Source organism: Loxodonta africana, chromosome 9, assembly GCF_030014295.1.
Source record: "Loxodonta africana isolate mLoxAfr1 chromosome 9, mLoxAfr1.hap2, whole genome shotgun sequence".
Lineage (NCBI taxonomy): Eukaryota > Metazoa > Chordata > Mammalia > Proboscidea > Elephantidae > Loxodonta > Loxodonta africana.
Genome location: NC_087350.1, coordinates 95,868,441 through 96,005,939, shown reverse-complemented (window position 1 = coordinate 96,005,939; position 137,499 = coordinate 95,868,441). Strand labels below are relative to the sequence as shown.

Here is a 137,499-nt window from a genome sequence, read left to right as displayed (position 1 = left end):
AACTTCCTTGCTTTTGGTTTAGTCCAGTTGTACTGACCTCCCCTGTATTGTGTGTTGTCTTCCCTTCACCTAAAGTAGTTCTTATCTACTATCTAATTAGTGAATACCCTTCTCCTCCCTGCCTCCCTCCCCGCTCTTGTAACCACAAAAGAATGTTTTCTTCTCAGTTTAAACTATTTCTCAAGAACTTATAATAGTGGTCTTATACAATATTTGTCCTTTGGCAACTGACTAATTTCACTCAGCATAATGCCTTCCAGGTTCCTCCATGTTATGAAATGTTTCACAGATTCGTCACTGTTCTTTATCGATGCGTAGTATTCCATTGTGTGACTATACCATAATTTATTTATCCACTGATCCGTTGATGGGCACCTTGGTTGCTTCCAGCTTTTTGCTATTGTAAACAGTGCTGCAGTAAACATGGGTGTACATATAACTGTTCATGTAAAGGCTCCTTTTTCTCTAGGATATATTCCAAGGAGTGGGATTGCTGGATTGTATGCTAGTTCTACTTCTAGATTTTCAAGGAAGCGCCAAATCAATTTCCAAAGTGGTTGTAACATTTTACATTCCCACCAGCAGTATATAAGTGTTCCAATCTCTCCACAGCCTCTCCAACTTATATTATTTTGTGTTTTTTGGATTAATGCCAGCCTTGTTGGAGTGAGATGAAATCTCATTGTAGTTTTGATCTGCATTTCTCTAATGGCTAATGATCTTGAGCATTTCCTCATGTATCTGTTAGCTACCTGAATGCCTTCTTTAGTGAAGCATCTATTCATATCTTTTGCCCATTTTTTAATTGGGTTATTTGTCTTTTTGCAGTTGAGTTTTTGCAGTATCATGTAGATTTTAGAGATCAGGCGCTGATCAGAAATGTCATAGCTAAAAACCTTTTCCAAGTCTGTAGGTAGCCTTTTTACACTTCTGGTGAAGTCTTCGGGTGAGCATTGGTGTTTGATTTTTAGGAGCTCCCAGTTACTAGTTTTTCCCAGTTATCTAGTTTTTCTTCTGCATTCTTAATAATGTTTTGTATACTGTTTATGCCATGTATTAGGGCTCTTAACGTTGTCCCTATTTTTTTCTTCCAGGATCTTTATCTTTTTAGATTTTATATTTAGGTCTTTGATCCATTTTGAGCTCGTTTTTGTGCATGGAATGAGCTATGGGCCTTGTTTCATTTTTTTTGCAGATGGATATCCAGTTATGCCAGTACCATTTGTTAAGAAGACTGTCTTTTCCCCATTTAACTGTTTTGGGGCCTTTTTCAAATATCAACTGCTCATATGTGGATGGATTTATGTCTGGATTCTCAATTCTGTTCCATTGATCTATGTATCTGTTGTTGTACCAGTACCAGACTGTTTTGACTACTGTGGTGGTATAATAGGTTCTAAAATCAGGTAAAGTAAACCGTCCCACTTCATTCTTCTTTTTCAGTAATGCCTTATTTATCCGGGACCTCTTTCCCTTCCATACGAAGTTGGCGATTTCTTTCTCCATCTCATTAAAGAATGTCGTTGAGATTAGGATCAGAATTGCATTAAATGTATAGATCGCTTTTGGTAGAGTAGCTATTGTTATAATGTTAAGTCTTCCTATCCATGAACAAGGTATGTTTTTCCACTTACTTAGGTGTCTTTTGGTTTCTTGCAGAAGTGTACTGTAGTTTTCTTTGTATAAGTCTTTTACATCTCTGGTAAGACTTATTCCTAAGTATTTTATCTTCTTGGGGGCTAGTGTAAATGGCATTGATTTGGTGATTTCCTCTTCAATGTTCTTTTTGTTGGTGTAGAGGAATCCAACTGATTTTTGTATGTTTATCTTGTATCCTGATACTCTGCTGAACTCTTCTATTAGTTTCAGTAGTTTTCTGGGGCATTCCTAAGGGTTTTCTGTGTATAAGATCATGTCATCTGCAAATAGAGACACTTTTACTTCTTCCTTGCCAATCTGGATGCTCTTTATTTCTTTATCTAGCCCAGTTGCTCTGGTTAGGACCTCCAACACAATGTTGAATAAGAGCAGTGATAAAGAGCATCCTTGTCTGGTTCCCGATCTCAATGGGAATGTTTTTAGGCTTTCTCCATTTAGGGTGATGTTGGCTGTTGGCTTTGTATAAATACCCTTTATTATGTTGATGAATTTTCCTTCTATTCCTATTTTGCTGAGAGTTTTTCTCATGAATGAGTGTTGAACTTTGTCAAATGTCTTTTCTGCATCAATTGATCAAATCATGTGATCCTTGTCTTTTGTTTTATTTATGTGGTGGATTACATTAATTGTTTTTCTAATGTTGAACCATGCCTGCATACCTGGTATGAATCCCACTTGGTCATGGTGAATTATTTTTTAGATATGTTGGTGAATTCTATTGGCTAGAATTTTGTCAAGGATTTTTGCATCTACGTCCATTAGGGATATAGGTCTATAATTTTCTTTTTTTGTGGTGTCTTTACCTGGTTTTGTTATCAGGGATATGGTGGCTTCATAGAATGAGTTTGGTAGTATTCTGTCCTTTTCTATGCTCTGAAATATCTTTAGTGGTAGTGGTGTTAACTATTCTCTGAAAGTTTGGTAGAACTCTGCAGTTAAGCCGTCCATACCGGGGCTTTTTGTTGTTGTTGTTGTTGTTGGGAGTTGTTTTTTTTATTACCTTTTCAATCTCTATTTTTGTTATGTGTCTATTTAGTGTTCTACCTCTGTTTGTGTTAGTTTAGGTAGGTAGTGTATTTCTACGAATTCATCCATTTCTTCTAGGTTTTCAAATTTGTTAGAGTACAATTTCTCATAGTAATCTGATATGATTCTTTTAATTTCAGTTGGTTCTGTTGTTATACCGCCAATCTCATTTCTTATTCAGGTTATTTGCTTCCTCTCCTGTTTTTCTTTTGTCAGTTTGTCCAGTGGTTTATGAATTTTGTTGATTTTTTCAAAAAAACAGCTTTTGGTCTTGTTAATTCTTTCAATTGTTTTTGTTTTCTATTTCATTTAGTTCAGCTCTAATTTTCATTATTTGTTTTCTTCTGGTGCCTGTGGTTTTCTTTTGTTGCTCTCTTTCTATTTGTTCAAGTTGTAGGGGTAATTCTTTGATTTTGGCCCTTTCTTCTTTTTGGATGAGTGCATTTATTGATATAAATTGACCTCTGAGCACTGCTTTTGCTGTGTCCCAAAGGTTCTGGTAGGAAACATTTTCATTCTCATTGGATTCTATGAATTTTTTTATTCCATCCTTAATGTCTTCTATAATCCAGGCTTTTTTGAGCAGTGTAGTGTTCAGTTTCCCAGTGTCTGATTTCTTTTCCCTGCTTTTCCTGTTATTGATTTCCACTTTTATGGCCTTATGGTCAGAGAAGATGCTTTGTAATATTTCAATGTTTTGGATTCTGCTAAGACTTGCTTTAGGACCTAATATGTGGTCTATTCTGGAAAATGTTCAGCGTGCACTAGAAAAGAAAGTATATTTGGTTGCTGTTGGGTGGAGTGTTCCGTATATGTCTATGAGGTCAATTTGGTTGATTGTGGCATTTAGATCTTCCGTGTCTTTATTGAGCTTCTTTCTGGATGTCCTGTCCTTCACCAAAAGTGGTGTGTTAAAGTCTCCTACTATTATTGTGGAGCTGTCTATCTCACTTTTCAATGCTGATAGAATTTGTTTTATGTATCTTGCAGCCCTGTCATTGGGTGCATAAATATTTAATATGGTTATATTTTCTTGGTGTATTGTCCCTTTAATCATTACATAGTGTTCTTCCTTATCCTTTCTGATGGATTTAACTTTAAAGTCTATTTTGTCAGAAATTAATATTGCCACTCTTGCTCTTTTTTGATTGTTTTTGCTTGATATAGATTTTTTGATCCTTTGAGTTTTAGTTTATGTCTCTAAGTCTAAGGTGTGTCTCTTGTAGGCAGCATATAGACGGATCTTGTTTTTTAATCCATTCTGCCACTCTCTGTCTCTTTATTGGTGCATTTAGTCCATTTACATTCAGGGTAATTACGGACAGGTATGAGTTTTGTGCCGTCATTTTGATGTCTGTTTGTTTGTGTGTTGTTTACAGTTTCTTTTTCCCCTGAATTTTATGTACTCAGTAGATTATCTTTATATATTGTCCTTTCCTCATATTTGTTGTTGTTGATTTTGTTTCCGCTGAGTCTCTATTCTTTCTTGTATTTTGATGAGTAGGATAGTTTGTCTCCTTTGAGGTTACCGCATTGTTTACCCCTATTTTTCTAAATTTAAACCTAACTTTTATTTCTTTGTATCGCCGTATCTTCCTTTCCATATGGAAGGTGTATGATTACATTTCTTAGTCCCTCTTTATTATTTTAATATTGTCTTCTTTTATATAATAACATCGATGTTACCCTGTTTTGAGCTTTTTTTTTATAGTCTTGCTTTGTTTTTTTGGATTTCCCTGTCTGGTTTGACTTCTGGTTGCTCTGTCCAGTGTTTTAGAGTTGGGTTGATACCTGATATTATTGACTTTCTAACCAAAGAACTTGCTTTAGTATTTCTTGTAGGTCTGGTTTGGTTTTTACGAATTCCCTAAACTTGTGTTTATCTGGAAATGTCTTAATTTCACCTTCATATTTAAAAGATAGTTTTGCTGGCAACTTTTTTCCTTCAATTTTTTAAATATGTCATCCCATTGCCTTCTTGCCTGCATGGCTTCTGCCGAGTATTCCGAGCTTATTCTTATTGGCTCTCCTTTGTAGGTGACTTTTTGTTTATCCCTCGTTGCTCTTATAATTCTCTCTTTATCTTTGGTTTTGGCAAGTTTGATTATAATATGTCTTGGTGACTTTCTTTTAAGACCTACCTTATGTGGAGTTCAATGAGCATCTTTGATAGATATGTTCTTATCTTTCACCACAATATCAGGGAAGTTTTCTTCCAACAAATCTCCAACAATTCTCTCTGTATTTTCTGTTATCCCTCCCTGTTCTGGTACTCCAATCACTCATAGGTTATTTCTCTTGATAGAGTCCCACATGACTCTTAAGGTTTCTTCATTTTTTAAAAAATTCTTTTATCTGATTTTTCTTCAAATATATTAGTGCCAAATGATTTACCTTCGAGTTTAGAAATTCTAACCTCTACGTGCTCAATTCTGCTCCTCTGACTTTCTATTGAGTTGTCTAATTCTGTAATTTTATTGTTAATGTTCTGAATTTCTGATTGTTGTCTGTCTACGGATTTTTCCAGCTTATTAAACTTTTCATTATGTTCCCGAATAATCTTTCTAATTTCTTTAGTTGCTTTATCTGTGTGTTCCTTGGCTCATTCTGTGTATTGCCTCATTTCCTTCCTGATGTCTTGAAGTGTTCTGTATATTAAACTTTTGTATTCTGGCTCTGGTAATTCCAGGAATGCACTTTCATCTTGAAGATCCCTGGATTCTTTGTTTTGAGAGGATGTTGAGGTGATCATGGTCTGTTTCTTTATGTGACTTGATATTGACTGTTGTCTCCGAGCCATCTATAATTTATTGTATTAGTTTATGCTTGCTTACTGTGTCATAGCTGCTTGCTTTGTTTTGTTTTGCTATACCCCTATGGGTTGTTTGAATGAGCTACCTTGATTATTTTTGTCTTTGGATCTCTGGTGTCCTGTCCCCAGCTGGCTAGAGCTGTTATCAAGTATATCAGGCTAGGAATCCATTCAATTTTCTTGTATGAGTTCAGCTCAGGTTTCCAGGTAGCTGATCATCAACTGTGTGGTACAGGCTCTGTCCTACAGTCTTAGAGGTGCAGGAGTGATTGGCATATATACCGGTATCTGATTGCAGCAGGGGGTCACACTCTGAACAAGGCAGGGGCCTGAGATCTGACCTCCAAGTGTCTCTGAAGAAAACACTTCTCTGTTCCCTAGAGTGTGCTGGTTGGTGGGTTCTGCAGAGGGACCATGGGCACCCAAAGTTTTTGGTTGTAAGGACTGGGAGGTACCAGTTATCTTTGGTCCCCTATTGCAGGTGGCTGGCTGTCCTGAGTGGAGCTACCAGTCCTTAGGTCCCTGATGTGGGTAGGTGAGGACCTTGTTTAATAGGCAAAGCAATGTCAAACATCAAACACCCACCTCTGCACCTCACAGCTGAAATGGTTGGAGTCTGCCAACAAGGGCCTATTCTCCTGAAATAGGCCCACACAGGTCCATGCAGAAGGGAAAGGTGCTCAAAGTCCACGAACCGTTTATGCCTGGAGCCGCTTTGGTCCTGAGCTTCCCCGGTTAGTGGAGCTAGCAAATTATCTTTTCTCCCAATTGCAAATTTTTTCCTTCGCCAAGGCTGGGAGCATGGCTCTAGGTGCTCAACAGTGCCTATCTCAGGCCCAGGGAATTCAGCCGCTGAAGTTGGCTAGGGGGTGGGTTGGCGCGGTAAAATATGCAAGTACTTAGCTTTTGTCGAGGGCGCCCTTCTTCTCAGATTCCCTGGTGCAAGTAGGCTGTGAGGCTGGCTGTTTCTCCCTGAGGAAACTGTGATGACCTAACGCTAGTACTAGCCTGCTGCCACCGCTCGGGGAATGGTGCCTGAGGGCTTCCCGCGATTCAGGTCCAGTAACTCCTCTCCACTTCTGCATGGTCTCTTCCTCCCCCTTCCCCTCAGTTCATTTTCTAAGCTTGCCTTTGAAGCTCAGGGCTCCCACCTTGTCACAAATATACTCATTTCACTTGTTTTTTCAGGTCTTTGTTGTAAAGAGGGCTCGCCAAAAGTGTCTGTCTATTCCACCATCTTGGCTCCGCCTCACTGACAGGAACACATTTTAAACTTCTCTTTCCACATAGCTGCCCATTGCCCAAAGAGGATATACGATGCCTGAAGCTGGAAATATTTTCCTTCTCTAAGACACACAAAAAAGGTAAACAAATGAGTTTATTCCAACACTGGGGTCAGTTCTTTCCAGAAAGGGCCTCTCTTAACTCTCGAAAAAAATTCCTGGTGGGGACAGAATTCTGGCTACACTTGCACTTCACAGACTTGGCCACTGTTTTAACCCGTGTGTGCCAGGAATTGGCCCTCTTTCTCTGTAAATGTTTAAAACTCCACATGTAAAAATGAATACATAGAGTCCGCAACTTACGATGGGGTTCTTTTCTGAGGTCTCTGTGTAAGTCAGTCCTGATGTAAGTTGAATACCTCTTTTTTTTTTTTTTAGTTTTCATTATTATTACCTTTTAATATCAGTATATTTATAAATCCAATCTTTGTCTTTAGGGGTTAAAAACATTACATATAATCTTACAGATACATTTTAATACATACAAATCATAAAAATTTACTCTGAGGATGAAGAAGAGTTGGAGAATGTTGGCATTTTGTCAGTTGCAGTAATAGTGCCACTAGTGGAAAGTTCTGGATCATCCAGATTATCCCTGGGAACAGGGGTGGGCTTTCTACTCAGAAAATCAGTGAGAGTTGTCTGTATGCTTCTTTTATTTTTTTCTTCGTATATTTTGTATCAACATCTCACAGCTTTGCAAATCTGCCTACCAACTTTAGCAAAGTGATCAGCATTTGGGTCCATGATTTCAAGCAACCGAATCCCCTGATTTCATTTAGAAAAAACTTCAGATAATCGTTTCATTGTAAAAATTTTTGACTACTTTTCTCCTTCCTCTTCCTCATTTTTTTCTTTCTTCTTGAGCATTTCTTTCCTCTTCAAAATACACTAAGTTTTGATCTGTCAATATCTTGCATTGTTTTGAACAGTAAATCATAACAGTGAACATCTTCGAGTGAACATCTGAGAATGATAACATCAGCAAATTGCACGCTACAACATTGTATGTAGTACATACTACTAATGATAAGATGTACCAAAAATCTATCAGATGTGCCGTTCATCATAACTCAAATATGACATAAGTTGAGGGCTGTCTGTACTGCTACTTCCTTTGAAGAAATACTGTTCTATCAGGGGAAGGAGCCCTGGTGGCCCAGCTGTTAAAAGCTCAACTGGTAACCAACAGGTCAGCAGCTCAAACCCACCAGCCCCTCCACGGGAGAAAGATGTGGTAGTCTGCTTCCATAAAGATTACAGCCTGGGAAACCCTATGGGGCAGTTCCCTCCAGGGTCGTTATAAGTTGAAATCAGGTCGGTGGCAATGGGGTTCTATCAGGGTGTCGTGGGTGTCATGGAGTTAAGCACTGGGCTACTAACTGAAAGGTACCCATTCAGAGGGGCCTTGGAAGAAAGGACTGATTGTTTGCTTCTGAGAGATCACGGCCTTGAAAACCCTGCTCTGCAACACTTGGGAACCCTACTCTGCAACATATTGGGTAGCTGTGCATTGAAATCCACTGGATGGCAACTGATAATTGTTACATCATTGTACCAGGGACATCCTCTCATCCGCAACTTTTGCTTTCGATTGGTGGCTTTGTACACGGAAGGGAAAATTGAAAACCAGAAACCACAAAGGACCAGGAAGCAGCTGCCTGAATGCACAGTCCAGGTTAATGAGGACTGAAGGAGGAAAGCACCCTGGGGTTTTCTCCATTGTAGAGGAAGGAAGGAAACTATTGTGATATGGGAGTGAAAGAAAGGGATCCAAAAAGCAGGGAAAGAAGGGGGGAGTGTGCCAGGTATCAGAATCAGCAAATAAATAATGCATACATAATGTATGATATAAGAAGCCCTGGTGTTGCAGTGGTTAAAGCACTCGGTTGCTAACCAAAAGGTTAGTGGTTCGAACCCACCAGTCAATCTATGGGAGAAAGATATAGAAGTCTGCTTCAGTAAAGATTTATAGCTTTGGAAGCCCTACGGGACAGGTCTACTCTGTCCTGTGGGATAAGTATGAGTCCAAATCAACTTAATGGCAAAAAATCAACTTGATTTTTTGTTTTGGTGGCACAATTGTTGAGCACTCAGTAGCTAACCAAAATGTTGGCAGTTCAGACCCACCAGACGTTCTGCAAGAGAAAGACCTGGCAATCTGCTCCCATAAAGATTACAGCCTAGGAAATCCTGTTGGGTTGGTTCTTCTGTGTCTTATAGGGTCACTGTGAGCCGAAATTGACTCAATAGCACACAACAACAACAACAACAACAAGAATGTATAATACAGTACATTTCAGAGAACTGGGGCTCAGAAAGCTTTAGTTAATTAACTAAAAAAAAAAAAAAAAAAAACTAGCATCACACAAATGTCCTGACAGAATCCAGATTCAGTGAGGAAATTTATATCACATGCATATGAAATTTCTTAAGTTTCATATTTTAGAACTCTAAAAAGCTTTAATGTGTGTTTTGCTCCCAAAATTATACACACTGTCTTGCTCCCTGGACTGTCTTTTATTAGTGGATACTCATATCCTTTCTGCTTACTTTCACTTAATTTTGCCCTTTACTTTAGACAATAAAAAAAAAAAATTTTTTTTTTTTTAGACATTGGGGGAGTGAAATTTTCTGATCCACTTTTACTTTTCCATCTTTTGACAAAACTAGTCCAGACTATTCTATTCACTGCATTTTGATTATCTGTGCATCCCTAGAGGCTCATTATGTTCCTGTGCCCCCAGTAAAGAATCACAAACTAATATCTCCAAGATGTAACATTGTTGGAGATTCCAGGTCCACATATGCATCAACCAACGAGGTGTCTGCCTTTAGAAGTTTCATGGGCACCTTCGAGTGAACATCTGTTTTCCCCTCTTGTTCAGCCTTCTGGTGAGAGAATCCCTTATCCTCCATGTCTCATCGTAACATGAAATATGACTGAAATTCATTAGCCATGATTACTGTTTCTATGTCTTTCTCTGGAAAATTGAAAGCTCTAAGACGTTAGGAATCATGTTTGGTTTATTTATCTCTGTATTCCAGAACAGTCACATACTCAGCCATAGAGACACACTGTTTTTAAATATCACTTGACTAGAATGAATGAATGAGTAAATTTGTCATCCATTTTTCACATAGAGTTGCAAATTCAGGTTATTTCCTTTTTTAAGAAGAAACAAAACAAGAAAGTCTTCTGTGAAAGAATTTAATAAGTCAAACAAAAAAAGTAATTTGACAAAATCTAAGGTTGAACATATTTTGTCATGCTTTAATATATGATGAGTGTGAACATGATGTTATGTGAAACAAAACTATTTTGAATACCCAACATATTATAACCTAGATAAAATAATGAATACATGAATATATAATGTCTTAGACTGGGTTCTCTAGAGAAGCAAAACCAGTGAAGCATATATATAAAAATATATATACAGAGATTTATCTCCAGAAAATGGATCACACGGTTGTAGAGGTCGGCAAATCCCAAGTCTCTGTGTCAGGCATCAGGCTGGAGGCTTCTCCTGACTTCCGTGGTTGCAGGGGCTGACGAACCCATAATCTGGAAGGTCAGATCGTAGACAATTGCCTCATGGGGCTGTGGAAGCTAATAAAGCCCAAAACTGGAGAGTCAGATGGCAGGCATCCGGCTCACAGGACTGCAGAAGTGGGAAAATTCCAGAATCGGCAGCTTGGATGACAGGTTGAAACTCCAAGAACCTGAAGTCAGATGATGACAAACCAGATGCAGGATCCAGAGCAAGAGTAATCTTTGCCATAGTGTCCATATGTATATTAGATGTAGGTCACGCCCTTAGGGAAACTCCCCTTAAGTGAGATTCTTGAGTAAGGTGGTGACTTGAGTAAGGGTATGACGTGAGTAAGGGAGTGACTTGAGTAAGGGTATGACTTGAATCATGCCCTTTAGTAATGGTGTGACTCAAGATACACCCCACACTTATCCAGCCTCATTAACATATACACCCCGCACTTATCCTGTCTCATTAACATATACAGACTTAGGATTCACAACACATAAATGGAGGATAATAACACAATACCATAAAATGAAGGACAATTACATCAGATCACAAAATAGAGGACAGTTACACAATACTGGGAATCATGGCCTTGCCAAGTTGACACATAACATTTACCATCACACATACATGACATCAGCATAGCCATCTCTTAAAAACTGATGCCCCTAGAGATAATCACACTAACAAGAGGAGCTTTTGAAGAATTTAGCTCTATCCATGATTAAAGCAGAAACAAGAGTCTTTAGAATGATTGAACATGTAAGAGTATGAATTAGTGTATTAGTCAATGAGAATCATTTCAGTAACTTTCCAGGTACCATTTCTTACTTCTTAATCTTTCTTGTGAGTTTGTTGAGGAAGAGAAGGATCTCCTGATTTCCACCCTGACAACTGCCCATGCACAGTCACTTCATTGCTTCTCTTTCACGTAGAATTGGATTCCTGGGAAGACCTCTTCACCTCCAGCATATGAATGGCCCTTGCTTCCCAGAGATGTCTCTTCCAGTCTCACTTTCTATGCCAAACAGATCTCCAAGTCTTTCAGCTACTGGTGAATTTTAGTGCCAAGTTTTCCAAGAAAGTTCATACTCCAAGCAGGACAGGAGCCATTTTGTGGGTTGAAGAGGTTGATGATTTGCTGGAGCTTTCTGTGGAGGACAGAGATGGTCCAGGCCTTTTGGAGCTGGCTGCTATCCACCATGTCCCAGGGGAGTCTGAACTCATTTCTGTATTTCAGGTGGGGTGTGATGGATTGAATTGTGTCCCCCTAAAATATGTGTCAACTCGATTAGGCCATGTGTGGTTGTTCTCCGTTTTGTTATTTTCCCATGTGTTACAAATCATAATATCTGCCTGTGGTTAAAAGGATTAGGGTGGGGTGTAACACTCTTGCTCAGGTCACCTCCCTGATCCAATGTAAAGGGAGTTTTCCTGGGGTGTGGCCTGCATCACCTTTTCTCTCTCAGGAGATAAAAAAGAAGGGGAATTGAGCAGAGAGGAGGACCTCATACCACCAAGAAAGCAGCACCGGGAGCAAAGTACATCCTTTGGACCAGGGGTCCCTGTGCCTGAGAAGATCCTCCATCAGGGGAAGATTGATGGCAAGGAATCTTCCTCCAGAGCGGACAGAGAGAAAAAGCCATCCCCTGGAGCTGACACCCTCAATTTGGACTTGTAACCTACTAGACTGTGAGAGAATAAATTTCCCTTTGTTGGAGCCATCCCCTTGTGGTATTTCTGTTAGAGCAGCACTAGATGACCAAGACATGGGGAAAGGAGGGATTTTCTTTTTTAGCCCAGAAGCATCAAGGCCCTCTTGTTAATCAGTCCATGATTCTGAGGCAGCTCACAACCCAGAGATCAGATGCTGCTCTAACTATCCACCACTAGGGCCAACGTGTGTGTATGTGGTGGGAGCGGAGGGCAACAATTGGGAATCTTGGAGACTTTGTGGCCTGGATACTAAAAACTCTTCAGGTAGTTTTGTTAAGTGCCTGAAATTACTGGGTAGTATCCCAATTTTTTTAGTTGGTCATGGGTGTGTCAGTTCTAATTCTAAGACCCACAACGTTTTTATCCTTTCTCCAGTCCCACTTCACCTCACATGTCAACTATCACTTCTTTAGATTACGCTCTGGCTCAGTTTGCACACAGCCACACATCTTTAACTTAAAGTGAAGAAGGAAAGTAACTGTCAATAAACTCACTCTTCAGTGGACTAGTGTGAGTAATCTCATCACAACTTTGAACTTACAGCATACTTTTATTGGTGGGTGACTGCTTTTGTCCCCAAACATCAACTGCAAAAACCCTGGCATTTTTTTCTGAATAACATAGCTTGTCAATTTTGACTCTCTCTTGTTTTGATCAGTGACTCATGTATCAAATATTTCCATAGCTTCCGGATAACGTGAGAAAAAAGTTATGCTGAATATGTGTGGGCAGGGAGACAGAGTAGGAGTAAGGAAACTACCCATTTTTTCATTCTTTGTTTTTCCACTTTAACCTTAAATAGAAAAAAAGACTTTTATTTTGCCAAATGTTGATTTCTGTGTTGAGTTCAATTCATTAAACTGTTGAACACTTATGCTCTAATTTCCCGAGTTGGCCACAGGAGATTCTGTGATGACTTACTTTTTGTCAGAAACTTCTGTTGAAGAAACTAATAACCTTCCAAAGACTGTTCAGTCCAGGCATTTCCATTCAGCCTCTTGGTTCATTGTTCTCTGTCTCACAGCAAACATATAAAGCATAGAGTTCCAGCATATGATGCCAGTTAAAATGAGCCTTCCTCTCTTTACTGACTTGAGATTCTTTAAAATTTTATACCTTCTCTTTAATTTACTATTTTTCTAGACAAGGTTTCTCTTGCTGGATCTGAATTGTTTTCTATTTCATCTTCAGCTTAGCACCAAAATTCTTGTTGTTAGGTGCCCACAAGTTGGTTCTGACTCATAGAGACCCAGTTGTACAACAGAAAGAAACACCGCCCAGTCCTGTGCCATCCTCACAATCATTGTTGTGCTTGAGCTCTTCGTTGCAGCCACTGTGTTGATCCATCCCATTGAAGGTCTTCCTCTGTTTCGATGACCTTCTACTTTACTAAGCATGATGTCTTTCTCCAGAGACTGGTCCCTCTTGAAAACATGCTCGAAGCATGTGTGACATAGTCCTTCCAAGACAAATTTATTCATTCTTTTGGCAGTCCATGGTATATTCAGTATTCTTTACCAATACCACAATTCAAAGGTATCAATTCTTCTTCAGTCTTCTTCATTCATCGTCGAGCTTTCACATTCATATGAGGCAATTGAAAACACCAATGACTTGGGCCAGGTGCACCTTAGTCTTCAAGGTGACATCTTTGCTTTTTAACACTTTCAAGAGGTCTTTGCAGCAGATTTGCCCAATTCAATGCATCGTTTGATTTCTTGACTGCTGTTTCCATGCATGTTGATTGTGGATCTAAGCAAAATGAAATCCTTGACAATTTCAATCTTTTCTCTGTTTATGATGATGTTGCTTAATGGTCTAGTCATGAGGATTTTTGTTTCCTTGATGTTGAGGTGTAATCCCTACTGAAGGCTGTGGCCTTTGATCTTCATCAGAATATGCTTCAAATCCACTTTGATTTCAGCAAGCAAGGTTGTGTTATCTGCATGACCTGGGTTGCTAATGAGTCTTCCTCCAGTCCTGATGCCCTGTTCTTCATATAGGCCAATTTCTGAGATTCTTTGCTCAGCATGCAGAGTGAATAAGTATGATGAAAGGATACAACACTGACACACACCTTTTCTCACTTTAAACCACACAGGATCTCCTTGTTCTGTTCAAACAATTGCCTCTTGATCTATGTACAGGCTCTTCATGAGCACAATTAAATGTTCTGAAATTCTCATTCTTTGCAATGTTATCCATAATTTGTTATGACCCACACAGTCAAATGCCTTTGCATAGTCAATAAAACACACGTTAACCTCTTTCTGGTATTTTCTGCTCTCAGCCAGGATCCATCTGATGTCAGCAAAGATGTCCCTCATTCAATATCCTCTTCTGAATCCAGTTTGAATTTCTGGCAGTTTCCTGTTAATGTACTGTTGCAGCCGCTTTTGAAGGATCTTCAGCAAAATTTTACTTGCATGTGATATTAATGATATTGTTCAATAATTTCCACATTCAATTAGTTCAAATTTCCTTGAAATAGAATATGAAAACCTTATGAATAGCAGTGGAACAGTGTCTGGATTAGTGCCAGAAGATGAGTCCCTCAGGTTGGAAGGCATTCAAAATACAACTGGGGAAGTGCTGCCTCCTCAAGTAGAACCAAAAACAAACAAAAAAACCCATTACTGTCGAGTCAACTCTGACTCATAGCAACCCTATGGGACAGAGTAGAACTCCATAGGGTTTCCAAGGAGAGGCTGTTGGACTCAAACTGCCGACCTTTTCATTAGCAGCCAAACTCGTAACTACTATGCCATCAGGGTTTCCTTCTCAAAGTAGAGTCGACCTTAATGAGAGGACAGAGTCAAGCTTTCAGGACCTTCATTTGTTGATGTGGCATGACTCAAATTGAAAAGAAACAGTTGGAAACTTACATGAAAAATATGAACTTGGAATGTGTGAAGTATGAATCTAGGAAAACTGGAAATTATCAAAAATGAAATGGAACTCATAAACATCGATATCCTAGACATTAGTGAGCTTAAATGAACTGACATTGGCCATTCTGAATCAGACAATCATATGGTCTACTATGCTGGGAATGACAACTTGAAGGAGAATGGTGTATTTTTCATCCTCAAAAAAAAAAAAAAAACATTTCAAGTTCTATCCTAAAGTACTACACTGTCAGTGATAGGATAACATCCATACACCCACAAGGCAAACCAGTTAATACAACTATTATTCAAATATACATACTAACCACTAAGGCCAAAAACAAAGAAATTGAAGATTTTTACCAAATTCTGCAGTCTGAGATTGATCAAACATGCAAAAATCAGGATGTATTGATAATTACCGGTGATTAGAATGTGAAAGATGGAAACAAAAAAGAAGGATCAGTAGTTGGAAAATATGGCCTTGGGGATAGAAATGATGCCGGAGATCCTATGATAGAATTTCACAAGACTAACAACTTATTCACTGCAAATATCTTTTTTCTACTACATAGGTGGTGACTATACACATGGACCTCACCAGATGGAATACACAGGAATCAAATCAACTACATCTGTGGAAAGAAACAATGGAAAAGCTGCGTAGTGGTTGGAACTAGGCCAGGGGCCGACTTCAGAACAGATCATCAATTGCTCATATGCAAGTGCAAGTTGAAGCTGAAGGAAATTAGAACAAGTTCACAAGACCCAAAGTACAACATAGACTATAACCCATCTGAATTTAGAGACCATCTGAGGAATAGCTTTGATGCATTGGACACTAATGACCAAAGACTGGACGAGTTGTGAAGTGACATCAAGGACATCATATGTGAAGAAAGCAAAAGATCATTAAAAAGACAGGAAAGAAATATAAGAACAAAATAATGTCTGGAGAGAGTCTGAAACTTACTCTTGAAAATCAAGTAGTTAAAGCAAATGGAATAAATGTTGAAGTAAAAGAGCTGAACAGAAGATTCCAAAGGGCAGCTCGAGAAGCCAAGGCATTATAATGACATGTGCAAAGAACTGGAGTTAGAAGACCAATCTGGAAGAACAAGCTCAGCATTTCTCAAGCTGAAAGAACTGAAGAAAAAATTCAAGCCTTGAGTTGCAATATTGAAGGGTTCTATGGGGAAAATATTAAACAATGCAGGAAACATCAAAAACAGATGGAAGAATTACACAGAATCACTATTCCAAAAGAATTGGTCGACATTCAACCATTTCAGGAGGTAGTGCATGATCAGGAACAGATGGTACTGAAGGAAGAGGTCCAAACTGCATTGAAGGCACTGGTGAAAAACAAGGCTGGAAGAATTGACAGAATACCAATTGAGATGTTTCAACAAGAGGATACAGTGTTCGAGGTTCTCATGCATCTATGCCAGAAAATTCGGAAGACAGCTAGTGGGCCAACCAACTGAAAGAGATCCCTACTTATGCCTTTTGCAAAGAAAGTACCAAAATAGGGAAGTAAAAATGGAAACGAAAAGGACTGTATCATTATTTCTCATAGTTTTCAATACATCAGTTTTCCTATGTCCATTTAACATTCTTAGGCAACTGCATTTGGAGGCGTTGACGCAAAAGGAAGGCCAATGTGAATCTCAATATACTGAAAGTGGAAAAAGGAAAGTGACTTCCCAGGTGAAAAAAAAAAATGACACTGTGAGATTTTCTCCTCTTTTATTCATTCTTCCACCTACCCCAGTATGATTTCTGTGTATTAATTCTACTGAACAGCTCTTGTTAAGGTCCCTAATGCCCTCTATTTTCCTCATAGTGGCTAGTTTCAATCCACTGAGCAGACATTCAAGATTGTATTAATCAAAACAATGAGACATTTTCATTGTAAACAATTGAATATATCTGATTTAAAATAAATAAAATATTAAAATGACTTGCCAACACACCAATTTTATGAATCTAGCCAGAGACAAATCTATTCCAAAAAAGGGAAAACTACCCAGAGTACATATAATCCATAATCTTTTCCTTTATCCACCCTATTTCTATCATCTACTTCAGAAGGTAAACCGCTCAGGTTTTTTTCTATACATGTTGTCTCTAACTTCTCACCCCTTCCACTTACTCCAGTGTGGTTTCTTATTGGTACTTCTACCAATCCAGCTCTCACTAAGATCCTCAATGCCATCTATACTCAGTGTATAGTAGACAGTTCCAATCCACATCTTCTATGACTGCATTGATTCTTCTTCTAAGCCATTTTATTTCTTTACATGTGCTGTTATCACCATTCTCTCTCGTTGTCCTGCTAATGTGTGGCCATTTCACTTCTGTTTCCTTTGTGGTTTTTCCCTTCACCTTTTATGGCTGCAGGTCCTTGAAATCAAGTTTAAACCTTTCTCTCACTGTAGACTCTCTTATCATGTGACCACTTCCATTCTCAGTCTTTCTGTGAACAGATCTGAACCTCCAGCCAGGGCATTGTTTATAAATTGTAGACTCATAGCCAGTTGCCAAAGGGCAATTGACTAGATACCTACTAGCACACTTGTAAACACTATAGACTACTTTTATTTCCTTGTTGATATGTGTCACTCCAGCATCTGTTGAGAAATCCCTTTTTTTTTTCCCCTTCATCTCATTATAGCATTTAACTGAACTGATATTAGTTAAGCATGATTATCATTTTTAGATTTCTTTCCCTACAAAAACCAAAGATACAAGAGTGCAGGTACTATGTTTGTTGTAGTCACCACTAAATCTGGAGGGCAACATACAATTTGGACAGAGAAAATCCATTTTTACTTAAAATTGGTATATAATAATGATGGTTAAGTGAATTAGACCATCCATTCTATAATTGAACTATACAATCAGGTTTGTTGTTTCCTTTTTAAAGAATAAACAAATACAAAAAGTTCTTTATAATAAAAATTTAATGAATAAAGCAAAATAATAAATTAGCAAAACAAAAAGAATATAATTTTTATGCACAGTGTAAAGGTATACATGATATGAAGTGAACAAAAAATAAGTTAAATATGTAAATATTTAAATAGATAAATAAATAGATACATCAGCATGGTGACTTGTAAAGAACTAGTGTTCATGCAGTTGAATGCAATGTTTTCTTAATACTCCTGAAAACACATTTGCCAAAGTTGATTCAATCCCTGTTCTGAATATAGCAGAAATGAGTCTTCAAACTGGCTGAACTTTTGGAAGTAATGATAGAGTGTATACAGTCTATGAGAACTGTGTTTTATGGAACCAGGTCGCCTTCCTTACTTCTTAGCCTTTCTTGCCAATTTGTTGATGCAGAGAAGGAGCGCATGATTTCTGCTCTGACAATCTCCCAGGCACAGGGGCTGTATTTCTTCTCTGTCAGATAGACAGTGATTCTTTGGAAGTATTTCCTCACAGCCAGCATGGAGTCCTCATTTATCACAGGTACGGGAGTTTCTTCTACCCCCGTCTCCTGCATCAAACAGACTTCCAGGTCATTCAGCTGCTGATCAAGTGCAGCGAACAATTTGTCCAGGAGGGTCTGATCCCAGGCAGCAGATGAGGCCTGTAGGCTGAAGAGGTTGAAGATCTGCTGGATCATCTCATGGTGGACAGAGATGGCTTGAGCCTTCTGGAACTTGTTGCCCTCAAGCTCCTCCTGGGGAAATCCAAAGTCATTTCTGTCCTTCAAGCAGGAAGAAGGGGAGATTCTTCTCATTTGTTCCAGAAGAATCAAGGTTCTCCTGTTAGCCAGTCTATGGCTCTGAGGCAGGTCACAGCTCAGAGAGCAGATGGAGTTGCAGCTGAGCACCGCCAGGGCCATCAGTAAAAGGAAAGAGAAGGCCATTGGGGATCTCGCAGATGCTGCTGTCCTGGTTGATGCTGGTGAGTCTGTGAGCCTGGGCCTCCAGGTTCTCTGAAGACCTTGCTCTGGGCTTGTTTTTTAAATAGGAAACACACTAGTTTCCATTTTCTTGACGACCATCCCTTACTTCCTACTTCTGTTTTTTGCTTTCCTTTATGCACTCTCTACTTGGGTTTGTAGTGCAGTGTTTCTCAACCATTTTTTTCTCTTTATTGAGACCCCCTGGCAGTCTGTTGAGATTTTTTTTTCCTAAATGAATCCCCCCCATAAATTTTAATAGCACAGATATACTGTATTTTTGTTTATCTATTTATTATGTGTATATCTGTGTTTTATACATAAAATGAGGAAGTGTAAAAATTATTCTTTTTATTGAATGCAGGGCTAATAATGACTATATCAAAATTTTAGGATAACATTTAAATTAAAAAGCTATTAACCTTTATCTTTGTAACTAAATTTGCTGAGTAACTTTTAATGTACTTCATTTACTTACATAAATTGTCGTATATTAAATCACATAGGCAAATTAGGAACTTATAGAAATACGTAATACCAAAGTAATGAAATACTTAAAATTATCCATCAAGAATAAACAACTGATGATCCAAGATAAACATGCAAAAATCAGTTGGATTTCTCTACACCAACAAAAAGAATTTCGAAAAGGAAATCACCAAATCAATACTACTTACAATAGCCCCCAAGAAGATAAAGTATTTCAGAATACATCCAACCAGAGACATAAAAGACATATACAAAGAAAAATACAAAACACTACTGCAAGAAACCAAAAGAGACCTACATAACTGGTAAAACATACCACGCTCATGGATAGGAAAACTCAACATTGTGAAAATGTCAATTCTACACAAAGTGAGCTACAGATACAAAGCAATCTTATTCAAATTCCAGCGGTGTTTTTTAATGAGATGGAGAAACAAATCACCAACTTCCTATGGAAAGCGAAGAGGCCCTGGATAAGTAAAACATTACTGAAGAAGAAGAATAAAGTGGGAGGCCTCACACTACCTGATTTTAGAACCTATTATACTGCTACGGTGGGTTATACCACTACGGTAGTCAAAACAGCCTGGTACTGGTACAATAACAGATACATAAACCAGTGGAACTGAATTGAGAACCCAGACATAAATCCATCTGCCTATGAGCATCTGATACTTGACAAAGGTCCAAAGTCCATTAAATGGGAAAAAGACAGTGTCTTTAACAAGTGGTGCTGGCATTACTGGATATCCATCTAGCCAAAAAAATGAAATAGGACCCATACCTCACACCAGGCACAAAAACTAACACAAAATGGGTCAAAGACCTAGATACAAAATCTAAAACAATAAAGATCCTGGAAGAAAAAATAGGGACAATGCTAGGAGCCCTAATATATGGCATAAATATAATATAAATCACAGCTAACAATGCACAAACACCAGAAGAGAAACTAGACAACCGGGAGCTCCTAAAAATCAAACGCTTATGCTCATCCAAAGGCTTAACCAAAAGAGTAAAAAGAGAAACTTACAAACCGGGGGAAAAAATTTAACTATGACATATCAGATAAGGGCCTAATCTCTAAAAACACCTCAACAACAAAAAGAACACACAATTAAAAAATGGGCAAAGGATATGAACAGACACTTCAGCAAAGAAGACATTCAGGCAGCTAACAGACATATAAGGAAATGCTCATCATCATTACTCATTAGAGAAATGCAAATCAAAACTACAATGAGATGCCATCTCACCCCAACAAGGCTGGCACTAATCCAAAAAACACAAAATAATAAATGTTGGAGAAGTTGAGGAGAGGCTGTAACACTTATGCACTGCTGGTAGGAGTGTAACATGGTACAACCAACCACTTTGGAAAATAATTTGGCACTTCCTTAAAAAGCTAGAAATAGAAGTACCATATCATCCATCAATTCCACTCCTAGGAATACCTCCTAGAGAAATAAAAGCCCTCACAAGAATAGATATAGGCACACCCATGGTCATTGCAGCATTGTTCACAATGGCAAAAAGATGGAACCAGCCTAGGTACCCATCAACAGACAAATGGATAAATTATGGTACATACATACATACAATGGATTACTGTGCAATGATAAAGAACATTGATGAATCCGCGAAACACCTCACAACATGGCTGAATTTGGAGGGCATTATGCTGAATGAAATTAATCAGTCACAAAAGGACAAATATTGTGAGAGACCACTATTCTAAGAACTCAAGAAAAGGTTTAAACACAGAAGAAAACCTTCTTTGATGGTCAGTGGTCATGAGGGTGGGGAGGGAGAGGGAGGGGAATTCACTAACTAGATAGTAGACAAGAATCTACTTCTATGAAGGGAAGTACACTATAGGGGAAGTCAACACAACTGAATCGAAGCAAAAGCTGAGAAGTTTCCTGGACACTTCCAAACACTTTGAGGGACAGAGCAGCTGGGGCTAGGGCCTGGGGACCAGAGTTTTGGGGGACATCTAGGTCAAAAAAAAAATAAACAAAAATTATTAAGTTATTTTTAGCATACTTAACTTTAATTTTGATTGGTGTCATGGATTGAATTCCATCCCCCAAAAAATACGTATCAAATTTGGTAGGCCATGATTCTCAGTATTGTGTAGTCGTCCTCCATTTTGTGATTGTAATTTTATGTTGAGAGGATTAGGGTGGGATTATAACACCACCCTTATTCAGGTCACCTCCCTGATCCAAGTTAAAGGGAGTTTCCGTGACACGTGGCCTGTACTACCTTTTATCTCTTAAAATAAAAGCAAGCAGAGAGTTGGGGACCTCATACCACCGAGAGAGCAGCACCGGGAGCAAAGTGTGTCCTTTGGACCCAGGGTCCCTACACCTGAGAAAGTCCTCAACCAAGGGAAGTTTGAGGACAAGGAATCTTCCTCCAGAGCCCACAGAGAGAGAAAGCCTTCCCCTGGAGCTGACATACCGCATTTGGACTTGTAACCTACTAGACTGTGAAAGAATAAATTTCTCTTTGTTGAAACCATCCACTTATGGTATCTCTGTTATAGCAGCACAAGATAACGAAGACAAGTGGTATGAGAAAATAACTTTTCACTCAGATAGTTGGAAATATTCATCCAGATACTGTTGACATTTTTCTCTTCAGCACTTGACATTATTATTGATCCCACTCCCACTGCGGGATCAATAATAATGTCAAGTGCTGAAGAGAAAAAAATGTCAACAACATCTGGATGAATATCTCCAATTATTATTGATAGGTAAAAAAATTAGAATAATTAAATATTGAAATACAAACTACTAGTACCTACAGTTCCCATCCGAAGTTACACTCAAAAGCACTGAGGTTCAATGCTTATTATGGAACATTCCAAAGGCAGCCAATGGGAACCTTTAAATATGCGGAGGTGACCTCTCATGATGTGACTTCTAGATCAAGCAAAGGATAGAGAGAAAGTCCTCCATTAATCTTGCATAAATTTTGTGTACCTGCCATCAACTCAATGTCCATGCTTCTCCTGTGATACCAAAGGAACCTGGAGAGAAAATAAATATGAAGGAATAATATTTTGTTGGATAGGGCCAAGCTTTGGAGAAACTCAAACCATTGAAATATCTAAGATTTATTCACACTCCCAAGAAGCAGTTTTACACCTTAGGAGTAATAACACCCTCAGTGAGAACACATAATTTAGAAAGCATCATCACTTTTAAGTTTCCTTTGTATTTTTTTTTTCTTAAATTTGAAATTTCCCAAATAAGTTTCAGAGGTTCCTATCCAAGTCAATTCTTAGCAATTCAAAGAGAACCATCATTGTTCTAAATTCAAATCTGGATACATACGGAACTTTATTAAGTGAAGAATTAACTTTCACCTTCAGTCACGAACTCAGGTTTTATTCCTTTTAATTTATGAGAAGTTAGGCTGCCTCAGTTCTAAAGATTCCTACTCTTTCTATGGTAGGTACAAACCATCTTTGGTAGCCTGACGTTTTAAATCCCCACAAAGATGCACCTGAATTTCACATGTGGAAAATTGTGCTGAGTGAAAAAAAACTTAAACAAAACAGTAAATATTCTATGAATCCATGTATATGAATCAAAATCTATTATAAGTATATTATACACTCAAATAAAAGGCATTTGGATATGGGTTGTGCCCAAATGGATGAGCAGTGTTTGTGTAGAAACTGAAGGGAAGGGATTGGGGAAAAAGAATGAGGTGAGTAGTAAAGTAGTATAAATAGGCATAGAAATGGAGCCACCAGTGACTCTGACCTTCCATTTTTAGATAGATCTTCATCAAACACTAAGTGATGATTACCTACTTTTATCTTGCAATTCTTTAGAATTTCTCACAAAGAATGACTAATTATGCTTTGCTTCTTCTTATCTCCATCCATTTCCACCCATGTCCACAATGTGGGCTTCATTACAGTTGGACTTCCAAAATTATGACATTTCTTAATTAGAGTACTACTTCTGGTCGAAAACTGAAAGGTTGGATTCTGAGTTCTTGGTCAACTGTTTTTAACTGCTAACTTGGCCATTTTTCTTTATATACTCCCATACTGGTTGCCTACAAATCAATTGTGACTTTTTTAATATACTAAGTCTTCATACACTGAGCTTGACTATATTCTCACTTCTACCTGACAGGAACATAGCCTCTGATGACCAGACCTATTTTCCCTTTAGTATATTCCCCATGAGTCAAAGTCTGTGGGCAGAGAAATTATCTTACCTTACCTTACTTCCTAGAGTCCCTGGGTGGTGTGAACATTTAAAGAACTCGGCTGCTAACAAAAAGTTTGGCAGCTGGAGCTCACCTAGAGTCACCTTGGAAGATAGGCCTGGCTGACCTACTTTATGAAAAATGAGCCATTGAAAACCCTGTATAGCTCAGTGCTACTCTGGTACATGTGAGGTTGCCATGAGTCAGAATTGACTTGATGGCAACTGTGTTATTGTTTTGTTTTTGTTTTTCTCACCTTGTTTCCTAGGCATCTAGCCCAGTCTCTAGTATTTCAGGAGCTTAATTAATATTCATGAAAAGAATCATCATGATAATAATAATAGAAAGAATAATATCCACACATACTAGATACATGTGGTTTGAGAGGATAATGGATCTAAAGGCACTTCAAAAATTGCTTATGGCACTAAAAGAGAAGTTATTATTGGAAGTTGTGTGGAGTATTGAAAAAAAGAACAACCATTTCATTACAGGGATATTCAAGTTTGTATTGGCAACATTTAGAATATTCAAATGAGAAACAAGCACCTGGTGATGTATGGAAGACTCACTCTCCACTTTTGTGTCAGCCTTCTCAGTGATACTCAAATACCTTCAAGAAGCTGCCTGATCATACTTTCTTCATCTCCCTCAGGTAATAAGGAAACAACATAAACTTGACAATGTGTTCCAAGTCCTTGACCCATATCTTTGGCCAATTTCCAACTTAGCTGTGTCCTTTGAAATCAACCTGAATGATTCTTTCAAAGGGTCAATGATGCTGTGTACCCTAAGGAGTGACATCCATGTCCTCTTCCCTGGCTTTAAATTGTGGAATCACACTTTGGGTCAGGATTTTTTTTTGTTGGTTTTGTGCAGTCAAAAATATGATTGTATTTTTTCCCCTTAAAAGCAGTACTGGTACACATAGTGCAAAAACGACCAGCGGTCTTACTCACTGAACTTGTCTCCTCTTCACACCAGTCACTCAATTAGACTCCTTTTTCCACGTTTCTTACACTTAGGTATCTCATGAGAACAAATCCATGTCAACTAGTTGTGAGTGCAAGAGATATTGGCCCTGTAAAGACTTGAACTTTGAAAACATCCCCACGTCATCCAACATAATTTCTGCATTTACAATTGAGTAGAATAGACACAAGCACCACAGACACATTTGGAGTCACATGCTGAAGGTGGCAAAACCACAAAAAATAACACACCCAGATCCTTGTTTCACTGTCTGGTAGAGAGCCAGCCAGGAAAGCCATCTGATCAGGAATGCCTGCATTGAATTCTTATGTGAGGGAAAGATAAATCTGTATTATGTTCAATGTATTGATAATTTTCTGTTTATCTGTCACAGCAGCTAATATTTTCACTTAACTGACAAATATCTTTAACAAAATACTATCCCGAAGAAGTCATTTCTAAAAAAGTTTTTTTTTTAAACTTTGGAACAGCAAATATACCCCCAAGACTTAAAGAGATAAATGAAAATGTTAAATGATTAATTATAAGAAAAATAGATCTTTTTATTCACTCTAAATATTTTTTGTAAACTCATGATGTACAATATATTTTAAAATAATCTCATGATTTTGATTTGAGATATTTTTCAGATGGTGCAGAAATCTCAGATTTGAGATTGCCTTTTTTGGTTTTAGCAAAAATGTAGTTGATTAGAGAGTCACAACCACAATTTTCTTCTCCATTGGGTGACTTTTCTTGGAGGATTATTAAATGAGGGAAAACGCACTTCGATTTCCCCTGTGACAACCTCCCAGGCACAACTGCTGTGTTGCTTTCCTTCAAATAGCGAATAATTCCTTGGAACAAGGAATCCCCAAAGAGGAACAAGACAGATTTTCCTCTTCCATCTACTCCAGTTGTTCCAGACTGTGATGAAGGCTAGAGAGCAGGTGATCCAGGAGGATCTGCCCCCATGCGACACAGCTATCCTCTCTGTTGAGGGGGTTGATGGTCAGCTTGAACATAGATCGTGCAAACACAGGGCTTATGTCTTCTGGATTTTGGTGATATTCCCTCTCTTCCAAGGAAAGTTGAAGCCAGTTCTATCATTTAGGCACAAACGAGAGGGCGTCCTTTTCAGCTATCCCTAAAACATGAAGATTTCCTTGTTTTCTAGGCAATGGCTCCAGGACAAGTCCCAGCTAAGAGAACAGGCTGCGAAGGAGCAGAGCATCCCTCCTATTAGCAATTAGATCTGGACCATGAAAAATTTCAGTGATTCACAAGTGGCCGGCAGGGGGCGAGCGGACACAGCTAAACAATAGGAGCAAGGTTTTCTTCACTGAGCACCGATGGCCGATGGCCGACAGAGGGGGCCCGAAGTCTCCTTTCCTCAAACCCAAGCCAACCCAAACCCACTGCCGTCCAGTGGATTCCGACTCATAGCGACCCTACAGGACGGAGTAGAACTGCAACATAGAATTTCCAAGGAGCACCTGGCGGATTCCAACTGCAAAGCTCTTCGTTAGGAGCCATAGCGCTTAACCACTACGCAACCAGGGTTTCCTTTTCTCAAACAGGGCCTGGAAAACCACGGTTTTGAGAAAGCAGATTTGGCCCTGCCTCCTTGGGTTTGCGTTTTGCCAGAAGTTGTAGAAAGGGTCATCTTGGACCAGCTTTGCGCAGGTTAAATAATTCACCACGAGTAGAAAAGTTTTTGTTTTCTCAGTCCTGATTGCTGAGTCAGCTTCACCATGGCTTTGCCTGCGCAGAACCTTTTCGAAACTTTCCTGTCTTTTATGCTTTACTGCCTCTTTTTTTCTGCTTTATCCACACCTTCTACGAAATAATCCACTTATTGAAGAGTTGATGGATATATATCGGGAAGAATTGTAGATTTAATTAATTAATTAAGTTTTAATTTTTTTAAACCGACTGAAGCTTGTTTCTAGGGCGATACGCCGTGACAAATTCAGAGAAAGGGGAAACGCAGAAAGTGGGTAATGTGTGTACAAAATAGGGACACAACTAGTAGACTTTTTGTCACAGGCTGCCATCGAGTTGATTCTGACTCATAGCAACCCTGTAGGACAGAGAATTGCCCCCATAGGGTTTCCAAGGCTGTAATCTTTACGGAAGCAGCCTACCACATCTTTCCCTTGAGGAGCAGCTAGTGGGTTCCAGCTGTCAGCTTTTGAGTTAGCAGTCCAGCTCTTAACCACTGAGCCACCAGGGCTTACGGGAGCAGGAGGAAAAGGGAAAATTTGTACCTTTATATTCATAATTTTTAAAAATTATTAAAAATAAGTTTTTCTACAATGTTAAAGTGCTTGTACAAAAAATAATAGACAAATCGAAAACTAGGTGTATTAAAACTCACAGCATTATTTTAAATTTAAATATTTTAATTGTAATGAAATCGGAATTTAATAGAATTTTACTTTCCAAGCTTTAATGAAAGGAAACTCATCAATAACATTTCCAAAACTACTTATTTACCTATGTGGTTTTCAATTGAGAGAATTGCCATATTTGACAGTTTCTTGCGACCCAGTGACAATCTTCAATAATTTTTATTTGCCTTTATGTAACTGAAACTTCTTTCGGGGGACCACACTAAGTGGTATTTTTTTTTTTTTTAATTAGCATTGTTGCGTACAAGAAGTTCAAGGCATTTAGAAGGCCAGATCCTTTCATTTTCTTTGTTAAGAATTTTACAGACAGACTTTTTAACAAATGGTATTAGCAAAACTGGATGTCCACCTGCAAAAGCATGAAACAGAACCCATACCTCATGCTGTGCATAAAAACTAATTCCAAATGGATCAAAGACCTAAATATAAAACCAGAAACTATAAAGATCCTAGAAGAAAAAATAGGATCAATGCTAGAGGCCCTAATACAAGGCATTAACAGGACACAAACCATAATAACAACACACATACTCTAGAAGGTAAGCTATATAACTGGGATCTTCTAAAAATTAAACACTTAACCTCATCAAAAGACTTCACCAAAAGAGTAAAAATAGAACCTACAGACTAGGCAAAAATTTTTGGCTATGACAAATCCAACAAAGGTCTAATCTCAAAAATCTGCAGGAATATCCAACACTTCTACAACAAAAAGACAAATAATCCAATTAAAAAATGGGCAAAGGAAATGAACAGACACTTCACCAAAGAAGACATTCATACAGCTAACAGACAATAGGGAAATGCTTGCTGTCACTTGCCATTAGAGAAATGCAAATCAAAACCAAAATGAGATACAATCTCACCCCGGCATCACTGGCACAAATCAAAAAAACAGAAAATAACAAATGTTAGAGAGGCCGCAGGGAGATTGGAACTCTAATGCACTGCTGGTGGGAATGCAAAATGGTACAGTCATTTTGGAAAAAAATATGGCATTTCCTTAGAAAGCTAAAAATAGAAATACCATATGATCTAGCAATCCCACTCCTAAGAATATGTCCTAGAGAAACAAGAGCCATCACATGAATAGACATATGTGCACCCATGTTCATTGTAGCATGGTTCACAATAGCAAAAAGATGGACACATCCTACATGCCCATCAACAGGTGAATGAATAAACAAACTATGGTACAGGCACACAACGGACTACTACTCAATGACAAAGAACAATAGTGAATCTGCATCTCACAACGTGAATGAATCTGGGGAGCATTATGCTGAGTGAAATAAGTCAATCACAAAAGGACAAATACTGTATTGAGACCACTACTATAAAAATTCATGAAAAGGTTTACACACAGAAAGAAACAATCTTTGATGGTTATGAGGGAGGGGTGGGGTGGGGATGGAAAAACATTAAATAGACAATAGATAAGTGGTAACTTTTGTGAAAGGGAAGACAATACACAATACTGGGAAAGCCAGCACAGCTTGCCCAAGGCAAGGTCATGGAAGCTCCATAGACACATCCAAACTCTCTGAGGACTGAATTACCGAGTTGAGGGCTGTGGGGACCATGGTCTGGGCAAACATCTAGCTCAATTGGCATAATATAGTTTATAAAGAGGAAACCCTGGTGTAGTGGTTAACAGGTACAGCTGCTAATCATAAAGGTCAGCAATTCCAATCCACCAGGTGTTCCTTGGAAACCCTATGGGGCAGTTCTACTTTGACCTATAGGGTGGCTATGAGTTGGAATCGACTTGACGGCAATGGTTATGGGTAGTTTATAAAGAAAATGTTCTGCAGTCTACTTTGGTGAGTAGTGTCTGGGCTCTTAAAAGCTTATGAGCGGCCATCCAAGGTACTCCACTGGTCTCAATCTTTCAGGAGCAAGGGAGAATGAATAAAAACTAAAGACACAAGGGAAAGATTAGTCCAAAGGACTAACGGACCACAACTACCACAGCTTCCACCAGACTGAGTCCAGCACAACTAGATGGTGCCCAGCTTCCACTACTGACTGCTTTGACAGGGATCACAATAGAGGGTCCCGGACAAAGCTGGAGAGAAATGTAGAACAAAATTCTAACTCAAAAAAAAAAAAAAAAAAAGACAAGATTTACTGGCCTGACAGAGACTGGAAAAACCCTGAGAGAGAGTATAGCCCCAGATACCCTTTTAGCTCAGTAATGAAGTCACTCCTGAGGTTCACCCTTCAGCCAAAGATCAGACAGGCCCATAAAATAAAACAAGACACCAGCTCAGGGGCAAGGACTAGGAGGCAGGAGGGGATAGGTAAGTGGGTAATAGAGAACCAAGGTTAAGAAAGGAGAGTGTTGACATGTCCTGGGGTTGGTAACCAATGTCACAAAAGAATATGTGTACTAATTGTTTAATGAGAAGCTAGTGTTCTGTAAACCTTCATCTAAAGTACAGTTGTTGCTGGGTGAAAACCCCAGGTTTTGGTTGTCATGACTTGTTACAGCCAATAAACAAGAGGCAGAGGAGGAAGATCAGAAAGGGGCCCTTATTTTGCTGTACAAGGAAAGGAGCGATTGGGGCTGTTGCCTCCAAAATTGCTCGCAGGCAGCTTGGGGAGGTGGGTTTTCACAGAGAGCAGACAAGGAAATACAAATTCATCATTAATATTCAGGATTGACCTTCAAGCAGGTCCTCAGAGCTTGGAAATGACTATGCATTTTCTTCAGACAAGGTTTCAATCCCCAAGATGAAGGAAGAGGTTGATTTTCTTTCATTAGGATGTTAAGACTCTACCCAGAGGTGGTTCTGTGGTTATCTTGTCAAGGACAATTTTAGAATAATGTGCAGCTTATTCTGTTCGGTGTAGGAGGATAAGCCGGAGCAGGCGTCTCTCAGAAGGGTTGGGCTCTGAGGCTGCCTGCCTCACAGTAATAAAAAAAAAAAAATTTTAATAAAGAATTTTATAGACTGAATGGAATTTGCCAAAATTTCATTTGCATCCCATTCCCCTTCCATCCCATATTGTAAAACTGTTTCAAGAGCTGGGTCAGATCTTTATTTAACATTTTGATATTTTCTGCACCATGGATGTTTTGGCATTGACTTTTATTTTTTAATCTTGCATTAAAATGTTATTTACCTTGATTACTTAGATTTACTGTGTCCTTAAATTTTTTGCTTGATGGGAGTACTCACTTATATCACTCTAACCCCAACCCTCAAAAGAGCTTTTGAATTTGTGTTGTGATTTTCATGCCTGAACACCATGGCGGAAAGACCAGGAACACCCATTTTCCCATCTCTTCTCCTCCTTTTTTTTTTTTAAACAGTTTTCCTGATCTTTACAACTTTTTCTTCTTAACCTGTCCCTTAAAAAATATCACCAGAGGTGGTCATAAACCAACTGAAGACGAGGAAAGGGATTATTTATCTCATTAATTTATACTGTTCACAGAGCAGCCATTTTCTGCCTGACAACCTGCTAAAGTGCTGGATCCCCGACTAGAGGTACAGGTGTGCTCTGAAGGTTCTCTCTTTTCCGTATTTTAACAATGTGAACCTGCAATTTAAGAAGTGTAAAAATGGAGTCCAGGATCGAACCATCAACATCTTAGAACACTTCTTAGAATTAAAAAAAGAGGGAGAGAGAGACTGAGATTCAGACAGGTTTTTTACTTCCAATTTGTGCCTCATGTATGTAAATGTATCCTATTGAGTTGAGACTTCCGTCATTTTCTGAATGTTTAGTTTCAATACTAATACAAAAGAGTGTTGAAAGGGCATTATCAGAGGCCCATAAATAGAAGAGAAAATGAAAAAAGCAGAAACAAAATTGAGGAAGTACAAAAAAATGAAAATCCTGACCTCACTACTTAAGAATCTCAATGTAAGAACGTTCTCAGGTGAAGTGGTTAAAGGCATACCTAGCCGGACCAGCTGTACCACCAAGCTCACTGGTGGCCCTGCCAACCTCTGCCCTGATGACACTGATGATGATGTTCTCCAGCTCTACCTTCCCCGTTAGCTGTGACCTGGCTCAGAGGCACGGCCTACCAAAGCAGATCTTTGAAAACTGGGTTGGGGTTTAGGTGTACATATTGTATTGAAAGGAGGGAAGAAGATGCATCAGGACACTGTCATTGTACCCAAGGAGACAAATGATAGGTTTGGAAAATATATCAGAGGTTGTATCACTGAAGAGTCTAGTTGAAAGTTGGACTAGATGACTAAGCAGAGATATTTAGAAGATGTGTGCTCACAAAATTTGGGAGATGCATTATAAACAATCTCTAGGCATAAAACTCCTTGTAAAATACCAGAGATATTTTATACTAGGTAGAATATTTAAATCAAACCAGAGAACTAGCTTGATTAAAAAAAAAAAAAAGATCTTTTGCTGATTCTGTGCCAATAAGAAGTGGAAGGAACTGCCATTCAATGATGCCATTTCTTTGTCAGAAATTTGAACTTGCCACCATAAGAAACCACCACCTCAGCCAGCAATCGTGGAACCCTACACAGAGGCTGTTTGTTCACATTGCTCACTTTAGTATCAAAATCTCACATAGGTACTTCAGATTGGCAAAGTCTTGTTCAAATGCCCTTGTGGCACAGTAGTTAAGAGTTCAAATCCACCAGCCATTTCTTGGAAACCGTATGGAGCAGTTCTATTCTGTCCTATAGGGTCATGATGAGTCAGAATCGACTTGACGGGTAATTCTCTTATGGCTTAGTCTCAGAAGTTGAGCACCATCAGTTCAGCGGTAGGTTGTGTATTCATTAGAGAGAAGCCACTAAATCCAGCATATAGTCAAGGAGAGGGGAGTTAAGCTCCACCTCTTGAAAAGAAGAGTATGAGAAAATTTGTAAACATTTTTTAAAACAACCAGAAATGGAGAAATAGAATATCTCTTAAAGTAGAAACGGTTATTGTTACGGATGATGGGCAGCCATAAATATAATAGATATCACAACAGATGTTGAAAGAATAGTGTTTTATTGGATGAGGGCTTTGAAGAAGACTGAGGACTTATATCCATGTCTCTATCTTGAACAGCAAAATGATAAAGGTCCCTTCACATAGGCACAGAGGGAACACGTTGAGGTGGTTCCCATTATAGCAACCCTATTTTTTTATGTACAACAGAACAAAACATGCCCAGTCCTGGCCATCCTCACAATCGTTTCTATGTTTGAGCCCACTGTTGCTGTCCATGTCAGTTCCTCTCATTGAGGGTCTTCCTCATTTTCATCAACCTTCTACCTTACCACACATGATGTCCTTCTCCAGGGACTGGTCGCTCCTGATAACATGTCCAAAGTACGTAAGACAAAGTCTCCTCATCCTCGCTTATAAGGAGCATGCTGGCTATACTTCTTCCAAGACAGATTTGTTCATTCTTCTGGCAGTACATGGCATATTCAATATTCTTTGCCAACACCATAATTCAAGGCATCAGTTCTTCTTTGGTGTCCCTTATTCATTGTTCAGCTTTCACATGGCCATGAGGTGATTGAAAATACCATGGCTTTGATCAGGAGCACCTTAGTCCTAAAGTGGCATCTTTGCTTTTTAACACTTTAAAGAGGATGTTTGCACACCAAAGACACAAGGAAAATATTACCCAAAGAGAGAAAAGGGCCAGATAAACCAGAGACTCCATCAGCCTGAGATCAGAAGAACTAGATGGTGCCCGGGTACCACCAATGATCACCCTGACAGGGAACACAACAGAGAGTCCCTGATGGAGAAGGAGAAAAGTGGGGTGCAGAACTCAAATTCTAGTGAAAAGACCAGACCTAATGGTCTGACTGAGACTGGAGAAACCCCAGAAGACATGGCCCCCAGACTCTCTGTTAACCCAAAACTAAAACCATTCCCGAAGCCAATCCTCCAGACAAAGATTAGTTTGAACTATAAGACATAAAATAATACTCATGAAGATTGTGCTTCTTAGTTCAAGTAGATACATGAGACTAAATGGGCAGCTTCTGTCCAGAGATGAGATGAGAAGGCAGAAAGGGACAGGAATTGGTTGAATGGACAGGGGAAATCTGGGGTGAAAAGGAGTGTACTGTCACATTATAGGGATAGCAACTAGGGTCACATAACAATGTGTGTATAAATTTTTGTATTGGAAACTAACTTGAGCTGTAAACTTTCACCTAAAGCACAATTAAAAAAAAAAGAGGACATTTGCAGCAGATTTGCCCAGTGTGATACATCATATGACTTCTTGACTTCTGCTTCCATGGGTGTTTACCGAATGTTTATTTATGAATGTTTGCAGCTGTTTCTTCTCAAATGGAGCCCAGGACAGAATTTTGAGGAACACCACTGTTGTCTGAGATGAGAGGGAGTACTCAGCAAAGAGAGGGGGCGAAACAGGAGATGCTGGTGACATAGAAGCCAAATAAGGACAGGACTTTAAAACGGAGGATGTGGTAAAAAGTGTCAGATGCTTCTGAGATATCCGCCAAGGCAGACTGATGGTGATCTCTGACCTCAGTAAGGTATAGTTCACTGTAGATCTTGGCTTTAGCAATTTCAGAATAGAGAGGCTGAAACTGAATCATAGTGAGTTGAGCTATGAGCTGCATTTGAAGAAGCAGAGACAGTTATTGGAGAGAGGATTCAAGAAGTTTGGGTATGAACAGAGCGAGGGAAACAAGATAGTACTTAAAGGTCGTTATAGGGCTGAGGGATTGTTGTATTTAGGTTGAAGAGGATGAAAATTAAGCACAAAAATTCCAAATTCATTGCCGTTGAGTCAATTCTGACTCAAAGCAACCCTACAGGACAGAGTGAAGCTGCCCGATAGGGTTCCCAAGGAGCGGCTGGTAGATTCAAACTGCTGACCTTTTGGTTAGCAGCCATAGCACTTAACCACTACACCACCAGGGTTTCCACTGCTAAAATTAAACAACTCCCCAGAAGCCTGGACAGTGCTCCAATTCTTGGCATCTTAATATTAAATATACCGCTGCAAACCCACCTCTTTAATCTGCCAAGAACGCTCCTTCTTGTTTTCCCAAGGACCTTGCTCACTTTGAAGTAACAGATGGTAGATGCTTAGCCTAAAAGCTTTTTTCCCAAGACCTTGGCTCTAGGAAATCCTAAAGGTGTGTGTATTCCATGTGACTTTTTTTCTGCACTACAGTATAACCTTCAAGAAACCAGCTGTACATTCTTTTATCACAAAATTGTAAACGGCATTTAAGCAAAAGACTGCTTCATGATAGCCACAGCAGTTTCACTAGAACTGACAGTCCATTTGCAAACTTCTCTCTCTCAATAAATAGTTGATGTCTTTAATTATCAAAGTCTGATTGTTTGTTTTTTAATTGATAATACAAGAGAAAGAGGAGATAACTAATAAAATATAGTAAGCAACTTCCTGAAGTCTTCTTTGCTTTGCCATTAAGGGCTTCTTTTCCCAGAGCTAAGCCTATGGAATTGCCACTCTGTTAGAACAAAAGTTTTACAGCCTGGGGCAGAGCACCACCATAAAGCTTGGCATGGTTAAAAGGAACTTTATTTTGTAAAATGATGTACGATCTCAACATGAGAATGGAAGTGAGAAAGGAGAAGGGCCCAACTTCCACCTCTCTTCCAGACAGATCGGCTTTATAAACACATTTATAAAGATTGAGAATATGAAAAATATAATCCTTAAAACTCTGTGTGTTTGCATAATTCTGGATAGCATTCATATAACCTCAGGGAGATCCATGCCTGTGTTTGAACACTGATGTATTATAGACTCCAGTTTCCTTTTTCTTTTTAAATCCCCACTTCCTGTCCTTCAGCCCCTGATAACCACTAATGTACTTTTTTGTGCCAATGCATTTTGGACACCAGTTTCTTGTAGTTTAACTGGTCTTTACTTACCTCATTTCTTTGGAAAGAGATGTGTTTGTTGGAAGAAGTGAAGACCTTGCTTTCCCCCGGTAGACAATTTTTTAAATTTTTTAAAATAATTTTTATTCTTTATATTTTGAAAAAGGTTTGGGGACACTTTTATCAGTTATTCCATGGCCTAGTCCAAATATTTGCATCAACTATTCCTTTACTCAATTACCAGTTAGAAGGGGGAGTGAAACTAGCTACTTGGTAGATTGCATGTGGCTGTAAAAGTCAGTGAAGTTCAGTATCTCCAGAGCCAAAATGTTTTTCCTTAATTCTTGAATTTTCTTGCGAACTTGGTAATGAATAGAAAGAGCCTGCCTGATTCCAGGGCCTAAATTAATTATTATTTATTTTTCTGTTATCCTTGGGTAGGCCAGAAAAAGAATATTATTTCTTTAAATTTAATCCGATCAGGGAGAAGTATTTTTAAGCCAGTAGACCATTTTGCCTGGTATCTCAGGAAACCCCAAGTGTACTTCCAATCCAGACATAGGTATGTAACACCCATAAGACAGGGCCTGATAGGGAAAGACAGACCCACTAAATGGTTAAACATTTTGGACTTTACGCTTCGTTATGCATTGATCTGAATATCTGTTTCTTAGTACAATATATTTTGATAAAACAAAAAACCAAACCCATTGCCATCAAGTCGATTCCAATTCAGAGGATCCCTATAGGACAGAGTTGAACTGCCCCATAGAGTTTCCAAGGAGCACCTGGTAGATTTGAACTGCTGACCTTTTGGTTAGAAGCCATAGCACTTAACCACTACGCCACCAGGGTTTCCAAGGATTTAGATACACATTTAAAATTATTGCCCATATTTAGTCATAGAAAGATAATCAATTCTTGGTTTTGATAGCTATCAAAGGAAAAAATCTCAAGTTGCTGTCTGATTTTACTAATTCAGAGCACTAATTTTAAAACCTAGCCAGCTATTATGTAGAAGTTCTTGCTGACATATTTTCTCTGTTTATCATGATGTTGCTTATTGGTCAAGTTGTGAGGATTTTTTTTTTTCTTTATGTTGAGGTGTAATCCATACTGAAGGCTGTAGTCTTTGATCTTCATCAGTAAGTGCTTCAAGTCCTCTTCACTTTCAGTAAGCAAGGTTGTGTCATCTGCGTAATACAGGTTGTTAATGAGTCTTCCTCCAATCCTGGATCACGTAAAAGGGCGGAACAGAATATTTCAAAGGGCAGCTTGAGAAGAGTAAAGCATTATAATGAAATGAGCGAAGACCCAGAGTTAGAAAACCAAAAGGGAAGAACACACTTGCCATTTCCCATGAAAGAACTGAAGAAAAAATTCAAGCTCTTAATTGCAATATTGAAGGATTTTATGAGCAAAATATCAAGAACTGATTGTACTGAGGGAAGAAATCCAGCATACACTGAAGGCATTTGTGAAAAACAAGGCTCCAGGAATTGACAGAATACCAATCAAGATGTTTCAACAAACGGATGCAGCACTGGAAGTGCACACCTGTCTATGCCAAGAAAACTGGAAGACAGCTACCTGGCCAACTGACTGGAAGAGGTCCAAATTTGTGCTCATTCCAAAGAAAAGTGATCCAACAGAATGTGGAAATTATATAACAATATCATTAATATCACACACAAATAAAATTTTGCTAAAGATAATTAAAAAACAGTTGCAGCAGTACATTGACAGGGAACCGTCAGAAATTGAAGCCCAATTTAGAAGAGGACTTGAAACCAGGGATATAATTGCTGATGTTAGATGGATCTTGACTAAAAGCAGAGAATATCAGAAAGGTGTTTATCTGTGATATATGGACTATGCAAAGGAATTCAACAGTATGGATCATAACACATTATGGATAACATTGAGAAGAATGGGAAATCCAGAACACTTAATGGTGCTCATATGGAACCTGTACATAGACCAAGAGACAGTAGTTCTAACAGAACAAGGGGATTCTGCCTAGTTTAAAATCAGGAGAGGTGTGTGTCAGTGTCATATCCAGTAAAGCCTTGGAAACCCTATAGGGCAGTTCTACTCTGTCCTGTAGGGTCGCTATGAGCGAAAATCAACTAGATGGCAACTTTTTTTTTTTTTAATTGCGCTTTAGGTGAAAGTTTATAGCTCAAGTTAATTTCTTGTATAAAAATTTATACACATATTTGTTTTTTTGTTTTTTATTGTTATGTAACACTGGTTGCAATCCCTATAATGTGACAGCACACTCCCCCTTTCCCCCCTGGGTTTTCCATGTCCATCCAACCAGCTCCTGTCCCTTTCTGCCTTCTCACCCGTCTTTGGACAGGAGCCATCCATTTGGTTTCATGTATCTCCTTGAATAATACTCTTCACCAGTATTATGTTTTGTTTTATAATCCAATCTAATATTTGTCTGCAGAGTGGGCTTCAGGAACGTTTTTAGTTCTGGGTTCCTCCAGTCTCAGTCAAACCATTAAGTCTGGTCTTTTTAGGCAACGTTTTTTGTTGTTTTTTTTTTTTAATCACAGTATTGCCTTTTGCCATTGTATTTCACCAGAAAAAGAAAAAAAAAAGTTGCTGTCCAGTTGATTCTGATGCACAGTGACCCCCTGCATTGCAGAGCAGAACTGTGCTCCACGGGGTTTTTCAACGGGTGATTTTTTGGAAGTAGATCACCGGGTCTTTCTTCCAAGATATCTCTGGGTGGACTCGAACCTCCAATTTTTCAGTTTGCAGCTAGGCGTGCTAACCATTAACTGATCAGCCACTTCAGAATCACCAGTTTTGCATTTCCTTCTGTATTGAGGATATTCCTAGTGTTTAAAAAACATATTCTGACAAGATTAACTTCCTGGAATTTATTTGGCTTCAAAAAGATCCATGGGTGGAAGCACATCTCCTGGCAAAAACTAGAAGGTAGTTCCCTGAACAAAAGCAAGCGCACAGTTTTTATAGGACGCAAAGGGCAGAGAGGGAGAGAGAGACAAAACAAAACATCTTTCATATATTTTAAAGTCACATAAGATCAGGATATATAGAACGTCCAGACATTTAAACCTATCCATTTAAGAGAGTCTATTTAATGTCTGAACTAAAACTTCTGAGCAAGCAGACAAGTCAAAACATGTACGCTAGCAGAAATGTTTTTACGCATTCCAGTGAAGCCTAAGAAGATTCAAACAGAAGTGTCCCGCCCCACGTGCCTCTTTAACTCTTTCAGAGCCTTTTCAGCTCCAGCAAGTCTGAAGAATAAAATAACAAATTCACACCAGCTTTTATATATCTCCGTGTATTTTTCTCATAAAGTGCAAATATTCCAGACATTTCAAGGTAGATTTAAGCAGAGTTGCAATTTCACTGTCTGTTGATGTCATATTTCGTAATCGTACTGCTCCCCCAGCAGAGCCAGCTCCACAGTCCTCCATTACAGCCAGAGATCTGTGTTCCTAAGTAACTGCCCTAGTGCTGACAGCATGTGGGTTGTTACATTGCTGCATTAAGGAAATGTCTTTATTTCCTGCAGATCTGATTCAACAGGTATTTGTTTAATTGCCACACCTGACCAGATTCCTTAGATATTGCTTTAAATACACTTCCATAGGACCCTTCTCCAAGCCTCTCTAACAAATTAAAAACTTCCTCAGGCTGTCTTCACTCAGCTACTGTTAGGTCACTTCTGGAAAAAAAAAAATGTATCATGAAAAAACTTGCCAATAACGTTTACGTGGTTGTTAAGACCAACCATCTTTCCCAGTTTATGTCTAGGCTTTGTGAACTTACAGCGAGGAAAAACTCGACCTGCCGTGGTGCTCCAGGAGGCTGGGCCGCGCGAAGCTGCCCCTGCCCCTTTGATTTTCCGGCCTGGCGCCCCGCCATCCTCGAAGGAATTTGGGCTCGGCCTCCCCTTCAGCCCCTTGACCTAGTATACAGGTTCTGCTGGGGTCGCGGTGCAGCCTGGCTAAGTCGCCCCGCCCCGAAGCCTCAGGGAGTCTCTTCTTCCTGCTCCTCCCCAAGTCATTTCCCGCGGGGCTCAGGGGCGGCTGCTGCTTGGCGGCGAGCTTGGAAGCAGAAGGAGGGTGCTGACAGGCTCAGAAGGCTGGAGAGGATGAAAGAGCTGGGGACCGGCTGGAACCACAGGCATTAAGCTTGTTCTTATTCTTATTTAATTTTGCGGCAACTTCCTGACAACCACTTATCATTACAGAAAAGGTCAGCAAATTTTGCAGCATCTTACTGACAACCACTTATCATTACAGAAAAGGTCAGCAAAATTTGGAAAAGTTGTGCACCAAAAACTCTGAACTCATGTTGGCTGTTAAGTACTTTGCAATGAGAAAATGACGTTGGAAGAAAATCCATACATTCAAATGTCAAATAGTCTTCATGATTATTTTTATGTTATTTTGTTTTTGTTCTGCTGATTTTTTTTTTTTTTTTTTACATTTGATAATCGTTGTTTCAACAGCTAACCCACATGGCATCACCTAGCTTATATTCTTGCTCACTGGGTAACTAGAATGAACTCCAGGGGCTGTTCCTTGGCAGGAAGCTTTTCAAGTCACTTGTTGGTTGTATAAGGATTGATCGAAGTAACACTAGATAAGATCATCTGAATGTTCGATTATTGGGGCGCACAACTGCAGGACAGTGTGTAATGTGCTGAAAGCGCAAGGAAGAGTGAGTTCCACTGCCACCCTCTGCATGATGAGTGAAAAACAATGTACACCTTCCTGGACCCTGGACATGTGACTAGCACACCTGGTGACAGAGGACACTGGCTCCAATTCATGTTTAAATATTATAAAATCTTATTAACTTCAATTTTTGAAACAAAAAAAAATGTAAATAGAAGTTCTAAGGTTTTCTTTTAACACCCATGTGCATAACCTTTGCACACCACATCTATGTGTGTGCCTGTGTTCTTATGGCCTATTTCGCCTCTTCCTGGGACAGGCAAAATATATGGCCACCCCCCGTGATACTTCTGGCCCTGTACTCCTGTGCTGGACCTCTCTTCACACTCTCCATTCTGTATCCACTCTCTATCTTATATCCACCATTCATCTTGTATCTACTCTCCATCTTTTATTCACCCACCATCTTAAATCCGGAACCGACTCGACCGCACTGGGTTTGGTTTATCTTAAAGCCATCCCCCACCCTCTATCTTGCACGTACCCTTCATCCTGTATCCATCCTCCATCTTGTATCCATCTTTCTTTTATACACCTTCCACCCTCTATCTTGTTTTCAACCTCCATCTTGTTTCAATCCTCCACCTTGTAACCACCCTCCATTTTGTGTCCACCCCGTATCCACCATCCATCTTGTATCCACCCTCCATCTTGTATCCAAGATCCATCTTCTGTCTTGTAGCCAACACTCCCTCTTCTATCCATCTTCTATCCACCATCTTGTATCCACCCTACATCCTCCATCTTGTATACAGCGAATCCTGTGAGAGCTAGAACTCGATGGCACTGCCTTATTTTTAGGTTTCTCGCAAGTTTTCTGCCTTGACAGGATGTAGTCTTACCAGTTTTCTTTCACTTGTTTTAGTGGAAAATGAGTTTTCTTTTTCTACAGGTTTCCACCTTACACAGGTTCCAGCTTTTGTAGGTTTTACTGTACATCCTCCATCTTGTATCCGTTCTTCATCCTTCGTCTTGTATCGATCTTCCATTTTGAATCCACTCTCTAGTCTCAATCTAAGGAGCCCTTATAGGACGCAAAGGGCAGAGAGGGAGAGAGAGACAAAACAAAACATCTTTCATATATTTTAAAGTCACATAAGATCAGGATATATAGAACGTCCAGACATTTAAACCTATCCATTTAAGAGAGTCTATTTAATGATTAAGTGCTCTGCTACTAAATAAAAGGTTAGCAGTTGGAACCCACCCAGCAGCTATGTGAGAGAAAGACCTGGTAATCTGCTCCTGTAAAGATTACAGCCTAGAAAACCCTATGGGACAGTTCTGTTCTATCACATGGGGTTGCTATGAGTCAAAATTGATTCCTCAGTACCTAACAATATAACATTTAATGGATATTAAATACATTAATAAGACTACTTAAAAAAACCCACTGCCGTGGAGTCAATTCTGACTCAGAGTGACCCTAAAGGACAGAGTAAAACTGTCCCATAGGGATTCCAAAGGCTGTAATCCTTATGGAAAGTAGTTTGCCACATCCTTCTCCCATGGGGTGGCTGATATTCAAATTGCCTACCTTCTGGTCAGCAGCCAAGGCTGTAACCACTGCACCACCAGGGCTCCATAGAACTATTTACTAAATGTTAAATTCATTGTCACTGACAGCCGATAACAAAAAAAGGGTGTTTACAATGAAAGCCACAAGTAGATTTCTAAGGCTTGATTTTAGAATCTGAGTGGATATGTATTTTTTGGGTAAAATTTACACGATTTTTTTTCCCTCTACTAGAAGTTTCTACCTAAACAAGATGAAACAATATAATAGCACATTGTCATGGGAACCTGTGCTTCTATTTTAGGGTCTTCAATATTTGTTTTGATTTTCACTATCATTTTTCAGAAGGAGAGACATTCTTATCTGTGGATTAAAAATTGTCTTATCTGTTTCTTTTTTGTCTGATAAACAACTTTATCCCTGACACCATTCTAGGCCCATCCATTTCTCCTCTGGTCTCTGTCACCTTTTAAAAATCTTCAGCTCTTTTGCTACTTACAGAAACAGAGGCGAATCCATTTTACAAGAGAGATTCAAAATATCCCCCTCAGCCTTCTGAGAACCTGGGTGACTGCTTTACTCAGACCTGTTCAGGTGTTGAGGCCCTTTTTGCTTATTAACAACCCGGCCAACTTTTCCAATTTGGTCAATAATTTTTATTTCAAAACAGGCTATAACCATTTCAAATGATCCTTCGTATTCTCTTTCTTCTGGTTCTCATTTTTTTGTCCTTCCCCAATTCATCTGTGGTCAGGCTTTGGCATCAGTTCCAGCTTTACCCCCACCCCCAGGAGAAAGCCCCAAACTGGGCATGGTTGGTCCCCGTTTGTCCTCCTTCTCCAAGCTGCCTGTTCAGAACTTCTTGCCTGTAAACACCTTGGCCAGGCTCAGGATTCACACAGATATCTGCAGCAGAAAAATTCCTCCAGGTGGAGAACATGGACAAAGGCAGGCACGGAGAGGTGGGGAACAGTGTGCTTGGGGTTTTGGTGACCCCTAGAAGACCTGAGCCGCCTCCTCCCCCACCAGGAGCTGCAAACGAATCCATGCCCAGGAAGGAGCCAGAGAGCCAGGAGTTCCGACTACCCCTCAGAACCTGCCCCTTGGCCTCCTGCTGCTCCTCAGCCCCTGGGCCATTCCATCTCTGTGCTCTCCTTTCCTCCCTCCCACAAGTCCTTTCTGTTCAGATGTGATTTCTAATGTCGATGGCTGGTAATTTTCAGTATTTTGTTCTGCTGTAGATCGTGGGTATGGCTGTTTGGATGGTGACAGTACTTTCTTCCTCACAGGCAGACCTTCCATGCTGCAAAGATTGATCCCGAAGCCAGCACACCCTCTGTTCCTCATTATGCTAAAATCCACCTCTTCTCAGCTTTGTGCTACAAGGCTTCCTTCCTTACCTTTAGCCTTGCGAGGTGCCAGGATTCCAGTGAGAAGAGGACCTGGGAGGAGAGAGTAAAAGGTGGGAGGAGAGTAGGAGGAAGGAGTGAGAAAGGGAGATTGGGCAGAATTAATTATTATATTTGTTTCTTTTCCTTGTATTAAGAATGCTGAACATGGAGAACTTTAAGTAAATATTGCTGTTACAAAATTTAGTAGCTTAAAATGAACATTTTCTTATTGTTACAAAATCTGTGGGTTAGGTGGAAACCCTGGTGGCATAGTGGTTAAGTGCTATGGCTGCTAACCAAAAGGTCAGCAGTTCGAATCCGCCAGGTGCTCCTTGGAAACTCTGTGGGGCACTTCTACTCTGTCCTATAGGGTAGCTATGAGTCAGAATCGACTCAATGGCAGTGGGTTTGGTTTTTTTTGTGGGGCACAATGGGGATGGCATGTCTCCATTCCACAGTGTCCAAGATTTTAGCTGGGAACACTGGAAGGCTTGGGGTGATTCCATGTTTGAGGGCTGGAATAATCTGGATTTTTCTTCTTCAGAGGTATGACAGCTGTTGCTGTTTGTCTGCTGGGACCTTAGCTGGTGCTGTGGACTGGATCACCTCCAAGGCCTCTCATGTTGTCTGGGCTTCTTCACAGCATGATGTCATGAGGGTGATTGCACTTCTCATTTGGTGGCTTAGTGACCAAGATGGACCAAGGGGACAAGAATTATGTGGTATCTCTCGATGGAGGATATCCAACATTCTAGAAAAATATGTGGAATGGAAATACTGTTGCTACCATTTTTGGAAAATATAATCTGCTACCATCTACTCTAAGGAGCCCTGGTAGCATAATGGTTAACTGCCTAGGTGCTAACTGAAAGGTTGGTGGTTTGAACCCACCTAGTGGCTCCTTGGGAGAAAGAGCTGGCAATCTGTTTCTGTAAAGATTACAGCCTAGAAAACCCTATGGGGCAGTTCAACTCTGTCACATGGGGTCTCTATGAGTCAAAAACGACTTGAGGGCACACAACAACCATACACTCTTTGTCAAAGATATTACATCCCTTTCACATGTAAAATACATTTCCGAACTCCCAAAGTCTCATCTCATTATGGTACTTGGCAAAGATGCAAAATGTTAAAAAATAAAATTTCATCAAGATTAAATTTGTGTACAAACTCATAAAATTTATTTGTAATTCATGAACTGGGAAGTATCTGGTCTGGAAGTCAGACAAGAGCTTTGAAGAGAGGTGCGAAGTGGGAGGGTTTTATAGACACAGATATACAGGAAGAAGGAAGCTATACTAGGCAATTTTGGATTGGCTGGAAGGCATTTTCTTTCCTTATTTGGGATTAAAGGGAAATTTTGAACTAGGTTAAACTGAGCAGGCAAGTCCTAATCAGTTAGCTGAGGTTTCCATTTCTGGTAGAGTAGAGCATTAACAAGAATAGGGGCAAATTACCCAATAAGCAAGGTAACCACCGGCTTACTTGTGCTTATTTATTATTCTGTAGTGAATAATTTCATGTTTTTCACCACATCAAAGATGTGAAATTGTTCACTACAGATTAGTAAGCAAGCACAACTAAGCCTGTGCTTACCTTGCTAACTGGGTAATCTGTCCCTGTCAGGGACTGTAAATTTGAAAACAGGCTTTGATTCCGTAGAAAGGTGCTGTGGGGTTGGGAGAAAGACAGATGCCAACCACACCTAGAAGCAGAATCTTTGATGTGAAAAAATGTGAAATTGTTCACTGCAGATAATCTGGTAACCTTCTGTATTAGATAATCCACTCTTGGACAAGAAATAGAAATTTAGTTAAGTTTCAGATTGCTGACATAGGGCTTAGCATGAGTGACTCCTGTTTGGGCCTAACAAGATTTACTTAACAAAACCTAGGGTTTTGCCATCTAAATCAGATCAAGGCATGGATTAAACTCCTCAGGTGCAGTTCCGCAGGCACTGCTCCTTGAATACCCTTTTTCTCAATGTAAACACCTGTAATTTATCCCTTTTACTCCCCGTATACGATGTTTATTTGTCAACATTGACAGATTATTTGTCCTTTTACTCCCAATATACAATGTTTGAGACCAACATAGGAGTAACAGACACTACTGTTCAAAATGGGGGAAAGGAGGCACACAGCAATCACTGGTGTATTGCATTTCTTATATCCATTTGGGAAGTGTTAGTTTTTCAATTAGGGCTCAGTTTTACTCTTGGGGGGTTATTCTCCAAGGTTGATTTTCTGCTCTGTGACCTCTTGGTTCTGCTTTCTGAGTCATCTTTCCTCTCCATAAGAAGTGGCCCATGTCCTAGTGCACAGGCTTCTCAGCCTGCTTCCTTTCTGGAAAAGTTTGAGCATCTAAAGGCCTCTCTACTTTGTAGGTAGTACCCCACCCCCAATACCCAATTCCCGTCCCCGTTACTATAGCTTTGACACAAATTACTTCAGAATCCCCCATTTCCCCAAGACCATTAGCAGACTCAGGTCATCCTTCCAACTGTAATCAGGATTGCTACTTGACTCTTGATAGGTCTTCTCTATCTTTCCCACATGAATAGAGACTCACATCTGCAGGGTGTCAACCGGGAGGTTTGACCAAATGAAAGTGCCCAGCGGGGTATCAAAAAAACCTGATTTCTAGACATTGGGTTTGAAGGCTGAGTTGAAAGGTATCTCTGAGCTCAGTCTATAAATAGAGGTATTCTCAAATGATGGCCATGAGCCTGTTGCACATGGCTAGACTAGCCACCAGGTAAGTGGTAAGGGTGAATGGAATGTGTAGATATCACAGCCCAAGAAGTGAACAAAGTGGACAGCGTCAATGGAATCCACAGTCTGCTCCCCTTGCAGGTATGGGGAAGCCACTCCAAAAAAGGGGTGTAAAAAAAGTGGATATAAATCCTACAATCTGAATGAAATGTTTCAGAGTTTTTATAATATTCAAATTATATGAATTTATTATCAATAAAGGTAAAAACAATTTAAATCTTTATTTTTTATGTGGGATCAAAATATACATCCCTATCTTTGAGTATTTGACTTACAGCAAGGGTCACCATAGTGGTCCTCATGTGTATTTATATAATTAGGTATGATCTGAAGACCTTGAACTTTCACATATTCTATAAAAATTTCTGCTGGTTTTTGTTATTGTTTTGCTTAAAACCAAAGAAACCAAACCTGTTGCTGTGAAGTTGATTTCAACTCATACTATGGTACATAGCATGGTACGTAGTACAACTGCCCCATAGGGTTTCCAAGGAGTACCTGGTGGATTCAAACTGCCAACCTTTTGGTTAGCAGCCAAGCTCTTAACCAGTACACCACCAGGGTTTCCTAGTATGACAGTCTCTGAGTAACAATTACTAGGGCTGTTACTTTGCCATCTACTGGTTGAAATTAAAAATCTTGTTTGGATAAGATTCCAGAAAACACACCTTCTTAAAACAAAACAGGAAAAGGTCAGCAATTCAAATCCACTAGGCGCCCCTTGGAAACCCTATGGGGCAGCTCTACACTGTCCTATAGGGTCACTATGAGTCTAACTTGGTGGCGGCAGATTTTAGGTTTCAGAGGCTGTCATAAGCAAGAAAATAGAGGAACTACCTATGTGTATTAGTGCATTTGATTAACACAACTTCAACAGTTCTGCGGTGCATGAAGAAACATCTCTCAGGTATTTAAATAGATACTCAAAAATGGGATACTAAAGGCACAGATAAAGGTATCATAATCAGGGTGGGAAGAACTCCCCCCCAAAAGTCCATTTTTAAAAGTAAATTTATGGAAGGTCTGCTGGGGTCAGATTAGGAAGCAAATAATAATTGAGAATATCATGCTGAGGTGATCATTTTTTGGCATACTTATTTTTTGTTATTTATTAATATTCCAGAAATATTTACTGTCTAAAAGGTATAAAATTTGGAAGATTGTTTTACTATACTATACTATACACATTAATGCCCTCAGCAATATATAAGCATGCTTTCTAACCCAACAATTAGAAACAATTAAAAAACAAACTCTTCAGTATCTGGAGAAAAACTAAATTGTCATCTCAATAAATTTTGATAAGTATTTGTGATGAAGATGTGTACCTAATATTTTTAAGACTCTCAATTAATGAGGACTAGAAAGATACTTCATGAACAAGATGAAGAATATCTCTTTAATAAAGGAATTTTAAAACTACAAATGTCACTACCTATTTAAAAGACATAATGCCTTCTGTCTCTATTATAATTTTGCTGGAAGTACTAGCCAGTGCTTTAAGCTATGAAACAAATAAAACACAGTTCTATGATATGCATGTAATATTCTTTGGGGCCCTGGTGGCGCAGTGGTTAAGAGCTTGGCTGCTAATCAAAAGGTTGGCAGTTCAAGTCCACCAGCCACTCCTCGGAAACCCTACGGGGGCAGATCTACTCTGTCCTATAGGGTCACTACTGAGTAGGAATTGACTCAACAGCACCCAACATAGGTTTGCTATGAGTCAGAATTGACTTAACGCAATGGGTTTGTTTTGTTTTTTAACATATTATTTAAGGTGAAAACACAAAACCCACCTGTTATGGATTGAATTGTGTCGCCCCAAGATGTGTGCCAACTTGGCTAGGCCACGATTCCCAGTATTGTATGGTTGTCCTACATTTTATTATCTGATGTGATTACCCTATGTGTTGTAAATCCTAACCTCTGTGATGTTAATGAGGCAGAACTAGAGGCAGTTATGTTAATGAGGAAGGACAAATCTACAGGATTAGGTTGTATTTTGAGTCAATCTCTTTTGAGATATAAAAGAGAAGGGAGAGGAGAGGATAGGGACTTCATGTCACCAAGAAAGTAGCACCTGGAGTGGAACGCTTTCTTTAGATCTGGGGTCCCTGTGCTGCTGAAAAGCTCCTATGAGAAGCGGCTAGACCAGGACCTCCCCCCAGAACTGACAGAGGGAGAAAGCTTTCCCCTGGCGCCCTGAATTTGGATGTATAGCCTCCTAGTCTGTGAGATAATAAATTTCTGTTTGTTAAAGCCATCCACTTGTGGTACTTCTGTTATAGCAGCACTAGGTAATTAAGATACCACCTAAAAACTATTAAAACCAGTGAGTGTAATGTAGACAGAAAACCAATATGCTAAAACCATGTTATTTCTTACTACTGGAATAAGAGTTTAGAATATTATGTGAAAACAAAAATCTAATTAAAAAAAAGCAATCTATATACCAAGGACAACCTAAATTAAAAAACATATTTTTCTGTACAGAATGAATGAATAAGTGTTTTAAGATGTCTATTAATAGTTGTAAGGCCATTTGAATCAAAATACTAGTTGAAAAAATAGGACAAAAAGAATATGAAATTCAACTAGAAGCGTAAATGAACAAGACCCTACAGGGCTTTCAAAATGACGTTCATACATAAAATGAGGAAGAACCTCCCTTGATGGTTATGAAAGTGTTTTATACATCTCCAATAACTCAAATAGTTTCTTCTAAAGTGAACTGAAAAACCACTAGAAGAAAAAGAAGCTAAATTGTCCATATTATAAATAAGGCTTCATTATATGATTTTTAAGAAGTGTTAACAATTCAGTGGGACGAAAAGATTATACTGTCTAGAGATGGGCAAAAAATTAAGCAGGAAAATATTTTAAAAAGTGACGAAGGAAAAGCTACGTTTAACTACATTAAAAAAAAAAAACTTGTATGTTGACATATACTCAAAGGAAAAAAAATGGGAAAATGCTTGCTGTAAATAGTGTAGAAATAAAGATTAATATTTCTAACATAAAAGGGACTTTGATAAATTTATAACAAAAACATCTTCATTTCAACTGCACAGAAAAGCTCTTTGAACAGGACACAAGCAGGTAAATGCCACCTCAGCATGTCCGGAATTAGCACTGACAAGGGGACACGATCAAGGACAAGGAACACATCAGTAGTACGGAACAAGACAAAATTGCCACTAAAAGGTCAAAATGCAGAAAAATGTGCACACTTGATCGCATTAAATAGCCCTGCCCCCCAAAATACCAAAGACTGAGAGAAAGTATTTGCAGCAAATAGGACAATTAGAGCAAAAGATAGAAACATGATTCACAGAGGAAACAATAAACAAAAAATTCAGTGTTGCCAAATATGTCAAGTTAACCAGATGTAAAACTGTTAGTGATGTGGTCACTGAACACAGTTCTGCTGGAAATAAAGGCATATTAGCACACCCTTGGAAATGTTTTTTCAGGAGTCTAAGAAAGTTTACACCCTGACTCAGATTCTCTTTCTCAGGATTTATCAGAAGGTAATTTTTTAATAGTCAAAGACATGGACAAAGCTTTAAGCAAGAACATTAAATCTTATTTATAAGGTAAAATTTTGGGAACTTAAATATCTACCTATACGAAAATGGACAAGAAAAATGATGAGACGTTTATGGAATGAAATACTGTATACGTAATACAACCCTTTCGAAGAATATTTAATAACCTGTGAAAATCATTAAGATGAAACTGAAGTCACAAATTAAGATACAATAGGCCACCTGTAACATCTACCATTTCCTGAATGCTGCTCTGTGCAGGATCGTAGGCTAATCATTTCGTAACAATATTTCCTTACAACAATTCCAATGTAGTTATTCACAACTGCCTCCAACCCTGCTGACAAATGAGGCAACTGAAGCTTGGAGACATTACGTACGTCAAGAGCTTTCAGCAGGTGGGAATACTGCTCGAGCTGGTGATCAGAACTCAGAGCGGGCTGATGAGTGACCCAATGGTTTTAATTCTCTTTGTGCTGCTTCTGTGGTTTTCAAATGTTCTGTAGGAGCATATTTTGTCTTTATAATCAGAACAAAATATTTTTAATTACAAACCAGTAAAAATCTGAACATGACTGAATGTGTTTGTTCTGCAGGTAAACTACGGAAATACTACTGTCAGCAAGCGAGGAAAAAATTAAGCCTGGATTTGTCTGGGTACAGAGTATTTTTAATGAGCATGTGTAAGAAGGGGGAAAACATCTCACATATTTTCTATTATATACAATCCCGTTGCAGTCAAGGTGATTCTGACTTACAGTGACCCTATACAGATTTAAAAAAAAAAAAAAAAGGCTGGAGAAAAAGTCATCATACCAGTCAGTATCTTTCAAAGTTGGATTTGCTATTTCTTTACCCAGCTTTTAGCTTAGTCTTTGGCGCATTTAAAAAATATGTGGCAAATGTCTGTAAATGCATATATGCATAATATACCCAATATTAGAAATTACCCTTGACATGTGGAAACTGATAAATTATTTTGTTTACTTTGGTTTTCCTGTACTTCCTGCAATAAAGTATTTTCATAATCAGAAAAGCTAACAAATGTGAATTTTTCAATGCATAGAAGAAAAACTAAAACAGGAAATGTTAACAGAATGTCTTACTACTTGTAGTTTTTAACCCCTCTTAAGTATTTTACCACAGTCTAAACTTTCTTTAAAAAATTACCAGCTTTTGAAAATAAATACGTTTCCCACCAATCATTTCAAAGACACCTATGAGGAAGGAATTCCAGGTTTAATAAGTGGTATCAGCATAACATCAATCAGCTATTTGTTTGGTTGCCATGGGCGCTGTCACCTCGAGGTGGGATGTGGTATGTGAGGCTGGCGGTGGGGTATACAGGGTAACGAAGTCAGCTGGTTAAATAAAACCTTTTTTCAACTAGGGAAAGAGAAAAGCTATTTGTACAGACTAGAACACAAGGAGCAAAATACCACCTCGGCATGTCAAAATTAGCAGTGAAAGAGGAAAACATCAGTACTGTGTAAGGAATAAAGGTAACATGCCACAGCAAACTTATCACAAAGAAGTCAAAATGCAAAAAGATGGACAAATTTGATCTCATAAAAATTAACTGACTAGCCCTGCACTTGTAAAATTTTAGCAGACTAAGGGAAAAAGAGTCCATGCAAGCAAATGCCAGTTAAATTTTATTATATAAAGAGATCCTATAACTTGATATGAAAAACAAAGCAACTCCAATAGGAATCACATGAGCAAACAACATGACTATTAGGTCAAAGAGGAAACACAGCCACTGAAGATACACAAATATGCAACTTCATTAACAGTTAAAGAAATGATTGGAATGCATTTGTTTACTCAATACACAAAGTTAAGAGCAATTTCTGCTTTTCTATTTTCTAAATGTGCTACTTTTAGTAATAAAAAACTGAGTCATTTAAAAAAAAAAACCGGTATGAAAATTTCTGCCTACGCAGAAATCATAAAAAGCATTCAAATGAATCAACACTTGTATGGGCAGTGAAGATCAGATCCCTGGAAGCCAATTCCTTTTTCCTTGGTTCCTGAGTTTTATCATGGGATGGTCAATAAAGAGAAAGGTGTTACTGATTTACACTCTGACAATCTCCTGCATATACGGATATACATGCATGTATGTATGTATGTACATATAAACCAAACCCACTACCATCGAATCGATTCCGACTCATAGTGACCCTATAGGACAGAGTAGAACTGCCCCATAGGGTTTTCAAGGAGCAGCTGGTGGATTCGAGCTGTAGATCTTTTGGTTAACAGCCGAGCTCTTACCCACTGTGCCACCAGAGCTCCATATATATATATATATATATACGCATATACATAAGTATATAATACGTAAGTATACAGTATATAGTATGATATGTCTATCTCACGCTATATACTATTCCAGGAAAGTACTTTTTCATAATCACTTACTACAAAGGACTCCTATTATTCCATCTGTTGATAAGATCCCATTAAGATGTCCCCATGTGGTTCTCGGCCAGTAGGGAAGCCCCTTGGTATTAAAGAGGCTTAAGATCTGCTTCAGTATTGCTTGCAAGACAGCGGTATCCTAGGCTTTCTGTGGCTGGCTTCTTAGGGAATCTGCAATTGGTCCTGTCCTTTAGACATGGCTGAAAGGACATTTTTCTGATTTGTTGGAGAAGAGTTTATCTCCTGCTAGCTCAGACACGGTCTTGAGGCAAATCACACGCAGCTCTCAAGATGCATGTGGGCTGGAGCAGCACCAGGGCAATCATCCCAAATCACAAAATATTCATGTTATTTAGGCTTGCTAAATTGGGAGAATGAACTTAAAATTCTTTAACTTTGTTCAGCATTATTTCTTCACTTTTTTCCTAGGTTTTACTGAACAAAAATAGTGAAACCTACATTGAGTAAAAACAATTCTTTGAAATTTGAACTTTGCTAAATAACCTGAAGAAAAGCAACTCTACATAAAACAATGTACAAGTTACTTCAACAGCAAAGCAGAAAAGTAATGTAAATTTCATGTGACACAACAATTTAGTCAAATGACAAACTTGGTTGTCAATTTAACGTTACAGCCCTTATCTATCTAAATTCAGTATCCTCTGGTACAGAATTCCCATTTGAATAGAAATAGCTCATCTGTGGGGAAATTTTTTTTAATGTAAAAACAATTTCACACATAGTTGAAGTGCAAATGGATTTTAAAATTATGTGTATTAACTCTCTAAAAAGAGATATCAAACTCTGACTTAGGGCTTTACTGATTTTTCAAGTTAATATTTTGAATTTATTATTTCTCATGTTTTCAAGAAATGTCTCATAGTGTGAATCCATACAATCTGGTAAGTTCAGTTCACAGATAGGTTAAAAGCTCTACGAAAAGAGGAGGTCAGCTAACAATACTTGTTTTAGGTTACAACAGGCTGCCTCCCTTCGATGTCCTGCAGTTAAAGATGAAAACTTGCAACTCTGTAACATGAGTGTATTTACTACAATCACCTCCAATTTGACTTACACACCACCACAAGAAGACATCTAATTTAAACATTTTCTACACATTTTTTTTTTCATTTGTTAAAACAGCTGGCTATGTGGAACACATTTTCAGAATGCATTTATTAGTCGTTTGGTAAACATACTAAGGCAAAAAACACAAATGACATCGATTACCTTTTATCTAATAACTGTACCAATCACTGTAAAAAGAAATACAACTGAAGGAAAAGAGATCATCCATGATGCACTGCAAATGTATTATACCTTAGTCTTAGGAGTGATCTGAAGGTGCTGAAAGAGGAGATTCTCTAGAAGGTGATCCAGGGTTTTCTTCAGGTGGAAAAACTGTGAGGGTACAAGCTCGAATGCCACCAAGTGACTCTGGAAGGTCAAAAACTTTGTGCCACTCATCTTTTTCTGGGTCATATTTCTGGACAATTTCTACCATACAACGGTTATTCCAAGAGTACCCACCAACAACATAAATTTTATTTTCAAAGACAGCAACTCCAACATCACTCTGACCTCTTAACATAGCAGCAATTGGTGTCCACTGGTCAAGGGTTGGTGAATAGTATTCACAGCTTAGAACGTCATCATAATCACTTGTTCCCCTGAAGTGATTGCCACCAATGACATAGAGTTTGTCTCCAACTGTACACATGCAATGCAGACCTCTGACTGTAGTCATTGGAGCTTTCTGTGTCCACTTGTCTGTATCTGGGTCAAAGCACATGAGCTCATTTTGGAAAGTGTCATGAGTAATTCCGCCTGAAATATACATTAAACCTCCATACACTGTTCCAGCATGGCCATAGTGGGGTTCACTCATCTTTGCAACATAGCTCCACTCATTCATTCTTGGGTTGTAACATTCTACTGTGGCCAGTTCACCAGCTGCACTTCGCCCACCAACCGCATACAAATATCCTTTGAGGGCGCTCAAGTGGAAGAATGTGCGCTTTTCATTTAATGATGCAACTTGCTTCCATTTATTATACCGAGGATCAAATCTAAAAACAGTATCAACAGCGGTTTTTCCTTTCGTATCATAATTACTTTGACCACCAACCACATAAAGAAAGTTTCCAATGACAGCAATGCCATGCTGGTAACGAGGAGCATCCATCGGGGCTAAAGATTTCCATTCTTGTGCCCTTTCATCATACATTCTTAATTCTTTACTGACAACCAACTGTTGCCTCAAAACTCCTCCTAATGTAACCAAGTGAGTCGAGTCAGATCGAATGGCAGTTCTGTCTGACTGCATCACTGGCTGCATATATGGCATCATCTGGTAATTGCTAGCTTCCAAAAGCAAATTCACACAGGTATTGTCCGTTCTCATGAAATCTACAGTTTGCACGTAATTGATGAGGTCCTGCGGTGTCATCAGTGGAAATCGAATGTTCTTCATTAATTTTGCAGCATAATCCATCCGAGGGTCTTCCAACCTTAGCCAGCGACAGGCAGCCTTGAAGAGTTCAAGTTCAGTACAGTGCTTAAGACTATTACTGGAAAGCACAAAGGCAAGCCGCTCAAAAGGGAGTTTCAGGAACTCCCCAGTACTCAACAATGCAGGAAAATTCTTCAGGATGAAATTATTAACATATTTGTCCACTTCTATAAGATTGTAGGTGTTAGCAATCCGTCCAACCTCAACACAGTTATCTAAAGAGACCCCTGATATAAGAAATACTTTACAGAAGTCCAAAACAGGTAAAATCTGCAAAAAGCTGGCAGCTTCAAGTGTGTCTTGAAGATTGTCCATATTAAGAGACAGTTTCGCAGTATAAATAAAATCAATGATTTTCTTCAGACCAACCTTGTTCACTCCATGAAGCTTAATGCACATTAAATCTTGTTCTTTCATTCCACCCGTAAACATGGCTTTGAAATAATCACTAGCAGACGCCATCATAGCTCTGTGAACAGGGAAGATTTCATCTCCATCACCTGGTACCAGGGTCACATCGCAAAGCAATCCTTCTACTCTAAGCTGATCAAAACCTTGCAATACCACCGAGCTGTGAGTATTGCTGGTAAAAAAGCGCGTGGTTCCTGCCTTGCAAGGCTGCAAATGGGCAGAGACGCCCATTTCGCCGTTACCAAGAGACACTTTCATGTGAAAACCTTCCTCTTGCACAGACAGAAGAATGCTGGAGAAAGAGGTTAATAAACAATGTTTTCGAGGAAACGAGGGCGTCCAAAGAGCAGTACAGCTCGCTTTCCTTAACAAGGGCGAGCAGTCACTGTGGCACCCCTCAGGGCACACCTGACAGTCATCCACTGAAAACTGCTCCGTAGGACCACAAACGGCTGCGGACCTCAAATCTGATTATTATGCAGATGAGTCATCACCTGAAGGCAGTTAAATGACCCGGTTCACCTCGGCCGGCCTGCGCTGCCGCTCCTTCAGGCGCCGCCACGTACTGCAGCTCCGCCGCGAAGCCGGGCACTTCGGCAAGCGGCCCGCTGCGCCCTCCGCTGTCACCAGCGCGTCGCCGCGGTCACGGGCCTGTCTTCGAGCAGGAGCCTGGAACACGGGCCTGGGCCTGGGCCTGGGCCGGGAACACGGGCCTAACCCGAGACGCCGAGCCACTCCTTCCGGAAAAGCCGAGTCCCAAGATGCCCTGGGTTAGGAGCGGCCGCGGCAGCTACTGCGGCTGCGCACTCGCCTGACCTCATCGGTGGGCGGGCGTGCAGTGGAGGGGAGAGGAAGTGCACGGGATGCTGGAGGGAGGGGCGGGGGACGGGGAAATGAGGTTGCGAGGGTGGGGGCGAGCAGACCTTCCTAGGGTCACAGTGGAAGTAGCCCTGAATGGGCCGCAAGGAGTGCACGTATATTTTGCTGCATTTAGTATAACCATTTTTGCGGTGTCTGAGCTCTCCAAAATGCATATTTTTCCTATGAGATTTACACTTCCTGCCTTTGCCTTTTGAATTTCCTTGAACCTGCCAGTGTATAAATTGAGTGGTAACCTGGCACCGGAGGGGATGAGAAGAAGATACTTAAAATTTTTTGTCTATAAAAGAGTTTACCTGCAATTCTTTTCGCACACAATTTAACAGACACTTCAATTATCATTTTGGCTCATATTTTCAAATTTTATTTAAAACACACATCTCTCTGAAATCGTGATCATATTATATCCTGAATTTGTCCTGAATTTTTTGCTCAGTGCAATTCCATCATAAATAATTTCTTCATGCTTTTTTTTTGTTCTCCATTCACAATTTACTAAAAGGTTACACGATTTTCCAAAAACTATGTAAAAAAAACTATGCATACTATTATTTCCTTCGCCCATTATTTGTTCTTGGATGTATACATTCTTGTGTCCATTGTTTTACAGAATTTGTGACAAATTTATAGAATCTGGACACAGAACTTCCCCGCGTCTGGATAAAAACCAAAAAAAACAAAAACAAAAACAAACAAACCCAGTGCTGTCCAGTCGATTCCGACTCATAGTGGCCCTATAGAACAGAGTAGAACTACCCCATAGAGTTTCCAAGGAGCGCCTGGTAGATTCGAACTGCCAGCCCTTTGGTTAAGCAGACATTGCACTTAACCACTACACCACCAGGGTTTCCACGTGTCTGGATAAGGGTACAGTAATTAAATTCTAGGATTATGGTCTACCGAAATAATACTAAACATGGAAAATTATGCAAAAACATGTCTATCATATAACTTAATTTTTAACACTGAGGAATTAAAAATAATCGAAATAGTCAACAACATGGTAATGATTAAGTACGTTATTGTACATTCATATAATGTGCTATTATGTTGTTGTTAGGTGCCCTCAAGTCGGTTCCGACTCATAGCGACCCTTTGCACAACAGAATGAAACACTGCCATGTCCCGCGCCATCCTTACAATCGTTGTTATGCTTGAGCTCATTGTTGCAGCCACTGTGTCAATCCACCTTGTTGAGGGTCTTCTCCTTTCCTGCTGACCCTGTACTCTGCCAAGTATGATGTCCTTCTCCAGTGACTGATCCCTCCTGACAACATGTCCAAAGTATGTAAGACGCAGTCTCGCCATCCTCGCCTCTAAGGAGCATTCTGGCTGCACTTCTTCCAAGACAGATTTGTTCTTTCTTTTGGCAGTCCATGGCATATTCAATATTCTTTGCCAACACCACAATTCAGAGGCGTCAACTTTTCTTAGGTCTTCCTTATTCATTGTCCATCTTTCACATGCATATGATGTGATTGAAAATACCATGGCTTGGGTCAGGCGCACCTTAGTCTTCAGGGTGACATCTTTGCCCTTCAACACTTTGAAGAGGTCCTTTGCAGCAGATTTGCCCAATGCAACGCGTCTTTTGATTTCTTGACTGCTGCTTCCATGGCCGTTGATTGTGGATCCAAGTAAAATGAAATCCTTGACAACTTCAATCTTTTCTCCGTTTATCATGATGTTGCTCATTGGTCCAGTTGTGAGGATTTTTATTTTCTTTATGTTGAGGTGTAATCCATACTGAAGGCTGTGTGGCCTTTGATCTTCACTAGTAAGTGCTTCAAGTCCTCTTCACTTTCAGCAAGCAAGGTCATGTCATCTGCTATTATATAGCCATAAAAATACTGTTTGCAACTGTTTTTAACACTGTAAGTAGATACACAATAAATGTATATGTACAAAATTGCATTTATGATCTAAACTATATGTAGCTGGTTTTCAAAATTAGATTTGAAAAGAAAAGGAAAAAAGCCTTAATTTTATTATCATTAAACCAATTCTTTTCCAGATCCCACACCCCTGAATTATTGGTGGTAGTATTAACTACAACTGAATGTCCAATTTTATTTTAAGCTTAGTCTGATCTCATGCTTCAAATGATCTGTTTAAATGATCAGTCTCTGAGTCTTTCCTTCTGATTTTTTTCTTAAATGGTGTCTGAAAGTATGGGAATGGAGGCTTAATGTTCTCCTGACCTTTGAGAACCCCACCTCCAGCTTGGTGTGGTCCTTGTTTGTGTGCTGATGGCACCAGGTCTTCAGAGAGATCTCCCTTGTTCTTACTGAATATACATATATTAGATGAATATATACTGAATATATATAGCAATCTGCAGCTGGCCAACCTAGGTTCATTCTTTTAGTTTAGTCAGACCTCTCTGTGAAAATCACCTATCTTCTCTATTTGTTGATTCAGTTTTCCTTCAGCTTTGGGTGTCCCAGCCTGTAGACCAGGTGATCCACACCAGTCATGGCTACAAGTCACATCATTCTGCCACTTTAGAGGCTTATTGCCTCTCAATGCAGTGTTCACCACAAAGGCAGAGAGGACATGTCAGGAGAGTTGTAAAGTTCAGAGTCTGTCTTTGGCTGACCATTCTGTGATGCCATGATTATGTGATGACCCTCCAGATTGGTGTGGGGTAACCCATGAGATGGTACCCAATGACCATTCTTAAAGTGAGTAGCGGGACAAGAACCCATTGTCTCTGGTGCTCTCCTCAACCTACCTGGTATACTTTTCTCTTTTCAGAAGATAACAGGAAACAAAGTCTGATTATTTTCCCTCCTTCCCTCTTTCTTTGTTCTTACAATTTTCTGGGAAGGAAGAAAGAGAGAACCCCTTTCTGCTAAATACTCTACATCATATTCTACTGGGTTCTATTGTGGTGGCTTGCCTATTGCTGTGATGCTGGAATCTATGCCACCAGTATTTCAAATACCAGAAGGGTCATGCACAGTGGACAGCCTTCAGCAGAGCTTCCAGATGAAGACAGGCTAGGAAAAGGACCTGGCAGTCTACTTCTCAAAAAACTTGCCATTGAAAACCTTATGAATAACAGTGAAACACTGTCTGATATAGTGCCGGAAGATGACCCACAATGACATGGATGGAGTAAGCCTTCTGGACCTTCATTTGCGATGCGGCACAACTCAAAATGAGAAAAAAACAGCTGCACGTATCCACTAATAATCGGATTGTGGAATGTACGAAGTCCAGGAAAATTAGAAGTTGTCAAAAATGAATTGGAATGCATAAAGATTGATATCCTAGGCATTAGTGAGCTGAAATGGACTGGAATTGGCCATTTTGAATTGAACAATCATATGGTCTACTATGCCAGGAATGACAAATTGAAGAGGAATGGCATCACATTCATCGTCAAAAAAAAAAAAAATAATAATAATAATAATTTCAAGATCTATCCTGAAGTACAGCAATGTCAGTGATAGGATAATATCTGTACAGCTACAAGGAAGACCAGTTAATAGGAATATTATTCAAATTTACACACCACCACTAATGGCAAAGATGAAGAAATGGAAGATTTTTACCAACTTTTGCAGTCTGAATTGATCAAACACGCAATCAAGATGCACTGATAATTACTGGTGATTGGAATGTAAAAGTTAGAAACAAAGAAGAAGGATCAGTAGTTGGAAAATAAGGCCTTGGTAAAAGATGCAACACTGGAGAACATCCAACAGGATTTTGCAAGATCAATGACTTCTTCATTTCAAACATCATTGTTCAACAACATAAACGGCAGTTATACACCTGGACCTCACCAGATGGAATACACAGGACTCAAATAGACTTCATCTGCTGAAAGAGAATGAAGAAGCTCAATATCATCAGTCAGAACAAGGCCAGGGGCCAACTTTAGAACAGAACATCAATTGTTCATAGGCAAGTTCAGGTTGAAGCTGAAGAAAAATAGAGCACATCCATGACAGCCAAAATACAACCTTGAGTATATCTCACTTGAATTAGTGACCATCTCAAGAATAGAACTGATGCATTGAACACTAATGACTGAAAATCAGACGAGTTGTGGAATAGCATCAAGGTCATCATACATGAAGAAAGCAAAAGGTCATTAAAAAGATGGAAAAGAAAGGCCAAATTATATGTCAGAAAAGACTCTGAAACTTGCTTTTGAATACAGAGTAGCTAAAGTGAACAGAAGAAATGATGAAGTAAAAGAGGTGAACAGAATATTTCAAAGGGCAGCTCAAGAAGACAAAGTAAAGTGTTATAATGAAATGTGCAAAGACCTAGAGTTAGAAAGCCAAAAGGGAAGAGCACACTTGGCATTTCTCAAGCTGAAGGAACTGAAGAAAATTCAAGCTTCAAGTTGCAATATTGGAGGAGTCTATGGACAAAACATATGTAACGATGTAAAAGCATCAAAAGAAGATGGAAGGAACACAGAGTCACTGTATCAAAAAGAATTGGTCAATATTCAGCCTTTTCAAAAGGTAGCGTATGATCAAAAACCAATGGTATTCAAGAAAGAAGTCCAAGCTGCACTTAAGACATTAACAAAAAACAAGACTCCAGGAATTGAAAGAATACCAACTGAGATGTTTCAACAAACTTATGCAACACTGTAAGCCCTCACTTGGCTATGCCAAGAAATTTGGAAGACAGCTACCTGGAAATGACTGGAAGAGATCCATATTTGTGCCCATTCCAAAGAAAGGTGATCCAAAAGAATGCAGAAATTATCAAACAATATCAATACTATATGCAAGTAAAATTATGACGAAGGTAATTCAAAAACAGTTGCAGCAGTACATTGACAGGGGTCTGCCAGAAATTCAAGAGAGATTCAGAAGAGGGCATGGAATGAGGGATATCATTGCTGATGTCGGATGAATCTTGGCTCAAGGCAAAGAATACCAGAAAGATGTTTACCTGTACTTTATTGACTATGCAAAGATATTTGACTGTATGGATCATAACGAATACTGCAAAGAATGGGAATTCCAGAATACTTAATTGTGCTCATGTGGAAACTGTACATAGACCAAGGGGCAGTTGTTTGAGCAGAACGGGGGGATATCACATGGTTTAAAATGAGGAAAGGTGTGCATCAGAATTGTATCCTTTCACCATACTTATTCAGTCTTTATGCCGAGCAGATGATCCGAGAAGCTGGGATAAATGAAGAAGAAGGCAGCATCAGGACTGGAGGCACACTCATTAACAACCTGTGATATGCAAATGACAAATTTTGCTTGCTGAAACCAAAGAGGACTTGAAGCGCCTACTAATGAAGATCAAAGACTACAGCCTTTAGTTTGGATTGCACCTCAACATAAAAAAAAAAAAAAAAAATCCTCACAACTGGACCAATAAGCAACACCTTGATAAATGGAGAAAAGATTGAAGTTGTCAAGGTTTTCATTTTACTTGAATTCACAATCAGCAACCACAGAAGCAGCAGTCAAGAAATCAAATGACATATTGCTTTGGGCAAATCTGCTGCAAAAGATTTCTTTAAAGTGTTAAAAAAGCAAAGATGTCACTTTGAGGAGCTTACTGACCAAAAGCTGACCAAAGCTATGGTATTTTCAATCATCACATATGCATGTGAAAGCTGGGCAAGGAATAAGGAAGACCAAAGAAGAACTGATGTCTTTGAATTATGGTGTTGGCAAAGAATACTGAATATACCATGTACTGCCCGTAGAACTAACAAATCTGTTTTGGAAGAAATAGAGGCACAATGCTCCTTAGAAGCCAGAATGGTGAGACTTTGTCTTAAGTACTTTGGACATGCTATCAGGAGGGACCAGTCCCTGGAGAAGGACATCATGCACAGCAAAAAACAGGAAGGCCCTCAACGAGATGGACTAACACAGGGGCTGCAGTAATGGGCTCGAACATACCAAGGATTGTGAGGATAACACAGGACTGGACAGTGTTTCATTCTTTTGTACATAGGGTTGCTATGAGTGGTAACAACCTCAACAGCACCTAACAACAACAACAAGGCTCCGTATTTCATCCTCAGCACAAGCACCCTTATCATTCTAAACAGCTCCAAATGCCATCTCTATGCTCATGACTTCCATATGTACATATCTTTAGCCAGAATCATATTTCCAAGCTTCAGATGTATATTTTTATCTGCTACCCTACAATCCTTGGAAACTCTATGGGGCAGTTCTACTCTGTCCTATAGGGTTGCTATGAGTCGGAATCGACTCGATGGCACTGGGGTTGGTTTTGGTTTTTTTGGTACCCTACAATTGGAGGAAGACTCATTAACAGCCTCATAAACTCATTAACAACCTGCATTATGCAGATGACACAACCTTGGTTGCTGAAAGTGAAGAGGACTTGAAGCACTAAATGATGAAGAGCAAAGAACACAGCCTTCAGTGTGGATTACACCTCAACATAAAGAAAACCAAAATCCTCACAACTGGACCAAAAAGCAACATCACAGATTGAAGATAAACAGAGAACAGATTGAAGTTGTCAAGGATTTCATCTTACTTGGATCCACAATCAACACCCATGGAAGCAGCAGTTGAGAAATCAAAAGACGCATTACATTGGGCAAATCTGCTGCAAAAGAAATTTTAAAAATGTTGTAAAGCAAAGATGTCACCTTGAAGATGCATCTGGCCCAAGGCTTGACGTTTTCAATCACCTCCTATGCATGTGAAATCTGGACGATGAATAAGGAAGACTGAAGGTATGACACCTTTGAATTGTGGTGTTGGCGAAGAATGTTGAATATGCCATGGACGGCCAAAAGAACAAATAAATCTGTCTTGGAAGAAATACAACCAGAATGCTCCTTAGAAGCAAGGATGGTGAGACTACGTCCCACATACTTTGGACATGTTGTCAGGAAGGATCAGTCCCTGAAGAAGGACATCATGCTTGGTAAAGTAGATGGTCATTGAAAAAAGAGAAAGACCCTCAACGAGATAGATTGACATAGTGGCTGCAACAATGGGCTTAAGCATAACAACAATTGTGAGGATGGCACAGAACCGGGTAGTGTTTCATTCTGTTGTACATAGGGTCGCTATGAGTCAGAACCAACTCAGTGGCACCTAACAACAACAACAACCCTAGAATACTTCCAGAAGGCTGTGCCACTTTGAAACTCAACATGTCCAAAATTGAACACGTTTCCTCCTTATTTGCCCATATGTCCTGTTCCTCTTACTGTGTTCATTCGGTGCCTATTTGAAGGCATCCTCATCATTTTGCTGTCCAAGATAGAGACATGGATATCATCCTTGAATTCTCAGTCTTTTTCAAAGCCCACATCCAATAGAACACTATTCTGTCAACAGCTGTAGTGACATCTGTTATATTTATGGCTACCCATCATTAGTAAAACAGCCTTTCTACTTTACGGGGTTTTCCACTTCTCCATTTCTGGTTGTTTTAAAAAATGTTCACAAATTCTCTCATACTCTTCCTTTCAAGGAAAAAAAAAAGGAGTAGAGCTTAATTCCCCTTTCCTTGACTATGTGCTGGATTTAGTGACTTCTCACCAATGAATACACAACCTACGGCTGAACTGATGGTGCCCAACTTCTAGACTAGGTCATAAAAGAATTTACCCATCGAGTCAACTTTGACTCATAGTGACCCTATAGGACAGAATAGAACTGCCCCACTGGGTTTCAAAAGAATGGTTGGTGAATTCAAACTGCCGAGTTTTTGGTTGGCAGTTGAGTTCTTAAGCACCACCAGGGCACTTGATCAAGACTTTGCTAATCTGAAGCATCTATGTGAGATTTTAATCTGAAAGTGAGTAATGTGAAGAAATAGGCTCTGTGTAGAGTTCCAGGTTTGCTGGCTGAGGTGGTGGTTTTTCATAGTGGCAAGTTCAAGTTTCTGGCAAAGAAATGGCATCATTGAGTAGCAGTTCCTTCCACTTCTTATTGGTACAGAATCAGCAAAAGTGGGATTTTTTTTTTCCCCCCATCAAGGGAGTTCTCTGGTTTGATTTGTGGTATTCTACCTGGTATAAAATATCTCTGGTATTTTACCTGGAGTCTTATGCCTAGAGATTGTTTATAATGCATCTCCCAAATTTTGTGAGCACACATCTTCCTAGTATCTCTGCTTAGTCATCTAGACCGACTTTCAACTAGACTCTTTACTGATACAACCTCCGAAATATTTTCCAAAGCTATTATTTCTCTGCTTGGATACAATGACTATGTCCCGATGCATCTACTTCCCTCCTTTCTATACAACATGTACACCTAAACCCCAACCCAGTTTTCAAAGATCTGCTTTCGTAGGCTGTGCCTCTGAGCCAGGTCACAGCTAAAGGGAAGGTAGAGCTGGAGAACATCATCATCAGTATCATCATGGCAGAGGTTGGCAGGGCCACCTGTGAGCTTGGTGGTACAGCTGGTCTGGCTGGGTAAGCCTTTAACCACTTTCTCTGAGAACGTTCTTACATTGAGATTCTTAAGTAGTGAGGTCAGGATTTTCATTTTTCTTACTTTCCTAATTTTGTTTCTGCTTTTTTCATTTTCTCTTCTATTTGTGGGCCTCTGATAACGCCATCACTTTCAATGCTCTTTTGTATTATTACTACTGAAACTAAACACATTCAGAAAATGGCAGAAATCTCAACTCAATTGGATGCATTCATCCACCAGACACAAAATTTGAAATAAAAAACCTGTCTGAATCTCAATCTACCTTTCCCTCTTTTTTTAATGCTAAGAAGTGTTCTAAGTTATTGATGGTTTGATCCTGGACTCAATTTTTATACTTCTTAAGTTGCACTGCAATACAATCTGCATCACTTTTCTGCATTTCCCTTTAACAGGGTTGAAATGCCAGGTTTGCTTTCTTCCAGGTTTCTTTAGAGAAGCCATAGCTCACTTCGGACAAGTAAGATAGGCACAGTGACTGCCATCTAGGTAGCGGGAAAGACAGGAATTAAACAAGTGATTATGATCAATTTGACACTAACATGTTCAGTGTAGCTAAGAGGAAGCACTTAGTGCTAGTGAAGAGGAGAAACTGGGAGGCAGTTGAAAGCTCCACTTTCTAACACAATCTATAGCTCCTGTGAAGTTAACTGACATCAGATTTTCATTTTCTCTTCTAAAAAATTGACATAGTTTGGTAACTGTCACATAGAAACGTGTGAGGACTAAATAAAATAAAATTTCAAACTGCTGGCTAAGAATCTCAGCAGAGCAAATGATACTCGCCTTCAGTGTTACTGTAACACAAATAGTAAGAATCTGTACTTTCCAGGTTGAACTAATACATGCCAAGAGAAACTGTGACCGCACCTTCTCTGACACCCTCAGAGTCTGGCACGTCGATGCCCACCAAAAGGAAGGTCTGGAAGGAGGGATTGTCTGCAAGACTGTGAAGGAGCAGAGCCCAGGTTCATGTTGTTAAAGCACAGAAAGAGAGAACCCTCAGAGCACACCTGTACCTCTAGTCGGGGATCCAGCACTTTAGCAGGTTGTCAGGCGGAAAATGGCTGCTCTGTGAACAGTATAAATTAATGAGATAAATAATCCCTTTCCTCGTCTTCAGTTGGTTTATAACCACCTCTGGTGATATTTTTAAAAACACAGATTAAGAAGAAGAATTTGTAAGGATAAGGAAAAGTTAAAAAAAAAAAAAAGAAGGAGAAGAAGTGATGGGGAAAAGGATGGTTCTGGACTTTCAGCCATGGTGTTCAGGCATGAAAATCACGACACTAATTCAATAAGTCTTTAGAGGGCTGGGATTTGAGTCATATAAATGAGTACACCCATCAAGCAAAAATCCTAAGGAAATGATCTTAAGTAATCAAGGTACATAACTTTTTTTTTTAATTTTTATTGTGCTTTAAGTGCAAGTTTACAAATGAAGTCAGTCTCTCACACAAAAAAGCATGTATACCTTGCTAAATGCTCCCAATTGCTCTCCGCCTAATAAGACAGCCTGTTCCCTCCCTCCACTCTCTCTTTTCATGTCCATGCTGTCAGCTTCTAACCCCCTCTACCCTCTCATCTCCTCTCCAGACAGGAGATGCCAACATAGTCTCAAGTGTCTACTTGATTCAAGAAGCTGGTTCTTCACCAGCATCTTTTTGTATCCCATTGTCCATTTCAATCCCTGTCTGAAGAGTTGGCTTTGGGAATGGTTCCTGTCCTGGGCCAACAGAAGGTCTGGGGGCCATGACCACTGGGGTCTTTCCAGTCTCAGTCAGACCATTAAGTCTGGTCTTGTTACAAGAATTTGGAGTTTGTATAAATTCTTCTTCTTTTTTTTTAATCCCATTGCTTTCCTGCTCTCTCAGGGGTTCTGTCATGTTCCCTGTAAGGGCAGTCATCAGTTGTAGCCAGGTACCATCTAGTTCTGCTCGCAGCCTGATGTAGTCTCTGGTTTATGTGGCCCTTTCTGTCTCTTGGGCTTGTAATTACCTTGTGTCCTTGGGGTATATAACATTTTAATACAATGTTAAAAAGTAAAAATCAGTGCCAAAATATCCAGGTAAAGAAAATATCAAAATGTGAATAAAGACAAGATCTGATCCAGCTCTTGAAAGAGTTTTACAGTGCAGGAAGGGGGAGGAGCAGGATACAAATAAAATTTTGACAAATTCCACTGAGTGTATAAAATTGCTAACAAAGAAATGAAAAGATCTGGACTTCTAAATGTTTTGCACTTCTTGTACACAACAATGCTAATTTTTTTTAAAGCAATACTACTTATGGTGTGGCGCTGCAAAAGAAGTTTCTGTACGTAACCTGAAAACCCATAAACCATTGCTGTCAAGTTGATTCTGACTCATAGCCACCCTACAGGACAGGGTAGAACTATCCCGTAGAGTTCCCAAGGAGCACCTGGTAGATTCAAACTGCTGACCCTTTGGTTAGCAGCTGTAGCTCTTAACCACTACACCACCAGAGTTTCTTAGGTAACCTGAAGGTAAATAAAAATTAATCAAGAGTCTCACTGAGTCATAAGAACTTGTCAAATATGGCGATTTTCTCAATTGAAAACAACACAAATAAAAAAGTAGCTTTGATAATATTATCGATGAGTTTCCTTCCATTAAAGCTTGGAAAGTAGAATTACATTAAATTCAGGTTTTTGTACAAATAAAATATTTAAACAACATATTGCTGTGAGTTTTAATACACCTATTTTTCAATTTATCTATTTTTTGTTTACAACTATTCTAACATTGAAGGAAAGCTTATTTTAATAATGAAAGAAAGCACGAATATAAAGATGCAAATTTTCCCTTTTGCCTCCTGCTCCAATAAGCCCTGGGGGCACAGTGGTTAAGGGCTGGACTGCTAACTGAAAAGTGATGGTTCAACCTAGCAGCTGCTCCTGGGAGAAAGATGAGGCAGTTTGCTGCCTTTAAAGATTACAGCCTTGGAAACCCTATGAGGCAATTCTCTATCCTGCAGGCTAGGTACTAGTCGGAATCAACTCCACGGCAGTGGGTACCAATAAGTCTCATTCCGGTACTAATTTCTGAAATTATTCAACCAGAGGTTCCCATATTTTGTACATTCATTTCCGGACTGTCTCTGCGTTTCACCATTCCCTGAATTTGTCACGGCATTTCGCCCCAGAAACAATCTTCAGTAGGTTTAAAAAATTAAAAAAAAAATAAAATCTACAGTTCATTACAATTTCGATCCGTCAACTTTTCAATAAGTGGATTCTTCCGTAGAATGTCCGGCTAAAGCGGGAAAACAAGACAGTAAAGCATAAAACACTGGAAACGTCCCGAAAAGATTCCGTGCTCGCTTGCTAAGAAAAATGCCTCGGGGGAAGCCGCGGTGAAGCTGCGTCTCAGCAATCAAGGCTGAGAAAAGAGAAACTTTTCTACTTAGAGTGAAGTATATTTAAGCTGCGTAAAGTTGGTCTGAGACGACCCTATGACAACTTTTCGCAAAAAGGAAACGCAAGGAAAACCAAAAAACCAAACCCACTGCCGTCGAGTCGCTTCTGACTCATAGCGACCCTATAGGACAGAGGAGAACTGCCCATAGAGTTTCCAAAGAGCACCTAGGGGTTTCGAACTGCGTACCTCTTGGTTAGCAGCCATAACAGTTAACCACCACCAAAACTCAAGACCAAACCCACTGCTGTCGAGTCGATTCCGACTCATAGCTACCCTATGGGACAGAGTAGAACCGCCCGATAGAGTTTCCAAGGAGCGCCTGGTGGATTCGAACTTCCGACCTCTTGGTTAGCAGCCGTAGCACCTAAGCACTACGCCACACGGTTTACTTAACCACTAAAACTAAAACAAAACCCGGTGCTATGGAGTCAATTCCGACTCATAGCGACGCTTTAGGACAGAGTAGAATTGCCCCATAGAGTTTCCAAGGAGCGCCTGGTGAATTCGAACTGCTGACCCGTTGGTTAGCAGCCGTAGCACTTAACCACTACACCACCAGGGTTTCCACTTAACCACTACCCAATGCGGTCGAGTTAACCACTCACCACCCGGGCCAAATCTGCCTTACTCCAAACTATGGTTTTCCAGGGCCTGTTTGAAAAAGGAGGCTTAGGCCGCCGCTGGAGGGCAGGGAACTTTGTTCTTAGTGTTTAGTGGTGTCCGCTCTCCCCCTACCGCCATCTAGAGAAATCCCTGCAATTTTCCAGGGCCCAGATCTCTTTGTTAATACCAGGAGAGATGCTCAGCTCCATCCCCGCCTACTCTCCTAGCTGGGACTTGCCTTGGAGCCATGGCCTGGAAAACAAGGAAATCTTCATGTTCTGGAGACTCCTGAAAAGGATACTCTCTCATTCATGCCTAAATGACAGAACTGGCTTCAGATTTCCTTGGAAGAGAGGGAGTCTCACCGAAATCCAGAAGACAGGATTGCGGCATCCGATGCTCTGGTAGACCTTCAACCGCTTCAACACAGACGACAGGCGTGCTGCACGGGACGAGATCCTACTGGAGCAGTAACTCTCCAGCTCTGATTTGTTTGGCGTGCCTGGAGCAGATGGGGGAAGAAAATCTGTCGTACCCTACTTTGGGAATCAGTGTCCAGAGGTATTTCCAAGGAATCGTTTACTATCTGAAGGAAAAGGAACACAGCGGCTGTGCCTGGGAGGTTGTCAGAGGGGAAATTGAAGCGTGCTTTTCCCTCATTTAATAATCCTCCAAGAAAAGCCTGCCAATAGAGAAGAAAATCATGATTGTGACTCTCTCTAATCAATTACATTATTGTTTGCTAAGACCAAAAAAGGCGTTGTCAACTCATATTTCTGCACCAGTTGAAAAATACCTGAAATGAAAATCATGAGATTATTTTAAAGTATATTATACATCATGAGTTTACAAAAAATATTTAGAACATGATCTATTTTTCTTAAATAATTTTATGATTTATAATTTTCTTTTGTCTCTTTAAATTTTGGGGTATTTGCTATTTTGAAAGTTTGAAAAAAATTTTTTTACAGAAAACTTCTTTAGGATAGTATTATGTTAAAGATATTTGTCAGTTCAGTTAAAATGCTAGTTTCTGTAATGGATAAAGAGAAAACTCTCCACACGGCAGATTTACCTCCCCTCACGTAAGAACTCAGTGCAGACATTCCTGCTCAGATGACTCTCCTGCTGGCTCTCTTCCAGATAGTGCCTCAAGGTTCTGGGTACCTTGTATTTTGTGGCTTTGCCATCTTCAGGATGTGACTCCGAGTGTGTCTGTGGTGCTTGTGTCTATTCTACTCAATTGTAAAGGAAAAAAGTATGTTGGATGACGTGGGGATGTTTTCAAGGGCCAAGTATTTACAGGGTCGACATCACTTGCACTCACACTTAATTGACACGGATTTGTTCTCATGAGATAACTACACTCAAGGAAGTTGTGAAAGGGAGTCTAATGGAGTGACTTGTGGGAAGAGGAGACAAGCTGAGTGAAAAAGACCACTGGTCATTTTTGCACTGCGTGTACTACTACTGTTTTTACCGGGAAAAATATAACCATATTCATCGTCTTCTTTTTTTTTTTTAAATTGTACTTTAGAGAAAGATTTACAGAACAAACTAGCTTCTCATTAAACAGTTAATACACATATTGTTTTGTGACACTGTTTTCCAACCCCATGATATGTCAACACTCTCTCTTCTAAACCTTGGGTTCCCTATTACTGGCTTTCCTGTCCCCTCCTGCTACAACCATGTTCTTGATTTCACAAAACAATTTAAAGCCAGGGATGGTGACACTGATGTCACTCCTTAGGGCACACAGCATCACTGACCCTTTGAAAAAATCATACAGATGATTCCAAAAGACATAGGCTAAGTTGGACAATGGCCAAGGGTATGGAGCAAGGGTTTAGAACACATTGTAAAGTTTACTTTGTTTCCTTATTACCTGAAGGAGATGAGGAAAGTATGATCAGGCAGCTCCTTGGAGGTACTTGAGGATCACGGACAAGGCTGACATAAAAGTAGAGAGTGAGTCTTCCATTCATAACTGGGTGTTTGTTTCCCATTCTGATAGTCTAAAAGTTGCAAATACAAACTTGAAGAAAATAATACCTGTAATCAAATGGTTATTTTTTTTAATACTCCACACAACCTCCAATAATAACTTTCCTTTTGAAGCCAGTAGATCTATTGTCCTCTTAAATCACATATAGCTAGTATGCATGGGTATTATTTTTTTTCTTATTATTATCATCATTATTCTTTTCATGAATACTAATCAAACTCCTGAAACAGTAGGGACTGTACCAGATAGCTAGGAAAAAAGGTTAAACAAAAAAAACAGAACAACCCCAGTTGCCATCAAGTTGATTCTGACTCATGGGAACGTCATATGTATCAGAGTAGAACTGTGCTGAATAGGCTTTTCGAGGGCTGACTTTTCATAAGTAGATTGAACAGGGCTATCTTCTGAGGTGCCTCTAGGTGGATTCGAAGCATTAACCTTTTGGTTAGTAGCAGAGTTCCTGAAATCCTTGCACCATACAGGGACTCTAGGAAGCAAGGTAGACTCTTGGGGAGTATACTAAAGGGTTATTAGGTCTGGGCATCAAAAGCTACGTTCCTGGCAGGTAGAAGTGAGAATACAGCCATGTTTAGTGTATAAACAAGGGAGGCCTGGTGGCGCAGCGGTTAAGTGCTCAGCTGCTAACCAAAAGGACGGCAATACCAACCCACAAGCCATTTCATGGGAGGAAGATACGACAGTCCACTTCCTAGAGATTACTCCCTTGGAAATTATATGGAGCAGTTCTTCTCTGTCCTATAGGGTTCTATCAGTTGGAATAGACTTGAAGGCAACCAGTACAGATAGTACTTTGAGAAGAATGAGCAGGTGAGTAGACAAAAACAGTTGACCACAGAATCAGAATCCAACCTCTTGGTTTTCCACTAAAAGCAGTGCTCTAATTATGAAATGTCAAAATTTTAGAAGTGAAATTGAAATGAAGCCCACATTCTATACATTGATGGAAATGGATGGAGATAACAGGAAGCAAAGTATCATTATTCTTTGTGAGAGATCCTAAAGAATTGCAGGTTAAGAGTAGGTAATTATCACCTCAGTGTTTGGTCAAGATTTACCTAAAAACGGAAGGTGAAAGGCACTGTGGGCTTCCTTTCTATGTACTAGATTATGTACTTCTTACCTCTGCAAATAGATTCTTTTCCCCCTATCCCTTCCCTTTAGTTCCTACCCAAACACTGCCAATTCATTTGGGCACAGCCCACTTCCAAGCTCCTTTTTTTTTTGAGTGTATAATGCACTCATAATGGATTTCATATATATGGAATCATAGAATATTTACTGTTTTGTTTAAGAATTTTTTTCACTCAGCATAGTTTTTCACATGTGAAATTCAAATGTATCTTTTTTGGGATTTAAAACATCAGGCTACCAAAGATGGTTTTGTACCTTCCACATAAAGAGTTAAGAATCTAAAGAACTGAGGCAGCCTAACTTCTCATGCCAAATAAAAGGAATAAAACCTGAGTCCTTGATTGAAGCTTAAAGTTAATTCTTCAGATAATAAAGTTACATATTCATCCAGTTCTGAATTTAGACAACGATGGTTCTCTTTTAATTGATAAGAATTGACTTGGATGGGAATCTCTGAGAGTTATCTGAGAAATTTCAACTTTAAGAAAAAAACTACAAAGGAAAATTCAAAGCGATGATGCTTTCTAAATCTTGCGTTCTCACTGAGGATGCTATTGCTACTATGGTATAAAATTGCTTCTGGGTAGTGTGGATAACTCTTAGATATTACAATTGTTTGGGGCCTTCCAAAGCTCAGCCCTAGCAACAAATTCTCATTCTTGCATACTTATTTTCTCGGGTATCACATGAGAAGCCTGGACACTGAGTTAATGAAAGGTACATAAAACATACACAAGATAACGGAGGGCTTTCTCTTCACCATTTGCTTGATATCAAAGTCATATCATGAGAGCTCACCTCCCCATACTTGTGGGTTGTCATTGGCTGCCTTGTGAATGTTCCATAATAAACATTGAACCTCAGTGCTTTTGAGAGAAGCTTGGAATTGGAAAATTAAATACTAGTAGTGTGTATCTTAATATTTAATTCTGTTAAAGTTATTCAACCAACCAGTAATAAAGGCAAATGCTGAAAAGAAAAAATGTTGACAATATTTGCATGTATATCTAGCAACCAGTTTAAATAAAAGTTACTTTTTCAAACCAATCAAAATTACACTAAACAGAAATACTAAGAAAATAATTTAATTTTCAATTGTTTATTCTTGCTTTATAATAATTAAGTTTTCATTACATTGCTGTTATACATATATTTATGCAAGTATCTAATTTGCCTATGTGATTTAATATATCAGAATCTATATAGGTAAATGAATTACATTAAAATTTACTCAGCAAATTTAGTAACAACATTAAATGAAATGTTAATAGCTTTTCAATTTAACATTTAGTTCAAAATTTTGATTTACTCATTATTAACCCTGCATTCAATAAAAAGAGTAAAGTTTACACTCTCTCATTGTATGTAAAAAATACAAAATACAGTATATCTGTGGTATTAAAATTTCTTGGTGGGGGGGGTTCAGCTAGGAAAAAAAAATCTCAACAGACTGTCAGAAAAAGCAATTTGAGAAACACTGCACTAAAACCCACATAAACAGTGCATAAAGGGAAGCAAAAACAGAAGTAGAAAGTAAGGGGAGGTCATTAAGAAAATGGAAAGTAGAGTGCTCCCTATTTAAAACATAAGCCCAGGGGAAGGTCTTCAGAGAACCTGGAGGCCCAGGCTCACAGTCTGACCAGCATCAACCAGGACACCAGCATCTACGAGATCCCCAATGGCCTTCTCTTTCCTTTTGCTGATGGTCCTGGTGGTGGTCAGCTGCAACTCCACCTGCTCTCTGGGCTGTGACCTGCCTCGGAGCCATAGCCTGGATAACAGGAGAACCATGATGCTTCTGGGACAAATGAGGAGAATCTCCCCTTTGTCCTGCCTGAAGGACAGAAATGACTTTGGGTTTCCCCAGGAGGAGCTTGAGGGCAACAAGTTCCAGAAGGCTCAAGCCATCTCTGTCCACCATGAAATAATCCAACAGATCTTCAGTCTCTTCAGCCTGCAGGCCTCATCTGCTGCCTGGGATCAGACCCTCCTGGACAAATTGTTCGCTGCACTTGATCAGCAGCTGAATGACCTAGAAGTCTGTTTGATGCAGGAGATGGGGATAGAAGAAACTTCCTTCCCCCTGATAAATGAGGACTCCATGCTGGCTGTGAGGAAGTACTTCCAAAGAATCACTGTCTATCTGACAGAGAAGAAATACAACCCTTGTGCCTGGGAGATTGTCAGAGCAGAAATCATGAGCTCCTTCTGTGCATCAACAAACTGGCAAGAAAGACTAAGAAGTAAGGAAGGCGACCTGGTGCCATAAGAAAATAATTCTCATCGACAAATATACCCTCATAGGTCCACAAGCAGCCATTTCAAAGACTCTCATTTCTGCTATAATCAGGACAGAAATTGATTCAAATTTGTCAAAGGTGTTTTCAGGGTTATGAAGGAACATCGTGTTCATCTACATGGGCACTAATTACTTACAGGTGACCTTGCTGATCTATCTATTTAAATGTTTATTTAACTATATATTAAAAATTTTTTTGTTCACATCATGCATAAAAATTATGTTCTTTGTAAATTATTTATTTTGTTCATTAAATTTTTATTATAGAAAACTTCTTGTGTTATTCTTCAAAAAGGAAACATCAAGCCTGATTGTGTAGCTGGAGAAAAGAATGGATGGTATAATTCACCAGTGGTATGTCTTCCAGCACCACAGCAACACACAAGGTCCTATAATATGACAAACTGACAGACACATGGGGATAATTCACTCTAACCACCATTATTATGTACGAGGTATAAGTAACAAATGACTTTCTCTTTCCAGATTGTACGTTCTCAGGATTTAAAGGTTGGTACAACAAACATAGTTCCTGCTGTCTTGTATCTTTGGTTTTTGTAGGGAAGAAATCTAAAAATAATAGTCGTGCTTAACTAATACCAGTTAAGTTAAATGCCATAATGAGATGTAGGAAAGAAAAAAAAAAAAAAAAAAGAAATTTTCTCAGCAGGTGGAGTGACACACACCAACTAGAAAAATAAAAGTAGTCTGTATTCTTCACATGTGGGCTAGTAGGTATCTAGTCAATTGTCCACTGGCCATTGGCTATGAGTCTACAATTTTCAAACTATGCCATAGCTGGAAGTTCATATCTATTCACAGAAAGACCACGAGTAGTAGTAGTTACATAAGAGAGTCTAGGATGAGAGAAAGACAACTAGTACAAAGACCTGCAGCCTTTAAAAGGGAGAGAAAATCCAGAAAGGAAACAGAGGTGGAATGGCCATACATTAGCAAGGCAGCGAGAAAGAATGGTGATAAGAGCATATCATGAATTGAATTGTACCTCCCAAAAGTGTGCATCAACTTGCCTGGGCCCTGATTCCCAGTATTGTGTGATTGTCCACCATTTTGTCATTTGATATGATTTCCCCATGAGTTATAAAACCTTCCTCTGTGAAGTTAATGAAGTGGAATTAGTGTCAATTATGTTAATGACACAAGTCTCAATCTATAAGATTAGGTTGTGTTTTAAATCAATCTCTTTTGAATATAAAAGAGAGAAGCTGGCAAAGAGATATAAGCACCTCCTATCACCAAGAAAGCAGTAACAGGAGCAGAGTGTATCCTTTGGAGTTGAGGTTCCTGCATGGAGAAACTCCTTGACCAGGGGAAGATTGATGACAAGGACCTCCCTCCAGAGCTGACAGAGAGAGAAAATCTTCCCCTGGAGCTGGCATTCTGAATTTGGACTTCTAGCCTGCTAGACTGTAAGAGAATAAATTTCTCTTTGTAAAATTGATCCACTTGTAATAGCAGCATTAGACGACTAAGACAGAGCACACTTAAAGAAATAGAATGGCTTAGATGAAGAATCAATGCATTCATGGAAGATGTGGATTGCTACTGTCTACTATAACCTGAATATAGATGGCATTGAGGATATTAATGACAGCTGGTTTGTAGAGGTACTAATAAGAAACCACATTAGAATAAGTGGAAGGGTGAAGAAGAGAAGCTAGTGACAATATGAATAGAAAAATATTTTGAGTGGTTTGACTTCTGAAGGGGATGATAGAAATAGGGTGTAACATGGAAAAGAGTATGGATTCTATTTACTCTGCATAGTTTTCCCTTTTTCACAAATAGAACTGTCTCTGGCTAGATTCACAAAACTGGTGTAATGGCAAGTCATTTTAATATTTTATTTTTTATTGTGCTTTAAGTGAAAGTTTACAATTCAGGTCAGTTTCTCATACAAAAACTTATATACACATTGTTATGTGACTCTAGTTGCTCTCCCTACAATGTGATAGCACACTCCTCCTCTCCACCCTGTATTTCCTGTGTCCATTCAGCCAGCTCCTGTCCCCTTCTGCCTTCTTATTTTATTTATTTTTGATCAGATATATTTCATCGCTTATAATAAAAATGTCTCATTGTTTTAATTAATACTACCTTGAATGTCAATAAATTGCTCAGTGGATTGAAACTGTCTACTATGGGGAAATAGAGGGCATCAGAGGCCCTAGTGATGCACTTAGTGAGAGCAGTTTGGTAGAATTAATATGAAGAAAGCATATTGGAGTAGGCGGAAGAGTGAATAAGAGAGGAGAAAATCTCCCAGTGTCATTAGTTTTCACATGGGGAGTCATTTTCCTTCTTTTTACTTTCATTATATTCAGATTTGCTTTGCTTTGCTTTTGCCTCAATGATTCTAAATGCAATGACAGCTTTCTAAGAAAGTTAAATGAAGAAAGAAAAAATGATGTATTGAAAACTATGAAGAATAACGGTACAGATCTCTTCATTTCCATTTTTACTTATCTATTTTGGTACTAACCCGAAGATGAAATGGAAAGTTATTCAGATGCAGCAAGACAAACCTTGACTAGAAAAACCCTAAGTAAAAGAGAAGATATAAAATTTTAAAGAATCTCAATCCAGTAAAGATGGGACGGCTCATTTCATCCAGCAACATGCGGTGAGCCTCACTGTGTTTGCTGTGAGACAGAGAACGATGAACGAAGAGGCTCAATAGAAACGCACTGACTGAACAGTCTGTGGAAGGTTATTAGTTACTTCAACAGAAGTTTCTGGTGGGAGATCTGCTCAGGAACTTTGAGTATAGTAAGTGTTCAACAGTTTCATGAATTGAACTCAAAGCACATATCAACATCTGGGAAAATAAAAGCAATGTATCTATTTAAGGTTAAAACGGAAAAAAATTAAAAAAGAATGAGTAATTTCCCAACTTCTACGCTTCCTCTCAGCTCACACATATTCAGCATAACTTTTTTTCTCACATCATCTGGAGGCTTCGGTGATATTTGATACATGACCCTCTGATCAAAAGAAGAGGGGGTCACAAATGACAAACTACGTTATTCACAAAAACATGCCCGGGGCTGCTGCAGTTGATTGGGGGAAAAATAATCACCCTCCAATAAAGGTGTAGTACAAGTTCAAAGTTGGGATAAGCTGACTCATGCCAGTATGTTGAAGAGTGAGTTATTGAGAGTCACTTTCATTTAAAGATGTGTGGCTAAATAATCTAAAGATGTGTTGGCTAACTTGAGAAGTGAATTGAGGCTGGGGAAAGGATAAAAATGTTGTGGGTCTTAGAATTAGAACTTACACACCCATGTCCAGTTAAAAAAAAATAGGATATTACCCAGGAATTTCACATAATAAAGACAACTATCTGAAGAGTCTTTAGTGACGCCTGTAAGGAATTGTTGAAAGAGTGAAAAATGACTGTAACATTTCTGGACACAAGACCCTGGTGAAGCCTAGCCCCTTGGTCATCTTTGAATGCCTCTGTCTTAGTCATCTAGTGCTGCTATAACAGAAATACCACAAGTGGATTGCTTTAACAAAGAGAAATTTACTTTCTCACAGTCCAGTAGGCTAGAAGTCTGAATTCAGGGCACCAGCTCCAGGGGAGGGCTTTCTCTCTCTGTTGGCTCTAAAGAAAGGTCCTTGTGAGGCAGCAGTCTTCCCTTGGTCTGGGAGCATCTCAGCACAGAAACCTCAGGCCCAAAGGTTGTGCTCTGCTCCCAAGGCTGCTTTCTTGGTGGTATGAGGTCCCCAACTATCTGTTTACTTCCCTTCCCTTTTATCTCTTGAGAGGTAAAAGGTGGTGCAGCCCACACTCCAGGGAAACTTCCTTTGTATTGGATCAGGGATGTGACCTGGTAAAGGTGTTACAGTCCCACCCTAATCCTCTTTAACATAAAATTACAATCACAAAATGGAGGAAAGCCACAGAATACTGGGAATCATGGCCTAGCCAAGTTAATACACACATTTTTGGGGGGACATAATTCAATCCATGACACCTTGCTTCGTAAGAGAAATCTGAGAATGTTATTCGTGAATAATTATATCTTAAGTAAGGACTGTGAACCTTTTGCTAATGATTAAATAGTGAACAGCAGATAGTCTTTTATCCTAAGGAGGTACTTGTCAAACATACCTAGTAAATCCTTTCTCGAGAGGACAAATCCAGGAGACAGCTGAGACAATCTGGTTGCCACGCAATACAAAAAGGGTAAACAGATCCCGGGATCAGAGGTAAAACTTGTCCTTAGCAAGAAAAGGAGGACTATCTACATAGGTTTTTCTTTAACAAAAGGTTTTGCTCACTTGATAGACTTACATCCATTTGTATTGAAACTTATGAGGTGTCTTTGGGCAATTAAACTGAAAATGAAAAGAATAAATTGTTATGTACGTGTGATGGTAAATGCTATGTGTCAACTTGGTTATGCCACGATTCCCAGTATCGTTTAATTCTCCTTTTTGTGATCTGATGTAATTGTCCTTCATTTTATAGTATTGTGCAACTATCCTCCAATTTATGTGTTATAAATCCTAAGCTTTGATATGTTAATTAGGCAGGATTAGTGTGGGGTGTATCTTGAGTTGCAACCTTACTAAAGGGCATGACTCAAGTCACACCCTTACTAATGTCATGCCCTTACTCAAGTCACAGTCTTACTCAAGTCACCACCTTACTCAAGTATCTGATGTAAACAGAGTTTCCTTGAGGATGTGACCTATATCCAATATACACATGGACACACTGGCAAAGTTCGCTCTTGCTCTGGATCCTGCATCTGGCATGTCACCATCTGACCTCCAGTTCTTGGAACCTGAGCCTGTCTTCTGAACCGCAGATTCTGGGATTCACCAGCTTATGCAGCCCAGTGAGCCAGCTGCCTGCCATCTGACCTGCTGATTTTGGGAATTTCCAGTTCTGCAGCCCCGTGAGCCAATACTGTACCATTTGACCTGCTGATTGTGGATTTGTCGGTCCCTGCAACCACAGCCTGATTCCCGATCCACACGTTTGGGACTTGCCAGATTCTACCATCACATAAGCCATTTCCTTGTGATAAATCTCTCTCTGTCTATAAATATATCTTCTTTAAAGATATGTTTATGTATACACGTACATCTTCTCTAGAGAACCCTGCCTAAGACATTATGTATTAATGTATTCATTCATTCATCTACTTTATTGAGGTTACATTATGTTGGGCATTTAAAACAGGTTTGTTTCACATATGTTTGCCTTTATAATATATTAAAATATAACAAAATATGTTCACCTCTACATTTTGTCTAATTATTTTTTGTTTGATTTATGAAATTCTCCCATAGAAGACTTTTTTTGTTTTGTTTCTTCTTAAAAAAAAAAAAAAAGCCTGAATTTGCAACTCAAAAAAAAAAAAAAAGGGTGATAAATTCACTCACTCATTCATTCTAGTCAAGTTATATTTAAAAACTGCATATCTGTATGGCAGACTATGTGATTGTTCTGGGATACAGAGGTGAATAAAGCAAACACAATTCCTAACTTGGAGCTTTCAATTTTCCAGAGAAAGAGACATAGAAACGGTAATCATGGTTAATGAATATTTTAGTTATATGTCATGTTAAAATGAGACATAGAGGACAAGGGATTCTCTCACCAGAAGTTTGAACAAGAGTTGAAAAGAGATATTCACTCTAAGGTGCCTGTGAAACTTCTAAAAGCAGACACCCATTGGTAGATGCATATGTGGATCTGGAATCTCCAACAATGTTACATCTTGGAGATATTAGTTTGCGATTCTCTGTTGTATATTTGGAAACGGGGGCACTGCAAAATAAGAAGACTCTAGGGATGCATAAAAAATCCAAACACAGTGAAGATAATAGTCTGGGACACCTTTGTCATAAAATGGAAAAGCTAAAGTGGATTGGAAAATTTCACTCACCCAATATTTAAAGTAAAGAGCGAAATTATGTGAAAAGCAGCATAAAGGATAATAGTATCCGCTAATAAAAGACAGTCCAGGAGCAAGAGGTTGTGTGTAATTTTGGGAAGCAAATATGCATTAAAAATTTTTAAAGTTCTAAAATACAGAACTTAAGAAATTTCCTACGCGTGCAGTATAAATATCCTCACTGAATCTAGATTCTGTCAGGACGTGTATGTGATCTGGTTAATTAACTTAAATTCTCTGGAGCTCCAGTTTTTTCAAATGTAATATATTATATATTGTTGTACTCCACTGAGTAGATTCTGACTCAAGCAACCATATAAGATAGAGTAGAGCTGCCCGGTAGGGTTTCCTAATCTGTAATCTTACCAGGAACATATTGCTAGGTCTTTCTCCATGAATTGGCTGGTGGCTTTGAACTGCCAAACTATTGGCTAGCAGCCGAGTGCTTTAAGCACTGTACCACCAAGGCCTCTTATATTATACCTTGTTGTTGTTAAGTGCCATCCAGTCGGGTCCAACTCATACCGACCCTACGTACAATAGAATGAGACATTCCCTGGTCCTGTACCATACTCACAATCATTTATTTTCCTGAGCCCACTGTTGCAACCACTGTGTCAATCCATCTCGTTGCGGGTATTCCTCTTTTTTGCTGACTCTGCTTTACCAAGCATGATGTCCTTCTCCAGGAACTGATCCCTCCTGACAACATGTCCAAAGTATGTGAGAGGAAGTCTCCCTATCCTTGCTTCTAAGCAGCATTCTGGCTGTACTTCTTCCAAGACAGATTTGTTCATTCTTTTGGCAGTGCATGGCATATTCAATATTCTTTGCCAACACCACAATTCAAAGGCATCAATTCTCCTTCAGTCTTCCTTATTCATCGTCCAGCTTTCACATGCATATGATGCAATTGAAAACACCATGCACTAGGTCAGGTGCACCTTAGTCTTCAAGGTGACATCTTTGCTTTTCAACACTTTAAAGATGTCTTTTGCAGCAGCTTTTCCCACAGCAGTGTGTCTTTTCATTTCTTGACTGCTGCTTCCATGGATATTGATTGTGGATCCAAGTAAAATGAAATTCTTGACAACTTCAACCTTTTCTCCATTTACCATGATGTTGCTTATTGGTCTAGTTGTGAGGATTTTTGTTTTCTTTATGTTGAGATTTATTCCATACTGAAGGCTGTGGTCTTTGATCTTCATCAATAAGTGATTCATGTCCTCTTCAGTTTTAACAAGCAAAGTTGTGTCATTCTGGGAGTATTCTAAAGGGATAGTAGTTCTAGTCATCAAAAGCTATGTTCCTGGTCGGTACAAGTGAGAATATAGTCATGCTTAGTGTATAAAGACTTCGTATATTAAAATAGGAGCCTTGGTTGCCCAGCAGTTAAGTGCTCAGCTGCTAATCAAAATGTTGGCGACACCAACCAACAAGAAGTTTCATGGGAGAAAGATGTGACAGTCCACTTCTATAGAGATTACACCTTTGAAAATCCTATGGGGGCAGTTCTACTCTCTCTTATAGGGTCACTATGAGTTGAAATTGACTCAGAGGCAACTGGTATGGGCAGTATATAAAGAAGAGTGACCAAGTGAGCAGGCAAAAACAGTTGACCAAGGACTCAGAATACAACCTCGTCACTTTCCACCAGAAGTAGTGCTCTAATTATGAAATGTCATAAGTTTGGAAGTCAAACTTCCAAATAAACAACAGAATAAACAACAGAAAAATTAAATTATTTTCTTAACAGTTATATTTAATGTATTTAACTTTTCATTTTGATTGGTATAAGAAAATAACTTTTAATTTAACTAGTTGCTGATTATTCATTAGTTTGCGATTCTCTGTTGTATATTTGGATGGAAATGGATGGAGATGGAAATGGATGGAGATAACAGGAAGCAAATTATCATTAGTCATTCTTGTGAGGGATTCTAGAGAATTGAAGGATAAGGGTAAGTAATTATTGCTTTAATGTTTGGTCAAGATCTACCTAAAAGTCAAAGTCACTGCCGGCTCCATTTCTATCCCCATTTATACTAGATTACTACTCACCTCTGCAAATATATTCTTTTTCCCCAGTCCCTTCCCTTTAGTTCCTACCCAAATTCTGCCCATCCATTTGGGCACAGCCCATACCCAAATTCCTTTTGTTTGAATGTATATTTCAATCATAATGGATTTTGATTTATATATATGGAATTACAGAATATTTTCTGTTTTAAGATTTTTTTTTTTTCACTCAGAGTAATTTTCCACATGTGAAATTTGGATGTATCTTTGTTGGGATTTAAAACATCAGGCTACCAAAGATGGTTTTGTACCTACCATTCAAAGAGTAGGAATCTATAGAACTGAGGCAGCCTAACTTCTCAGGTCAAATAAAAGGAACAAACCCTGAGTCCTTGATTGAAATCGAAAGTTAATTCTTTACAAAATAAAATTCCGTATTTATCCAGCTCTGAATTCAGGGCAATGATGTTTTTCTTTTAATTGACAAGAGTTGACTTGGAGAGGAACCTCTGAAAGTTATTTGGGTAATTTCAACTTTAAGCAAAAAAATACAAAGGAAAATTCAAAGTGATGATGCTTTCCAGATTATGTGTTCTCATTGAGGATGCTATCACTTCTAAGGTGTAAAATAGCTTCTTGGAAGTGAGAATAAATCTTAGATATAACAATGATTTTGGCCCTCTAAACTTCAGCTGTATCCAACAGAATTTTATTCTTTAATATTTGTTTTCTCTCATGCTTTCTTGTGTATCACATAACAAGTATGGACATTGAGTTGATGGAAGGTACACATACTTATGAGTTGCCGTTGGCTTCCTTGTGAATGTTCCATAATAAATACGGAATTTCAGTGATTTTAAGTGTTCTTGGGATTGGGAAATTAAATACTACTGGTGTGTATTTTAATATTTAATCATATTAATGTTATTTAACCTATCAATAATAATTTTAAATGCTGAAGAGAATAAAATTTTGACAACTGGATGAATAATCAGCAACTAGTTAAATTAAAAGTTATTTTCTTATACCAATCAAAATGAAAAGTTAAATACATTAAATATAACTGTTAAGAAAATAATTTAATTTTTCTGTTGTTTATTCTTGCTGGATAATCTTTATTTCTTTACATTGCTATCATGTATTTATATAAGTTTCTAATTTCGCTATGTGATTTAATGTATTGCAACTTATTTAGGTAAATGAATTACATTAAAAGTTACGCAGCACATTTCATTACAAAGTTAAATGAAATGTTAATAGCTTTTTAATTCAACTTTTAGCTTAAAATTTTGATCTAGTCATTATTAACTCTGCATTCAAACGGAGTAAAGTTTACACTTTCTCATTTTATGCATGAAACACAGATATACATATATAAACAAAAATACAGTTTATTTGTGGTATTCTGTTAGGATAAAAACCCTCAACAGACTGCCAGAGTGTGTCAATAATGAGAAAAAGTGGTTGAGAAACACTGCACTAAAAACCCACATAGGGAGTGCATAAAGAAAAGCAAAAATACAAGTAGAAAGTAAGGTGGGGGGGTGTCAAAAAGAAAATGGAAAGTAGTGTGTTCCTTATTTAAAACCCATGCCCAGAGCAAGGTCTTCAGAGAACCTGGAGGCCCAGGCTCACAGCCTCACCGCCATCAACCAGGGCAGCAGCATCTGCGAGATCCCCAATGGCCTTCTCTTTCCTTTTACTGATGGCCCTGGTGGTGCTCAGCTGCAACTCCATCTGCTCTCTGGGCTGTGATCTGCCTCAGAGCCATAGACTGGCTAACAGAAGAACCATGATGCTTCTGGGACAAATGAGGAGAATCTCCCCTTTGTCCTGCCTGAAGGACAGAAATGACTTTGGGTTTCCCCAGGAGGAGCTTGAGGGCAACAAGTTCCAGAAGGCTCAAGCCATCTCTGTCCACCATGAGATGATCTAGCAGATCTTCAACCTCTTCAGCCTACAGGCCTCATCTGCTGCCTGGGATCAGACACTCCTGGACTAATTGTACATTGCACTTGATCAGCAGCTGAATGACCTGGAAGTCTGTTTGATGCAGGAGATGAGGGTAGAAGAAACTTTCTTCCCCCTGATAAATGAGGACTCCATGCTGGCTGTGAGGAAGTACTTCCAAAGAATCACTGTCTATCTGACAGAGAAGAAATACAACCCTTGTGCCTGGGAGATTGTCAGAGCAGAAATCATGAGCTCCTTCTGTGCATCAACAAACTGGCAAGAAAGACTAAGAAGTAAAGAAGGCAACCTGTTCGCATTAAAAAAATGATTGTCATCAACTAATACACTCTATTATACTTCAACACGTTCAGCCATTTCAAAGACTCTCATTTCTGCTATAATCAGGACAGGAATATAATCAAACTTGTCAAATATGTTTTTAGGAGTATTAAGCAACATTGTGTTCAACTACATGGCACTTGTTTCTTACAGTCAACCATGCTGATGTATCTATTTATCTATTATTTAAATACTTATTTAAGTATTTATATATTTAATTTATTTTTTGTTCACACCGTATCATGTATATCTTTACATTGTACATAAAAATTATATTCATTATATTTTGCTTTATTTATTAAATTTTTATCATAGTGAACTTCTTGTATTTGCTTATTCTTTAACAAGGAAACAACAAACCTGATTGTGTAGTTCAAGTATAGAAGTTCGATTATAGAATGGATGGTCTAATTCACTTAACCATCATTATTATACACCAATTTTAAGTAAAAATAGAATTTCTCTGTCCAAATTGTATGCTGGCCTTCAGATTTAGAGATGCCTACAACAAACCTAGTTCCTGCTCTCTTGTATCTTTGGTTTTTGTAGGGAAAGAAACCTAAAAATAATAATTATGCTTAACTAATATCAGTTCAGTTAAATGCTATGCTGAGATGAAGGGAAAAAAAGGGATTTTCTCAGCAGAACCTGGAGTGACACATGTCAATAAGGAAAATAAAAGTAGTCTATAGTCTTTACAAGTGGGCTAGTAGGTATCTAGTCAATTGTCCATTTGTAACTGGTTATGAGTCTACAATTTATAAACAATGCCCAGGCTGGAGGGTCATATCTGTTCACAGAAAGACCGAGAATGGAAGTGGTCACATGATAAGAGAGTCTACAATGAAAGAAAGGCTTAAACTTGATTCCAAGGACCTGCAGCCATTAAAGGTAAAGAGGAAAACCACGAAGGAAACAGAGATGGAATGGCCACACCTTAGCAGGACAACAAGAGAGAATGGTGATAAGAGAATATGTAAAGAAATAAAATGGCTTAGGAGAACCAACGCAGTCATAGAAAATGTGGCTTGGAACTGTCCACTATACCCTGAATATAGTGAGAGCTGGATTGGTAGACATACTAATAAGAAACCATATTGGAGTAAGCGGAAGGGTGAAGAAGAGAGGTTAGTGACAATACGTATAGAAAAAAAATTGAGTGGTTTGCCTTCTAGGGTGGATAATGGAAAAGAATATGGATTATATTTGCTCTGCATAGTTTTCCTTTTTTGGAATAGATTTGTCTCTGGCTAGACTCATAAAATTCATGTATTGGCAAGTTATTTTAATATTTTATTTATTTTAAATCAGATATATTCAATGGCTTACAATTGATTAATACAATCTTGAATGTCAGTAAACTGCTCGGTAGATTGAAACTGGCCACTATGAGGAAAATAGAGGGCATTGGAGACCTTAGCAATAGCTGTTCAGTAGAATTCATATGCAGAAATCATATTGCAGTAGGTGGAAGAGTGAATAAGAGAGGAGAAAATCTCAGTGTCATTTTTTTTCACCTGGGGAGTCACTTTCCTTTTTTTACTTTCGTTATACTGAGATTAACATTTGCTTTCCTTTTGCCTCAATGCCTCCAAATGCAGCTAAGATTGTTAAATGGAGAAAGGAAAAATGATGTATTGAAAACTATGAGAAATAATGATACAGTCCTTCTCATTTCCATTTTTACTTCCCTATTTCAGAAGTTTCTTTTCAATAGGCATAAATATGGATCTCTTTCAGTTGGTTGGCCTGCAAGCTGTCTTTCAAAATTCCTGGCATAGATGCATGAGAACTTCCAGCATTGTATCCTTTTGTTGAAACATCTCAATTGGTATTCCATCAATGCCTGGAGCCTTGACTTTCACCAGTGTCTTCAATGCCCCTTGGACCTCTTCCTTCAGTATCAGCAGTTCCTGATCATACCCTACCTCCTGAAATGGTTGAACGTCGACCAATTCTTTTTGGTATAGCGAGTCTGTGTATTTCTTCCATCTGTTTTTGATGTTTCCTGCGTTGTTTAATATTTTCCGCATAGAATCCTTCAATATTGTAACTCGAGGTTTGAATTTTTTCTTGTTTTTTCAGCTTGAGAAATGCCGAGCATGTTTTTCCCTTTAGGTTTTCTAACTCGAGTCCTTTGCACACGTCATTATAATAACTTTACTTCATCTTCTTGAGCTGCCCTTTGGAATCTTCTGTTCAGCTCTTTCTTCCATTTGCTTTAACTACTTGACTTTCGAGAGCAAATTTCAGAGTCTCTTATGATATCATTTTGTTCTTCTCTTTCTTGTCTTTTTAATGATCTTTTTTGCTTTTTTTTATGTATGATGTCCTTGATGTCACTTCACAACTCATCTAGTCTTTGGTCATTAGTGTCCAACACATCAAAGCTATTCTTGAGTTGGTCTCTAAATTCAGGTGGGATCTACTCTAGGTAGTACTTTGGCTCTCATGAACTTGTTCTAATTTTCTTCAGCTTCCACTTGAACTTGCATATAAGCAGTGGATGGTCAGTTCTGAAGTTGGCCCCTGGCCTAGTTCTGACTGATACTGAGCTTTTCCATTGTTTCTTTCCACAGATGTAGTTGATTTGATTCTTGTGTATTCCATCTGGTGAGGTCCATGTATAGTCATCATCTATGTAGTTGAAAAAAGATATCTGCAATGAGGAAATCTTTAGTCTTGCAAAATTCTATCATAGGATCTCCAAGTACTAATCCTTCTTTTTTGTTTCCATCTTTTGCATTCCAGTCACCAGTAATTATCAATGCATCCTGATTGCATGTTTGCTCAATCTCTGACTGCAGAATTTGGTAAAAATCTTCAATTTCTTCATCTTTGGCCTTAGTAGTTGGTGTGTAAATATGAATAATAGTTGTATTAACTGGTCTGCCTCGTGGGTGTATGGATATTATCCTATCACTGACAGTGTGGTACTTTAGGATAGATCTTGAAATGTTGTTTTTGAAGATGAACACTCTGCCATTCTCCTTCAAGTTCTCATTCCCAGCATAGTAGACCACACGATTGTCTGATTCAAAATGGCCAATACCATTTCATTTCAGCTAACTAATGTCTAGGATATCGATGTTTATGAGTTTCATTTCATTTTTGACAATTTCCAGTTTTCCTAGATTCATACTTTGTACATTCCACGTTCAGATTTTTAATGCATTTTTGCAGCTCTTCTCAATTTGAGTCATGCCACTTCAACAAATGAAAGTCCTGAAAGCTAGACTCCATTCTTGTCATCCTTGTCCACTCTACTTTGAGGAGGAAACCCTGATGGCATAGTTAAGAGTATGGCTGCTAATGAAAAGGTCAGTAGTTCGAGTCCACCAGCCTCTCCTTGGAAACCCTATGGGGCAGTTCTACTCTGTCCTATAAGGTTGCTATGAGTCCGAGTTGACACGTCAGCAAGTTTTTTTTTTTTTTTTTTGGTTCTATTTGAGGAGGCATCTCTTCCCCAGTTGTATTTTGAGTGCCTTCCAACCTGAGGGGCTCATCTTCTGGCACTATACCAGACAATGTTCCACTGCTATTCATAAGGTATTCATATTCCATTTCAAGGAAATGTGATCCAATCAAATATGAAAATTATTGTACAACATCATTAATATCACACCCAAGAAAATTTTGCTGAAGATCATTCAAAAAAGCAGCTGTAGCAGTACATCAACAGGAAACTGCCAGAAATTCAAACCTGATTTAGAAGAGGATGCGGAAGGAGGGATATTATTGCTGATGTCAGATGAATCCTGGCTGAAAGCAGAAAATACCAGAAAGATGTTTACCTGTGTTTTATTGACTGTGCAAAGGCATTTGACTGTGCAGATCATAACAAATTATGGATAACATTGCAAAGAATGGGAATTCCAGAACACTTAATTGTGGTCATGAGGAACTTGCACATAGCTCAAGAGGCAGTCGTTTGAATAGAACAAGGAGTTACCGTGTGGTTTAAAGTGAGAAAAGGTGTGGGTCAGGGTTGTATCCTTTCATCATACTTATTCAATCTGTATGCTGAGGAAATAATCTGAGAAGCTGGCCTATATGAAGAAGAACAGTGCATCAGGATTGGAGGAGGACTCATTAACAACCTGGGCTATATAGATAACACAACCTTGTTTGCTGAAATCAAAAAGGACTTGAAGAACATACTGATGAAGATCAAAGATTACAGCCTTCATTAGTGATTACATTTCAGCATAAAGGAAACAAAAATCCTCACAACTGAACCATTAAGCAACATCATGATAAAAAGAGAAAAGATTGAAGCTGTCAAGGATTTCATTTTACTTGGATCCACAATCAACACCCATGGAAGCAGCAGTCAACAAATCAAACAATGCATTGAATTGGGCAAATGTGCTGCAAAAGACCTCTTTAAAGTGTTAAAAAGCAAAGATGTCACCTTGAAGACTAAGGTACACCTGGCCCAAGTCATTGGTGTTTTCCTATGAATGTAAAAGCTCAGCAATGAATAACGAAGACTGAAGAAGAATTGTCACCTTTGAATAGTGGTATTGGTGAAGAATATTGAATATACCATGGACTGCCAAAAGAATGAACAAATCTGTTTTGGAAGAAGTACAGCCAGAATGCTCCTTAGAAGCAAGGATGGCGAGACTATGTCTCACATGCTTTGAGCATGTTTTCAGGAGGGACCAGTCTCTGGAGAAGGACATCATGCTTAGTAGAGTAGCATCGAAAAAGAGGAAGACCCTCAACGAGATGGACTGACACGGTGGCTGCAACAATGAGCTGCAACAATGATTGTGAGGATGGCACAGGACCAGGCAGTGTTTTGTTCTGTTGTACAATTAAGTCTCTATGAGTCAGAACCAACGTTACCTAACAACAACACTTTTGGTACTAACCTGAAGATGATATAGAAAATAATTCAGATCCAGCAAGAGAAACCTTGTCTAGAAAAATAGTAAATGAAAGAGAAGGTATAAAATTTTAAAGAATCTCAAGTCAGTAAAGAGAGGAAGGCTCATTTTAACCGGCATCATATGCTGAAACTCTATGCTCTATATGGTTGCTGTGAGACAGAACAATGAACCAAGAGGCTCAGTAGAAATGCCTGGACCGAACAGTCTTTGCAAGGTTGTTAGTCACATGAACAGAAGTTTCTGATGAAAGGCTAAGTCATCACGGGATCTCCTGTGGCCCACTCAGGAAATTAGAGCATAATAAGTGTTCAACGGTTTAATGAATTGAACTCAACACATTAATCGACATTTGGCAAAATAAAAGTCCTTTTTCTATTTAAGGTTAAGATGGAAAAACAAAACAAAACAAAACAAAGAACGAAAAAGAATGGGTAGTTTCCTTAATCCTACGCTCTCTCCCTGCCCGTACTTATTCAGCATATCTTTTTTTCTCATGTCATCTGGAAGCTATGGAAACATTTGATACATGAGTCACTGATCAAAAGAACAGGGATTAGAAATTCACAGGCTATGTTATTCAGAACAAAATGCTGGGGTTTGTGCAGTTGATTGGGGACAAAAGCAGTCATCCTCCAATAAAGGTGTGCTACAAGTTCAAAGTTGTGGTGAGATTACTCACGCCAGTCCTTTGAAGAGTGAGTTATTGAGAGTCACTTTCCTTTTTACTTTAAGTTAAAGATTTGTGGCTGTGTGCACATTGAGCTAGGGAGTAATCTAAAGAAGTGTTAGTTGACTTGACGTGAACTGGGACTGGAGAAAGGATAAAAATGTTGTGGGTCTTAGAATTAGAACTGACAAACCCATGACCAATTAAAAAACTTAAGATACCACCCAGGAATTTCAGGCAGTGAAAACAACTACCTGAAGAGTCTTTAGTACTCTTGTCAGAAAAAGTCGAAGGAGTGAAAAATGCCTGTTAAGTACCTGGAAACAAAGCCCTTGTGAAGCCCAGTCCATTGGCCATAATTGAAAGTCTTTCTTCATAAGAGAAAATCTGAGAATGTTATTCATTAATAATTATACCTTCAGTAATTACTATGAAACTTTTGCTAATGATTAAATAGTCAACAAGAGATAGTGTTCTATCCTAAGGAGGTACCTGTCAAACAGGTCTAATAAATCCTTTATCAAGAGGACAAACCCAGAGGGCCAAGGCAATTTGGCTGCCATGCAAAACAAAGAGGGTAAAAAAGGATCAGATGTAAAACCTGTTCTTAGTAAGCAGAGGAGCACTATTTACATAGGTTTTACTTGAACGAAAGATTTGACTCACTTGATAGATTTGCATCCATTTGTTTTGGAACTTATAAAGTTTCTTTGGGCAAATTAAACTGAAATTAGAAAAAAAAATTGAAGAGAATAATTTTAAATGTTGATGTCTCTTCAGTTTATTTTCAGAATACATCAAGGAAAGAAAAAAAAAGGAATGAAAGTATACATTCTATACGCTATGAAAACTGTTACGTTCTCTACTTTAGAGACATGCATAAAAAACATACCTCATCCAGGCCACAACATCTCCAAGATTCCCAATTGTTCCCCTCCATCCCCACCACATACACACATACATGTTGGCCCTAGTGGTGGATAGTTAGAGTAGCATCTGATCTCTGGGTTGTGAGCTGCCTCAGAATCATGGACTGATTAACAAGAGGGCCTTGATGCTTCTGGGCTAAAAAAGAAAATCTCTCCTTTCCCCACGTATTGGTCATCTAGTGCTGCTTTAATAGAAATACCACAAGTGGATGGCTTTAACAAAGGGAAATTTATTCTCTCACAGTCTAGTAGGTTACAAGTCCAAATTGAGGGTGTCAGCTCCAGGGGATGGCTTTTTCTCTCTGTTGGCTCTGGAGGAGGATTCCTTGTTATCAATCTTCCCCTGATGGAGGATCTTCTCAGGCATAGGGACCCCAGGTCCAAAGGACACACTCTGCTCCTGGTGCTGCTTTCTTGGTGGTATGAGGTCCTCCTCTCTGCTCGATTCCCCTTCCTTTTTATCTCTTGAGAGATAAAAGATGGTGCAGGCCATGCCTCAGGGCAACTCCCTTTACTTTGGATCAGGGAGGTGACCTGAGCAAGAGTATTACACCCCACCCTAATCCTTCTAACCACAGGCAGATATTATGATTTGTAACACATAGGAAAATCACAAAATGGAGGACAACCACATGGCCTAACCAAGTTGACACGTATTTTTGGGGGACACAGTGCAACCCATTACACCCCATCTGAAATACAGAAATGAGTTCAGACTCCCCTGGGACATGGTGGATAGCAGTCAGCTCCAAAAGGCCTGGGCCATCTCTGTCCTCCACAAAAAGCTTTAGCAAATTTTAACCTCTTCACCCCACAAAATGGCTCCTCTCCTGCTTGAAATATGAGCTTTCTTGGAAAACTTGGCACTAAAATTCACCAATAGCTGAAAGACCTGGAGATATGTTTGGCATAGAAAGTGAGACTGGAAGAGACATCTCTGGGAAGCAAGGGCCATTCATATGCTGGAGTTGAAGAGGTCTTCCATGGAATTCATCTCTACGTGAAAGAGAAGCAATAAAGTGACTGTGCATGTGAAGTTATCAGAGTGGAAATAAAGAGATCCTTCTCTTCATCAACAAACTCACAAGAAAGATTAAGAAGTAAGAAATGGTACCTGGAAAGTTACTGAAATGATTCTCATTGACCAATACCCTAATTCATACTCTTGGATTTTCAGTCATTCTAAAGATTCTTGTTTCTGCTTTAGTCGTGGATAGAGTTGAATTCTTCGTAGCTCCTGTAGTTAGTGTGATTATCTCTAGGGGCATCAGTTTTTAAGACGTGGCTATGCTGATGTCATGTATGTGGAGTGGTAAATGTTATGTGTCAATTTGGCAAGGCCATGATTCCCGGTATTGTGTAATTGTCCTCCCTTTTGTGATCTACTCAAGTCACTCCCTTACTCAAGCCACATCCTTACTCTAGTATCTCACATAAAGGGAGTTTCCCTAAGGACATGACCTACATCTAGTCTATGTATGGATGCTATGGCAAAGTTCGCCCTTGCTCTGCATCCTGCATCTTGCTCGTCATCCAAGCATCCAGTTCTTGGAGTTTCAGTCTGTCATCTGATCTGCAGATTCTGGAATTTGCCAGCTTCTGCAGCCCTGTGAACCAGATTTCTGCCATCTGACTCTCCAATTTTGGTACTTATTAGCTTCCACAGCCCCATGAGCCGATAGTCTACCATCTGACCTTCCAGATTATGGGTTCATCAGCCCCTGCAATCACGGGAGTCAGGAGAAGCCGCCAGCCTGATGCCTGACCCAGAGACTTGGGACTTGCAAGTCTCTACAACCAAGTGAGCCATTTCCTTGAGATAAATCTCTGTATGTATATATATATATATATATATATATGCTTCCCTGGTTTTGCTTCTCTAGAGAACCCAGTCTAAGACATTATATATTCATATATTAGCTCATTCATCTACTTTATCTAGGTCTGTCTGTCGGTTTGTCATACTGTGGGTTTTGTGTGTTGCTGTGATGCTGGAAGCTATGCCACCAGTATTCAGATACCACCAGCAGGGTCACCCATGGAGGACAGGTTTCAGCTGAGCTTCCAGACTAAGACAGACTAGGAAGAAGGACCCGGCAGCCTACTTCTGAAAAGCATTAACCAGTGAAAACTTTATGAATAGCAGCAGAACATTGTCTGATACAGTGCTGGAAGATGAGCCCCCCAGGTTGGAAGGCACTCAAAAGATGACTGGGGAAGAGCTGCCTCCTCAAAGTAGAGTCAACCTTAATGATGTGGATGGAGTAAAGCCTTCGGGACCTTCATTTCCTGATGTGGCACGACTCAAAATGAGAAGAAACAGCTGCAAACATCCATTAATAATCGGAACCTGGAACATATGAAGTATGAATCTAGGAAAATTAGAAATCATCAAAAATGAAATGGAACACATAAACATCGATATCCTAGGCATTGGTGAGCTGAAATGGACTGGTATTGGCTATTTTGAATCAGATAATCATATAGTCTACTATGCTGGGAATGACAGCTCGAAGAGGAATGGTGTTGTATTCATTGTCAAAAAGAACGTTTCAAGATCTATCCTGAAGTGCAACGCTGTCAGTGATAGGATAATATCCATACGCCTTTTTTTTTTTACAAGGAAGACCAGTTAATACGACTATTATTCAAATTTACGCACCAACCGCTAGGGCCAAAGATGAAGAAATAGAAGATATTTACCAGCTGCTGCAGTCTGAAATTGATTGAACATGCAATCAAGATGCATTGATAATTACCGGTGATTGGAATGCAAAATTTGGAAGCAAAGAAGAAGGATCAGTAGTTGGAAAATATGGCCTTGGTGATAGAAAAAATGCTGGAGATCGAATGATAGTATTTTGCAAGGCCAACGACTACTTCATTGCAAATACCTTCTTTCACCAACATAAAGGGCGACTATACACATGGACCTCACCAGATGGAATGCACAGAAATCATACTGACTACATCTGTGGAAAGAGACAAAGGAAAAGCTCAATATCATCAGTAAGAACAAGGCCAGGGGCCGACTGTGGTACAGACCATCAATTGCTCATATGCAAGTTGAAGCTGAAACTGAAGAAAATCAGAGCAAGTCCACGAGAGCCAAAATATGACCTTGAATATATCCCACCTGAATTTAGAGACCATCTCAGGAATAGATTTGAGGCATTGAACACTAGTGACCGCAGGCCAGACGAGTTGTGGAATGACATCAAGGACATTATACATGAAGAAAGCAAGAGGTCACTGAAAAGATAGGAAAGAAAAAAAGACCAAGACGGATGTCAGAGGAGACTCTGAAACTTGCTCTTGAGCGTCGAGCAGCTAAAACAAAAGGAAGAATTCATGAAGTAAAAGAACTGAACAGAAGATTTCAAAGGGTCTCTCGAGAAGACAAAGTAAAGTATTGCAATGACATGTGCAAAGAGCTGGAGATGGAAAACCAAAAGGAAAGAACATGCTCGGCGATTCTCAAGCTGAAAGAACTGAAGAAAAAATTCAAGCCTTGAGTTGCAATAGTGAAGGATTCTATGGAGAAAACATTAAATGAAGCAGGAAGCATCAAAAGAAGATGGAAGGAATACACAGAGTTATTATACCAAAAAGAATTAGTCGATATTCAACCATTTCAAGAGGTGGCATATGATCAGGAACCAATGGTACTGAAGGAAGAAGTCCAAGCTGCTCTCAAGGCATGGGAGAAAAACAAGGCTCCAGGAATTGATGGAATATCAATTGAGATGTTTCAACAAACAGATGCAGCACTGGAGGTGCTCACTCATCTATGCCAAGAAATATGGAAGAGAGCTTCCTGGCCAACTGACTGGAAGAGATCCATATTTATGCCTATTCCCAAGAAAGGTGATCCAACTGAATGTGGAAATTATAGAACAATATCATTAATACCACACGCAAGCAAAATTTTGCTGAAGATCATTCAAAAATGGCTGCAGCAGTATAACTACAGGGAACTGCCAGAAATTCAGGCTGGTTTCAGAAGAGGATGTGGAACCAGGGATATCATTGCTGATGTCAGATGGATCCTGGCTGAAAGTAGAGAATACCAGAAAGATGTTTACCTGTGTTTTACTGACTATGCAAAGGCATTGGACGGTGTGGATCCTAACAAACTATAGATAAGATTGCGAAGAATGGGAATTCCAGAACACTTCATTGTGTTCATGAGGAACATTTACATAGATAAAGAGGCAGTTGTTCGGAAAGAACAAGGGGACACTGATTGGTTTAAAGTTAGGAAAGGTGTGCATCAGGGTTGTATTCTTTCACCATACCTATTTAATCTGTATGCTAAACAAATAATCCGAGAAGCTGGACTATATGAAGAAGAACGAGGCATCAGGATTGGAGGAAGACTCATTAACAACCTGCATTATGTAGATGACACAACATTGCTTGCCGAAAGTGAAGAGGATTTGAAGCACTTACTAATGAAGATCAAAGACCACAGCCTTCAGTATGGATTACACCTCAACATAAAGAAAATAAAAATCCTCACAACTGGACCAATGAGCAACATCATGATTAACGGAGAAAAGATTGAAGTTGTCAAGGATTACATTTTACTTGGGTCCACAATCAACAGCCATTGAAGCAGCGGTCAAGAAATCAAAAGACGTATTGCGTTGGGCAAATCTGCTGCAAAGGACCTCTTCAAAGTGTTGAAGAGCAAAGATGTCACCCTGAAGACCAAGGTGCACCTGACCCAAGCCATGGTATTTTCAATCATATCATATGCATGTGAAAGATGGACAATGAATAAGGAATATCGAAGAAGAGTTGATGCCTTTGAATTGTGGTGTTGGCAAAGAATATTGAATATACCATGGACTGCCAAAAGAATGAACAAATCTGTCTTGGAGGAAGTGTGGCCAGAATGCTCCTTAGAGGCGAGGATGGCGAGGCTGCGTCTTCCATACTTTGGACATGTTGTCAGGAGGGATCAGTCCCTGGAGAAGGACATCATGCTTGGCAGAGTACAGTGTCAGCGGAAAAGAGGAAGACCCTCAACAAGGTGGATTGACACAGTGGCTGCAACAATGAGCTCAAGCATAACAATGATTTTAAGGATGGCGTAGGACAGGGCAGTGTTTCGTTCTGTTGTGCATAGCGTCGCTATGAGTCGGAACCGACTCAACAACAATTATGTTGGATACTTAAAATAGTTTTGCTTCATATAATATCATGTTCACGTTCCTCACATATTAAAGCATGACAAAATATGTTCACCCTTACATTTTGTCTAATTGTTTTTTGTTTGATTTATTAAATTCTTTCACAGAAGAGGTTTTTTTTTTTTTTTTTGCTTTTTCTTAAAAAAGGAAATAACCTGAATTTTTAACTCAGAGTGAAAAATGGATGAGAAATTTACTCATTCATTCATTGCAGTCAAGTATATTTAACAACAGCGTGTCTCTACGGCCAAGTATGTGACTATTCTGGAATACAGAGGCAAATAAAGCAAACACGATTCCTAACCTCTTAGAGCTTTCAGTTTTCCAGAGAAAGACATAGAAACAGTGATCATGGCTAATGAATTTCAGTCATGTTTCCTGTTATGAGGAGACATGGAGGACAAGGGATTCTCTCACCAGAAGCTTGATCAAGAGGGGAAAACAGATGTTCACTTGAAGGTGCCCATGAAACTTCTAAAGGCAGACACCTCATTGGTTGATGCATATGTGGACCTGGAACCTCCAACAATGTTACATCTTGGAGATATTAGTTTGTGATTCTATACTGGGGGCACAGGAACATAATGAGCCTCTAGGGATGCACAGATAATCAAAATGCAATGAGTGAGTAGAATAGTCTGGACCAGTTTTGTCAAAAGATGGAAAAGTAAAAGTGGATCAGAAAATTTCACTCCCCCAGTGCCTAAAGACCAAAATTAAGTGAAAACAAGCAGAAAGGACAAGAGTATCCAGTAATAAAAGACAGTCCAGGGAGCAAGAGAGTGTAATTTTGGGAACAAAACATGCATTAAAACTTTTTAGAGATCTAAAATATGAAACATAAGAAATTTCACACGCACGCAATATAAATTTCCTCACGGAATGTAAATTCTGCCAGGATATATGTGTGATCCTGGTTAATGAACTTAACCTTTCTGAGCCCCAGTTTTCTGGAATGTAATGTATCATACACTTTTGTTGTGGTTGTGTGGTATTGAGTCAATTCCGACTCACAGTGACCCTATAAGGCACAGAAGAACTGACCCAAAAGATTTCCTTTTTTTTTTTCAATCTTTATGGGAGCAGATTGCCAGGTCTTTCTCTTGCAGATTGGCTGGTGAGTTTGCCAACCTTTTGGTTAGCTGGCAGATGCTTAACAATTGTGCCACCCAAACAAAAAATCAAACCCACTGCCATCAAGTTGATTCGGACTCATAGTGGTCCTACAGGACAGAGTAGACCTGTCCCGTAGGGTTTCCAAAGCTATAAATCTGTACAGAAGCAGACCTTTCTCCCACAGACTGGTGGGTTCGAACCACTAACCATTTTGTTAGCAGCCGAGTGCTTTAACCAGTGCGACACCAGGGTTTCTTATATCATACATTAAAAACCCACCCACTGCCATTGAGTCATACATTAGCTATGCATTATTTATTTGCTGATTCTGATACCTGGCACACTCCCCTCTTCTTTCCCAGCTTTCTGAATCCCTTTCTTTCACTCCCATATCACAATAGTCTCCTTCCTCTGCAATGCAGAGAACCCCAGGGTGCTTTCCTCCTTCACTCCTCATCAACCTGGACTGTGCATTCAGGCAGCTGCTTCCAGGTCCTTTGTGGTTTCTGGTTTTCACTTTTCCGTTCCTCCGTGTATAAAGCCACCAATCGAAAGCAAAACATGCAAATGAGGGAATGTCCCTAGTATAATGATGTAACAGCTACCAGTCGCCACCCAGTGGATTTCAATGCACAGCTACCCAATATGTTGCAGAGTAAGGTTACCATGTGCTGCAGAGTTAGGCTCCCACGTGTTGCAGAGTAAGGTTCCCATGCGTTGCAGAGTAGGGCTCCCAGGTGTTGCAGAGTAAGGTTCCCGTGTGTTGCAGAGTAGGGCTCCCACACGTGGCAGAGTAGGGTTTCCAAGTGTTGCAGAGCAGGGTTTTCAAGGCTGTGATCTCTCAGAAGCAGACAATCAGTCCTTCCTTCCAAGGCCCCTCTGAACGGTACCTTTCGGTTAGTAGCCCAGTGCTTAACTCTCTGTGACGCCCACGACACCCTGATGGAACCCCAGTGCCACGGAGCCGATTTCAAATGATAACAACCCCGGAGGGAGCTGCCCCATAGGGCTTCCGGGGCTGTAATCTTTTTTTTTTTAATAATTTTTATTGAGCTTTAAGTGAACGTTTACAAATCAAGTCACTCTGTCACATATAAGCTTATATACACCTTACTCCATACTCCTACTTACCCTCCCCCTAATGAGTCAGCCCACTCCCTCCTTCCGGTCTCTCCTTTCATTACTATTTTGCCAGTTTCCAACCCTCTCTACCCTCCTATCTCCCCTCCAGACAGGAAATGCCAACACAGTCTCAAGTGTCCACCTGATACAAGTAGCTCACTCTTCGTCAGCATCTCTCTCCAACCCATTGTCCAGTCCCTTCCATGTCTGATCAGTTGTCTTCAGGAATGGTTCCTGTCCTGTGCCAACAGAAGGTATGGGGACCACGACTGCTGGGATTCCTCTAGTCTCAGTCAGACCATTAAGTCTGGTCTTTTTATGAGAATTTGGGGGTCTGCATCCCACTGCTGTCCTGCTCCCTCAGGGGTTCTCTGTTGTGCTTCCCATCAGGGCAGTCATTGGTCGTGGCGGGGCACCATCTAGTTCTTCTGGTCTCAGGATGATGTAAGTCTCTGGTTCATGTGGCCCTTTCTGTCTCTTGGGCTCATAGTTATTGTGTGACCTTGGTGTTCTTCATTCCCTTTTGTTCCAGGTGGGTTGAGACCAATTGCTGCATCTTAGATGGCTGCTTGTTAGCATTTAAGACCCCAGACGCCACATTTCAAAGTGGGATGCAGAATGTTTTCATAATAGAATTATTTTGCCAATTGACTTAGAAGTCCCCTCAAACCATGTTCCCCAGACCCCCGCCCCTGCTCCGCTGACCTTTGAAGCATTCACTTTATCCCGGAAACTTCTTTGCTTTTGGTCCAGTCCAGTTGAGCTGACCTTCTGTGTATTGAGCATTGTCCTTCTCCTTCACCTAAAGTAGTTCTTATCTACTAACTAATCAGTAAATAACCCTCTCCCACCCTCCCTCCCTCCCCGCCTCGTAACCACAAAAGTATGTGTTCTTCTCAGTTTATACTATTTCTCAAGATCTTATAATAGGGCTCTTATAGAATATTTGTCCTTTTGCCTCGGACTAATTTCGCTCAGCATAATGCCTTCCAGGTTCCTCCATGTTATGAAATGTTTCACAGATTCGTCACTGTTCTTTATCGATGCGTAGTATTCCATTGTGTGAATATACCACAATTTATTTACCCATTCATCCGTGGATGGACACCTTGGTTGCTTCCAGCTTTTTGCTATCGTAAACAGAGCTGCAATAAACATGGGTGTGCATATATCTGTTTGTGTGAAGGCTCTTATTTCTCTAGGGTATATTCCGAGGAGTGGGATTTCTGCATTTTATGGATGTTCTATTTCTAACTTTTTAAGAAAGCGCCAGATAGATTTCCAATGCGGTTGTACCATTTTACATTCCCACCAGCAGTGTATAAGAGTTCCAATCTCTCCGCAGCCTCTCCAACATTCATTATTTTGTGTTTTTTGGATTAATGCCAGCCTTGTTGGAGTGAGATGGAATCTCATCGCAGTTTTAATTGGCATTTCTCTAAAGGCTAATGATTGAGAGCATTTTCTCATGTATCTGTTAGCTGCCCGAATATCTTCTTTAGTGAAATGCGTGTTCATATCCTTTGCCCACTTTTTGATTGGGTTGTTTGTCTTTTTGTGGTTGAGTTTTAGGAGAATCATATAGATTATAGAGAGCAGGCTCTGGTCGGAGATGTTAGAGCTGAAATTTTTTTCCCAATCTTTAGGTGGTCTTTTCACTTCTTTGGTGAAGTCTTTAGATGAGCATAGGTGTTTGATTTTTAGGAGCTCCCAGTTATCTGGTTTCTCTTCGTCATTTTTGGTAATGTTTTGTATTCTGTTTATGCCTAGTATTAGGGCTCCTAACGTTGTCCCTATTTTTTCTTCCATGATCTTTATCATTTTAGTCTTTATGTTTAGGTCTTTATGGAAGCAGACTACCACATCCTTCTCCTGTGGAGGGGCTGGTGGGTTTGAGCTGCTGACCTGTTGGTTACCAGTCGAGCTCTTAACAGCTGGGCCACCAGGGCTCCTTCCCCGGATAGAACAGTAAATTTTCAAAGGAAGTAGAAACAGCACAGACAGTCCCCAACTTACGTCATATTTGAGTTATGATGAACGGCACATCTGATAGATTTTTGGTACATCTTATTGTTAGGAATGTATACTACATACGATGTTGTAGTGTGTGATTCACTGATGTTATCATTCTCAGATGTTCAGTTATGATTTACTGTTCAAAATACTGCAGGATATTGACAGATCAGAACTTACTGTACTTTGAAGAGGAAAGAAATGCTGAAGTAGAAAGAAAAAATGAGGAAGAGGAAGGAGAGAAGTTGTCAAAAATTTTTACAGGGAAACGATTATCAGAATTCTTTTCCAAACAAAATCAGGGACTTCAGTTGCTTGAAAACATGGACCCAAATGCTTATCACTTTGCTAAAGTTGATAGGCAGATTTGGGAAGTTGTGAGATGTTGCTGCGAAATACATGAAGAAAAAAATAATAGAAGCATATAGACAACACTCACTCATTTTCTGAGTAGGAAGCCTACCCCTGCCTCCAGTGATAACCGAGATGATCCAGAATGTTCCACAAGTAGCGTTATTACTGCAACTGACAAAATGCCAACATCGTCCAACTCTTCTTCATCCTCAGAGTAAATTTTTATGATTTGTGACTTTTTTAATGTTTGTATGTATTAAAATGTATCTGTAAGTTTATATGTCATGTTTTTAACCCCTAAAGAAAAAGACTGGATTTCAAAATATACTCATAAGAAAAAGTAATAATAATGAAAACTAAAAAACAAAAAAGAGGTATTCAACTTACATCAGGACCGACTTATGCAGAGACCTCAAAAAAGAACTCCATTGTAAGTCGCGGACTTTATGTATTCATTTTTACCTGTGGGCTTCTAAACAGTTACAGAGAAAGAGGGCCAATTACTGGCCAAGACAGGCTAAAACAGTGGCCAAGTCTGTGAAGCCAAGTGTAGCCAGAATTCTGTCCCCTACCAGTGAATATTTTTCCAGAGTTAAGAGAGGCTGTTTCTGGAAAGAACTGACCCCAATGTTGGAATAAAGTAATTTGTTTACCTTTTTTATGTGTCTTAGACAAGAAAAATATTTCCAGCTTCAGGCGTGGCATGTCGTCTTTGGACAACAGGCAGCTATGTGGAGAGAGAAAAGTGGCAAATGTGTTCCTTGCTTCCAACCCTCTCTGCTGAGCAAATGTGTGATTAATCACACCCTCTACACCCTGTGGGATACGAGAGGCAGTTGTCAGGTTGTCGTCACCTGCCGTCGAGTCGGTTCTGACTCATGGTAACCCTGTGTACACCAGAATGATACACTGCTGGTCCTGTGCCATTCTCACAATGATTGTTATGCTTGAGCCCGTTCTTGCAGCCACTGTGTCAATGCACCTTGTTGAGGGTCTTTCTCTTTTTCACTGACCCTCTACTTTACCAAGCATGATGTCCTTCTCCAAGAAGTGGCCCCTCCTGATAACATGTTCAAAGCATGTGAGACAAAGTTTCACCATCCTTGCTTCTAAGGAGCATTCTGGCTGTACTTCTTCCAAGACAGACTTGTTTGTTCTTTTGGCAGTCCATAACATATTCAATATTATTTGCTAACAACATAACTGAAAGACATGAATTTTTCTTCAGTCTTCCTTATTCATTGTCCAACTTTTACATGCATGTGAGGCACCTGAAAACACCATGGCTTGGGTCAGGCGCACCTTAGTGTTCAAGGTGATATCTTTGCTTTTTAATACTTGAAAGAGGTCTTTTGCAGCACATTTGCCCAATTCAATGTGTTGTTTGATTTCTTGACTGCTACAAAAAAGAAAAAAAGTTTTTTTTTTTACTTCCATGGGTGTTGATTTTGGATCCAAGTAAAATGACATCCTTAAGAACTTCAATCTCTTCTCAGTTTTTCATCATGTTGCTTATTGGTATGGTTGTGAGAATTTTTTTGTTTTCTTTATGTTGAGGTGGAATCCATACTGAAGGCTGTGGTCTTTGATCTTCATCGGTAAGTGCTTCAAGTCCTGTTGAGTTTCAGCAAGCAAGGTTGTGTCATCTGAATACCAGAGGTAGTTAATGAGTCTTCCTACAATCCTGATGCCAAATTCTTCTCGTATAGTCCAGCTTCTGAGATTACTGGCTGAGCATAAAGTTTGAATAAGTATGCGAAGGCATAAATTACTTCAGTGTCAGCAGCATGCGACTGTAAGTTTGTCGTACTGAGGGGGCAGGAGAGTTGCTGAGATGGTGGCAGCTATGACAATGGTATTCAAATTTCAGCAGGGTCGCCTATGGTAGACTGGTTTCAGCTGAGCTTCCAGACTAAGACAGAATAGGAAGAAGGAACTGGCAGTCTACTTCTGAAAGGAATTAGCCAGTGAATATCTTAGGAACAGCAGGAGGCAGTAGAGACTGCCATTCTGGGTGTGGAATTCCAGGGGAAATCAGAAGAAATAGCTCCTGTCTGATGGTTCATGAACTTTTTCTTAAATCGTCCGTTTTACAAACGTGTTTGTACTAGGAGATTAGGAGGCTTACGTTTATAATTTGGAGAAAATTCTCTGCCAGCTTGAATAATGACCTTGCATCTTTTCGACATTGCCTCAGTAGCAAAATAAAGCTCAGACATGGTTAACGGGATTTCAGAGAACACAGTGATTGCCAACGGATAGCAAGGGGGCGGTATCTATTTGGGCAGAATTTGGGAGGTTTTAAGGTAACCTGGGGAATATGGTAAGTGAAGAATTTATTCAGGAAGTTTGCGTGCGTGCGTGCGTGCGTGCGTGTGTATGTGTGTGTGTGTGAATTGCTCAGGGAGCACAAGAGGGCCTTTAATTTAGGAGGGGGCTTTGAAAACTTTGCCTCTGCTTGCCCAATCTTTAGATTGCTTCTCTCCATAACTGGGTTGTGGTGGTGGTTGGGAGACGCAAAGTTATGTTTTAAGCTATGTTTGTTTCTTGCTTTTCTCTCCTCCTTCACCCTGTGGGGGGAACCAGCGTAGGAGTAGGGCAGAGGCATGAAAAGTTTTGGATTTACCTGGCTCTTTCTCTGTGATTGCTTAATCCCTTTCAAATATTTTGATCTCTTCCATCTATTGGATGATGCTTTTTTTTTTTTTTTGAACATAATTTTACTTTTTGATTGTTGTTATTTTATGTTTGGGGAGCAAAAGTCCTATGATTTGGTGCTGTACTGTCTCTATGCCTCACAAATTTCTATAACCACATTATGGTCATATCCATAAGTGATGAATCTGTTATATATTTGAAAACATTGGAGAACAAGGGTGGGTTTGGGATCCTGTCAGCAGCAAGGCACTCACCACACCCCAGCCCTACACAGGTCCCTCAGTATTGCTTGATGTTAACTACCGAGGTGCTCAACCAGAGAAGGGGGCCAATTGGCCCTGGTTGTTGCTGCAGTTCCCTAGAATGGCTTTAGAGGGCCACGTTGCATTACCAGCTGGAGATAGCTCAGTTTGGGGACACAGGGATCAAAAGTGTGAACATTGCCATGCCTCGACTCTCTCTACACGCCAAGCCTTGCACTGAAGCAAACAATATCCCGTGGATGACCAGCTGAACACAGAAACACAGTAACTAGAGGGAGCTTTATCGCCTTCACTGACCACACATCTACATCGAATGAACTGGTGAAGAATCCAGGAGCTCACCTATGCCTCACTTAGGCACGTCCACATTCCAATTCTACAAGCAGGAGATGCGGCAGGCACAGGGCTCTCATTTACTCAAAAACCAAAGTGTACGTCATGGAACTTGAAGCACGTTGAAAGAGTCAGTTGCATTTTGAGAACTTCAAAGGAGAAATGAGATGTTTAAAGTGTTGACTAGAACATGGCAGGGCTTCAAGAGGTGGAACAGGAGAATAGGCAGCAGTAAGTCAATTATGTCTTCAAATCATTTGGATTCACAGGAGGAGAAGCCCGAGAGCATGAAGCTCTCCCATGGGGACATGGACATCATCAGTGCCCCCAGCACCCATGCCACTGATATCACAGCAGCCCATAGAGTATGGGAGGGGAACAGAGTTACTCCAGTGCCAGCAGCACACTTTCCTTTCCTTCCTAGAATGCAGCAAGTCATCACAGCCCAGGGAAAGTGATTCATGGAGCCAATGCAATCCAACAAAGCTATTAAATTCAGGTCATGTTGCAGCCTCCTTCTAAAAACAAAATGAAACAACACTTGAACAAAAGGGTCACAGGATGGCATTTGAGTACTTAGCAACAAGTAAGGCACAGTTTTCTCAGCAGAGCAAATGTTAGTAATGTATATACTGGAATATCACAATTTCTAATGGCAGTGAAGACTGTTGTGGAAATTCATTGATTTATTTCAGTTAATCGAAAAGTGACATTGCTGGATGAATTCTCTTTCTTTTCTTTCCAGTAGGTACATAGTGCACTGGGTGGGCACATTTAAGCTTAGTGTTTGGAACCTTTCCTGAGAATTGGGGCCCGAAAGCAAGTAAAAAACATCTACTAGTCAGTAGACAACGGGAAGTTCAGTTTGGAAGACAGGTGAGAAACTGAGTTGTTGTCCTTGGTAATGAGAACAGATTGGCCTTGGAGACGCTCATCCATGGAATCAGGGAGGCCGTGAAGGAGAAGAGTCAGAGCCCGTATCCACGGCAATCTTCAAAGTGGAAATTGTTGTTGGCTTTTTGTTCATTCTTATTTTGTTTATACAGAAGAAAACTTGAGTTAAAAGTAAATAGATTTATAGGAGTCTGCGTAGTTTAATCCATTTACACCATGCCTTCTGTCCCTTGTTAAATAAGAGATGGCAAAACTTTGGCATTTGAGTTGGAACCCAGAATCCTTTGTCACTTGACCTTCCCAGCACTACTGATTTAATGCCAGGGTCTCTCTTTTGTTCATAAATTGCATGTTCATTTCTATCCCACACTTCCTTTAATGGGCCCTTCCAGATAATCATTATTTCAACTCTTTCTATAGTTTTTACCGTAGACTTTTGTTACCTTCTGACTAGTTCATTTCTCTAGACAATTTTAATAAATGAGTATAATCCACAGTGTTGCCTAGACAATTCTGTTCATATTTGTAAATATCTTAGAACAAAGGGTGGTCTATACTTAGCAAGACAATAAAATTTGCTGTTATCATTTTTAAATATCATTTTGATAAATATTCAGATTAAGAACAGAATCTCTTTGAATCACCCAATTCTCTTTCTTTTAATTGTAGTTCCTGAAACCATTCTACTCATCGCCTGAGTAAATTTCTTTACCTCGGTGAAATGCTCAGAGAAGGGCACTCAGGCATTATCTGACTCCTTTCTCTCCCCAGAGCTGAAGACATGTGGGTTAAGTGAAAGATAAATCAGAGAGTTGGTTTTCCAAAGCTGAAGGCTGTCCATTGACCCACTTAAGCTGCTGGCAGTAGCAACCATTTTGCTGCCTTTGCTTACTTCAATATTACCTTCCTTCTTCTCATCTACCATAGTCCTTAGTCCCCAATTTTGTTAGCTTTCACGTCATCACTTTGTCAGCTAAAAGGTCACTTCCCTCCTTTCACTTTTGTGACAGTCAGACTTAATATTTGTTTTCTTTTCGCCCACAAACGACTGTCAAATTTTGCTTTCTAGGAAAGTTGAAATAAGAAACAAAAAATCTGGCATCCTAAAACTCATAGAGAAAAATGATACAGTTCCTTTGCCTTTCTTTTGCTTCCCTTTTTTTGTATTAACCGCAAGATGAAATGGAGTAATGCAGAGGCAGCAAGACAACCTTGCCCAGTAAACCACAACATGAAAAAAGTTAACAAAAATTTAAAATGAAAAATCACTAATGTAAAAGAAAGACTGTGTCTAGCTCAGAAACTTCAAGCACAACAACTGTTCAATAGTTTCAGTAAGAGAGTTGACTAATAAAAGCTGTACTTGGCAAAATAAAAATGATTTGGCTACTAAAAGTAAAAGAATTACAATTGGGTTATTCCTCTACCTACATAGACCAGAAAATCTTTTGCTATTAGGATCTGAAGGCCATAGACATATTTAGTAGCTATGTACAGAGGTGTCATGGGTTGAATTTTATTCCCCCAAAATGTACGTCTTAATTTGACTAGGCCAAGATTCCCAGTATTGTGTGATCATCCATCATTTTGTCATTTGATGTGATTTTCCTATGTGTTGTAAATCCTATCTCTACGATGTTGATGAGGAGGGATAGGCAGCAGTTATGTGAACTCAATCAACAAGGTTAGATTGTGTCTTAAGCCAATCTCTTTTGAGATATAAAAGAAAGAAGGGAGCATACAGACAAGCGGACTTCATACCACCAATAAAACAGCTCTGGGAGCAGAGGGCATCCTTTGGACCCGGGGCCCCTGCAGATGGGAAGATCCTCAACCAAGGAAAGATTGATGACAGAGACCTTCATCCAGAGTCAACAGAAAGCAAAAGACTTCCCTTGCAGCTGATGCCCTGAATTTGGACTTGTAGCCTCCTGGACTGTGAGAGAAAAAATTTCTCTTTGTGAAAGCCATACACTTGTGGTATTTCTGTTACAGCAGCACTAGATAACTAAGACAATAGGTCAGGAGAGGCGGAGGTCAGCAATGATAACTAGTGTCCTTCACACCAACACCCTAGGAGCACAGGTGAACGTTCTGGAGGATTAATGATTTGACAACAAAAAACTCCTCCTCAGTAAAAGGGTGCTAAAGCCATCTAGATGTGGTCAGAGGCCCTCAGAAGGTGAGTCCAGGAAAGTTTCATTTAAGAACACTCTGTCACTCTAAAGGAGAGGGTGTTACACTGTGATAATTACCTTGTGAATGAGGTAGTGCTGGGGAAAGGTTGACAATAAATTCATCTTGTAATTAGAATCTCTACACCCATAAGCACCTGCAAGGAACTAGGATTCCTGCTGGGGGTACTGGCACAGCCTGAGGAGGACTGTAGACATCCAGTAAGAAAGAGTGGAAAGAAAGGGCAATGGCTATTAAACTACTAACCTTGTGGCCCTGGTGAAGCAAAAGCACGCAGACCTACATGATTGTATTGTAGAAGGTAGAGAACAGTTGGAGATTCTTATTCACTAATAATCAGCAGGCTCAGCTATGAATAAAACAGAGAACAAAATCTAGGCTTTGTCCTAAAGAGCTTACTTGTGACAAAACCCATGGGGCTGAGGGAGTCTGACTTTGACTTCCTATGTAAAGTAAGGGGGGCAAAAAGAAAGCCCAGGATGAGCGCTTTGTTCCCAGCACAAAGAAGAGTAATGTGTGTATATACATATATATGGTGTGTATAAGAGTATTTACATATCCACCTAAATTGTGGACTATATGACAAAGATGCTTTTTACAAGTATCCACTTTCAGTGGAACACCTGAAATTTACTGAGAAAATTAAAGTTCTATTGCAAAAATTTAGACTTTAGATTGATGACATCTTCTCAGGCCATATGGAAAATGCTTATATGAAAACGAAAAAAGGGAAGTAAAAGTTTAATATTGAGGATAGTTTCGAAAATGAAAACTCTTATGTTCCTTATATAAAAGCCGTGATAGAAAGAATGTCTTCAGAGAACCTAGGCTCCAAGGTTCAACCAAACGCCCAGCTCAGTCGGGCCAGCAGCATCCTCAGTTCTCCCAATGGCCCTCCTGCTCTGTTTACTGACAGCCCTGGTGGTGTTCAGCTGTGGCCCTGCTCCATCTCTGGGCTGTGATCTGCCTCAAAACCACAGCCTGGCTAGTGAGAAGACCGTTGACCTTCTGGACCAAATGCAGAGACTCCCCACTTTCATCTGTCTGAATGACAGAAAGGACTTCAGATTCCCCCAGGAGATGGTGGATGGCAGCCAGCTCCAGAAGGCCCAGGCCATCGCTTTCCTCCACGAGATGCTCCAGCAGATCTTCGAACTCTTCCATAGAAAGGACTCCTTTTCTCCTTGGAACACTACCCCCCTGCACCAGCTCCTCAGTGGACTCCTTAAACAGCAGAAAGACTTGGAGACCTGCTTCGTGCAGGCAATGGAAGAGGAAAAATCTGTCCTGCCCATTGAGGCCCCTGAAGCGGCTGTGAAGGAGTACTTTGAGGGAATCTGTTCCTATCTGAAAGAGAAGGAATACAGTGAGTGTGCCTGGGAAGTTGTCAGAGTGGAAATCAGGAGATCCTTCTCTTCATCGACAAACTTGCGAGAAAGGTTAAGAAGAAAGGATGGTGACATGAGTTCATCTTGACTTCACTTACAATGACTGATATGCCCTATCGCACTTGCATGCATATCTTTGGTCATTTCAGAACGTGCTTATTTCTGCTCTAGTCACAATTTATGGGATTAAATCCAGCAATTACTTTGACAGCAGTATTAGACAAGTATATGTGAAAAATATTCAGCTCCAAGGACAACAGTCTTTAGGAGATGACTGTCCTGACTATCCGTCTGCCTCCCTCTTTATTTATTTATTTATTTATGTTTATTGATTTTTTCTGGCTTGTTTCCAAATTTGTAAGATCTACGTTTTTGTTTTAAAAAATTCTATATTTACACTGTTTTAAAATTCATAAAACATATCCACCTTTCTATTATTTATTTAATTAAATTTGTATTATATCTTATGTAATAAATTCTTACCAAAGAAAATTTCTTGAATTCATTCCTAAAGAATAAAATCAAAGCCCTAATTTTGTAAAACAAATTGAAGAACGGATGGTAAAATGTATTTACTCACTCATTCATTGTATTCATGTCATGTGTGTCAAATGAGTAAGTGGCAGATTATATAATTGCCATCAAATCCAGGTGAACGAATCAAACACGATCCTCTCCGTGCTAGAACTTTCAGTGATACAGGGAAAGAAACATAAAAACAATACTGATGTTTACTTAATTCCAACTATATTAAATACTACTGAAAGAATTTCTTAAAAATGATGTTCTTACACAATAACTTTAGCTATGAAAGATGCTGGGAAGAAAAGGAAATATTAGATGTCCTTTCTAAAGTGCCTGGGAGACATGAAGTTTTATTGACAGGAGTCTTACCAGCAGTTGGATACACGGCTCTACCATGTGCAAAAATGCTATTGATGGAGGTATGAGTTTGGGATTCGTTTTTGTATATCGGATCATGAGAGCCTGGGAATTGTTAAAAAATATTTTGATAAGGTTAATTTTATAGGGTTTATTTAGTTTTGAAAAGATTTATGGATAGAAGCATTTTTTTCAGCAAAAATTAGTTGTTTCTTGTTTTTAGATAAATATAACCTAAGAATTTTTATATAAGATAAAGGGGAGAGAGAAATAAAAATATATAAAAATTCCATTCTGGCTAGAGCAAAGGAGAATATAGAAGACCAAAGACACAAGGGAAAGAATAGTCCAAAGAACTAATGGACACAACTACCACAACGTTCACCAGACTGAGGCCAGAAAAACTAGATGGTGCCCATTTACCACCACCTGGCTCTGGCAGGGATCACAAGAGAGGGTCCTGGGTAGAGTGAGAGGAAAATTTAGAACGCAATTCAAATTCACACAGACACACAAAAGACCAGGCATGCTGGTCTGACAGAGACTGGAGAAACCCCAGAACATAGCCCCCGACAGCCTTTTAACTCAGTACTGAAATCATTCCTGAGGTTCATCTTTCAGCCAAAGATTAGACAGGTCTATAGGGTCAACAATAACACATGTGAGGAAGTGCTTCCTAGGTCAATCATGTATAGGAAACTAATGGACCCATCAGCCGAGAAGCAAAGATGAGAATGCAGGAGGAGCCAGGAAAATGGAACAAATGGAAACAGGGACTCTGGGGTGGAGAAGGAGAGAGGGTTGGCATATCAAGTGGTTTGTAACCAGAGTTGCAAAATAATTTGTATATTAACAGTTTAATGAGAAACTAATTTGCTCTGTAAACTTTCACCTAAATCACAATTAAAAAAAAAAAAAGAGGTTAGCAAGTACTAGTGGAACAACAGCAACATATCTACCTATCTATCTATATAGATGATATTAATGAAAAACGGCTGCAGCAGTATATCGACAGGGAACTGCCAGAAATTCAGGCTGGTTTCAGAAGAGGACGTGGAACCAGGGATATCATTGCTGATGTCAGATGGATCCTGGCTGAAAGAAGAGAATGCCAGAAGGACGTTTACCTGTGTTTTATTGACTATGCAAAGGCATTCGACTGTGTGGATCCTAACAAACTATGGATAACATTGGGAAGAATGGGAATTCCAGAACACTGAATTGTGCTCAAGAGGAAAATTAGCATAGATCAAGAGGCAGTTTTTCAGACAGAACAAGGGGATCCTGATTGGTTCAGAGTCAGGAAAGGTGTGCGTCAGGGTTGTATTCTTTCACCATACCTATTTAATCTGCATGATGGAGTATATGAAGAAGAACAGGTCATCAGGATTGGAGGAAGTCTCATTAACAACCTACATTATGCAGATGGCACAACCTTGCTTGCTGAAAGTGAAGAGGACTTGAAGCACTTACTAATGAAGATCAAAGGCCACAGCCTTCAGTATGGATTACACCTCAACATAAAGAAAATAAAAATCCTCACAACTGGACCAATGAGCAACATCATGATAAACGGAGAAAAGATTGAAGTTGTCAAGGATTTCATTTTACTTGGATCCACAACCAACAGCCATGGAAGCAGCAGTCAAGAAATCAAAAGACGCATTGCATTGGGCAAATCTGCTGCAAAGGACCTCTTCAAAGTGTTGAAGAGCAAAGACCTCACCCTGAAGACTAAGGTACACCTGACCCAAGCCATGGTATTTTCTATCACATCATATGCATGTGAAAGGTGGACAATGAATAAGGAAGATCGAAGAAGAGTTGACGCCTTTGAATTGTGGTGTTGGCAAAGATGTTGAATATACCATGGACTGCCAAAAGAATGAACAAATCTGTCTTGGAGGAAGTGTGGCCAGAATGCTCCTTAGAGGCGAGGATGGCGAGACTGCGTCTTCCATACTTTGGACATGTTGTCAGGAGGGATCAGTCCCTGGAGAAGGACATCATGCTTGGCAGAGTACGGGGTCAGCAGAAAAGAGGAAGACCCTCAACAAAGGTGGATTGACACAGTGGCTGCAAAAATGAGCTCAAGCATAACAACGATTGTAAAAGTGGCATAGGACAGGGCAGTGTTTCGTTCTGTTGCGCATAGTGTCGCTATGAGTCGGAACCGACTCAACAACAACAATTATGTTGGATATTTAAAACAGTTTTGCTTCATGTAATATCATGTTCACGTTCATCACATATTAAAGCAGGGCAAAATATGTTCACCCTTACATTTTGTCTAATTATTTTTTGTTTGATTTATTAAATTCTTTCACAGAAGAGGTTTTTTTTTTTGTTTTTTCTTAAAAAAGGAAATAACCTGAATTTGCATCTCAGTGTGAAAAATGGATGAGAAATTTACTCATTCATTCATTCTAGTCAAGTGATATTTAAAAACAGCATGTCTCTACGGCCGAGTATGTGACTATTCTGGAATACAGAGGTAAATAAAGCAAACACGATTCCTAACCTCTTAGAGCTTTCAATTTTCCAGAGAAAGACATAGAAACAGTGATCATGGCTAATGAATTTCAGTCATGTTTCCTGTTATGTGGAGACATGGAGGACAAGGGATTCTCTCACCAGAAGCTTGAACAAGAGGGGAAAACAGATGTTCACTCGAAGGTGCCCATGAAACTTCTAAAGGCAGACACCTCGTTGGTTGATGCATATGTGGACCTGGAACCTCCAACAATGTTACATCTTGGAGATATTAGTTTGTGATTCTATACTGGGGGCACAGGAACATAATGAGCCTCTGGGGATGCACAGATAATCAAAATGCAATGAGTGAGTAGAATAGTCTGGACCAGTTTTGTCAAAAGATGGAAAAATAAAAGTAGATCAGAAAATTTCACTCTTCCAGTGTCTAAAGACCAAAATTAAGCGAAAACAAGCAGAGGGGACAGAGTATCCAGTAATAAAAGACAGTCCAGGGAGCAAGAGAGTGTAATTTTGGGAACAAAACATGCATTAAAACTTTTTAAAGATCTAAAATATGAAACATAAGAAATTTCACACGCATGCAATATAAATTTCCTCACGGAATGTAAATTCTGCCAGGATATATGTGTGATCCTGGTTAATGAACTTAACCTTTCTGAGCCCCAGTTTTCTGGAATGTAATGTATCATACACTTTTGTTGTGGTTGTGTGGTATTGAGTCAATTCCGACTCACAGTGACCCTATAAGGCACAGAAGAACTTACCCAGTAGGATTTCCTAGGATGGGAGCAGATTGCCAGGTCTTTCTCTTGCAGATTGGCTGGTGAGTTTGCCAACCTTTTGGTTAGCTGGCAGGTGCTTAACAATTGTGCCACCCAAACAAAAAATCAAACCCACTGCCATCAAGTTGATTTGGACTCATAGTGGTCCTACAGGACAGAGTAGACCTGTCCCGTAGGGTTTCCAAAGCTATAAATCTGTACGGAAGCAGACCTTTCTCCCACAGATTGACTGGTGGGTTCGAACCACTAACTGTTTTGTTAGCAGCCGAGTGCTTTAACCAGTGCGACACCAGGGCTTCTTATACCATACATTAAAAACCCACCCACTGCCATCGAGTCATACATTAGGTATGCATTATTTATTTGCTGATTCTGATACCTGGCACACTCCCCCCTTCTTTCCCTGCTTTCTGAATTCCTTTCTTTCACTCCCATATCACAATAGTTTCCTTCCTCTGCAATGCAGAGAACTCCATGGTGCTTTCCCCCTTCCCTCCTCATCGACCTGGACTGTGCATTCAGGCAGCTGCTTCCTGGTCCTTTGTGGTTTGTAGTTTTCACTTTTGTGTTCCTCCGTGTATAAAGCCACCAATCGAAAGCAAAAGATGCAAATGAGGGAATGTCCCTGGTTCAATGATGTAAGAGTTACCAGACGCCATCCAGTGGATATCAATACACACTTACCCAATATGTTGCAGAGTAAGGTTACCATGTGCTGCAGAGTTAGGCTCCCACGTGTTGCAGAGTAAGGTTCCCATGCGTTGCAGAGTAGGGCTCCCACACGTGGCAGAATAGTGTTCCCAAGTGTTGCAGAGCAGGGTTTTCAAGGCTGTCATCTCTCGGAAGCAGACAATCAGTACTTCCTTCCAAGGCCCCTCTGAATGGGTACCTTTCGGTCAGTAGCCCAGTGCTTAACTCTCTGTGACACTCACGACATCCTGATGGAACCCCATTGCCACGGAGCCGATTTCGACTGATAACAACTCTGGAGGGAGCAGCCCCATACGGTTTCCCAGGCTGTAATCTTTATGGAAGCAGACTACCACATCTTTCTCCTGCGGAGGGGCTGGTGGGTTGAGCTGCTGACCTGTTGGTTACCAGTCGAGCTCTTAACAGCTGGGCCACCAGGGTTCCTTTCCCGGATAGAACAGTATATTTTCAAAGGAAGTAGAAACAGTACAGTCCCCAACTTATGCCATATTTGAGTTATGATGAACGGCACATCTGATAGATTTTTGGTACATCTTATTGTTTTTTTAGGAATGTATACTACATACGATGTCGCAGTGTGTGATTCGCGGATGTTATCATTCTCAGATGTTCACTCGAAGATGTTCACTGTTATGATTTACTGTTCAAAACACTGCAGGATATTGACAGATCAGAACTTACGGTATTTTGAAGAGGAAGGGAATGCTGAAGAAGAAAGAAAAAATGAGGAAGAGGAAAGAGAGATGTCAAAAATTTTTACGTGAAATGATTAGCAGAAGTCTTTTCTAAACGAAATCAGGGGCTTCAGTTGCTTGAAAACATGGACCCAAATGCTTATCACTTTGCTAAAGTTGACAGGCAGATTTGGGAAGTTGTGAGATGTTGCTGCAAAATATATGAAGAAAAAAATAAAAGAAGCATATAGACAACACTCACTCATTTTCTGAGTAAGAAGCCTTCCCCTGCCCCTAGTGATAACCCAGATGATCCAGAATGTTCCACAAGTAGCGTTATTACTGCAACTGACAAAATGCCAACATTGTCCAACTCTTCTTCATCCTCAGAGTAAATTTTTATGATTTGTGACTTTTTTAATGTTTGTATGTATTAAAATGTATCTGTAAGTTTATATGTCATGTTTTTAACCCCTAAAGAAAAGACTGGATTTCAAAATATTCTGATAATAAAAAGTAATAATAATGAAAACTAAAAAACAAAAAAGAGGTATTCAACTTACATCAGGACCGACTTATACAGAGACCTCAAAAAAGAACCCCATTGTAAGTCGCGGACTCTATGTATTCGTTTTTACCTGTGGGCTTTTAAACAGTTACAGAGAAAGAGGGCCAATTACTGGCCAAGACAGGCAAAAACAGTGGCCAAGTCTGTGAAGCCAAGTGTAGCCAGAATTCTGTCCCCTACTAGTGAATTTTTTTCCAGAGATAAGAGAGGCTGTTTCTGGAAAGAACTGACCCCAATGTTGGAATAAACTAATTTGTTTACCTTTTTTATGTGTCTTAGACAAGGAAAATATTCCCAGCTTCAGGCATGGCATGTCGTCTTTGCACAACGGGCAGCTATGTGGAGAGAGAAAAGGGGCAAATGTGTTCCTTGCTTCCAACCCTCTCTGCTGAGCAAATGTGTGATTAATCACACCTTCTACACCCTGTGGGATACAAGAGGCAGTTGTCAGGTTGTCGTCACCTGCCGTCAAGTCGGTTCTGACTCATAGTAATCCTGTGTACAACAGAATGATACACTGCTGGTCCTGCGCCATTCTCACAATCATTGATATGATTGAGCCCGTTGTTGCGGCCACTATGACAATGCACCTTGTTGAGGGTCTTCCTCTTTTTCACTGACCCTCTACTTTACCAAGCATGATGTCCTTCTCCAAGAACTGGTCCCTCCTGATAACATGTTCAAAGCATGAGAGACAAAGTCTCACCATCCTTGCTTCTAAGGAGCATTCTGGCTGTACTTCTTCTAAGACAGACTTGTTTCTTCTTTTGGCAGTCCATAACATATTCAATATTATTTGCCAACAACATAACTGAAAGACATCAATTCTTCTTCAGTCTTCCTTATTCATTGTCCAACTTTTACCTGCATGTCAGGCACCTGAAAACACCATGGCTTGGGTCAGGCACACCTTAGTGTTCAAGGTGATATCTTTGCTTTTTAATCCTTGAAAGAGGTCTTTTGCAGCACATTTGCCCAATTCAATGTGTTGTTTGATTTCTTGACTGCTACAAAAAAGAAAAAAATTTTTTTTTTTACTTCCATGGGTGTTGATTTTGGATCCGAGTAAAATGACATCCTTAAGAACTTCAATCTCTTCTCAGTTTTTCATCATGTTGCTTATTGGTCTGGTTGTGAGAATTTTTTTGTTTTCTTTATGTTGAGGTGGAATCCATACTGAAGGCTGTGGTCTTTGATCTTCATCGGTAAGTGCTTCAAGTCCTGTTGAGTTTCAGCAAGCAAGGTTGTGTCATCTGAATACCAGAGGTAGTTAATGAGTCTTCCTACAATCCTGATGCCAAATCCTTCTCGTATAGTCCAGCTTCTGAGATTACTGGCTGAGCATAAAGTTTGAATAAGTATGCGAAGGCATAAATTACTTCAGTGTCAGCAGCATGCGACTGTGAGTTTGTCGTACTGAGGGGGAGGAGAATTGCTGAGATGGTGGCAGCTATGACAATGGTATTCAAATTTCAGCAGGGTCGCCTATGGTAGACTGGTTTCAGCTGAGCTTCCAGACTAAGACAGAATAGGAAGAAGGAACTGGCAGTCTACTTCTGAAAGGAATTAGCCAGTGAATATCTTAGGAACAGCAGGAGGCAGTAGAGACTGCCAATCTGGGTGTGGAATTCCAGGGGAAATCAGAAGAAATAGCTCCTGTCTGATGGTTCATGAACTTTTTCTTAAATCGTCCATTTTACAAACGTGTTTGTACTAGGAGATTAGGAGGCTTACGTTTATAATTTGGAGAAAATTCTCTGCCAGCTTGAATAATGACCTTGCATCTTTTCGACATTGCCTCAGTAGTAAGATAGAGCTCAGACATGGTTAACGGGATTTCAGAGAACACAGTGATTGCCAACGGATAGCAAGGGGGCGGTATCTATTTGGGCAGAATTTGGGAGGTTTTAAGGTAATGTGAGGTAATGTGGACAATATGGTAAGTGAAGAATTTATTCAGGAAGTTTGCGTGCGTGCGTGCGTGCGTGTGTATGTGTGTGTGTGTGAATTGCTCAGGGAGCACAAGAGGGCCTTTAATTTAGGAGGGGGCTTTGAAAACTTTGCCTCGGCTTGCCCAATCTTTAGATTGCTTCTCTCCATAACTGGGTTGTGGTGGTGGTGGTGGTGGTGGTTGGGAGACGCAAAGTTATGTTTTAAGCTATGTTTGTTTCTTGCTTTTCTCTCCTCCTTCACCCTGTGGGGGGAACCAGCGTAGGAGTAGGGCAAAGGCATGAAAAGTTTTGGATTTACCTGGCTCTTTCTCTGTGATTGCTTAATACCTTTCAAATATTTTGATCTCTTCCATCTATTGGATGATGCTTTTTTTTTTTTTGAACATAATTTTACTTTTTGATTGTTGTTATTTTATGTTTGGGGAGCAAAAGTCCTATGATTTGGTGCTGTACTGTCTCTATGCCTCACAAATTTCTATAACCACATTATGGTCATATCCATAAGTGATGAATCTGTTATATATTTGAAAACATTGGAGAACAAGGGTGGGTTTGGGATCCTGTCAGCAGCAAGGCGCTCACCACACACCAGCCCTACACAGGTCCCTCAGTATTGCTTGATGTTAACTACCAAGGTGCTCAACCAGAACAGGGGGCCAAGGGGCCCTGGTTGTTGCTGCATTTCCCTAGAATGGCTTTAGGGGGCCACGTTGCATTATCAGCTGGAGATAGCTCAGTTTGGGGACACAGGGATCAAAAGTGTGAATATCGCCATGCCTCGACTCTCTCTACACGCCAAGCCTTGCACTGAAGCAAACAATATCCCGTGGATGACCAGCTGGGAACAGAAACACAGTAACTAGAGGGAGCTTTATCGCCTTCACTGACCACACATCTACATCGAATGAACTGGTGAAGAATCCAGGAGCTCACCTACGCCTCACTTAGGCACGTCCACATTCCAATTCTACAAGCAGGAGATGCGGCAGGCACAGGGCTCTCATTTACTCAAAAACCAAAGTGTACGTCATGGAACTTGAAGCACGTTGAAAGAGTCAGTTGCAGTTTGAGAGCTTCAAAGGAGAAATGAGGTGTTTAAAGTGTTGACTAGAACGTGGCAGGGCTTCAAGAGGTGGAACAGGAGAATAGGCAGCAGTAAGTCAATTATGTCTTCAAATCATTTGGATTCACAGGAGGAGAAGCCCGAGAGCATGAAGCTCTCCCATGGAGACATGGACATCATCAGTGCCCCCAGCACCCATGCCACTGATATCACAGCAGCCCATAGAGTATGGGAAGGCACAAGAGTTACTCCAGTGCCAACAGCACGCTTTCCTTTCCTTCCTAGAATGCAGCAAGTCATCACAGCCCAGGGAAAGTGATTCATGGAGCCAGTGCAAACCAAGGAAGCTATTAAATTCAGGTCATGTTGCAGCCTTCTTCTAAAAACAAAATGAAACAACACTTGAACAAAAGGGTCACAGGATGGCATTTGAGTACTTAGCAACAAGTAAGGCACAGTTTTCTCAGCAGAGCAAATGTTAGTAATGTATATACTGGAATATCACAATTTCTAGTGGCAGTGAAGACTGTTGTGGAAATTCATTGATTTATTTTAGTTAATTGAAAAGTGACATTGCTGGATGAATTCTCGTTCTTCTCTTTCCAGTAGGTACATAGTGCACCGGGTGGACACATTTAAGCTTAGTGTTTGGAACCTTTCCTGAGAATTGGGGCCCAAAAGCAAGTAAAAAACATCTACTAGTCAGTAGACAACGGGAAGTTCAGTTTGGACGAAAGGTGAGAAACTGAGCTGTTGTCCTTGGTAATGAGAACAGATTGGCCTTGGAGACGCTTGTCTGTGGAATCAGGGAGGCCCTGAAGGAGAAGAGTCAGAGCCCGTATCCACGGTAATCTTCAGAGTGGAGATCGTTATTTGCTTTTTGTTTATTCTTATTTTGTTTATACAGAAGGAAACTTGAGTTAAAAGTAAATGGATTTATAGGAGTCTGCGTAGTTTAATCCATTTACACCATGCCTTCTGTCCCTTGTGAAATAAGAGATGGCAAAACTTTGGCATTTGAGTTGGAACCCAGAATCCTTTGTCATTTCACCTTCCCTGTACTACTGATTTAATGCCAGGGTGTCTCTTTCGTTCATAAATTCCATGTTCATTTCTATCCCACATTTCCTTTACTGGGCCCTTCCAGATAAATCATTACTTCAACTCTTTCTACAGTTTTTACCTTAGAACTTTGTTACATTCTGACTAGTTCATTTCTCCAATTTTAATAAATGAGTATAATCCACATAGTATTGCCGAGAGAACTGTGTTCACATTTGTAAATATCTTAGAACAAAGGCTGGTCCATACCTGGCAGGATAATAAAATTTGCTGTTATCATTGTTAAATATCATTTTTATAAGTATCCAGATTAAGAACAGAATCTCTTTGAATCACCCAATTCCCTTTCTTTTAATTCTAGTTCCTGAAACCATTCTGCTCATTGCCTGAGTAAATTTCTTTACCTCGGTGAAATGCTCAGAGAAGGGCACTCAGGCATTATCTGACTCCTTTCTCTCCCCAGAGCTGAAAACATGTGGGTTAAGTGAAAGATAAATCAGAGAGTTGGTTTTGCAAAGCTGAAGGCTGTCCATTGACCCACTTTAGGTGCTGGCATTAGCAACCATTTTGCTGCCTTTGCTTACTTCAATATTACCTTCCTTCTTCTCATCTACCATAGTCCTTAGTCCCCAATTTTGTTAGCTTTCACGTCATCACTTTGTCAGCTAAAAGGTCACTTCCCTCCTTTCACTTTTGTGACAGTCAGACTTAATATTTGTTTTCTTTTTGCCCACAAACAACTGTCAAATTTTGCTTTTTAGGAAAGTTGAAATAAAAAACAAAAAATCTGGCATCCTGAAAGTCATAGAGAAAAATGATACAGTTCCTTTGCCTTTCTTTTGCTTCCCTTTGTTTGTGTTAACCCCAAGATGAAATGGAGTAATGCAGAGGCAGCAAGACAACCTTGCCCAATAAACCACAACATGAAAAAAGTTAACAAAAATTTAAAATGAAAAATCACTAATGTAAAAGAAAGACTGTGTCTAGCTCAGAAACTTCAAGCTCAATAACTGTTCAATAGTTTAAGTAAGAGAGTTGACTAATAAAAGCCGTACTTGGCAAAATAAAAATTATTTGGCTACTAAAAGTAAAAGAATTACAATTGGGTTACTCCTTACCTACATAGACAAGAAAACTTTTTGCTATTAGTATTTGAAGGCTGTAGACATATTTAGTAGCTATGTACAGAGGTGTCATGGGCTGAATTTTATTCCCCCAAAATGTGCGTCTTAATTTGGCTAGGCCAAGATTCCCAGTATTGTGTGATCATCCACCATTTTGTCATTTGATGTGATTTTCCTATGTGTTGTAAATCCTATCTCTACGATGTTGATGAGGAGGGATAGGCAGCAGTTATGTGAACTCAATCAACAAGGTTAGATTGTGTCTTAAGCCAATCTCTTTTGAGATATAAAAGAGAGAAGCGAGCAGACAGACAAGCGGACTTCATACCACCAAGAAAACAGCACTGGGAGCAGAGGGCATCTGGATCCGGGGCCCCTGCACCTGGGAAGACCCTCAACCAAGGAAAGATTGATGACAAAGACCTTCATCCAGAGTCAACAGAAAGCAAAAGACTTCCCCTGCAGCTGATGCCCTGAATTTGGACTTGTAGCCTACTGGACTGTGAGAGAAAAAATTTCTGTTCGTTAAAGCCATACAGTTGTGGTATTTGTGTTACAGCAGCACTAGATAACTAAGACAATAGGTCAGGAGAGGCGGAGGTCGGCACTGATAACTAGTGTTCTTCACACCAACACTCTAGGAGCACAGGTGAATATTCGGGAGGATTAATGATTTTGACAACCAAAAAACTCCTCCTCAGTAAAAGGGGTCTAAAGCCATCTGGATGTGGTCAGTGGCCCTCAGCAAGTGAGTCCAGGAAAGTTTTGTTTAAGAACACTCTGTCACTCTAAAGGAGAGGGTGTTACACTGTGATAATTACCTTGTGAGTGAGGTAGTGCTGGGGAAAGGTTGACAATAAATTCATCTTGTAATTAGAATCTCTATACCCATAAGCACCTGCAAGGAACTAGGATTCCTGCTGGGGGTACTGGCACAGCCTGAGGAGGACTGTAGACATCCAGTAAGAAAGAGTGGAAAGAAAGGGCAATGGCTATTAAACTACTAACCTTGTGGCCCTGGTGAAGCAAAAGCACACAGACCTACATGATTGTGTTGTAGAAGGTAGAGAACAGTTGGAGATTCTTATTCACTAATAAGCATCAGGCTCAGCTATGAATAAAACAGAGAACACAATCTAGGCTTTGTCCTAAAGAGCTTACTTGTGACAAAACCCATGGGGCTGAGGGAGTCTGACTTTGACTTCCTATGTAACGTAAGGGGGGCAAAAAGAAAGCCCAGGATGAGCGCTTTGTTTCCAGCACAAAGAAGAGCAATGTGTGTGTGTGTGTATAAGAGTATTTACATATCCACCTAAATTGTGGACTATATGACAAAGATGTTTTTTACAAGTATCCACTTACATTGGAACACCTGAAATTTACTGAGAAAATTAAAGTTCTATTGCAAAAATTTAGACTTTAGATTGATGACATCTTCTCAGGCCATATAGAAAATGCTTATGTGAAAACAAAAAGACAGAAGTAAAAGTTTAATATTGAGGATGGTTTAGAAAATGAAAACTCTTATGTTCCCTATACAAAAGCCACGATAGGAAGAATGTCTTCAGAGAACCTAGGCTCCAAGGTTCAACCAAACGCCCAGCTCAGTCGGGCCAGCAGCATTCTTAATTCTCCCAATGGCCCTCCTGCTCTCTTTACTGACAGCCCTGGTGGCGTTCAGCTGTGGCCCTGCTCCATCTCTGGGTTGTGATCTGCCTCAAAACCACAGCCTGGCTAGTGAGAAGACCGCTGACCTTCTGGATCAAATGCAGAGACTCCCCACTTTCATCTGTCTGAATGATAGAAAGGACTTCAGATTCCCCCAGGAGATGGTGGATGGCAGCCAGCTCCAGAAGGCCCAGACCTTCGCTTTCCTCCACGAGATGCTCCAGCAGATCTTTGAACTCTTCCATAGAAAGGACTCCTTTCCTCCTTGGGACACTACCCGCCTGCACCAGCTCCTCAGTGGACTCCTTAAACAGCAGAAAGACTTGGAGACCTGCTTCGTGCAGGCAACGGAAGAGGAAAAATCTGTCCTGCCCATTGAGGCCCCTGAAGTGGCTGTGAAGGAGTACTTTGAGGGAATCTGTTCCTATCTGAAAGAGAAGGAATACAGTGAGTGTGCCTGGGAAGTTGTCAGAGTGGAAATCAGGAGATCTTTCTCTTCATCGACAAACTTGCAAGACAGGTTAAGAAGAAAGGATGATGACATGAGTTCATCTTGACTTCACTTACAATGACTGATATCCCCTATCGCACTTGCATGCATATCTTTGATTATTTCAGAAGATGCTTATTTCTGCTCTAGTCACAATTTATGGAATTAAATCCAACAATTACTTTGAGAGCAGTATTAAACAAGTATATGTTAAAAATATTCAGGTCCAAGGACATCAGTCTGTAGGAGATGACTGTCCTGACTTTCTGTCTGCCTCTCTATTTATTTATTTATCTTTATTGATTTTTTCTGACTTGTTACCAAATTTGTAATATCTACATTTTTATTTTAAAAAATGCCACATTTACATTGTATTCAAATTTATAAAAACATATCCACTTTTCTGTTTTATTATTTATTTCATCGAATATTTATTATGTCTTATGTAATAAATTCTTATCAAAGAAAATTTCTCAAATTCATTCTTAAAGAATAAAATCAAAGCCCTGATTTTGTAAACGAAATTGAAGAACGGATGGTAAAATGTATTTACTCACTCACTCATCCTGTTTGTGTCATATGTGTCAAATGAGTAAGTGACAGATTATATAATTGCCATCAAATCCAGGTGAATGAATCAAACACGATTCTTTCCGTGCTAGAACTTTCAGTAGTGCAGGGAAAGAAACATAAAAACAATACTGATGTTTACTTAATTTCAATTAGATTAAATACTATTGAAAGAATTTTTTTTAAATGATGTTCTTACACAATAACTTTAGCTATGAAAGATGCTGGGAAGAAAAGGAAATATTAGATGTCCTTTCTAAAGTGCCTGGGAGACATGAAGTTTTATTGACAGGAGTCTTACCAGCAGTTGGATACACGGCTCTACCATGTGCAAAAATGCCATTGATGGAGGTATGAGTTTGGGATTTGTTTTTGTATATCAGATCATGAGAGCATGGGAATTGTTATAAAATATTTTTATAAGGTTATTTAGTTTTGAAAAGATTTACAGATAGAAGCACTTTTTTTTCAGCCAAAATTAGTTGTTTTTTGTTTGTAGATAAATATAAGCTAAGCATTTTTATATAAGATAAAGGGAGAGAGAGAAATAAAAATATACAAAAATTCCATTCTGGCTAGAGCAAAGGAGAATAAAGAAGACCAAAGACACAAGGGAAAGAATAGTCCAAAGAACTAATGGACACAACTACCACAACGTTCACCAGACTGAGGCCAGAAAAACTAGATGGTGCCCATTTACCACCACCTGGCTCTGGCAGGGATCACAAGAGAGGGTCCTGGATAGAGTGAGAAAAAAATTTAGAATGAAATTCAAATTCACACACACACACAAAAGACCAGGCATGCCCGTCTGACAGAGACTCGAGAAACCCCAGAACATAGCCCCCGACAGCCTTTTAACTCAGTACTGAAATCATTCCTGAGGTTCATCCTTCAGCCAAAGATTAGACAGGTCTATAGGGTCAACGATAACACATGTGAGGAAGTGCTTCCTAGGTCAATTATGTATAGGAAACTAATGGACACAACAGCCGAGAAGTAAAGATGAGAATGCAGGAGGAGCCAGGAAAATGGAACAAATGGAAACAAGGAATCTGGGGTGGAGAAGGAGAGAGGGTTGACACATCATGCAGTTGGTAACCAAAGTTGCAAAACAATTTGTCTATTAATTGTTTAATGATAAACTAACTTGCTCTGTAAACTTCCACCTAAATCACAATTAAAAAAAAAAAAAAAAGAGATTAGCAAGTGCTACTGGAACAACAACAACATATCTACCTATCTATCTATATAGACGATTTTAATGAAAAGCGGCTGCAGCAGTATATCGACAGGGAACTGCCAGAAGTTCAAGCCGGATTCAGAAAAGGACATGGAATAAGGGATATCATTGCTGATGTCAGATGGATCCTGGCTGAAAGCAGAGAATACCAGAAGGATGTTTACCTGTGTTTTATTGACTATGCAAAGGCATTTGACTGTGTGGATCGTAACAAACTATGGGTAACATTGGGAAGAATGGGAATTCCAGAACACTGAATTGTGCTCAAGAGGAAAATTAGCATAGATCAAGAGGCAGTTGTTCGGACAGAACAAGGGGATACTGATAGGTTTAAAGTAAGGAATGGTGCGCGTCAGGATTGTTTTCTTTCACCATACCTATTCAATCTGTATGATGAGCAAATAATCTGAGAAGCTGGACTGTATGAAGAAGAATGGGGCATCAGGATTGGAGGAAGATTCATTAACAACCTGCATTATGCAGATGACGCAACCTTGCTTGCTGAAAGTGAAGAGGACTTGAAGCACTTACTAAAGAAGATCAAAGACCACAGCCTTCAGTATGGATTGCACCTCAACATAAAGAAAACAAAAATCCTAACAACTGGACCAATGAGCAACATTGTGATAAACGGAGAAAAGATTGAAGTTGCCAAGGGTTTTGTTTTACTTGGATCCACAATCAACAGTCATGGAAGCAGCAGTCAAGAAATCAAAAGACGTATTGCATTACGTAAATCTGCTGCAAAGGACCTCTTCAAAGTCTTGAAGAGCAAAGATGTCACCTTGAAGACTAAGGTGTGCCTGACCCTAGCCATGGTATTTTCAATCACATAATATGCGTGTGAAAGATGGACAATGAATAAGGAAGACCGAAGGAGAATTGACACTTTTGAATCGTGGTGTTGGCGAAGAATATTGAATATCCCATGGACTGCCAAAAGAAGGAACAAATCTGCCTTAGAAGAAATACAGCCAGAATGCTCCTTAGAGGCAAGGATGGTGAGACTGCTTCGGACATTTAGTCAGGAGGCTCAGTCCCTGGAGAAGGACATCATGCTTGGCAGAGTACAGGGTCGGTGGAAAAGAGGAAGACCCCCACAAGGTGGATTGACACAGTGGCTGCAAAAATGAGCTCAAGCATAACAATGATTGTAAGGATGGCTCAGGACTGGGCAGTGTTTCCTTCTGGTGTGCATAGGGTCACTACGAATCAGAACCGACTCGATGGCACCTAACAACAACAACAACACCTATATAGATAGATAGATAAATAGATGATATATAGGTGATAGATAGATAACATTTTTAATATATTTTGAGGTTGTATATAAAAAGAAAAGTATCATACTTGAGTCAATTTTGGCCCACAGTGACCCTATAAGACAGAGTAGAACTACCCCACAGGGTTTCCAAGGAGCAGCTGATGAATTCCATCTGCCAACCTTTTGGTTAGCAGCCAAGCTCTTAACCACTGTGCCACCAGGGCTCCTATGTAAGAGTACACACGAGTAGGACATATAAAATGCTTAAACATTTAAACTTATTTATTTAAGAGGGTTTGTTTAATGTTTGAATTAAAACTTTTAAGTGAGCCAATGGAAGTGCAAGTAGGAACATGGATATCAATGAGGTCAAAAGGAGGTAAACCCCCCCCCCAAAAAAATATTATCGTGTAGTCGATTCCAACTCATAGCAACCTTACAGGACAAAGTAGAACTATCCATAGGGTTTCCAAGGCTGTAATCTTTAAGGAAAATGCCTGCCACATCTTTCTTCTGGTGGGTTTGAACTTCTGACCTTTGGATTAGCAGCCGAGCAGTCAACCACTGCATCACCAGGGTTCTTCAAAAGATGTTGTTGTTAGGTGCCATCAAGTTGGTCCCACATCATAGTGCTCTATGTACAATAGAACGAAACACTGCCAGATCTTGCATCATCCTCACACTCATTGCTATTTTTGAGCCCATTGTTGCAGCCACTGTGTCAATCCATCTTTTTGAGAGTCTTCCTCTCTTTCAATGGCCCTCTACTTTACCAGGCATGATGTCTTTCTCCAGGGACTGGTCCCTCCTGATAACATGTCCAAAATATGGGAGTTGAAGTCTTTCCATCCTCACTTCTAAGGAGAATTCTAGCTGTACTTCTTCCAAGACAGATTTGCTCATTCTTCTGGCAGGCCATGGTATATTCAATATACTTCACCAACACCAGGATACAAAGGCATCAATTCTTCATTGGTTTTCCTTTTGCCTACTCCAGCTTTTGCATGTATATGAAGCGATAGAAAATATCATGGCTTTGGTCAGGCGCACCTTAGTCCTCAAAGCAACATCCTTGCTTTTTAACACTTTAAAAAGGTCTTTTGCAGCAGATTTGCCCAATGCAATACATCATTTGATTTTTTAAAAATTTTTTATTGTGCTTTAAGTGAAAGTTTCCAAATCAATTCGGACTCTCACAAAAACATGATAAACACCTTGCTATATACTCCTAATTGCTCTCCCCCTTATGAGACAGCACACTCCTCCCCTCCACTGTTTCCTTTCGTGTCCATTGGGTCAGCTTCTGACCCCCTTTACCCTCTCCTCTCCCCTTCAGACAGGAGATGCCAACATAGTCTCTTGTGTCTACTTGATCCAAGAAGCTCGTTCTTCACCAGTATCATTGTCTATCCCATAGTCCAGTCCAATCCCTGTCTGAAGGGTTGGCTTTGGGAATGGTTCCTGTCTTGGCCTAACAGAAGGCCTGGGGACCATGACCTCCGGGGTCATTCTCACTCAGACCATTAGGTCTGGTCCTCTTACGAGAATTTGAGCTCTGCATCCCAACGTTCTCCTGTTCCCTCAGGGGTTCTCTGTTGTGTTCTCTGTCAGGGCAGTCATCGGTTGTAGCCGGGCACCATCTCGTTCTTCTGGTCTCAGGTTGATGTAGTCTCTGGTTTGTGTGGCCCTTTCTGCCTCTTGGCCTCATAATTACCTTGTGTCTTTGGTGTTCTTCATTCTCCTTTGCTCCAGGTGGGTCGAGACCAATTGACGCATCTTAGAAGGACACTTCCTACCTTTTAGGACCCCAGATGCCTGTCTCCAAAGTGGGATGCAGTACATTTTCTTAATAGATTTTATTATGCCAGTTGACTTAGATGTCCCCTGAAACCATGGTCCCCAAACCCTCACTCCTGCTCTGCTGGCCTTTGAAGCACTCAGTTTTTTCAGGAAACTTCTTTGCTTTTGGTTTAGTCCAGTTGTGCTGACCTCTCCTGTATTATGCGTTGTCTTTCCCTTCACCTAAAATAGTTCCTATCTACTATCTAATTAGTGAAAGCTCTTCTCCCTCCCTTCCTCTCCCCTCTCGAAACTATCAAAGAAGATTCTCTTCTCTGTTTAAACTATCTCTCGACTTCTTATAATAGTGGTTTTATAAGATATTTGTCCTTTTGCAGCTGACTAATTCCAATCAGCATAATGCCTTCAAGATTCCGCCATGTTATGAAATGTTTTACAGATTCATCATTGTTCTTCGTTGAAGCGTAATATTCCATTCTGTGAATATCCCATTATTCATTTCTCCATTCATCCATTGATATGCACCTTGGTGGCTTCCATCTTTTTGGTATTGTAATCAGTGCTGCAATGAACATGGGTGTGCATATGTCTGTAGGTGTAAAGGCTCTTTTTCTCTAGAATATATTCCAAGGAATGGGGTTGCTGGAACTTATGATAGTTCAATTCCTTCCTTTTTAAGGAAGCGCCAAATCAATTTCCAAAGTGGTTGCACTATTACATCCTACCAGTAGTGTATAAGTGTTCCACTCTCTCCAAAACCTCTCCAACATTTATTATTTAGTGTTTTTTGGATTAATGGCAGTCTTGTTGGAGTGAGATGGACTCTCCTTGCAGTCTTGATTTGCCTTTCTGTAATGGCTAATGAGCCTGAGCATTTCCTCATGTATCTGTTACCTACCTGAATGTCTTCTTTAGTAAAGTGTCTGTTCATATCCTTTGCCCATTTTTTAACTGGAGTATTTGTGTTTTTGAGTTGAGTGTTTGCAGTATCATGTAGATTTTAGAGATCAGACACTGATCGGAAATGTCATAGCTAAAAACTTTTTTCTTTATACTCGTTTGGTAAAGTCTTTGGATGAGCATAGGTGTTTGATTTTTAGGAGCTCCCAGTTACCGGGTTTCTCTTTTGCATTCTTTGTAATGTTTTGTATACTGTTTATGGCATGAATTAGGGCTCTTAGTGTGCACCCTATTTTTTCTTCCATGATCTTTATTGTTTTAGATATTATATTTAGGTCTTTGATCCCTTTTGAGTTGGTTTTTGTGTGTGGTGTGAGTTATGGGTCCTGTTTCTTTTTTTTGCAGAACGGATATCCAGTTATGCCAGCAGAATTTGTTAAACAGGCTATCTTTTCCCCATTTAACTGACCTAGGGCCTTTGTCAAATATCAACTGCTCATATGTGGACAGATTTGTGTCTGGATTCTCAATTCTGTTCCATTGGTCTACGTATCTGCTGTTGTACCACTACAAGCTGTTTTGACTACTATGGAGGTTTTATAGGTTCCAAAATGAGGTAGAGTGAGGCCTCCTACTTTGTTCTTCTTTTTCAGTAATGCTTTACTTATCGGGGGTCTCTTTCCCTTCCATATGAATGGAGCTGGTGATTTGTTTCTCCATCTCATTAAAAAAAGGCTTTGGAATTTGGATCGGAATTGCATTGTATCTGTAGATCACTTTTGGTAGAGCAGACATTTTTACAATGTTAAGTCTTCCTATTCATGAACAAGTGATGTGTTTCTACTTATGTAGGTCTCTTTGTAGGTATGTTTATGTAGGTATGCTTTTCCACTTAGGCAGATCTCTTTTGGTTTCTTGCAGTAGTGTCTTGTAGTTTACTATGTATAGGCCGTTTCCATCTCTGGTAAGATTTATTCCTAAGTATTTTATCTTCCTGGGGGCTACTGTAGATGGTACTGATTTTGCTATTTCCTCTTCGATGTTCTTTTCATTGGTGTAGAGGAATCCAACTGATTTTTATATGTTTATCTTGTATCCTGATACTCTGCTGAACTCTTCTATTAGTTCCGGTAGTGTTCTTGAGGATTCCTTAGGTTTTCCTGTGTATAAGATCATGTCATCTGCAAATAGAGATGCATTTACTTCTTCTTTACCCATCTGGATGCCCTTTATTTCTTTATCTAGCCTAATTGCTCTGGCTAGGACCTCCAGCACAATGTTGAATAAGAGAGGTAATTAAGGGCATTCTTGTCTGGTTCCCGTTCTCAAGGGGAATTCTTTCAGAATCTCTCCATTTAGGATGACGTTGGCTGCTGGCTTTGTATAAATGCCCTTTATGATGTTGAGGAATTTCCTTCTTTTCCTATTTTGCGGAGAGTTTTTATCATGAATGGGTGTAGAACTTTGTCAAATGCCTTATCTGCATCAATGCATAAGATCATGTGGTTCTCGTCTGTTGCTTTATTTATATGATGGATTTCATTATTTGTGTTTCTAATGTTGAACCATCCCTGCATACCTGGTATGAATCCCACTTGGTCATGGTGAATTATTTTTTTGATATGTTGTTGAATTCTGTTGGCTAGAACCTTGTAGAGGATTTTTGCATCTAAGTTCCTGAGGATTAAAAAAAAAAAAAGGATTATAGATCTGTAATTATGTTTTTCTGTGGTGTCTTTACTTGGTTTTGGTATAAGGGATACGCCAGCATCATAGAATGAGTTTGGGAGTATTCCATCCTTTTATATGCTCTGAAATACCTTTAGTAGTAGTGGTGTTAACTATGGTCTGAAAGTTTGGTAGATCTTTCCAGTGAAGGTGTCCGGGCAAGGGTTTTTGTTGTTGTTGTTCTTGGGAGTTTTTTTAATTCCTTTTCAATCTCTTCTTTTGTTATGGGTTTATTTAGTTGTTCTATCTCTGTTTGTGTTAGTTTAGGTAAGTAGTGTGTTTCTAGAAACTTATCTATTTCTTCTAGGTTTGCAAATTTGTTATAGTACAATTTTTCATAGTATTCTGGTATGATTCTTTCAATTTCGGTTGGGTCTGTTGTAATATTGTCCATTTCATTTCTTATTCAGGTTATTTCCTTCCCCATGTGTTTTTCTTTGGTCATTTGGCCAATGGGGTATTCATTTTGTTAATTTTTTCAAAGAACCAGTTTTTGGTCTTGTTAACTTTTCAATTGTTTTTCTGTTCTCTATTTCATTTAATTCTGTCTAATTTTTATTATTTGATTTCTTCTGTTGCCTGAGGATTTCTTTTGTTGCTTTCTATTTGTTCAAGTTGTACGGATAATTCTTTGATTTTGGCCCTTTCTTCTTTTTGGATGTGTGCATTTATTGATATAAATTGACCTCTGAGCACTGCTTCTGCTGTGCCACAAAGTTTCTGATAGGAAATGTTTTCATTCTCATTGGAGTCTATGAATTTCTTTACTCCATCCTTGATGTCTTCTATAACCCAGTCGTTACTGAGCAGGGTATTGTTCAGTTTCCCAGTGTTTGATTTTTTTTCCCCTGCTTTTTGTGTTATTGATTTCTACTTTTATGGCCTTATGGTCAGAGAAGATGCTTTGTAATATTTCAATGTTTTAGATTCTGCTAAGGCTTGCTTTATGACCCAATATGTGGTCTAGTCTACAGAGTGTTCCATGTGCATCGGAAAAGAATGTATACTTGGCTCTGCTGGGTGGAGTGTTCTGTATATGTCTACGAGGTCAAGTTGATAGGTTGATAGTGGCATTTAGATCTTCTGCATCTTTATTGAGCTTCTTTCTGGGTTTCCTGTCCTTCACTGAAAGTGGTGTGTTGAAGTCTACTACTATAATTGTGGAGCTGTCTATCTCACTTTTCAATGCTGTTAGAGTTTGGTTTATGTGTCTTGAAGCCCCGACATTGGGTGCATAAATATTTAATATGGCATTTAGTTAAAGATATTTGTCCGTTAAGTGAAAATACTAGCTGCTGTAACAGTTAAAGAGAAAATTATCAATACATTGAACATAATACAGATTTATCTTTTTTTTTTTTTTTCACATAAGAATTCAATGCAGACATTCCTGGTCAGATGGCTTTCCTGGCTGGCTCTCTTCCAGACAGTGAAACAAGGATCTGGGTGTGTTATTTTTTTTTGGCTTTGCCATCTTCAGCATGTGACTCCAAATGTCTGTGGTGTTTGTGTCTATTCTACACAATTGTAAATGCAGAAATTATGTTGGATGACGTGGGGATGTTTTCAAAGTTCAAGTCTTTAAAGGTCCAATATCACTTGCACTCACACTTAGTTGACATGGATTTCTTCTCATGCCATACCTAAGTGTAAGAGATGTGGAAAAAGGAGTCTAATAGAATGACTGGTGGGAAGAGGACAAAAGTTCAGTGAATAAGACCAATGGTCATTTTTGCACTAAATGTACTAGTATGTTTTTAAAGGGAAAAAAAATACAATCATGTTCTTGACTGCACAAAACCAACAAAGCAAATCCTGACCCAAAGTCTGATTCCAGAATTTAAAGCCAGGGAAGAAGACATGGATGTCACTCCTTAGGGTACACAGCATCATTGACCCTTTGAAAGAATCATTCATGTTGGTTTCAATAGACACAGGTTAAGTTGGAAATTGGCCAAAGATATGAGTCAAGGACTTGGAACACATTGTCAAGTTTATGTTGTTTCCTTATTACCTGAGGGAGATGAAGAAAGTATGATCAGGCAGCTCCTTGAAGGTTCTTGAGTATCACTGAGAAGGCTGACATAAAAGTGGCAAGTGAGTCTTCCATACATCACCAGGTGTTTGTTTCCCATTCTAATATTATCAATTTCGCAAGTGCAAACTTAAAGAAAATATCCCTGTAATGAACTAAAAAAAAAAAAAAAAACCCAGTGAACTAGTTGTTCTTTTTTTTAATACTCCACACAACCTCCAATAATAACTTCTCTTTTAGTGCCATGAGCAATTTTCAAAGTGTCTTTAGATCTATTATCCTCTCAAATCACATGTATCTAGTATGTGTGGATATCATTCTTTCTATTATGATCACGATTATTCTTTTCATGAATATTAAGCTCCTGAAATAGTAGGGACTGGGCCAGATGCCTAGGAAACAAGGTTAAAAAAACCAAAGCAAAACAATAACAGTTGCCATCAAGTCAATTCTGACTCATAGCAATGCCTCGTGTACCAGTGTAGCACTGTGCTGTATACTGTTTTCAATGGCTCATTTTTCATAAGTAGATCAGCCAGGCCTATGTTCCAAGGTGACTCTAGGTGAAGTCCAGCTGCCAACCTTTTGCTTAGCAGCCAAGCTCTTTAATGTTCACACCTCCCAGGGACTCTAGGAAGTAAAGAAAGGTAAGATAATTTCTCTCCCCACAGGCTACTCATGGGGAATATACTAAAGGGAAAATAGGTCTGGTCATCAAAGGCTATGTTCCTGTCACGTAGAAGTGAGAATATAGTCGTGCTCAGTGTATAAAGACTTAGTATATTAAAAAAGTCACAATCGATTTGGAGGCAACCAGTATGGGTAGTATATAAAGAAAAATGACAAAGTTAGCAGTTAAAAACTTTTGGCCAAGGACTCAGAATCCAACCTCTAGGTATTTCACCAGAAGTAGTGCTCTAATTATGAAATGTCATAATTTTGGAAGTCCAACTGTAATGAAGCCCACATTGTGAATATGGGCGGAAATGGATGGAGATAAGAAGAAGCAAAGCATAATTAGTAATTCTTTGTGAGAAATCCTAAAGAATTGCAGGATAAAGTTAGGTAATCATCACTTAGTGTTTGGTGAAGATCTATCTAAAAACAGAAGGTCAAAGTCACTGGTGGCTCCATTTCTATGCCTCTTTCTACTAGTTTACTACTCACCTCATTCTTTTTCCCCAATCCCTTCCCTTCAGTTTCTACACAAACACTGTTCATCCATTTGGGCACAACCCATATCCAAATGCCTTTTGTTTCAGTGTATAACACACTTATAATGGATTTTGATTCATGTACATGGATTCATAGAATATTTACTTTTTTGTTTAAGATTTTTTTTCACTCAGCACAATTTTCCACATGTGAAATTCAGGTGCATCTTTGTGGGGATTTAAAACATCAGGCTACCAAAGATGGAAAGAGTAGGAATCTATAGAACTGAGGCAGCCTAACTTCTCATAAATTAAAAGGAATGAAACCTGAGTTTGTGATTGAAGGTGAAAGTTAATTCTTCACTTAATAAAGTTCCATATGTATCCAGATTTGAATTTAGAACAATGATGGTTCTCTTTGAATTGCTAAGAATTGACTTGGATAGGAACCTCTGAAACTTATTTGGGAAATTTCAAATTTAAGGGGAATATATACAAAGGAAAATTCAAAGTGATGATGCTTTCTAATTAAATTTTTTTTTTTTTTTTTTTTTTACTGAGGGTGCTATTACTCCTAAGGTGTAAACTGCTTCTTGGGAGTGTGAATAAATCTTAGATATTTCAATGGTTTGAGTTTCTTCAAAGCTCAGCCTTATCCAACAAAATCTTATACCTTCGTATTTATTTTCTCTCATGTTTCCTTTGGTATCCTATGAGAAGCATGGACATTGAGTTGATGGCAGGTACACAAAATTTATGCAAGATTAATGGAGGATTTTCTCTCTATCCTTTGCTTGATCTAGAAGTCACATCATGAGAGGTCACCTCCTCATACTTACAGGTTGCCAATGGCTGCCTTGTGAATGTTTCACAATAAGCATTGAACCTCAGTGCTTTTGAGTGTAACTTGGGATGGGAACTGTAAATACTAGTAGTGTGTATTTGAATATTTAACTATTCTAATTTGTTTACCTATCAATAGTAACTTCAAGTGCTGAAGAGAAAAATGTCAACAATATCTGGATGAATATCTCCAAATATCAGAGTTATAAGTTATTTTCTCATACCACTTGTCTTAGTTATCTTGTGCTGCTATAACAGAGATACCACAAGTGGATGGCTATAACACAGAGAAATTTATTTTCTCACAGTCTAGTAGGTTACAAGTCCAAGTTCACGGTGTCAGCTCCAGGGGAAGGCTTTTTCTCTCTGTCGGCTTTAGAGAAAGATCCCTTGTCCTCAAACTTCCCCTGGTCGAGGAGCTTCTCAGATGTAGGTACCCAGGATCCAAAGGATGCGTTCTGCTCCTGGTGCTATTCTCTTGGCGGTATGAGGTCCCCAACTCTCTGCTTGCATCTCTTTCCTTTTATCTCTCAAGAGATAACGGTTGGTGCAGGCCACACCCCAGGGAAACTTCCTTTACCTTGCATCAGGGAGGTGACCTGAGTAAGGGTGGTGTTACAATCCCACCCTAATCCTCTCAACATAAAATTACAATCACATAGTGGAAGACAACCACAAAATACTGAGAATCATGGCCTAACCAAGTCGACACAAATTTTGGGGGGGCACAATTCAATCCATGACACCAGTCAAAATTAAAAGTCAAATATGCTAAAAATAACTTAAGAAAATAATTTAATTTTCAGTTGTTTGTTCTTTTTATGACCTAGATGTCCCCCGAAACTATTGTCTCCAGCCCCTAGCTCCAGCTGCTCTGTCCCTCAAATTGTTTGGATGTGTCCAAGAAACTTCTTAGTTTTTGCTTTCACTCATGGAGAATATACTAAAGGGAAAATACTTCTGACTTCCCCGGTATTGTGCGTTGTACTTCCCTTCACAGAAGTTGATTCTTGTTTACTGTCTAGTTAGTGAATTCCCCTCCTGCTCCCTCCCCACACTCATAACCATCAGGAAGGTTTTCTTCTGTGTTTAAACCTTTTCTTGAGTTCTTAGAATAGTGGTCTCATACAGTATTTGTCCTTTTGTGACTGACTAATTTCATTCAGCCTAATACCCTCCAGATTATTCCATGTTGTGAGGTGATTTGCAGATTCCTTATTGTTCTTTATCATTGCATAGTATTCTATTATATGTATGTATCATAATTTGTGTATCCATTCTTCTGTTGACGGGTACGTAGATTGCTTCTATCTTTTTGCTATTTGAACAATGCTGCAGTGACCACAGGTGTACCTATACGTATTCATGTGAGGGCTCAATTCTCTGCACTGTATTCCTAGGAGCAGGATTGCTGAATGATATGGTACTTCTACTTCTAGCTTTTTAAGGAAGTGCCAAATTATTTTCCAAAGTGGTTGGTTGTACCATGTTACATTCCTACCAGCAGTGTAAAAGTGCTCCAGTGTCTCCAAAATTTCTTGAACATTTTTTATTTTGTGTTTTTTGGGTTAATGCCAGCCTTGTTGGGGTGAGATGGTATGTCATTGTAGTGTTGATTTACATTTCTTTAATGGCTAATAATGATGAGCATTTCCTCATATGTCTGTTAGCTGCCTGAATGTCTTCTTTGGTGAAGTGTCTGTTCATATCCTTTGCCCATTTTTTAATTGTGTTGTCTTTTTGTTGTTGAGGTGTTTTTAGAGATTAGACCCTGATTGGATATGTCGCAGATAAAATTTTTTCCCCAGTTTTTAAGTTCTCTTCTTGCTCTTTTGGTTAAGTCTTTGGATGAGCATATGTGTTTGATTTTTAGGAGCTCCTAGTTATCTAGTTTCTCTTCTGGTGTTTGTGCATTGTTAGTTATGATTTATATACTATTTATGTCATGTTAGGGCTTCTAGCATTGTCCCTATTTTTTCTTCCAGGATCTTTATCATTTTAGATTTTGTATTTAGGTCTTTGACCCATTTTGTGTTAGTTTTTGTGCCTGGTGTGAGGTATGGGCCTTATTTCATTTTTTTGCTGATGGATATCCAGTAATGGCAGCACCATTTGTTAAAGAGACTGTCTTTCCCCCATTTAATGGACTTTGGACCTTTGACAAGTATCAGGTGCTCATAGGCAGATGGATTTAGGTCTGGGTTCTCAATTCGGTTCCATTGGTTTATGAATCTGTTGTTGTACCAGTACCAGGTTGTTTTGACCACCATAGTGGTATAATAGGTTCTAAAATCAAGTAGAGTGAGGCCTCCCACTTCAGTGATGTTTTACTTATCCAGGGCCTCTTCCCTTTCCATAGGAAGTTGGTAATTTGTTTCTTGATCTCATTAAAAAATGCCACTGGTGTTTGCGTAAGGATTGCTTTGTATCTGTAGATCACTTTGTATAGAATTGACATTTTCAAAACGTTGAGTTTTCCTACCCATGAGCATGGTATGTTTTACCAGTTAGGTAGGTCTCTTTTGGTTTCTTGCAGTAGTGTTTTGTACCTTTCTTTGTATACATCTTTTATGTCTCTGGTTAGATTTATTCCTAAGTACTTTATCTTCTTGTGGGCTGTTGCAAAGGGTATTGATTTGGTGATTTCCTTTCAAAATTCTTTTTGTTGGTGTAGAGAAATCCAACTGATTTTTGTATGTTTTTCTTGGATCCTCAGTTGTTTATTCTTGATAGATAATCTTTAAGTATTTCATTCCATTGCTATTATATATTTATGTAAGTTCCTAATTTGCCTATGTGATTTAACATACTACAATGTATATAGGTAAATGAATTACATGAAAAATTACTCAGCAAACTTAGTTACAAAGTTAAAGGTTAATAGCTTTTGAATTTAAATTTTAGCTTAAAATTTTGATATAGTCATTATTAACCCTGCATTCAATAAAAAGAATAAATTTTACACTTCCTCATTTTATGTATAAAACACAAATATACACGTAATATATAAAGAAAAATGCAGTAAATCTGTGCTATTAAAATCATGGGGGGGGGACGTTCAGCTGGGAAAAAAAAATCAACAGACTTCCAAGAGAAAAAAAAATAATGGTTGAGAATCACTGCACTACAAACCCAAGTAGAGAGTGCATAAAGAAAAGCAAAAAAGAGAAGTAGAAAGTAAGGGGTGGTCATTAAGAAAATAGAAACTAGTGCATTTCTTATTTAAAACACAAGCCCAGAGGAAGGTCTTCAGAAAACCTGGAGGCCCAGGTTCACAGACTCGTCAGCGTTAACCAAGACGGCACCAGCTGCGAGATCCCCAATGGCCTTCTCTTTCCTTTAGCTGATCGCCCTGGTGGTGCTCAGCTGCAACTCCACCTGCTCTCTGGGCTGTGACCTGCCTCAGAGCCATAGCCTGGCTAACAGGAGAACCATGATGCTTCTGGAACAAATGAGGAGAGTCTCCACTTTCTCCTGCTTGAAGGACAGAAATGACTTCGCATTTCCCCAGGAGGAGCTTGATGGCAACAAATTCCAGAAGGCTCAAGCCATCTCTGTCCACCACGAGATGATCCAGTAGACCTTCAACCTCTTCAGCATAGAGGCCTCCTCTGCTGCCTGGGTCACAGCTTCCTGGACAAATTGTTCCCTGCACTTGATCAGCAGCTGAATGACCTAGAAGTCTGTTTGATGAAGGAGATGGGGATAGAAGAAACTGCCCTCCCCCTGATAAATGAGGATTCCATGCTGGCTGTGAGGATGTACTTCCAAAGAATCACTGTCTGTCTAACAGAGAAGAAATACAGCCCTTGTGCCTGGGAGATTGTCAGAGCAGAAATCATGAGATCCTTCTCTGCAACAACAAATTGGCAAGAGAGGTTAAGAAGTAAGGAAGGCCACCTGGTTCCATAAAAAAAAAAAAAATTCTCATGGACTGTACACACTCTGTAATTATTTCCCAAAGTTCAGCCATTTTGAAGACTCTCATTTCTGCTATAATCAGGACAGGAATTGAATCAACTTTGGCAAATGTGTTTTCAGGAGTATTAAGAAACGTTGCATTCAACTACATGAGCACTAGTTCTTTACATGTTACCGTGCTGATGTATCTATTTATTTATCTATTTAAATATTTTTTACTTATTTATTTAGCTTTTTACATATTTAACTTATTTTTTGTTCACATCATATCATGTACACCTTTACTTTGTGCATAAAATTATATTCTTTATATTTTGCTAATTTATTATTTTGCTTCATTCATTAAACTTTTCTTATACAGAACTTCTTGTATTTGTTTTCTCTTTAAAGAGGAAACAACAAACATGATTGTGTAGTTAAATTAAAGAATGGGTGGTCTAATTCACTTAACCATCATTATTATATACCAATTTTAAGTAAAAATGGATTTCTCTGTCCAAATTGTATGCTGCCCTCCAGTTGTACAGGTGACTACAACGAACCTAGTTCCTGCTCTCTCGTATCTTTGGTTTTTGTAGTGAAAGAAACCTAAAAATAATAATTATACTTAACTAATATCAGTTCAGTTAAATGGTATAATGAGACGAAGGGCAAAAAAAGGGGGGACTTTCTCAGCAGAAGCTGGAGTAATACATGTCAAGAAGGAAAATAAAAGTAGTCTATAGTCTCTACATGTGGGCTAGCAGGTATCTAGTCAATTGCCCATTGGCAGCTGGCTATGAGTCTACAGTTTATAAACAATGCCCTGGCTGGAGGTTTCTATCTGTTCACAGAAAGACCGAGAATGGAAGTGGTCATATGATAAGAGAGTCTACAAGGACAGAAAGGCTTAAACTTGGTTCCAAGGACCTGCAGTCATTAAAGGTGAAGAGAAAAACCACAAAGGAAACAGAGGTGGAATGGCCACACATTAGCAGGAGAACAAGAGAATTTTGATAAGAGCATGTTTCAAAAAATAAAATGGCTTAGAAGAAGAATCAATGCAGTCACAGAAGATGTGGATTGGAACTGTCTACTATACCCTGAATAGAGATGGCATTGAGGAACTTAGAGAGAGCAGGATTGGTAGAAGCACTAATAAGAAACCACACTGGAGTAAGTGGAAGGGGTGAGAAGAGAAGTCAGTGACAATATATATAGAAAAAAACTGGAGTGGTTTGCCTTCCGAAGCAGATGATAGAAATAGGGTGGATAATAGAAAAGAATATGGATTATATTTACTCTGCATAGTTTTCCCTTTTTTGGAATAGATTTGTCTCTGGCTAAACCTAGATTCATAAAATTAGTGTGTTGGCAAGTCATTTTAATATTTT

The 137,499-nt window shown here is 39.4% G+C and overlaps 5 protein-coding genes and 2 pseudogenes across 5 annotated transcripts; 5 read left to right on the top strand and 2 right to left on the bottom strand.

Annotated features, from left to right (window-relative positions):
- Positions 1-18,221: 18,221 nt before the first annotated feature.
- Positions 18,222-19,125, bottom strand: LOC100662831 (interferon alpha-5-like). The gene has a single exon (XM_003407658.3). The coding sequence runs from the start codon at positions 18,810-18,812 to the stop codon at positions 18,222-18,224; it is 591 nt and encodes a 196-aa protein (XP_003407706.1). The 5' UTR covers positions 18,813-19,125.
- Positions 19,126-41,679: 22,554 nt separating this feature from the next.
- Positions 41,680-54,822, bottom strand: KLHL9 (kelch like family member 9). The gene is made up of 2 exons (XM_010587900.3): positions 52,499-54,822; positions 41,680-42,480 (listed from the first exon to the last, which is right to left on the bottom strand). Exon 1 carries the CDS (start codon positions 54,357-54,359, stop codon positions 52,506-52,508), a length of 1,854 nt encoding a protein of 617 aa, XP_010586202.1. The 5' UTR covers positions 54,360-54,822; the 3' UTR covers positions 41,680-42,480; positions 52,499-52,505.
- A 17,219-nt stretch (positions 54,823-72,041) lies between these two features.
- LOC100661986 (interferon alpha-5-like) lies at positions 72,042-72,890 on the top strand. Its single transcript, XM_003407655.3, has one exon. The coding sequence runs from the start codon at positions 72,300-72,302 to the stop codon at positions 72,888-72,890; it is 591 nt and encodes a 196-aa protein (XP_003407703.1). The 5' UTR covers positions 72,042-72,299.
- A 9,437-nt stretch (positions 72,891-82,327) lies between these two features.
- Positions 82,328-83,448, top strand: LOC100661702 (interferon alpha-5-like; annotated as a pseudogene).
- A 23,208-nt stretch (positions 83,449-106,656) lies between these two features.
- Positions 106,657-107,465, top strand: LOC135232373 (interferon omega-2-like). Its single transcript, XM_064290909.1, has one exon. It carries the CDS (start codon positions 106,697-106,699, stop codon positions 107,282-107,284), a length of 588 nt encoding a protein of 195 aa, XP_064146979.1. The 5' UTR covers positions 106,657-106,696; the 3' UTR covers positions 107,285-107,465.
- A 12,497-nt stretch (positions 107,466-119,962) lies between these two features.
- Positions 119,963-120,735, top strand: LOC135232372 (interferon omega-2-like). Its single transcript, XM_064290908.1, has one exon. The coding sequence runs from the start codon at positions 120,148-120,150 to the stop codon at positions 120,733-120,735; it is 588 nt and encodes a 195-aa protein (XP_064146978.1). The 5' UTR covers positions 119,963-120,147.
- Positions 120,736-132,083: 11,348 nt separating this feature from the next.
- LOC135232349 (interferon alpha-5-like) lies at positions 132,084-136,117 on the top strand (annotated as a pseudogene).
- The last annotated feature ends 1,382 nt before the right edge of the window (positions 136,118-137,499 follow it).

Excerpts from the sequence above, each read along its gene's own strand:
- LOC100662831 (XM_003407658.3), bottom strand. The coding sequence starts at position 18,812 with ATGGCCTTCTCTTTCCTTTTACTGATGGCCCTGGCGGTGCTCAGCTGC.
- KLHL9 (XM_010587900.3), bottom strand. The coding sequence starts at position 54,359 with ATGAAAGTGTCTCTTGGTAACGGCGAAATGGGCGTCTCTGCCCATTTG.
- LOC100661986 (XM_003407655.3), top strand. The coding sequence starts at position 72,300 with ATGGCCTTCTCTTTCCTTTTGCTGATGGTCCTGGTGGTGGTCAGCTGC.
- LOC135232373 (XM_064290909.1), top strand. The coding sequence starts at position 106,697 with ATGGCCCTCCTGCTCTGTTTACTGACAGCCCTGGTGGTGTTCAGCTGT.
- LOC135232372 (XM_064290908.1), top strand. The coding sequence starts at position 120,148 with ATGGCCCTCCTGCTCTCTTTACTGACAGCCCTGGTGGCGTTCAGCTGT.